We start from the raw sequence: 144,179 nt of genomic DNA, 5'->3' as shown, positions 1-144,179 counted from the left end.
CACCAAAAACATATAGGGGATGACAGACTAATAATGAAAACCATAAGACAAAACATAGGATAACTAAAAAATTTAGAAAACTGTACAACCTAAAGTATGGACCACATAGTAAGCACAAATGTTACCTTGTTTGAAAACTATAGTTTTGGAATCTGTACATCAGTTTCAGGAAATATGATATGAATAAGTTAAAAGATTATTGCTGTGCAAGGGAAAAGGTTTTATGGTGGATCTGGGGAAATACTGTATATTGTATATATGAATTTTGGTGATCTAAGACTCTTCTGAAGCTGACATTATGTTGGGATTCACTTTACGGGAAGTTTTGGATCACAGAGTGGTTCAACAATGGCAGCGGAGGAATACTGATATGGGATGTTATTGACAGGATATATATGGTTGACAGGGAGTTATACAGGGCATATGCCCAGGGTATATGGTAATGTCTATATATACTCATAGTGGAAACAATTAAAAACAACAGCTGGGGGGGTACTGGGCTCCTGGCCAGGGGGGTCACTGTTGTGGGCCCTGGGAGAGCAGCGGCAATCCTCCAGGTGCAACGGCAAGAACCGGGAAGGAAGGAGGGCCCAACAGTGGGCTCTTGATACTAATGGCTACACTTTTGAGCCTATGCACCTGCAATAAGAACAAGGCCTAGAGTAGCATTGTGCCTGGGGGTTTCCTCCTGACAGCCTTCATGTTACTCAAATGTGGCCACTCTCACAGCCAAACTCAGCGTGTAGATGTGATGCATTCCCCCCAGCGTGGGACACGACACCCGGGGATGAGCCTCCCTGGCACCGAGGGATCACTACCACATACTGGCTGAAGAAGCAACTAGAAAATGACCTTGAATTAAAGATTCAATGCGGAACAGCAGAATATACCTGTCTACATATAATAACATGACTTCGGGAAGCGGTTTGACCTAATGTAAGGGGGAAATGGAAAGGAGAAATGAGATTATAAGGCTGTGAGTCTCTAAAAAAGAGTCTGGAGGTTGTCAGAAGGAATACCCCTATGTACAACTGAACAGAGTCTAAGAGACAGATAAGGTAGATACAACCCCAGGTATTGGTTCTTTTGTGGGATAAAGAGACCCACGGGTTCTATGGTCATGGCAGAAGGGGTTCACTGCCATGACAGATGGCCCTTCTTTGGAGCTGGTGTTTCTGCGTGATGGAAATGGACTCAGAGGGGATCTCTTTTCACAAGACTTGCATGCTACTTTATTGGAATTGTAGTTGGTGCTGGGTTTAAGATATATGTAGGGGATTTGAATCTCTGGACTGATAATATGACACCCAGGCCCAGAGCCTCAACAGACTTCAGCTCCTACACTTTGACTTATTGGACTTACTCCACTCAGCTAACATGGAGTTGAAGAAGGTCAACCACCACAACATGGAGCCTAGAGTGTCTACAACTAGAAGCGGGAAGAGTGCATCCAGTACCCATGTGGAATCTAAGCCCTCACTTGACATAGGTGTGCAATGGACACAACCAATCCAATGTCCACAGAGAAAATGTGGAATGGGCGTGGGAACGGTAGCCATGGGGGCTGCTGGGTGTGGGGAACGGGAGGAAGAGATGAGATGTGGAGGCGTTTTTGGGATGTGGAGTTGTCCTGGATAGTGTTTCACGGACAATTACGGGACACTGTAGATCCCCCCAGGGCCCACTGGATGGAACGTGAGAGAGTCTGGGCTATGATGTGGACCATTGACTATGGGGTGCAGTGATTCTCAGAGATGAACTTACCAGGTGCAATGGATGTATCACGATGATGGGAGAGAGTGTTGCTGTGGGGGGAGTGGGGGGCGGGGGCGGTGGGGTTGAATGGGACCTCATATATTTTTTTAATGTAATTAAAAATAATAATAATAAATAAATAAATTAAAAAACATGTATCATGGAACAATTTGATGAAGTGAAGGAAGAGATTAAGCATATTAAGAAAACACTTGGAGAGCATACAGAAGAAATTGTGATCATGCACAAAAAGATCATGGAGATGATGGGGATCAATACCACAATCCAAGAAATAGAAAATACACTCTCAGCAAATAACAGCAGACTTGAAGAGGCAGAGGAAAGAATTAATGATGTGGAAGACAGTACATATGAAATCAAACAGATAGTAGAATTAATCAATAAAAAGATAGAAAAAATCCAGGAGGGACTTAGAGACCTGAATGACAATGCAAAACATACAATCATACACATTATAGACATCCCAGAAGGAGAAGAGAAGGGAAAGGGGATAGAAGAAGTGTTAGAGGAAATAATGGCTGAAAACTTACCAAACCTATTGAAGGAGATGGATGTACATGTCTAGGAAGCAAAATGCACCCCAAACAGCCTAAATCCCAACAGGCCTACCCCAAGACATATACTTGTCAAATTATCCAAAGCACAAGACAAAGAGAAAATACTAAAAGCAGCAAGAGAAAACAGAATCATCACATACAAGGGAGGCTCCATAAGATTAAGTGCTGATTTCTCATCTGAAACCATGGAAGCAAGAAGGCAGTGGTATGACATCGTCAAGGTACTAAAAGAAAAGAATTTCCAACCAAGAATACTCTATCCAGCAAAGCTAGCATTGAAAAATGATGGAGAGTTCAAAATATTAACAGATGGAAAGAAACTAAGAGAGTATGCCAACAAGAAATCTGCCCTTCAAGAAATACTAAAGGGAATTCTGCAGGAGGAAAGAAAAAACAGGGGAAACAGAGTTGGAGGAGAGTGTAAGAACAACTAAAACTACAAAGAGAGAAAAAAAAATCAAACAACATAAGACAAACACAAATCCAAAGAAAATATGGCTAATATAAGTAATTCCTTGAAAGTAATAAAACTAAATTTCAATGGATTAAACTCACCTGTTAAGAGAAACAGATTGGGAGATTGGATAAGGAAATATGACCCATCTATATGTTGTCTACAAGAAACGCATCTTAGACCCAGGGATTCAAGGAGGCTGAAAGTGAATGGCTGGAAAACAATCTTACAGGAATACAATAGCCAAAAAAGGGCAGGTGTAGCTATATTAATATCAGATAAAATAGACTTTAAATGCAAAACAATTGTGAAAGAAAAAGATGGGACACTACATATTAGCGAAAGGGATAGTTTTTCAAGAAGAAATAACAATCATAAACATTTATGCCCCTAACAAAGGTACCTGCAAATATGTGAGGCAAACACAGAAAAAACTAATTGAAGGAATAGATGCCTCTACAGTTATAGTGGGGGACTTTAACACACCACTATCACCTTTGAACAGAACAGCTCAAAAGAGAATGAATAAAGAAACAAAGGCTTTGAACAATATATTAGAAGATCTGGACCTAATAGATATATACAGAACATTACAGTCAAATACAGCAGGATACACATTTTTCTCAAGTGCACATGGATCATTCTCCAAGAAAAACCACATGCTAGGGCACAAAGAAAGTCTCAATGAATTCAGAAAGATTGAAATCATACAAAATAATTTATCTGACCACAGTGGAGTGAAGATGGAAATCTGCAAGGGCTAGAGGCCCAGATTTGGCACCAAGACTTGGAAGTTAAACAACACACTCTTAGAAAAACAGCAAGTCAAGGAGGAAATCTTAAAAGAAATCAATAAATACCTTGAAACTAATGAAAATGATAACACAACATATCAAAACTTATGGGATGCAGCAAAAGCTGTACTGAGAGGGAAATTCATAGCCATAAATTCATACATCAAAAAAGAAGAGGTAAAATTGAAGAACTGAACATTTGGAGGAATTAGTTAAAAAAGAAAAAAAAACCTAACCCCAAAGAAAGAAGAAAGAAAGAAATAACAAAGATCAGAGCAGAAATAAATGAAATAGAAAATAGAAAAGCACTCAAAAAATAAACAAAACAAAGAGCTGGTTCTTTGAGAAGATCAATAGCATTGACAAACTCTTAGCTAGACTAACAAAGAAAAAAAGAGAAGATTCAAACACACAAAATAAGAAATGAGAAGGGTGATATCACCACTGGCCCCACTGAAATAAAGAAAAACTGTATTCCAACAAGAAAGACAATTTAGATGAAATGGACAAATTTCTAGAAACTTATAAGCAGCCTACATTGACAAAAGAATAAAATCGATCATCTCAACAAACCAATCACAAGTACAGAGATAGAATAAGTCATTAAATACCTCCCAAATAAGAAGAGTCCTGGGCCAGATGACTTCACAGGTGAATTCTACCAAACATTCCAGAAAGAAATAACAACAATTTTGCTTAAACTCTTCCAAAAAATCGAAATAGAAGGAACATTGTCTAATTCATTTTATGATGCCAACATTATCCTAATACCAAAGCCAAACAAAAACAGCACAAGAAAGAAAAATTACAGACCAATCTCTCTAATGAACCTAGATGTGAAAATCCTCAACAAAATACTTGGTAATCATATTCAACAACACATTAAATTATACACCATGACCAAGTGGGATTCATTCCTGTTATGCAAGGATGGTTCAACATAAGAAAATCAATTAATGTAATACACCACATAAACAGATTGAAGGAAAAACTCACATGATCATATCTATAGATACAGAAAAGCATTTGACAAAATACAGCACCCTTTCTTGATAAAAACACTGCAAAAGATTGAAACAGAAGGAAACTTTCTGAACATGATAAAGGGTATATATGTAAAATCCACAGCTAACATCATTTACAATCGTGAAATCCTAAAATCTTTCCCTCTAAGATCAGGAACAAGACAAGGATGCCCACTATCACTCCTTCTATTTAACATTGTGTTAGAAATACGAGCTTGAGCACTGAGGCAAGACCCAGATATAAAAGGTATTCAAACAGGAAAGGCAGTAGAGTGATTACAACTGCAAGTGGGAGGATTGCATCCAGCATCCATGTGGAATCTGAGCCTCCTCTTGACATAGAGGTGCAATGGACACAACCAATCCAATGTCCACATAGAAGAGGTGGCATTGGATTGGGAAAAGTGGACATGGTGGCTAATGGGTATGGGGTAAGGCAGGAAGAGATGAGAGGTGGAGGTGTCTTTGGGACATGGAGCTGCCCTTGATGGTGCTTCAGAGGCAATCACCAGACATTGTAAATCCTCACAGGGCCCACTGGATGGAATGGAGGAGAGTATGGGCCATGATGTGGACCATTGGCTATGAGGTGCAGAGGTGCCCAAAGATGTACTTACCAAATCCAATGGATGTGTCATGATGATGGGAACGAGTGTTGCTGGGGGGGGGGGAGAGGTGGGGTGGGTGGGTGGGGTTGAATGGGACCTCACATATATATTTTTAATGTAATATTATTACAAAGTCAATAAAAAAATAAAATTAAAAAAAACCCAAAAAAACAGGAAAGGCAGAAGTCAAAATTTCACTATTTGCAGATGACATGATCCTATACATAGAAAGACCTGAGAAGTCTACAACAAAGCTTCTAGAACTTATAAATGAGATCAGTAAAGTCAGAGGATATAAGATCAAAGCACAAAAATCAGTAACATTTCTGTGCATGGATGATGAGCAATCTGAGGAGGAAATCAAGAAACAAATACCATTTTCAATAGTAAATTTAAAAAATCAAATACCTAGGAATAAATTTAACCAAAGATATAAATGTCTTATACACAGAAAACTACACGAATCTGTTCAAGGAAATCAAAGAAGACCTAAACAATTGGAAGAATATTTCCTGTTCATGGATAAGAAGACTAAATATTATTGAGATGTCTATCCTACCAAAATTGATCTACAGATTCAAAGCAATTCCACTAAAAATCAACATGGCATTTTTTAATGAACTAGAAAAACTAGCTGTGAAATTTATTTGGAAAGGAAAGAGGCCCCAAATAGCCAAAGACATATTGAAAAAGAAAAATGAAACTGGAGGAATCACACTACTAGACTTCAAAACATACTACAAAGCTACAGTAGTGAAAACTGCATGGTATTGGCACAAGGATAGACACACTGACCAATGGAACTGAATTGAGAGTTCTGATATAGTTCCTCATATATACAGTCATCTGACATTCAACGAGGCCACCAAACCCACTCAACTGGGAGAGAATGGTCCCTTCAACAAATGGTGTCTAGAATTGGATATCAATATTCAAAAGAAGGAAAGAGGATTACCATCTCTCACCTTATACAAAAATCAACTCAAGATGGATCAAAGACCTAAATGGAAGAGCCAAGACCATAAAGACCTTGGAAAACAATGTAGGGAAGCATCTATAAGACCTTGTAATAGGAAATGGTCTCATGACCTTCACACCCAAAGCACAAGCATCAAAAGAACAAATAGATAAATGGGACTTCCTCAAAATTAAAGCCTTTTGCACCTAAAAGGAGTTTTTCATGAAAGTGAAAAGAGAGCCTACACAATGGGAGAAAATATTTGGTAACCATATATCTGATAGGAGTCTCATATCTGCATATATAAAGAACTCATATATCTTGAAAATAAAAAGACAAACAACCTGTTTTTAAAATGGGGGAAAGATTTGAACAGATGCTTCTCCAAAGAAGGTATAAAACATGGCTAAAAAGCACAGGAAAAAATGCTCAAAATCACTAGCTATTAGGGAAATGTAAATCGAAATTACAATGAGGGGCAGAGGACTTGGCCCAGTGGTTAGGGCATCTGTCTACCACATGGGATGTCCCCAGTTCAAACCCCAGGCCTCCTTGACCTGTGTGCAGCTTGCCCATGCACAGTGCTGATGCATGCAAGGAGTGCCCTGCCACACAGGGGTGTCCCCCGCATAGGGGAGCCCCACATGCAAGGAGCGTGCCCCGTAAGGAGAGCCACCCAGCATGAAAGAAAGTGCAACCTGCCCAGGAATGATGCCACACACACAGAGAGCTGACACAACAAGATGACACAACAAAGAGAAACACAGATTCCTGTGCCGCTGACAACAATGGAAGCAGACAAAGAAGAACACATAGCAAAATGGACACAGAGAACAGACAACTGGGGTTGAGGGGAGAGAGATAAATAAAAACTAAAAAATTAATTAAAAAGAAAGGAAGTTTGAAATTTGAAGGAGCACACAAGTCAATTTGCAAAAACTGTGAAAGGTGTTTTTTGTATTTTAGTTTTGTTAGCTCCTGGCACTCAAGAAAATCTGTCATATCACTACCTCCTGGTTCTTAACCAGGATCTTTGGGGGTCTGTGGAAAGAGTTCAGGGGTTCATGAACTTGACTTGAGAAAAAATCCACTTATTATCTTTATTTTCTCTGACCTCTAACCAAAATCTAGTATTTCCTTCACTTATGAATATATGCAATAAATTGTTTATTTCCTATCACATTACAGTTGTTAGGTATCTTGAAAAATCACTTACACTGATTCATATTTTGAAATTACATTAGTTGTTAGACCCAACACTAGTTTACTCTCATAAATCTATCTGCTGCTACATTCTGAGAAGGGGTCCATGGTTTTCACATGACTGTCAAAGGGGTCTGTGGAAAAAAAGTTTAAGAACCCCTGCACTAGCTGGATACAAATTCATGTAACACCTCATAGGGAAACAGATGTGGCTCAAGCAATCAGGCTCCTGTCTAACATATAGGAGGTCCAGGGTTTGATTCCCAGGGCCTCCTGTTAAAATGCAAGCTGGCCTCATGCAGCAAGCTGGCCTGAGTGGAGAGCTGGCTGATGCAGAGTGCTGGCTCACATGGAGGGCTGGCCCATTTAGGAAAGCTGGCCCACATATGAGTACTGGCCCATGCAGAGAGCTGGTACAGCAAGATGATGCAACAAAAAGAGATACAGAATGGAAGTGGATGTTGCTCAACTGACAGAGCATCTACCTACCATGTAGGAGGTCCAGGGTTCGGTACCCAGGGCCTCCTGACCCATGTGGTGAGCTGGCCCACATGCAGTGCAGCCTCACACAAGGAGTGCCATGCCACTCAGGGGTGACCCCACATAGGGGAGCCCCATGCACAAGGAGTGCACGCTGCAAGGAGAGCCACCCCACGCAAAAAACACAGGAGTGGCAATGGAAACACAGAGAGCTGATGCAGCAAGATGACACAACAAAAGAGAGACACATCCCAGTGCCACCTGATGAGGATGTAAGTGAACACAGAAGAAGGCACAGAGAATGGACAATGGGGAGGAAGGGGAGAGAAATAAATAAAAATAATAAAATCTTCTAAAAAAAAGAGAGAGACACAGAGGAGAGAGTATAAGAGATGCAGCAGACCAGGGAGCTGAGGTGGCACAAGAGATTGAGCACCTCTCTCCCACTCCAGAAGGTCCCAGGATTGGTTCCCGGTGCTGCCTAAAGAGAAGACAAGCAGACACAGAAGAACACAGAGAGCACAGACAGTAAGCACTGAAACAACAGGGAGTGGTGAACAAATAAAGAAAATAAATCTTTAAAAAAGAAAGAAACAGCTCACGGAGTGATGTCATCAACATGGTGACATACGACATCCTCTGGAAAAGTCTCCCCTAAGAATCAACAAATAAAAGGACAAGTTCCACTTGATTAGAACCCTGGAGGATGACAGAGACTGGAGAAGGGCTCCATAATTGCTGAATCAAAGAAGAAGAAAAATGATCTCCAAGATCAGTCAGGAAATTTCTGTCATAGTCCCACCGATCTGGAACCCTCCCTCTCACTCAGTCCTGCACAGCATGGGAATCATAAGAGGCAGTGTGGCCTGGGTCCCTTCTGTCACAGCAGCAAGTTAGAACCCAACGATACCTGCAGGGACCAAAGCCCACAGAAACCCTGGGTGAACCACAGACCCCTGAGGCATGGTGCATACAAAAAGACCCCATGGGGAAAAGGGAGAGAGAGACCTTGGTAGAACTGTTGGCAAGAAGTGTACACAATCAATCTGATTTCTTTTGACTGGATAACGTATGCAAAATGGATTTTTCTGGAGTTAAACACCTTTAGAACCCCATCTAAGTTCCCAGAGCAAGAAACCTTAACAGGGAAGAAACCAGAGGTAGAAAAGCTTCACATAAAAAAAAAGGTGGGTGATGTAGAAACTAGGGTCGAGGCTCTCAGTTCCAGAAGCTGTGAGCCCCCTGGTCCCATCTTTATTTTCTCTCTTGTGTCTTGCTTTCTGTCCCTTTATTTCTTAAGTTCTGTATCACCTTCCATTCAAGCAAACCTATTGCTGAGTTAGTCTCAGCAACTGGTACCCAAACAGGGAGGGACTTGAAGAAAGAAGGATCACTTTGAGTGAAACTAAAGTTGGTGTAACAGCGCAGAGCCCCAAGTAGTTTAGAAGGCCTTTGAAGTCCTTGGTAAATAAGGATACTCTTGAGTATTTTTCAGGGTTATGATGGGAAACGGCATCAGTTCAACAAAATATTGCCCATATGTCTGTCTCTTGAAACAACTCCTCAAGGCAGGAGGAGCCAAGGCCAGTGAGTCTCATATTTTAGAACTCCTACAGATTGTAGAAAAATATTGCTCATGGTTCCCAGCAATAGGAAATTTAGAATTAGGAGATTGGGAGAGAGTGGCAAAAGAGTTTTAAAAATTACATGTACAATGTGTTCCACTCCCTGTTACCATTTGGCCCACTTGGACTATAATTAAATTTGTTTTGGAACCCTTGCAAACAGAAGAGGAGGAAGAGGAGAGTGAAGATAGCGAATGCAAGGAAGTTCCTCCCACTGAATCTTTTGATGATACTAAATCTAAAGTTGTTTTGCCTTCAGCTCCTTCATTAACTGACTTTAGAAAGTCACTTTCCCCTCCACCAACACCTCCTTTCATATGTCAAAATTTTGTGGTTAAAGCCTTAGATCCAGTAAGATTGGCTTTTCCTTTCTGTTATATTATACATTACATGGATGATATATTGTGTGCTGCTCACTCTTCGCAAACTCTAGTTTTAGCATATCAGGCCTTAGAGCTTAACTGCAGCAGGATTAAAACTTGCCCCCTTGGAGGCAGACCTGGCCCAGTGGTTAGGGCATCCATCTACCACACAGGAGGTCCACGGTTCAAACCCTGGGCCTCCTTGACCCGTGTGGATCTGGCCCATGTGCAGTGCTGATGCATGCAAGGAGTGCTGTGCCACACAGGGGTGTCCCCCATGTAGGGGAGCCCCACACACAAGAAGTATGCCCCATAAAGAGAGATGCCCAGCACAAAAGAAAGTGCAGCCTGCCCAGGAATGGCACCACACACACAGAGAGCTGACACACAAAATGATGCAACAAAAAGAAACACAGATTCCTGTGCCGCTAACAACAACAGAAGTGGACAAAGTAGATGCAGCAAATAGACACAGAGAACAGACAACCAGGGTGGGGGGAAGGGGAGAGAAATAAAAAAAGAAATAAATCTTAAAAAAAAAAAACTTGCCCCTGAGAGGAAGCAGATTTGACCCAATGGATAGGGCGTCCACCTACCACATGGGAGATCCAAGGTTCAAACCCAGGGCCTCCTGACACTTGGGATGAGCTGACCCATGTGCAGTGCTGATGCACACAAGGAGTGCCCTGCCATGCAGGGGTGTCCCCCACATAAGGGAGACCCATGTGCAAGGAGTGCACCCTGTAAGGAGAGTCACCCATTGCGAAAAAAAGTGCAGCCTGCCCAGGAATGGTGCAGCACACACAGAGAGCTGATGCAGCAAGATGATAGAACAAAATGAGACACAGATTCCAGGTGCCGCTGACAAGAATACAAGCAGACACAGAAGAACACACAGCGAATGGACACAGAGAGCAGACAATGGGGGGAAGGGCATGGGGAGAGAAATAAATAAATAAATAAATTTAAAAAAAAAAAAACTTCCCCTGAGAAAATTCAAAAGTTTACTCCTGTTTCTTATCTTGGGACTATCACTGACAAAATTACAATTAAGCCTCAGAAGGTTCAGATTCATAAGGATTCTATTAAAACTTTGAATGATTTCTAAAAATTATTAGGAGATAAAAATTGGCTGAGGCCCAAAATGGGCATTTCCACATATGAGCTATCTAATCTTTTTTCCCTATTATGAGGAGATCCTCAGTTAAACAGCCCTCAGGTTTTGATGAAAGAAACAGAACAAGAATTAAAACTCATAGAAAAAAAAATTCAAAGTGCCCAAGTTGAATGCATTAATCCAGAACAGTTGCTGCAATTGCTTATTTTACCTTCCTTACACTCTCCCACAGGAGTCCTTACGCAACAAGATCGTATTGTAGAATGGATATTTTTACCTAATAGCGTCATTAAAATGTTATCTCTTTATGTGGATTTTATGGCCCAGATTATACTTAAAGGCCATGAATGCACTCGTGCCCTTCACAGACAGGACCCTTCTCATATCATTCTCCCACTTTTATGCAAAGAAGTTGAGGCTTGCCTACAAAATCACTGACAATGGCAAATAGCCTTTGCTGATTATATTGGACAAATAGACAATCATTACCCTAAAAATCATATATTACAATTCCTTAAATGCACTCAGTGGATTTTACCTAAAATAACTAAGTCTCATCCAATACTTGATGCCCCTACAATCTTTAATGATGGGTCTGGAAGTGGCACAGCTGGGTATACTGGGTATACAACTAAGAAAATTCCTACTTCTGAATATTTGGCTTAGCAAAATGAATTAATAGCAGTGCTTCCTGCTTGTGGGCTAGTGGGGGATAATAGAATTAAGCTGCTGGAAGAAGAAGAAAACATGGCAACATTGGTGTTCTCTTTTGTTTCCATGCTGATTCTGATTGGGCCTCTTTGGCCAAATTAATAAAATTAGTACAAAATTTTTATCAAGGTGTTAAAAAGAATTTTCAGTTTTGAATCAATAGCTTACTCCTGAACTTCAAGTCTCAGTGTAGTCTTAAAGAGTAGTAACCCAAAAAATGTGTGCCAAATGTCTAAACTGCTAAATAAAAGCTTAACTGCATTTATGCTGCTCAAGTTATCTTAACTGGTTGCTGATTACTAATAAAATGTTTCCAAGAACAAGCTTGCATGTTACAGGCAACCCAGATTCCAGGAGACATCTTAAAAGCAGCAAAATCAAAGATGTGAAATGATGGAGGGCCTGGAAACAGCTATACCAAAAGAGTAAGAATTATGGGTCAAATTAGTAAGTTTTATGTTTCTGTTGGTGTGTTGTAATTGTTTTTGTGTCTGTTTGTTCAACATCAGTGTGTATTTTGATAGCTCCAGATGATAATATAAATTGATAAAAAAAATTTCTAAAAGAGCTCTATTCAAATGGCCAAAAATTAAATAAGTGTTTATATTAATACATAAGTTTATATGTTAATAAGATCTCTACAGTGATAGAAGTTGTGAGTCTTAATTAATGAAATTACTATAAGTCTCTTAAAAAAAATAGTTCTAGGCTACCACATGGGAGGTCTACCAGTTCAAACCCTGGGCCTCCTTGACCCATGTGGCGCTGGTCCATGCACAGTGCTGATGCACGCAAGGGGTGTCCCCTGCATAGGGAGCACCACATGCAAGGAGTATGCTCTGTGAGGAGAGCTGCCCAGTGCAAAAGAAAGTGCAGCCTGCCCAAGAATGGCACTGCACACACAGAGAGCTGACAAACAAGATGATGCAACAAAAAGAAACACAGATTCCCACTGATAAGGATAGAAGTGGTCACAGAAGAACACACAACAAATGGACACAGAGAGAAGAAAACTGGGGGGGAGGAGGGGAAGGGGAGAGGAATAAATTTTTTAAAAATCTTTTTAAAAAAATAGTTCTTGCCTAAATTGAAATAAATAGTTTATTTTTCTTCGCAGGATAAAATGAAGGATGCAAAACATAAATGAATATTAAAGAAGATAAAAAGTTGTGGTATTGCTGACTGAAATTTAATAAGTTTGTTTAAAAAAAGTGTATTTTGTCTTAAAAGAAGATGGCTCGTATTCATAAAATCAAAATGGAAATATGCAGGACAAGACTTGAATGTACATAGCAAGTTGTAGAAGGTATTGTGGTAACATTAAGTAAGGGAATGTGTTCTGTGAAGGTGAAATTTGTCTTAAAATAAAATAATTATAGTCTTTATGGTTATAAATATAAGAAGTTTATGGATGCATTGTTTGAATTAAAGTGTTTAAATGGCTAATTCCAAGAAGTCATTATTAAACAAAAACTGAATTGATAATAACAAAAAGTAATTTTATTATAGGAAAACTTGTTGGCAGGCAGCCTCCCCTGTCAACCTGTTTTTAAAAGACTGTTTCTAGTATTGCACGCTACTAGGTATTTGAAATAAAGAAAAGTTATATTTGCTTATAACCAAACTGAATCATTATTTTAACAAGTTTGTTTAGTGTTAATGGTAATTGTATGTCGTAAAAGGTTTGATTGGAAACAGTTTCCAAAATCATTTTGACAATTTATATAGGTACAGTGTATAGAATGTGCTTTTATTATTACAGAAACAGAAAATAATTTTGTCCTAAGATACTTGATTGGTTATTAAGAAAAAGTAAAATTTGAAACAAAACCTGAATACAGAGAGTGCAGAAGGTTCATGGAAAAGGAATTTTTATGGTTAAAATTAAGTAAGATTTAATGGGTCTATCTATAAAGGTTTAAAAGCTTTAGTATCCAGGGAAACTGTTGTGGCTCAACTGATAGAGCATCCGCCTACCATTTGGAGGGTCCAGGGTTCAATACCCAGGGCCTCCTGACCCATGTGGTGAGCTGGCCCACTTGCAGTGCTGCTGCACACAAGGAGTGCCGTGCCACACAGGGGTGTCCCCCATGCACAAGAAGTGTCCCCCGCAAGGAGAGCCACCCATGTGAAAAAAACACAGCCCACTCAGGAGTGGTGCCACACACATGGAGAGCTGACCCAGCAAGATGACACAACAAAAAAAGCAACACTGTTTCCCAGTGCTGCATGACAAGAATGCAAGCGGACACAGAAGAACATGCAGCGAATGGACAGAGAGAGCAGACAACAGGGGAAAGGGGAGAGAAATAAATAAAATAAATCTTTTTAAGTAATACTTTAGTATCAAACAGTATATTAATGCAAAGTTAAAATTTTCTCCTTTCTCTGTTAATGTGACAAAGTTCTCAAGGCATTAGTCTGTTTAAAGTAAAAGTTTATAAAGAGTTTTTCTCCTGAATAATCAGTATACAAAGAAAGTCTGTTTTATCAAAATAGCTTCTTATGGTTTAACCTTATCATTTCCTTGGTTAAAAAAAAAAAAGAAACAAGTTTTATCACTTTTAAAGGAATATAATGTTCAAACCTGCTTTCTCAAAATCAGATCCTGAAAAGTATCTTTTTATTTTAAACTGTTGCAGAAGATTTGTTCTTTTACCTTGAAAAAATTAAAGTAATAAAATAGTTAAGTTCCTTTAATATGTTATAAGTTGAATGGAAAGTGTTTAAAAGTGTTATAAAATTAAAAGAATTCTTTAACCCTCTGTTAGTTTAAGTTGTGTGAGTAAAAAGTTCATAAGAATACTTAAAAAGTGTATAAAATTCCTGAAAATTTACCAGTGTTTCAGCAAAAGTACAATGTTGTTAATCATGGTTGTAGTTATTTTTTAAAAAAATAGTATGTGTCACAGAAACAACCTCTATTGTAAACTAAAGTAACACCACTACTGAATACAGCAGTTCCAAATATTGCTCACTTATTGCAAAAAAATCAATATCCAACTGTGTCATTAACACTTCATTTTAAAACTTGCTAAGACTTTCTTTAGTATCTTCTTATACAAGTCAAGCCAGCCTGCATTCCCCTATCTGTGGGAAACCCAACAACAGACTTCTGCAGTGCTTCCCCAAGGCTGTGTGCACAGCAGGACCATCTGCCCTGGCCTGGTGGCAAAGAATCTGGCTGCATAGAAGAAATCTGTGACTGAAACCCCACCGATGACATTACATTAACCAGTAATCCTTTTTCAAAATTAAAAGATATATCAGAGACAACAGTATCTTATCTTAAAAGCCTAAATTAAGTAAACAATTGACACGGGCTACAAAGTCCCTGCTGCTCTACCAAATTCTTAAGTTATTTGATTGGGCAAAACAAAACTATACCCTCTGCTGTAACTGACAAAGTACAATGTTTTCTCATGTTAATATAGTTTGTAATACTGTTGGAAAACTAAAAATCTCTCATCCCTCACTTAGCTCAAATACTAAAACCACTGCATGTGTTAAGTAGGAAAGGTCCTTCATGGGAGTAGGAGGACCTCCACAGGCTGCTTTAAAAAATAAAAAAGTAGAAAAGAGGGAGAAGGTGGACATTGACTTAGCCTGTGAATTGGATTTGGCAGCCCCAATATTGGCTTTGGGTGGGATTTGTGGTAAAAGCAACATTTTAAACAAGTACCCCTTGGGTTTTAGTCACAATTCTGAGAAGGGACCGACAGTACAATATAAAATAAGCAATTGTGTGTAGCGTAGGAAGCCCTGCTGAAAGTGAAAGAGTTAACCCAATAGTGTCCAGTTACTCTGAAGACTGCCATCCCTATCTAGGGGTGGATTGCAAATATTAAAACAATTCAGAAACAATGGGCTGTTGTGAATCACCCTCTATGAGGGAGAGATCTGTGGATGAATATCTGGGACACTTGCCAGCAACAACAGGTAACTGTCTATCATATCCCTGCCCACTCCTCTAACATTCCTTTCAGGACTGTTGAGGCTGATGCCTTTGTGAAGATCCAGAGCCATACCACTGAGACCAGAAAAGAAGGAAAGTGGCTCCACCAGAAAGGTGAACATCATGGATACCAGACTTTGTGGTGCCTAGCGCAGCACACCCAGCTGCCTGCTACTTTGCAACAGCTCATGGACATCACCCATGTGTGTCCTTCATGCTCACTGCAATGACTGTGACATCTGACCCCTCCTGCTCTTGGGAGGGATGAGGTATGCTTTCACTGCTGCAGACACTGCATCAGGACTCTTATAACAAGACAGCTACTATTTCCTGACTAGAAAATGAATCCTCACAACAGTGGACTAAGTTTAAATTCAACACTGAGTTGTGGCCCCAGGTCCAGTGAAAATGCTAAGAGCAGGACCAATGAAGGCATTGAATTTATGAGATAAACTTCCAGCTGCCCCACAGCCCAAGATGGGGGAGTAATAACAATTTGTCACTGCCTATGCCTCAAACTATACAAACTGGGAAAATAAGGTCATTTTTGATAAAGTACTGGCCTATATAGCCCTGCTGGTTGGGAATCTTAAGCCCAATGAGAAATGAAAGTCTATTCATTAACTGCTAGTTGGAAGTTTTATTGTTTGTTGTTGTATAGTCTACTGCACTTATAGATTATGTATAAAATGCAGCTTTGGGCTTGGGAGCAGAATTGCAAACTGGAAATATGCACTTATGCCTACAATGCGATTGGAATATATTTAGTTTCTGTGTGACCCCTATGTATATAATAGCAGTGATATTCCTTAGGAATCAGTGAAATGTTATTTGCATGGTCATAAAAGCAATTTAAGCTTAGATATTTCTCAATTACAAGCCCAAATAACAAGCATTCAACATGCTCATTTGCAGTTGCTTTCTGCCTCACAAACTATGACAGGAATTGTGGGGGGATTAAGATCCCTGAACCCTATGATGTGGTTTAGAGTTGGAGAGGCGGTGTTATAGGAGGTATGTTAATTATCTGTTCCTGTCTGCTTTGTATGTGTTTAGGCCTCAGATGCACCCTACAAACCCTCCAGGGATTAATACAAGAAACTGCCCAAGCTGTATTTATTACTTTGCAAAAACAAAAAGGGGGAAATGTGGGAAAACAGCTTGAATTTGAATGTGGGAACTTGGCTTGAAGTTAAAATGTTTCCATGATGCAGATAAGAAGTGTGGGCTTAGGAACACCAGCCTTGACTATACAGAGCACTGTCTTGTCAGCAGGAAAACTGTTTGCATGAGGAGGCATTTGAACTTTGTATGGCCTGTTCCCTATTATTGTAAATGTGGCAGTTCTAATAACAAACAGCCTTGAAAGTAAACATAGATAACTACTGCTTTGTAATTTCTAATGAATACGATGTGGAAACTAGGATCGAGGCTCTCAGTTCCAGAAGCTGTGAGTCCCCTGCTTCCAACTTTATTTTCTCTCTTGTGTCTTGCTTTCTGTCCCTTTATTTCTTAAGTACTGCATCACCTTCCATTTGAGCGAACCTGTTGCTGAGCTGGTCTCAGTATAGCTCCACCCATCTGCCCCATGGGATCTAAGCCCCAGGGCAATTAGAGACAGAGTGGGCATCACCATCCCAAAATCCTCAAGGCTGGGGAATGAACAATGGACTAAAGTAAACTTACTATTATTCTACTATAGACTTATTGTTATTCTGGCAATGGAAGAACTTTTATCATTGATGTAGAGGAGGTGGCCACCAGACGTTCTGAGAGGAGTGAGAAGGAAAAATAGGTGTAATATGGGGGCATTTTGGGGACATTGGAATTGTCCTGCATGGCATTGCAATAACAGATACAGGCCATTATATATTTTGTTATAACTTACAAAATTGCATGGAACAAAGTCTAAACTACAATGTAAATTATAATCCATGGTTAGTGGCAATGGTTCACTATGTGTTCATCAATTGTAACAAATGTACCACGCTAATGAAGGATATTGTTAATATAGGAAAGTATGGAAGGGGGAGAGATGGGACATATGGGAATCCCCTATATTTTTTATGTAACATTTATGTCATCTGGATTCTTTTAAAATAAATAAAGTAACAAGTAGCAGACAAAGTATGTCTGGTATACTCTCTCATCTTAGCCTGGTGTACACAATATATGATGCAATCAGCTGTCCACTGTTGAAGGTTAGGATTATGACTGGCCTTGCAATTAATACAAGATTCTGTAACAGCCATCACCCTGGGCTCTTCAGCCTAGCACCCCTGTGGACTTAAGACCAGAGGCTTGTGAAATGAATCAGCATTATGTATAAGACTTGAGAAAGCAGTGGCTTTATGTAGCAAGCTGAGTACAGGTTGAAATATTTCAAAACCCTTTCATTTTAAAATAAAAAAGATGGAGAGAGGATAGAAAGCCTGGATTTAAACCTTTGTAAATGATTTCTAGAGACAAGTCCCTGTTAAATAGTTGTTTTTGCTCTAGTCATTTTTCTAAATAGGAATGAAAAATTAAAGAAAAAGCAAGAATCCACTCATTTTTTATTATGCTGAGATCTCTAATAAAACTGAATTTTGGGAAGCAGACATGGCTCAACTGATAGAACATCTGTCTACCATATGGAGGGGCCAGGGTTCGATCCCCAGGGCCTCCTGACCCATGTGGTAAGCTAGCCCATTCACAGTGCTGCCACACACAAAGAGTGCCATGCCACGCAGGGGTGACACCACATAGGGGTGCCTCAAATGCAAGGAGTGCACCCTGCAAGGAGAGCCACCCCACGTGAAAAAAGCACAGCCCACCCAGGAGTAGCGCCGCCCACACAGAGAGCTGACGCAGCAAGACGACACAACAACAAAAAGAGATGCAGTTTCCCAGTGCAGCTGGATAATGCAAGCGGACACAGAAGAACACACAGCGAATGGACTCAGAGAGCAGACAATGCAGGGAAGAGGAGAGAAATAAATAAAATAAATCTTTTTAAAAAAACTGAATTTTGAACTAGAATACTCTGGTGGTGGCTGGAGTTCCATCTTTCAAGGGATAATGCAAATCCTGTGGTCTCTGCCCAACATGCTGCCTAAACAAGAGCTGTCTGCAAGGCTTAGTAAATATTGAGTGGTGGCTATGTTTTTCTTTTTATGTAATACTCTACCATGTTATACACAAGTTAAATAAATTTGAGAAGTCATTTTAAAACAGTAAAAAATAAATAAACAAAAAAATCTTTAACAATGAACAATCTGAAAAGGAAATCAAGAAATTACAACATCAACTAAAATAGTCAAATATCTAAGAATAAATATAACCAAATATGTAAAGGTCTGGAGCATGGAAAAGTATAAAACATTGTTGAAAGAAATTTTTAAAAGACCTAAATCAAAAAATAAAATAAAATAAAAAATAAAAGACCTAAATCAGTGGAAGGACATTTCGTGTTCATTAATAGGAAGACTAACTAATGTTAAGATGTCAATTCTACCCAAAATGATTTACAGATTCAACACCATCCCAATCAAAATTCTAATAGCCTTCTTTGCAGAACTAGAAAAGCCAATCAACAAATTTATAAGGAAGGTAAGTGGACCTGGATACTAAAGCTATCTTGAAAAAGAAGAATGAAGTTGGAAGACTTCCCAATCTTAAAACTGATTATAAAACTTATTTTCTTTTAAATTGTATAGAAGGGTAAGGTGCCCAAATAGCCAAAACCATCTTGAAAAAGAAGAACAAAGTTTGAGGACTCATGCTTCCCAATTTTAAAACTTATTACAAAGCTACATTAAGCAAAACAGCATAGTTCTGGCACAAGGACAAACATATAGATGAATGGAATTGAATTAAGAGTTCAGAAATCAATCCTTACAACTCTGGCCAATTGATTTTTTTAAAAGATTTATGTATGTATGTATGTATGTATGTATGTATTTACTTATTTATTTCCCCTTCTCTCCTTCCACCCCATTGTCTGCTCTCTGTGTTCATTTGTTGCATGTTCTTCTGTGTCCGCTTGGATTCTTGTCAGCAGCACTGGGAATCTGTCTCTTTTTGTTGTGTAATCTTGCTGTGGCAGCTCTCTCTGGGCAGGCTGTGCTTTTTTTGTGCTGGGCAGTTCTCCTTACAGGGTGCACTCCTTGAGCATGGGGCTCCCCTACATGGGGAACACCCCTGCATGGCATGGCACTCCTTGCATGCATCAGCCCTGCACATGGGCCAGCTCAGCATACAGGTCAGGAGGCCCTGGGTTTGAACCTGGACCTCCCATGTGGTAGGCGGACACTATCAGTTGAGCCAAATCCACTTACCCCAACTGATTTTTTACAAGAGTGGCAATTCACTCAACTGGGAAAAGTTAGTCTCTTCAACAAATGATGTTGGGAAACTGGATAGCCATATGCAAAATTATGAAACGTAGGGAAACATCTTTAGGACCTTAAGATAGGAAATATTTTCTTAGACTTTACACCAAAACTCAGACAAAAAAAGAAAAAAAATAGATGGAACTTCATCAAAATTAAAATCTTTTGCGGGACAGATAGAGCTCAAGTGGTCGAGCACCTGCTTCAGATGTACAAGGTACTGGGTTCAATCCCCAGTACATCCTGAAAACAAACAAATGAAAAAACCAGCTCTGATTGGGGAGTGGATGTAGCTCAGTGGTTGAGCACCCACTTCCAGTGTATGAGGCCCTGGATTCAATCCCTGGTACCTCCTAAAAAAACAAAATTAAAATCTCTTGTGCTTCAAAGGACTTTATCATGCAAGTAAAACACAACCAAAAGAATGGTAGAAAATATTTGGAAACCATATTTCTGATAAGAGTTTATTATCTAGAATATATAAAGAATTTTTACAACTCAACAACAAAAAGACAACTCAATTAAGAAGTGGGAAAACAAGCACATGGAAAGATGCTCAACACCATTAACATTAAGAGAAATGCAAATCAAAACCAGAGTGAGATAACATTTCACACACACTAGAATGGCTACTACTTTAAAAATGGAAAATAGGCGTTGGTGAGGATGTGGAGTAATAGGAACACCCTTACATTGTGGAAATGTAAAATGCTGCAGCAGCCTGGAAACAGTTTGGCAGTTTCTCAGAAATACCTTATGACCCATCAACCACTTCTTGGTATATACTCCAAAGAAAATAAAGCAGAGATTCAGACAGATGCTCTCATGCCTATGATCACAGCAGCATTAATAACAATTTCCAAAAGGTGAATGGAACCAAAATGTCCATCAACAGACGAATGGATTTTTAAAATGTGGTATATCTCATACAATGAAATATTGTTCACACATGAAAATGAATGACATTCTGATATATGTGACAACATGGATGAACAAAGAAGACATCCCGTTGTGTTAAATAAGCCAGACACAAAAGGATAAATATTTTATGATCTCACTTATTTGAATTAATTAGAATATGTGCACTCAGAGTCCGAAATTAGAATCCAGGTTACCATGGATGTGATGGGGGAGTTTATGTTTTATTGGTGCAGAGTTTCTGTTTGTGGTGAAGAAAAATTTGATAATGGTTGGTGGTGACAGAGGCACAATACTCAATTGTATTCTTGAAAGTGGCTAATTTCAATTTCAACTGTATTTCAACTTCAATTGTATTCTGGTAACGGTATTTCTGAAAGTGGCTAAATTAAGTAGTAGATATGTGTACAACACAGAGTGAACTCTAATGTAAACTATGGACTGTAGTTAATATAATTATAACATTAATGTTTCATCAATTGTAACAAAGGTACCACGCTAATGCAAAATGTTAATGATAAGGAAAACTCTGTTGCCGTAAACCTATAATTGCTCTAATTAGAAAAAAATGGAGGGGAATAAAAAGAACAGCAGAGTCCATTTTAAAACATGACATAACTATATACCATCTAAAATAATCTTACTACAAATATAATGATAGAGGCAAGTAAAAAAGAATAGGAAATGATATATCAAGCAAACATTAATCAAAGAAAAGCTGGACTGTCTCTATAAATATCAGATAAGGTAGGCTTCAGAGCAAAGATTACCAGTACAGAGAAGGACATTATATAATGATAAAAGTATTAATCCACTAAGAAGACATAGGAAAGTTAAATATGTATGCATCAAACAAGAAACTGCACAATATGTATGGCAGAAACTGATAGAACTGAATGGATAAATAGGTAAATCCACAATTAAAGTTGAAGACATCAATAGCCATCTTCAACAATTGACAAAACCAGGCAAAAACTCATCAAGGATATAAAAAAACCCAACATCACCATCAATCAACAAGATCTAACCAGTATTTATAGAACACTACACAATAAAAGCAAATACACATTCTCTTCAAGTACCCATGGAACATGTACAAATATAGACAAGATCTGGGCCATAAAACACATCTTAAAAAAATGGAAAGAACTAAAATCATACAGAATGTGTTTGTTGAGCACAATGGAATCCAATTAGCTATCAACAAGAGAAATGCCACAGAATATTTTCCAAATGCTTAGGAACTCAGCAACATACTTGTACAAAATTCATGGGTCAAAGAGGAATCCTTGGGATATTGATGTGGCTCAAGCAATTGGGCTCCCGTCTATCATAGAGGAGGCCCAGGGTTCGATACCCAGGGCCTCCTGGTGAAGGCAAGCTGGCCTGTGTGATGAGCTGGCCCATGCAGAATGCTGCCCTGTGCAAGGAGTGCAGCCCCATACAGGAGTGCTACCCCGCGCAGCAGTGCTGATCCACGTGGAGAACTGATGCAGCAGGATGACACAAGAAAAAGAGACACAGAGGAAAGACAATAAGAGACACAACAAGACCAGGGAGCTGAGGTGGTGCAAGAGAATGGGTGCCTCTCTCCCACTCTGGAAGATCCCAAGATGTATTCCTGGAGCCACATAATGAGAATACAAGCAGACTGAGAAGAACACAGAGTGAATGGACACAGACAGCAAATGGAGGGAGGGGAGAGAAATAAACAAATAAATCTTTAAAAAAAAAGGAAATCTCAGGGGGAATAAAAAATACATTATACATTTTAAAATCAATGAAAGTGAAAATACAACATATCAAACTTTCTGGGATATAGCTGAAGTAATCCTGATGTTGCCAGATTTCCTCCGGGTTCTTGACTATGCTGCATAAAAGAATTTAAGAACATGCCAGTTTAGTTAGGCTAGTAATTTATTGAGGAAATGGGAGAAGAGAATAGAAATGGGAGAAAATAACAGATTATGGGTCCCAGATATACTTGCATATTGGTCCAGGTAGAGAGAGGAAAAAGGAACAATTTAACTTATGTGCTTGATTTTTAAACCATTAATTGTTCCTCCCACTTGTTAATGTTTAGGGGAGGAGTCCCAATTGTTTGCTATTTTCATTGATTATCCTACCCATCAATTCCCCTGTGGCGGGGGGGGGGGGGGGGAGGCAATGATAAGGTCCCTTGAAAATATCCAGGGCTTTTCCTTAATCCTGGACCATCAAGGAAAATTCTCATGGGTTCTTCCAGATGTTTTCTGGTAGGAGTCTTTCTCTCAGAGGATTTTCAGGTGGAATTCCATGGCCACGTGTTTCATGGCCATACTTTTCTGCCAGATCCTGGACTCACCTTTTCATTCCCTAAAGTAGCCCCTTCACTGAGAAAGAAATTTGTAACACTAAATTCATATATTAAAAAAGAAAAGGGAAGCAGACATGGCCCAGTGGTTAGGTTGTCCGCCTATCACATGGGAGATCCGCAGTTCAAACTCCGGGCCCCCTTAACCTGTGTGGAGCTGGCCCATGCACAGTGCTGATGCATGCAAGGAGTGCCATGCCACACAAGGGTATCCCTGCATAGGGGAGCCCACGCGCAAGCAGTGCACCCCATAAGGAGAGCCGCCCAGTGTGAAAGAAAGTTCAGCCTGCCCAGGAATGACACTGCACACATGGAGAGCTGACACAACAAGATGACGAAACAAAAAGAAACACAGATTTCCATGCCACTGACAACAACAGAAGCAGACAAAGAAGAACACGCAGCAAATAGACACAGAGAACAGACACCTGGGGTGGGGGGAAATAAAAAATAAATCTTTAAAAAAAAGTTTCAAATCAATAATATAAGTCTGCACCTCAAGGAACTATAAATAGAAGAGCAAAATAATCCTAAAGTAAGCAGAAAGAAGGAAATAATACAGATAAGAGCATAAATCAGTGAAACTGAAAGCATTAGAACAGTAGAGGAAATTAATGAAACAAAGAGCTGGTTTTTTTTTTAAAAGATCAATAAAACTGACAAACTCCAGCAAGATTGACAAAGGAAAAACAAGAGCAGATCCAAATTACTAGTATCAGCAATGAAACAGATGATATCCCACAGACCTTCAGATGTCAAAGAATAATACTATGAAATTTCTATACAAATTAACTTGACAATTTTGAAACTTCTTGAATTTTTGAAGAACTTTTTGAAAAAACTACCACAACTCACCCAACATGAAATTGGTAATTTTAATAGCCTTTTAACTATCAAAGAAAATAAATTCATAGTTTTTAAAAGTTTCCCCCCAAACAAAAAATCCAGGCCTAGATATTTTTCTGGCAATGTCTAGCACACATTTTAAAGAGAAATAACACAAGTTTCATACAATCTCTTCCAGAAAATAGAAAACTTCCCATTTCATTTGATGAAGATGATATTTCCCAGATATCAAAACCAGGCAAAAATAGTACAATATCCCTCATGAATATAGATGCAAAATTCCTTAACAAAATAAAAGTAAATATAATTCAGCAAAACATGGTGAGGATTTACAACATATGTGACATTTATTTCAGAAGTGCAAGTCTGGTTCAATATTTTAAAATCCATCAATACCATCAACCATATTAACAGGCTGAAGTAGAAACATCACATAATCGTAACAATCAATGTAGAAAACATTTGACAAAATTCAACTCCTGTTCATGATAAAAGCTCCCAGAAATAGGGAAGCAGCTATGGCTCAAGCAATTGAGCTCCCACTTACCATATGGAGGACCTGAGGTTGATCCCCGGGCCCTCCTGGTAGAAAAGAGAAGAGGCATCCCAGACCTGCACAGTTAGGTGCAAGGCCCCCATGTGGCACAGAGATGTGCAAGACCCCCCGTGAGACAAAGCAACGCACCAAAAAGATGATGGTGCAACCAGACAGAGGGAAAAAAAGCTCTCAGAAACATAGGAAGAGAGAACTTCCTCAACTTGATAAATGACATCTACAAAAAAACCTACAGGTAACCTTACACTTAATGGTGAAGTACTGAACGCCTTCTCCCTAACATCAGTGAAAATACAAGATTGGCACTCTTTTCTTATTCAACATAGTGCTGGAAGTTCTAGCTAGGCAATAAATCAAGAAAAGGAAACATAAGGCATGCCAATCAGAAAGGATGATATAAAACTTCTCCTATTTGCAGATAATAGGATTATCTGTATAGAAAATTACATGGAATCTACAAAAAATACTCTAGGTCTAATAAGTGATTTCAGCAAGGTCACAGGATATAAGAAAAGCATGCAAAATACCAATGGCAGTTCTATGTACTAACAGTGGGCACATAGACACTGAAATTGAAAATATAATACCATCATTCAAAAAATTTAACTGCTTAATTGTAAATCAGGGGACATTTTCAGGACTTGAATTGTCCTGAATGACATTGCAAAGACAGATACAGGGCATTATCTATCCTACCATAACCTACAGAATGGAGTGGGAGAGAGTGTAAACTACAATGTAAACTATAATCCATGCTTAGTGGCAATGCTCCAAAATGTGTTCATCAATTGAAATGAATGTACCACACTAAGGAAAGAAGTAGTTAATGTGGGGAAAAGTGAGAGGTATGGGGAGTAGGGCATATGGGAATCCCTTATATTTTTTATGTAACATTTTATGAATCTAAGTATCTTTTAAAAACAAATAAGAAATACACTTTTTAAAAATTAAGTGTAAATCTAACAAAACACACAGGACTTGTATGCTGAAAATTACAAAATATTAATAAAGGAATCAAATAAACTCTTTAAAAAAATGGAAAGACATAACACATTCAGTATTATAAAGATGTTAATTCCCCCCCCCAATTAAAATACAGGTTTAACACAATTGTTATAAAAATCCCAGCAAGATCTGTTGTAGGGGAAGCAGATGTGGCTCAAGTGATTGGGCTCCCATCTACCACATGGGAGGTCCATGGTTTGATTCCCAGGGCCTCTTAAGAAAAGCTGGGCTGAGCAGAGAGCTGGCCCACACAGAGTGCTGGCCCATGTGGTGAGCTGATCCAAGTGGAGTGATGGTCTGTACAGGATTGCTGGCCTGCTCAGGAGTGGTGGCTCTAGCAGAGAGCTGGTGCAGCAAGATGATACAACCAAAAGAGATAAAGAGGAGAGACAATAAGAGAGCAGCAGGGAAGTGGATGTGGTTCAAGTGATAGGGTTTCCACCTACCATATGGGAGGACTCGGGTTTGATCCCTGGGTTCTCCTGGTGAAGAGGAAGAAGAGAAAGCATGCCTGCTGGGAGCCACTACCTGCGTGGTGATCTGAGTGTCCACACAGTGAGCCAAGTGCTTACACAGTAGCCAAATGCCTGCATAGTGAGCTGAGTGCCCACACAGCAAGCCAAGTGCCCATGTGGTGAGCCAAGTGCCCACATGAGTGCCCACATAGTGAGTCAGTGCCTGCACAGTGAGCCAGTGCCTGCATGGTGAGCCAGTGCCCACATGGCAAGCCGAGTGCCCACACAGTGAGCCAGTGCCCATGCAAGTGAGTCATGCAGCAAGATGATGACACAACAAATGAGAGACAAAGCGGGAAGAGTCAAGGTGAAGTGCAGCAGAAACCAGGAACTGAGGTGGTGCAGCTGACAGGGAACCTCTCTCCACATCAGAGATCCCCAGGATCAAATCCTGGTGAATCTTAGAGGAGAAAAAATAAGAGAAGAAAAAAAGAGAAATAGATACGGAAGATCACACAGCAAATGGGCACAGCAAAAGCAGCAAGGTGGGGGGAGGGGGAAGGGAAGGGAGGAAATAAATAAATAAATAAATATTTAAAAGAGATGCAACAGACCAGGGAGCTGAGGTGGCACAAAAGACTGAGCACCTCTCTCCCTCTCCGGAAGGTCCCAGGATGGTTCCTGGTGCCGCCTAAAGAGAAGACAAGCAGATACAGAAGAACACACAACAAATGGACACAAAGAACAGACAATGGAGGGAGGAGGTAAATAAATAACTCTTTAAAAAAAAAAAGATCCTTTGTAGGTAAAGACAAGATTACTCTAAAATTTGTAGGGAAAGACAACCAGCCTAGAAGAATTAAAACGGCTTTGAGAAAGAAGAATGAAATAGAAGGAATCAATTTGCTTATATTCAAGGACCAATTATATAGCTACGGTAATCAAGACATTGCAGGATTGGAATAAAGATAGACAGATAGATCAATGGAACAAAATACAAATACACTCAATTGATTTTTAACACAGGTGCAAAATTAATCCAATGGAGGAATAAAAGCCTTTTCAGAAAACGGTGCTGGAACAAGTGAACATCCATAGGCCAAAAAATGAACCTCAACCTATTTCTCCCACATTTTACAAAATTTAACTGAAAATGGTCACAGATTACATGTAGAACATAAAAGTATAAAATTTTTAGAAAAAAAAAGGAGAAAATCTTTAAAATATGATAATAGGAAAGAGTTCTTACTTTTGACACTAAAAGCAAAATACATAATTGGAAAAACTGATTGTAGCAGAGCGTGGGGGTTTCGTCCTCACTCAGGCCCAAGAGTCGGGGGGGCTTGCTATTGCCGATCAGCCAGCGGGGGGTGCCCCAAGAGGGAGCACCGGTTCTCCAGGTGTGGGGGACTCGCGGTTGGGGAAAAACCACGGAGACCGCTTGAGAGCAAGAACAGGTCTGCTTTATTATGGAAGTACACTTAGCTATATAGGGTTGGGTAGAGGGAGGGGCGTGATGAAGGGAGGGTTGGCTAAGGGGCGGCTGTGGACAGGCTGAAGCTGATGGATAGACCTGAGGTAAGCAGTTACTGGGGAAGAGGGCAGATTGTGGGTTGGCAATATGGGCAGGACTGGCGGGAAGGACGGCAGGGGCTGGAAGGGGAGGAGGGGTGGAGAAAGGCGGCAACAATTGCTCCTTTTGTTTTTAAAAGGAAATAGAGGCAACAAGTTTTGGTGCGCACTGTGGGTGTGAATAACTCGGTGTGCGCAGCAACAAAAGAGAAGGATTATGAGGAGGAGGAGGAAAAGGAGGTTATAAGGACGGGTACTGGAATAGGACAAGGGGTGGGGGGAGACCAGGAGGACCGGCTGGCCGTGAGCGGACGACATAGCATCTGGCCAGGACGCATGTGCCCGCCATTAGGGTCGGCGCACGCCGGTGCCTGGCGCGCGCCGAGCCTTGCCAGCGAAACGGGCTCGTGATGTCCCCGGACCCCCCGCCCAAGGGGGAGGAACAGTTGGGGAGAAGTGAGGGGAGGAAGACAAGAAGCTATAGGCGTGCGGTCTGGAGTAGGTGGTGCGGGCTGAAGGGGCGAGGTGGACAGCTGGGGGGGACTCAGCGGTGGCGAGGCGTTGGTAGTGGACTTGTACAAAGGAGCTGAACACTGCATTGGCTTGGTCTTTGGCGAGGCGGACTATCCTTCTGATGGCCCAGGGGCCTATAGTGAGGGCTAAAAGGATAATGATAAGGGGGCCTAGGAATGGGAGCAGGTACGGGAGGAGAGAGTGGAAGAATGCGGAGGAGTAGCTCACGTTGTCGGGTTCTCTTTGGCATCGCTCCAGGCTTTCGCGGACCTTTTGTAGGCTATCTTCTGTGAGGCCGGTGGTATTTGCGTATACACAACATTCTTCTCCAAGGGCGGCACAGAGGCCCCCCTCTTTGAGCAGGAGGAGGTCAAGGCCACGGCGGTTCTGTAGAACGACCTCAGAGAGAGAGTTAAGGGAGTTTTTTAGATGCTCGACAGCTTCTTGGAGATAGGTAATATCTTGATTGACCGCGTTCGCGAGGAGAAGCTTTTCCTGTTGCCAAAGGGAGAGAGTCCAATTGAAGGGCTGGTGACTCGGGTTGGCGGCAGCTGGGAGAGCGAGGGAAGCCAGGACGAAGAAAATGGTCGCGAGGCTGTATAGAGGCATCATCTGACGGTGCGGCATCTGTGAAGACAAAAGAAGAGAAAACTCCTCGCTCTCCATGCGTGGCGAGCGGGCAGCATGAGGGGGGCAAAGAGAGCGGGGTAAGGGTTTGAAACACTTTAAGAGGGGGCGTTCCTTGATGATGGCTGGTGCTGGATCCGGGTGAACGGGGCGACCTCTGGGCCATATCCACTGTCAATGTTATCTCTCACCGAAGGTATAGGGTGCTGATCATTCGGTGGAACTAATGGGTTAGTGGCAGGCCGAATGCAACACCCAGGAACCCAGAGCGGCTGTGGCTCAGAATCTGGAAAGATGCAAGCAAAGCCCCTCCCCTGTGCTAGGAGGGGAGCTGGATCTTGCCAACGATTTGTGGCAGGGTCTTTCCAATGGACGAGGGGAACTTGCGAGGGCTGCCACATGGGTCCCCAGTGCTTATGGGTAGGGGAGAGTCCATGGTCATCGAAGGTTAGGAGATTGTGATGAATGAGGTAGGCAGTCACAACGTCGGCGGGGGCCTTGTGGGGAGAGGAGGCCCTTTCTTTTTGAATGAGTAGCTTGAGCTGTTGGTGAGTGCGCTCGACGATTCCTTGCCCCTGTGGATTGTATGGAATGCCAAAATGATGCGTGATGTGATACATCTGCATGAAGCTGGCGAAGGTGGCACTGTGATATGCTGGTCCGTTGTCCGATTTGAGATCCCATGGAATTCCCATGAACAAAATAGCTTGGCGAAGCGCTTGGATGCAGTGTTTAGCACTTTCCCCCGCAAGAGGGACTGCATAGCACAGATGCGAGAAGGTGTCAATTGCTACATGAAGATATTTGAGGGGGCCAAATGCACTAACATGAGTGACATCTAATTGCCACCTTGAGTTCGGGCGGAGGCCGCGGGGGTTAACACCTTGAGGCTGCAAAGGTCCAAGTGGCAGCAAGGACGCGCAAGTTCGGCACGCGCGCACAAGGTGCTTGCAAGTCTCAATGGGTATGTCTGGAAAGAGCTTTCGGATGGACCGCGCAGAGAAATGAAATTGGGAATGCAGGAGCTTGGCTTGATTAACAAAGTCTCCAAGCCGCGGCCCGTCGGCAGGGTTTTCATGTAGGAGGACCGGGTTTACCTGGCTGCTTGACACAGAAGCATCAGCGAGGTCATTCCCTTGAGCCAGCGGTCCTGGTAGGCCAGAGTGGCTTCTGATATGAGCAATGAACCAGGGCTGCTGCCTTGCCTGAAGCAGTCACTGTACGAAAGCGAGCGCCTGATCGATGTTTGAGTCACCTGGTAGGAAAGTAGCAAGCGGGAGGCTGCGACACACCTGAAGAGTGTATAGGCTGTCAGTAAAGATGTTGAGAGGCTGGTCTGGGTGGAAATTGAGGACTGCAGCGACAGCTAGAAGCTCGCCCACTTGAACAGAAGAGTCATTTGCGAACAGCAGTTGCCGTGGCTCAGGATTCTCAGGAGTGTATATGATGGCAGCAAACGCCGTTTTTGAGGCATCTGTGAAGGCAGTGATAGCAGAAGGGATCGGGTTCCGTGCGGGCAATGGACGGAACGGGTTGGAAAACGCCAATTGAGACATTCCCTGCAGTAATCGGTGATGAGGATAGTGGTTGTCAAAGGAGCCGCGAAAGAGCTCTACCAGGCTCTGCATTTGGGCATTGTTCATGATGAGGGAGGTAACTTCCTTGGCATCTAAAGGCCAAACAATGGTGTGTGGCGGGATGCCATACATTTGTATGGAGAGAAGTACTAAGTCAGTGGCCAGCATGATCCAGGCCCTTGTAAAAGGGCAGATTTTCGGGAGTTTGCTCTTTGACGTATGCAGAAAAAGGAGAGGGCCATCTTGCCACAAGAGACCTGTGGGAGTGATTGGAGTTGGCAGAACTAAAGCCAAAATTGGAAGGTTAGGGGAGAACCGCTCCAGGCGGCACTGCTGCAGAGCGGCGCTAACTTGCTGGACGACTTCTCAAGCAGCAGGAGTGATGGTGATGCTGCGGGTGGCTGCAGTTGGTGGGCTGTCTTTGGTCTGCAAGAGCTCGAAGAGGGGTTGCATCTGCGCTGTTGTGATGGGCAGCACCGAGCGAAGCCAATTGATTTGTCCGCAAAGTTGTTGGAGTTCAGTCAGCGTCATCTTGTGAGAGACATGAATTTGTGGGCTTGTGGGCTGAATGAAGTGATGAAAATGAAAGCCCAAAAATTGAAAAGGAGGTTGGAGGTTTATTTTGTCTGATTGCACGGTAAGTCCGAGGCTTGAAAGGTTTGTCATCACTGCAGAGAGCAGGTCATTGAGGAGCGCGCTGGAGCTCGCTGCTAAGAGAAGGTCATCCATATAGTGGAGAATGTATGTTTGCTCTGGATGAAACTTTGAGCGCAGCAGCTCAATGGCATGGTTGACATATAGCTGACATATGGTTGGGCTGTTCCACATACCTTGCGGTAGCACTCGCCATTGGAATCGAAGCGCTGCGCCCTGGTTGTTGGTGCGTGGGACTGTAAATGCAAATCGCGGACAGTCTCGTGGGTGAAGAGGAATAGAGAAAAAGCAGTCCTTGATGTCGATGGTCGCTGTGTGAAAATGCTGGGGGACTGCGGTGGGATGCGGGCATCCTGGCTGAGGTGACCCCATTGGCTTGATATGCTTGTTGATTTCGCAGAGATCATGGAGAAGGTGGTATTTGCCGGTGTTCTTTTTGCTAATGACAAAGACTGGTGAATTGTAGGGACTAGTGGATGACTCTATATGCCCTGCTTGTAGCTGCTCTTGGACGAGGGCAGAGAGAGCTTGCAGCTTGTGAGCTGGTAAGGGCCACTGCTCGACCCAGATGGGCTCCTCTGTGTCCCATTCCAGAGGGATAGGGTCAGGTTTTGAGATGGGAGCAGTGGCCCCTAGAAGGGGGGGGGCAGCGCAGCTGAGAAGGCTTCTGTGGTGATTCGGGCCTTTAGCTGGCTGAGGACATCTCTCCCCCATAAGATGGTTTGGACAGACGAAAGGACGAGTGGGTGAATTTGGCCTTCGTGGCCTTCTCGGTCGCTCCAATGCAGAGGCTGGGATGTTTTCCAGGAGGTGGCGGCCCCAGTGGCACCGATGACTTGAGGGCCAGTTTCCAGGGGCCAGTGATTGAATGCAGCGACTTCGAAGGGAACACAGGAGACTTCAGCACCGGAATCCAGGAGCCCATCGAGCCATTGCCCATCGATTTTGAGCTCTAATGAGGGTCTCTGGCGGTGCATGATGGGCATTGTCCACATTATGGCTTGGGAATTCTTCTGAGGGCCTCTTGGGGGTGGGGCTGAGGCCTGCCCCGCTGGGAGTTTAAGGCTGCTGGGAACCTTGGGTGGAACAGCAGTCGCGGGCCCAGTGATATCCTTTCCCACAACGCGGACACGGCGTAGAAGGGCCCCTTGGCCGTCGCATCAGCGGGTCTGAGCAAGGCGCTGGGCCTGGCTGGGAGCACTCGCGGATGAAGTGGCCGGGCTGGCCGCACCAAAAGCAGACGGAAGTGGGGCCGGATGAAACAGCCATGGCAGAGGCAAAGGCAGTAGTGAGTGTTTTGACTTGTGGGTCGACGTCACGGCAAGCAAGGACCCATTCGTGCAGAGCCTTGTCGCGTATGGGAAGGACTACGGCCCGGAACGGCGCAAGGCACCCGTCAATGACTAACCCTTTGGCTAACACAAATTGGGCATCCTCACTGGAAATTTTCCATTGACAAGCTTCCAGGACGCGGGCGACAAATGCTGGGAAGGTCTCACTGGAGTCCTGAAGCAGCTGCGCGAGCTTGGTGGGCTGCTTGGTGGAAACTAGAAGGAATGACTGCTGGATGAGGACTTTTACCCGGTGCCAAAACCCTGGGTCAATTTGGAGGTAAGAATGAGGGTCTGCATAATTGTTGGTCCCCGTGTATGCATCGGAGGGATCGAGGACGCCAGCTTGGGCATTCTCCACGATTTGCCGGTCAACAGCTGCTTGGTAATGGGCGCGCCATTCAATAAATTGACCCGGTGTAAGGATGGCATGGGCTAGTGCAATCCAGTCATATGGGAGAACGAGTTGGGTCCCCAACTCCTCAAGTAGTTGCTGCGCATAAGGGCTGCCAATTCCGTCTTCCTTTACAGCTTTGCGGAGGGTCCTGACCTCTTCTGCTGTAAAGGGTAGCCAAGTTTGGGGTCGCTGCGGCGTGGGCTGCGGATTCAGCGGATACAGCTGGGGGGTTTGAGAAGACGTGGCACCGGGGACTGATGGAGCAGCCAAGGCAGGTGAAGGGCTATTGCCGTACGGCGGCGGCAAGGGATAAGCGGAACACGGGTGAGAAAATGGTGGCTTAGCGGCTTCCAGGCGCAACAAGATGGCGGCGGGACCCTTTCGGGCACCGGCCAAGATGGCGGAGCAGCCACATCCGGCAGCGGACAAAATGGCACGAGGGGCATTTCCAGTTTAGCGGAAGATGGCGACCATGCAGTTTCCAGGCACGAACAGGATGCTAACTGGGCAGGAAGAGGCGGGTAGAGGTGGGAGGAGGAGGACACCGGCAGAGAAGAAGCCGGATGTGCGCCATCTTGGGCAGAAGTGGGGGAAGAAGGCGGAAGTCCGCCATCTTGGGGAGCGGCAGGGGTGGTTTCTGTCTGCTGCGGGGAGCTCGGGCGGGGAGGTTCGCGCTCGAGAGCAGCAGCAAGTTGGTTAGACAGAGAGTCAGTGTCGGCGGACTCATTGGGATCACAGTCTAGAGGCCGTTTAGGAGAAGCTTCATAAATGGCCTCGGTCGGAGCGCCAAGGAGACAGGCGCGAATGGCAACGAGAACGGGTAAGAGGCCTGCTGGGAAGGTGCGTTTCTCGTGTTCCATGGCGGAGGTGACTCGATCTATGAGTCACGAGTATGTGTCCAGGCTCCAGAGTTGGCATGTGGTGAGCCACGGATTAAAAGGGAGCAAGAGATCCCAGTACTTTTGGAGCTGCCGCAAGGAGACGCGGACTCCATTGACATCGAGCAGGGCAGCAAGGGCTCTGACTTGCGGTGCCTGACGCAATGACAAAGAGGCGCCCATGACGGGATAGGGACGGGACAACGGCGAGGGGTCCCTTGGGGCTCGTCCGGGAGAGGGGTCCCTACCTGGAGAGGAGGACGATCACAGCAGCAGCAGCAGCAGAGAGGGGCCGGGGGAGGAGCTGCCATATTGGGCGCCAGTTGTAGCAGAGCGTGGGGGTTTCATCCTCGCTCAGGCCCAAGAGTCGGGGGGGCTTGCTCCTGCCGATCAGCCGGCGGGGGGTGCCCCAAGAGGGAGCACCGGTTCTCCAGGCGTGGGGGACGTGCGGTTGGGGAAAAACCACGGAGACCGCTTGAGCGCAAGAACAGGTCTGCTTTATGACGGAAGTACACTTAGCTATATAGGGTTGGGTAGAGGGAGGGGCGTGATGAAGGGAGGGTTGGCTAAGGGGCGGCTGTGGACAGGCTGAAGCTGATGGATAGACCTGAGGTAAGCAGTTACTGGGGAAGAGGGCAGATTGTGGGTTGGCAATATGGGTGGGACTGGCGGGAAGGACGGCGGGGGCTGGAAGGGGAGGAGGGGTGGAGAAAGGCGGCAACAACTGATAAATTGGACTTCATCAAAATTAAAACTTTTTGCCCTTCTAAAGAGAGAAATTCTATTTATTTTTTAGGAGGTACCAGGGATTGAACCTGTGGCCCCATACATGTTCAAACACTGAGCTATACTTGCTCCCCAAAAGTTCTCTTTAAATGGGTGAATTTTATAGTAAGATATGTTGACTATATCTCAACAAATCTGTAATAAAAATAAAGTTACCCAATGGAGGAAAATATTTGCAAACTACATATCTAACAAATGACTATTATCTAAAATTAAAAAAGAACTCTCAAAACTCAAAAGAATAATGACAAAAAAACATGAAAAGACCTTTTTCACCAAAGAGGAGACACAATAGACTGATAAGCAGATAAGCACATGAAAAGATGTTTAGCATGATTAGTCATTAGGTAAATTAAAACCACAATGTGATATCACTACACGCTCATCAAAATGGTGTTTTTCCCTTCTCTTCCTCTCTCTCTCTGTGTCTCTCTCTCTCTGTCTGTCTCTCTCTCTCCCCCCCCTTCCTCGCATTCATGGAATTCCAGCAAAAGCAACTTAAACTATCAAGATGTCCCAGTTTCAACCAAAGATTTCAAAACATATGGAGAAACAGGCAAAGGAGAAGATTAAAGCACTAGAAACCATCAATGGGTAAGACCACACCAGGGACAAACCAGACCAAGATTTTTTTTTTAATGGTCCTAAATATTTTCAAAGAGCTAGAGGAAAACATAGTCAGAAAACAAAAGGAAATCAGCAAAATAATAGCTGAACACAAAGAGATTATCACTAGAGATGGAAATTATGAAAAGGAACCAGAGTTGAAGACCACAGTAATGATAATAAAAAAAATTCCCCAGAGGGGTTCAACAGCATATGGGAGCTGGAAGAAGAATCAGTGAACTTAAAAACAGTTGAAATCATTCATCAGAGGACCAAGAAAAAGGAAGAATGAAAATAAGTGAACACAGCCTGAAGAACATGTGGGACACCACCAAGCATACCAATATATGCATTGTGGGAGTCCCAGAAGGAAAAGAGAGAAAAGAACAGAAGGAATATTCAAAGGAATAACAGCTGAAAATTTCCCATGAAAGACATAAATATACACAACCAAGGTACTCATCAAAATTCAAGAGGATAAACCCAAATAGACCCACACCACACCATGTTATAATCAGATTGTCAACTGCCTAAGATAAGAAAGAATTCTGTAAGCCACAAAAGAGAAGCAACAAGTCACATGCAAGGGAGCCTCAATAAGATTAAGTGCCCATTTCTCTTCAGAAACCATGGAGGAAAGAACATATTGGTAAGACATATTTCAAATGCTGAAAGCAAAAAACTGCCAACCATGAATTCTATATCCAGCAAAATTGTTTTTCAAGAATGAGGATAGGATTAAGACATTCCCAGAAAAACAAAAGCTGAGGGATTTCATCAACACTTAAATGACCCTACTAGAAAGGCTAAGTAAAGGGAGTTCATGTTGAAAGGTGTAGCAGTTTGACATTATTGATGAATTCCAAAAAGAAATATTGGATTATGTTTGCAAACTGATCTTCTCCTCTGGGCATATTAGATTGCATTGCATTCAGAGGTTTACTTGATTAAGTAATCAGGTAAATGTCCTGTGCCAATAGAGCATTGAGTCCCCACCCCACAGTGGGTGGGAACTCTCAGATAAAAAGACATGGCAGGGAAGCGGACTTGGCCCAATGGATAGGGCATCTGCCTACCACATGGGAGGTCCGTGGTTCAAACCCCAGGCCTCCTTGACCTGTGTGGAGCTGGCCCACGCACAGTGCTGATGAATGCAAGGACTGCCATGCCATCCATGTAGGGGCATCCCCCGTGTAGGGAAGCCCCACACACAAGGAGTGCATCCTGTAAGGAGAGACACCCAGCATGAAAGAAAGTGCAGCCTGCCCAGGAATGGTGCCATACACACAGAGAAGCTGACACAACAAGCTGACACAACAAGATGATGCAACAAAAAGAAACACAGATTCCCGGTGCCGCTGATAAGGATAGAAGCAGTCACAGAAGAACACATAGCAAATGGACACAGAGAGAAGACAACTGGGGGGGGGTAGAAATAGATAAAAAATAAATCTTTTTTCAAAAAAGACATGGCAAAGTGCAGAGTTTGGGGGTTTTTGGTGTGGGAGTTTTATGTTGGAATTTGATGCTGAAGACTTAAGCTAGAGCCCCAGAAAGTAAGCACACAGAGGAAAGAGAAGCAAGCCCCAGGAAGGAAGGAACCCAGGAAGCCTGAATCCTTGCAGACATCAGCAGACATCTTGTTCCAACACATGAAAGTAGTCTTTGATGAGAGAAGTAACTTATGCCTTATGGCATGGTATCTGCAAACTCCTACCCCAAATAAATGCCCTTTATAAAAAACAACCAATTTCTGGTATTTTGAATCAGCACCCCTTTGACTGACTAATACAAAAGGAATAGACACTCATTAATTGACTGAAGCAATAAAAAGAAATAAAGATCTCCAGTAAAGATAATGACAGGGATAAATATAAACACCAGGACTATTGCATTTTTTAGTGGGTAACTTCAATTGTTACTTCTTACAGGATCTAAGAAACAAATGCATAAAATGTAACGATAAATCAGTGGATTGGGACTCATAATACATAAACATGTAACTTGTGATAAGAACTACATAAAGGGAGAGGGAGATGAAAGACTATAGGAACATAGTGTGTGTATACTATTAAAGTTAAGTTGGTATCAAAGAAAACAAGATTGTTACAGTTTTAGGATGTTAAATTTAATCCTTATGGTAACCATTAAGAAAATATTAGATAATATGCAAACTCAAGGAGACAAAAAATAGAGTACAGGTTATCAGGAATGGGGGGCAGAATGGCGCCCCACACACAGACAGCTGACATGACAAGATGACACAACAAAAAGAAACACAGATTCCCAGTGCTGCTGATAAGGATAGAAGCAGTCACAGAAGAACACACAGCAAATGGACACAGAGAGCCAATAACTTGGGGCGGGGAGGGATGCAGAGACAAATAAATAAATAAATAAATCTTTTTTTAAAAAAAAAAGAAAGAAAAAAATGTGTAGGGTTTCTGTTTGAGATTAAGGGAAAGTTCTAGTAATGGATAGTGTTGAGAATACCACAACATTGAAAATGTGATTAATCCCACTGAATGGTATGTTGGAGTGGTTTAAGATGGAAATATTTATGGTGTATATTTGCTAACATAATTAGAAAAAAGAATGGAAAACTACACCAAACTAGGCTATGGACTATAGATAGAAGTAATATTGTGATGATGTTCTTTCATCATTTGTAACAATTGTGTCATAACAATTTAAGGTGTTGGTAGTGGAATGATGTATGGGAATCCTGTATGGTATGCACTGATTGTCCTTTAAAATTTTGAAATTAAAAAAATTTTGGGAAATGGAGGTGATTCAACTAGTTGGGCAACTGCCTGCCACATAGGAGGTCCCAAGTTCAGATACAAGCACCTAAGCAGACACAACCTCCCACCACAATGAGCTAGATGCCTCCTCCTACCATGAACTGGACACTGCAACGTGCTAGATTCTGCCTCCTGCTGCAATAAGCTACATGCTGCCACCCACCACAATAAGCCAGGCACCACCGTTTGCCACAATGAGCTCCACACTGCGTCCTGCTGCAATGAGCTAGCCTAATAGATAGATAGGCAGGCAGACAGGCAGGCACACAGAATGGTACAATGAAGATGGCATAATGTTAAAATAGGTGAATCTGGGTATCTGGGGTGCAGAAGTTCTCTGTATGGTATGGAGTTTGTATTACTTTTGTAAGTTTGTATTTTGTATTATTTTTCTACACTTGAAATTATTTCAAAATTAAAAAGAAAATGAACAGAGTCTCAGGGCACAAAGAATCTAACATTTGTGTTATAGGAGTTCCAGAAGAAGAGAACAAAAAGAATGGAACTGAAAAGAGTATTCAAGGAAACACTTGGCTGAAAACCTCCCAAATGTTACACAAGACACAAACCTACAGATTGAAGAAGCTGAGCAAACTCCAAAGAAATCAACACCTGGACACATAATAATTAAATTTCTGAAAACTAAAGACAACATAAAATATCATGAAAGTAGTTAGAAATGACACATTAACCACAGGACAACAATTTGAATGATAGATTTCTCACCAGAAACTATGAAAGCCAGAAAGAAGTGGCGCATTTTTCAAGTGTTGAAAGAAAAGTACCATCATCAGCAAACTCTATTCCCAGTGAAAATATCCTTCAGGAATAAAGAGAAAATAAAGGCATTCTCAGATGAATGGAAATTACAAGACTTTGTTACTAGAAGACCCACTGTTAAAGATTGGCTAAATAAAGTTCTTCAAACAGATAGGAAATGAGCAAAAAGAAGCATCAGGAAGGAAAAGCAATGGAAAGAGCAGGAATATGAATATAAACAAAAAGGAATCCTTTTCTCCATAGGCTTTATAAATCATATTTTATGAATAAAACAAAAATCATACCACTATCTGATTCTTGGATAGTGATATTTAAAACCAGGGAAGGTAAAGGGAACTAAATGGAAGTAAGGATTCCATATGTCATGATATGGGGTAAAATGTTTATATAAGTCAACTAATTAAATTGTTTTCCAGAAGAAAACAACAGAAAAATCAATGAAACAGGAGGAGGGGCAACATGACATCAGAGTAAGGAGCTTCAAGAGTCAGCTTAACCTACAATGCAGTTAGTAATCACCCAGAACTATCTAAAGTATCCTGCAAAATCCTTGGAAGAATGGAAGAAGGAGACTGCCCATCTGCAGTGATGATTCATGAGTAGAGCACTCCATGCTATGGAGATTGGTGCCCATCCCCCACCAACAGTGCAAGCTGCCTCAGGAGCTATTCTCTGGCTGAAGTTGGAACCTCCATTTCCCAAAAATGGGGAAGGAAGATACAGTTGGGCATCAACTTCAGCTACTGATTAGTAAATCTGACTGTTTAAAGTCTCATCCTCAGAACACCTAAAGTTTGAACCTGCCCAAGTCAGAAAGAGACTGGTAGCCTCCATTTCAACTCTGCCTCTGGCATAAGGGAAACCAGGGCTGATTGAAAAATCACAGTGATGGGAAGGATCAGCTTCTTTCCATCCAGGTCAGATTGCTGCTCCAGCCTGGGCTCCAGCCCCACCTCCAGCAGGAAAGAAGCTGAGGGGACCTGCACTAGCCTCTCCAGGCAACTATAGAAAGTTTCAGCCTGAACAGACTAGATTGTTGGAGACCTGTGGGCTCCATTACCACCCCCTGATAGAATAGGAGGGGCAGGGGGGGGTGTTTCCTTAGCTTCTCCAGGAAGCAGCAGGTGCTTTTGGCCAGCACAGACTGGATTGTTAGACAACTGTGGCTCCATTCCTGCCCATGATAGGACAGGAGTGAGGCAGTGTTTCCTCAGCCTCTCTGGGCAACTGCAGGCACTTTGGTCTGCATGGACTAGATTATTGGGCACTCCTAGAGCTCCATCTCCACTCCTAGCAGGGGAGTTGGGGGGGAGGGGACAATTCTTCACCAGTCTACCTGGGCAACTGCGGTTAGTTTTAACCGGCAGAGCTTAGTTTTCCATGCATACCTGCAGCACCATACCCACCCTGAGCATGGGAGGAAGAGGTATAAAGGTTCATCAGTCTCTTTGGGCATCTAGAGTCTTGGCCTGCATATCTTGGACTACTGCACATGTCTGCTGCTCTGTTCCTACCCTGGCAGGGTAGAAATGTGGGAGAGGCTTCACTGGTTCCTGGGCAACATGGGAAGCTTCAGCCTCCATGGCTTACAGTACCAACTGCATCCTTGGCTCCTATTATGCAACCAGCAAGGGAGAAAGGGCAAGAAACAGATGAAAAAGAGCTGAAAATTTTCAGATTAGCTAAATGTGAAACTATAAAATTCCAAATTAAGTTGAACCAAGTATCAAAGATGGGTTGTAACACAAAGTCAATCAAATAGAAGCCCTAGAGTAAAGAGAGAAACTATCTAGAATAAATATATCTAGTAAACCAGGTGCCAAGACACCAACAAAAAATTACAGTCCATGCCAAGAAACAGGAAGATGGCCCAGTCAAGGAAAAAACTAAGTCTTCAGTTTAAAGAAGCTGAGACAACTAATCATATGCTCAAAGAAATCACCTTAATAAATTCAATGAGATGGCTAAAGAGATTAAGGATATTATAAAGATATTGGATGAGCAGGAAGAAGAATTTGAATGCATACATAGAAGAATAGGAGATCTTAGAGCAATGAAAGTCACAATAAATGAAATTAAAAATACACTGGAAGTATATAACAGCAAATTTGAAGAGGCATAATAAAGGATCAGTGTGCTTCAAGACATGGCCTCCAAAAACAAATATAGAAAAGAACAGATGAAGAAAAGAATGGGGAAAAAATTGATCAGGGCCTCAGGGAACTACAGCAAGTAGCAAACTATAGCAAAAGACATGCAAACAAATGTGTCATAGGTGTCCCAGAAGGAGAAGAGAAGGGAAAAGGGGCAGAAGGAATATATGAGGAAATGATAGTAGAAAATTTCCCAATCCTATTTGAGGACATAGATATCCATGTCCAAGAAGTACAGCATACTCCCAATCAAATAAATCCAAATAGATACACTCCAACACACATACTAATCAGAATGTCAAATGTCAAAGTTTAAGAGAAAATCCTGAGAGCAGCAAGAGAAAAGTAATGTATCAGGGAAGCAGCTGTGACTCAATCGATTGGGTTTCCATCTACCATATAGGAGGCCCTGGGTTCACGTCCTGGGGCCTCCTTGTGAAGGGAAGCTGGCCTGTGTGCTGTGGAGAGCTTATGGCCCAAACACCACAGAAAGCTGGCACCGCAAGATGATGCAACAAAGGGAGAGAAACAAACACAGAAGAATGTGCAGTGAATGAGCACAGAGAACAGTCAGCAAGCAAGTTGCGAGTGGAATAATTTTTTTTAAAATAATGTATCACATACAAGAGATGCCCAATAAGATTAAGTGCTGACTGCTCATCAGAAACCATGGGGGCAAGAAGGTACTACTACAATATGTTTAATATACTGAAAGAGAAAAACTGCTAACCAAGATCATATCCAGCAAGATTGTCTTTCAAAAATGAGGGTGCATTTAGAATATTCACAGATAAACAGAAACTGAGAGAGTTTGTAACCAAAAGACCAGCTTTGCAGGAAACACTAAAGGAAGTGCTACAACCTGAAAAGAAAAGACAGGAGAGAGAGGCTTAGAAGAGAATCTAAAATTGGAGATTATACCAGCAAAAGTAAATAAACATGCAAAAAAAGGGGGGTGAAAATAAGATACAACAGATAAAATACAAAAAGGCAAAAGGGGTGAAGAACTGCCTTTACAGTAATAAAATTGAATGTTAATGGACTAAACTCCACCAATTAAAAGGCAAAAACTGGTCAAATGGATAACAAAATATCAGCCATCTACTTGCAGTCTACAAGAGACTCATCTTAGACCCAAGGATACAAATAGATTGAAAGTGAAAGTCTAGAAAAAGATATTCCACTCAAATACTAACCAAAAAAAAAAAAAAAAGGCTGAAGTGGCTATGCTTATATCTGATGAAATAGACTTTAAAAGCAAAGCTGTTACTAGAGACAAGGAAGGACATTATATATTAATAAAAGGGTAATTCCCCAGAAAGAAATAATCATAAATGTATATACGTGGGGAGGAGATGTAGCTCAAGTGATTGGGTGTCTGCTTCCCATGTATGAGGTCCTGGATTCAATCTCCAGTGCCTCCTAAGAACTAACAAACAAGCAAAAGGGCCAGCTCTCATTGGGGAGTGGATGTGGCTCAGTGGTTGGGTACCTGCTTCCCATGTGGGAGGTCCTGGGTTCAATCCCTAGCACCTCCTTTAAAAAAAATGTATATGCACCTATTCAGGATGCCACAAATTACAATGAGGCATACACTGGCAAAACTAAAGGGAGAAATAGATGTCTCTATATGGTGGTTAGGCTATTGGGTCAAGTTGGCCAGGTAATTGTGCCCAGTTGTTTGGTCAAACAAGCACTGGGCTAACTGTAATACAAGGGCATTTATGGACTTTAGTCACCATTGACTATACTGTAGCGGTAAATCATAGATAGCTGGTTATAATTACATCAATCAGGAAGAGTGCCATCAGCAATGAGTGATGCTTAACCCAAGCATTTGAATGCCTTAAAAGGGGAAGTGATTCCAGCATTGACAGAGAATTTCCCAGCTTGTCTTTAGACAGCCAACATCTCCCAGAACTTGTCAAGAACCTTCACTGGACTTTCATTGCAGCCCTTGGTTGCAGCCTGCCTGCAGAACCTGGACTTGTGCATCCCCACAGTTGCATGAGAGTCTCTTATAGAATCACATACCATTGACAGATATCTCTTGTTGATTCTGTTTCCCTAGAGAACCCTGAGGTTCCCTGGAGAATCCTCTACAATAGTAGTTGGAGAATTCAGTACACCATTGTCATCATTGGTTAGAACATATGTATGGAAAAACATAAACAGAGCTTGAATAATATGATAAAAGAACTAAACCCAATAGACATATTCAAAACATTGCACCCCAAAACAGCAGGATATATTCAAGTCCTCATAGATATTTCTCCAGGACATACCATATGTTGTGTCACAAAGTAAACCTCAATAAATTTAACAACACTGATATTATACAAAGACTTTCTCTGATCATAATGGAATAAAGCTGGAAGTCAACAACAGGCAAAAAAAAAAAGGGAAAATTCACATATATATGGAGATTAAACAACACATTCTTAATTAGTGGTCAAAGAAGAAACTGTGAGCAAAATCAAGAAATATCTTAAGATGAATGAAAACTAGAACAGAACATATTAGGATCTATAGGATGTAGCAAAGGCAGTACTAAGAAAGAAAATTGTAGCACCAATGCTTACACTAAAAGAGAGGAAAGAGTTAAAATCAATGACCTAACTACACAGCTGGAGAAACTAGAAAAAGAACAGTGAACTATTCCCAAAGCAAACAGAAGGATTGAAAAAACAAAGACCAGATAAGAAACAAATGAAATTGAAAACAAACAAACAAAAAGAATAGAGAGAACTAACAAAACCAAAAGTTGGCTCTTTGAGAAGATAATAAAATTGACAAAACTTTAGCTACATTGACAAAGAAAAAAAGGAGAGAAAATGCATATAAATAAAATCAGATATGAAAATGGGGACATTACTACTGATCCCACAGAAATAAAAGAGATCATAGGAGGATAGTATGAACAACTGCACATCAACAAACTAGACAATGTAGATGAAATGGAAAAATTCCTAGGAACATGAATACATTTATCCTAGTACAAATAGAAGACCTCAACAAACCAATCACAAATAAAGAGATTGGAACAGTCATCAAACAGTTCCCCAAAATGAAAAACCCAGGACCAGTGGCTTCGCAGGTGAATTCTACTCAGCATTCATAAAAGATTTAATATGAATCTTAAGCTCTTCCAAAAAAAATTGAACAAGAAGGAATGCTACAAAACTCATTCTATAAAGCCAATACCACCCTAATACCAAAGCCAGATAAAGATATTAAGGAAAAATAAAATTATGGACCCATTTCTCAAATGAATACAGATGCAAAAATTCTCAGAAAAATACTTTCTAATCAAATACAACAACACATTAAAAGAATTATTTATCATGATCAAGTGGATTTTATACCAGGCCTGTGAGGGGAGTTCACCACAAGAAAATTAATCAGTGTAATACACCACATTAATAAATCAAAGAGGAAAAACCACATGATCTCAATTGATGTAGAAAAGGCATTTGGCAAAATACAGCATCCTTTCTTGATAAAAATACTACAATTGAAGGAAACATCTTCAACACAATAATGAGTATATATGAAAAACCCACAGCCAACACAGTACTCAAAGGTGAAAGATTGAAAGACTTCCTGTTGAGATCAGGAACAAGAAAAGCATGCCCACTGTCACCATCATTGTTCAGTAAAGTACTAGAAGTTCTAGCTAGAGCAATCAGTCAAGAAAAAGAAATAAAAGTCATCCACATTGGAAAGGAAGAAGTAAAACTTTCTCTATTTGCATGTGATACCTAGAAAGTCCCAAAAAATCTACAACAAGTCTACTAGAGCTAATAAAGGAGTTCAGCAGAGGGGCAGGATAAAAAAATTAATACATGAAGATCCGTAGTGTTTCTATACACTAGCAGTGAGAGATCTGAGGAGAAGTCAAGAAAAGATTCCATTTAAAATAGCAACTAAATGAATCAATTTTTAGGCAAAAAAAAAACTTAATCAAGGATGTATGGGAAGCAGACTTGGCCCAGTTGTTAGGGCATCCATCTACCACGTGGGAGGTCCACGGTTCAAACCCCAGGCCTCCTTGACCCATGTGGAGCTGGCCCATGCACAGTGCTGATGCACACAAGGAATGCCCTGCCACGCAGTGTGTCCCCTGTGTAGGGGATCCCCATGCGCAAGGAGTGCACCCCATAAGGAGAGCCACCCAGCACAAAATAAAGTGCAGCCTGCCCAGGAATGGTGCCACACACATGGAGAGCTGACACAACAAGATGATGCAACAAAAAGAAATACAGATTCCCATGCCACTGACAACAACAGAAGCAGACAAAGAAGAAGATGCAGCAAATAGACACAGAGAACAGACAACTGGGGCAGGGGGGAAGGGGAGAGAAATACATAAATAAATCTTTAAAAAAAATGGATGTAAAGCACTTGTATTCAGAAAACTACAATGCACTGCTAAAAGAAATCAAAGACCTAAGTAAATGGAAGAATACGCAGCGTTCATGGATTGGAAGACTAAATATCATTATGATGTCAATTCTACCCAAATTGATATATAGAGTCAATGCAATCCTGATAAAAATTCCAAAAGTCTTTTTTAAAGAAATGGAAAACGCAATTATCAAATTTGCTTGGAAGGGTAAGGTGCCCCGAAGAGCTGGAAACATCTTAAAAAGGACTTAAATATCTTAATATGAAGACTCTCATTTCCAGGCTCTAAATATTACCTAGTTACAGTGGTTAAAACAACATGGTGCTGGCATAAAAGCATACATGTACACCAATGGAACCGAACTGATGGTTCAGAAACAAACCCTCGCATTTATGATCAAGTGATTTTTGACAAGGCTATCAAGCACACCCAGCTGGGGCAGAACAATATATTCAACAAATGGTGTTGGAGAACTAGATATCCATATCCAAAAGAAAGAAAGAGGACCCCTATCTCACACCTTATACAAAATTAACTCAAAATGGATCAAAGACCTAAAATATAAAAGCTAGAACAATAAAACTCTGAGAAGAAAAGTAGGGAAACATCAAGACCTGGTAGTAGGTGATGGATTTTTAAACCTTACACTGAAAGCAGAAGCAATGAAAGAAAAAAATGGATAAATGGGACCTCCTCAAACTTAAACACTTTTGTGATTCAAAGGACTTTGTCAAGAAAGTGAAAAGGCAGCCTACTCAATGGGAGAAAATATTTGGAAACCACATATCTGATAAAGGTTTGATTTCCATGCTCTATGACAACTCAACAATAAAAGCACAAGCAATCCAATTTAAAAATGGGCAAAAGCCCCTCTCAGTTAGAGGTGGAATGCGCATCACCATCCCAGAACCCTCAGGAATGGGGAATAAAATATGGACTAGAGAGAATTTATTGGTATTCTACTATAGACTTATTATGATTCTAGCAATGGAAAAAATTATATCATTGATGTAGAGAAAGTGGCCACTGGAGGTGCTGAAGGCAGGGAGAGGGAAAAATAGGTGTAACAGGGGCATTTTCAGGACTTGGTATTGTCCTGAATGACATTGCAATGAGAGAAACAGGCTGTAGCAGTTTGATATAGTTATGAATTCCAAACATAGATATTGGGTTATGTTTGTAAACTGTACTGTACCTGGGCATGATTAAATTATGATTAGGGCTTTGATTGGCTCACATCAGCAAGGTAAAAGGCATGGTAAAGGACAAAGTTGGAGATTTTGATGTTGGAGTTTCAATTTGGAGTTTGATGCTGGAGTCCTGAGCTGGAGCCCCTGGAAGCAACCACACAGGAAGAGAAGCAATATCCAGGAAGAGAAGGCCTGAGCCAGAAGAACACAAAGGGATAGAAACAGCTCCTTAGACATGGCAGAAACCTCAAGGAGAGAGACCGAGCCATTCATCTGATAGTCTACAGCTGACTTTGTGGAGAAAACAGAGGATCTGAGCCCAGAGAGAAGCAAGATCCTGGAAGAGAGGAACCCAGGAAGCCTGAATCCTGGCTGATATTGGCAGCCATCTTGCTCCTACACATGGAAATAGACTTTATTGAGGGAATAACTTATGCTTTATGACCTGGTATCTGTAATAAATACCCTTTATAAAAGCCAGCAGGCTTCTGATATTTTGCATCAGCACACCTTTGGCTAATACACAGGCCGTTATATATCCTGCCATAACCTACAGAATGGAGTGGGAGAGAGTGTAAACTACAATGTAAACTATAATCCGTGCTTAGTGGCAAAGCTCCAAAATGTGTCCATCAATTGCAATGAATATGCCACACTAATGAAAGAAGTTGTTAATGTGGGGAAAAGTAGGAGGTGTGGGAAGTGGGGCATATGGGAATTCCTTATATTTTAATGTAACATTTTATGTAATCAAAGTATCATTTAAAAATAAAAATATAATAAAAAATAATAAATTTTCAAAATTTAAAAAATGGGCAGAAGACTTAAATAGACATTTCTTTAAAGAGGACATACACCTCCCATGGCCCACTGGGTGGACTGTGGGAGAGGGTGGGCTATGGTGTGAACCATTGACCATGAGGTACAGCAGTGCTTAGAGATGTATTCACCAAATGTAATGAATGTCTCATGATGATGGAGGAGATTGTTGCTATGGGGGGGGAGTGGGGTAAGGGGGGTGAAGGGTATATGGGACCTCATATTTTTTTAATATAACATTTAAAAAAATAAAGACAAAAAAGAGAAAAGAAAAAAAAAGAATAAGTTGAACCAAATATCAAAGAAGAGCTGTGGGGGTAAAAAATAGGCAATAAAGAGAGAAATTGGACATCAGAATAAATTCATCAACATATTCAGATGCCTAGACATCAACAAAAAATTACAAGCCATACTTGGAAACAGGAAGATATGGTTCAGCCAAAAGAGCTAACCAAATATCATGAAGAAATACAGTATTTAATACAATTAATCATTGATAATTACACAACTCTCCTAAATCACTTCAAAGAATTTAAAGAAAACAGGACTAAAGAAATAAAGGATATTAAGAAGACACTGAGAGAGCATGAAGACCTTATAGAAATGAAAGACACAATGGATAAGATTAAAAATATGTTAGCAGAGGGGTTCAATGGTGGCAGGGGAGGAATTCTGGTGTGGGGTGTTATTGGTGGGGGGGTACATGGTTGGGAGGGAGTTCTCCAGGGCATATGTGCGGGGTGCATAAAAATGTTTGGATATTTTTCACTGGTTACAGTTGGGAACAATGGCTGGGGGAGTGCTGAGTTCCTGGCCAGGGGAGCTCTGTCGCATTCCCTAATGGAACAGCAACAATCCCCCAAGTTACTAGTTTATTGGACTTACCCCAGCCAGCTAACAGGGAGGTGAAGAAGGTAAACCACCACACCAGGGAGCCAAGAGTGCCCACAACTGAAAGCAGGAAAATTGCATTCATCATCCATGTGTAATCAAAGCACCCTCTCAGTACAGAGGTGGAGTGGACATAACCATCCCAAGATCCACAGAATGGAGGAATAGAGTATGGATTAGAGTGGGTTTACTGATATTCTATTCCAGAACTATTGTGATTAGTAATGGAAGTAAATGTAGCATTGATGTGGAGAAAGTGGCCATGGTAGCCGCTGAGGTGGGGAGTGGGAAGAAGAGATATGATGTGGGGGCATTTTCAGGACTTGGAGTTGTCCTGGGTGGTACTGCAGGGACAGTTACTGGACATTGTGTGTCCTCCCATGGCCCACTGGGTGGACTGGGGGAGAGTATGAACTTAAATGTGGACCATTGACCATGTGGTGCAGCAGCGCTCAGAGATGTGCTCACCGAGTGCAATGAATGTCCCATGATGATGGAGGAGATTGTTGTTATGGGAGGAGTGGGGTGAGGGGGGTGGGGAGGTATATGGGAACCTCATATTTTTTGAAGGTAACATTAAAAATAAATAAATAAAGACAAAGAAATTTAAATAAACAAAATACAAACAAAAAATATATTAGAAGCTCATAAGAGCAGATTTGAATTGGTGATTTTGAAGACAGAACACCTGACCTAGAAAATACAAAGAAGAGAAAGAGAAGAGATTGGGGAAAAAAAGGAACAGAACCTCAGGGAATTGAATGATAGTGCAAAATGCACAAACATTCGCATTATTGGTGTCCCAGAAGAAGAGAATGGAAAAGCAGCAGAAAGAATGTTTGAAGAGATAATGACTGAAAACTTCCCAACCCTTATGAAGGACATAAATATGAATATCCAAGCAGGACAACACACCCCAAACAGAATAAATAAACCCAAACAGACCTACCATGAGACACCTTCTATTCATAATGGCAAATACCAGAGATAAAGAGAGAGTTCTGAAAGAAGCAAAAGAAGAGGAAAGCATCACATACAAGGGAAACTCGATACGATAAAGTGCTGCGGCCAGCGCAGCAGAAGGTCCCTGAGGAGGGGCGGTGGGAGGTTTTAGAAAAAGAAACACACAAAGATAGCGGGGACCAGGTGGACCTGAAGGAGCGGATGGCAACTTCAGGTATCTGAGCTGTTTGCTCATTTTATTTTATACCACAAGTACAAAGAGCGCATTCAGCGGTTTTCACAGGAAGTTCTTGTTTCTAGGTCACTACAAATATCAAAGTAACTCTTTGCTCTTATTAGCCCTCTGATAACACAGTTTTCTTGGAATTCTTATTCATACTCAGGAGATTTTGTTCAGCACATAACCTTGCCCAGGGGCCCCTCCTTCATTATCTACAATCTTTTTGTGAACCTTGGAGCCTGCTTCTGGGGACCCTGCTTTGCAGGGTTCTCCACATATCCCCCTTTCTTTTAACAATAGGAAAAAGGCTGCCAGCTATGACTGTGCCTGTCTTAGGTTGGCCCCCTCTGGGGTTCTTACCCATTATTGCCCACCAGCCAGCAGGGACATGAGTCTGACCCAGGAGGTGCTTTTTCAAGGGGAATTGTGCACAACTCATTGCGTGGCAAGGCCTTTTGAGTCAGACACAATTGGGTGCGTTCTATTTGCAAGTGGTATATTTGGCGCTGTAGTTGTGCACATGCTATGGGCGACAGGCACCAGAGAAGTAGCAAAAGACAGGCCAGGGCTAACAGATACCAAAAGCTGTGACGGAGGCGGTCCCAAAGGGGCGAAATTTTGCAAACTATTTAACAGACTGTTAGCAATAGCTTCAGGATCTAAACTAGCGAGATGAGCCGATTGGAGGGCAAGGATCTCATCATGTAGGCTTTGCAAATCTATACTAATAATTTCAGGGTTCCAAACCCCTTGTAAGTGAAAACAGATAGTTGTCCAGTTCCACTTTGTATCATTGCCTACCACAGGGGTAACACAGATAAAAGCATACCGAGGATGGCACTGGAGGCGCATCTGATGTTGTAAAGCATCGAGTTGATTACCCAAGGAGATAACAGTTTCTTCCAAAGCATTTAATTTTCGTTCCAATTTGTGATCAATCTGTTCTTGGTCCTGAAGGGCCAAAGACGTATTTTGTGCTAAAGAATTGATGAAATGCGCAGTTTGAATACTCTGAGAAACCACAAGCCCAGCAGTAATAGAGGATGCAATGACTGTTACAAGGGTACTAATGCGGCCACAGTTACACCTAAGGCTCGAGGGCGCGGGGGGAAGGGGGATGCAATTGTTGTTGGACAATTTGCAACCCTCTGTCTCCGGTGTCACTATACCGGGGGTATTTAAACAGTGCGGGAAGCATAACAAAAGGAGGCCGATGAACTATCAAAAGATCATCATCCCAATTAGCAGCGGTAACACAGTTAAATTACAATGCGAACAGTGTACATAAAAATACCCTTCCACCTCTGTAATGTGAACAGTTCCTGCTCCAATAGCATAACAGGCGGGCGCACAGGCCGGAAGTCCCTAGGCAAACAGGAGCCACAAGTCCGCAGTTCCAGGATTAGTAAAGTTAACGTGATGCGTGGCAGCTACCAGTCGCCTCAGGTCTGGTGAGGTACTCGCTCCGGGCTGGTGAAGACATTGCCAGCAAAACCTCCGCCGACAAAAACTAGAAGCGCAGGTGCGCGGCCAACAGGTGGGCACGGGGCACACGCCGGGTGGTCCCGGGTGGCAGCGTTGAGTAGGAACGGAAGCGCTTGCCGCCAAGGGGAGCCCCTGAGGTTCCAGGTCTGTTTCACTGGAGCACAGCGGCAAAGGGGGCCGCGAGTGGTGGGCACCAGGCGTGTCATTAGAGAAACCCCATTTGCGAATAGTTTGAATAAGTTTGTTCAAGTCCCGGGGGTCTGCCCTACCGCCTCCAAAGGCGGTTTGATTTTCCCGTCGCCCACGCAGGCAGCCGTGACTGCCACGGGGAGAGAGGCAGAGGTGGACAGCTGGGGTTAGACCCGGAAAGTTAAATAGCTGGATCACCTGTGGGGTTACGTGGCTACCAGAAAACCCACCAAGCAAGGCGGTATTGCTCACCCACCCTGGGACAGATGGGTCTCCCCACGTGAGCGGGTGCGGGCGCGTGGGAGCAGGAAGCACGTCAACAGGCATGACGGTGTGCGGGGACCGCAGCGGGAGCGTGACTGGAGCTGCGGCCACGCAGGGGAGGCCCCGGAACAGGCGGCGAAGCCACGGGGGCAGATCAGTCTCCGTGCGCAGCCGTGAGGGTCGGGGGCTGTTCTCGGAGCTGGGCGCGCTGCACGCCCTGGAACCCACAATTGGCGATCCGCAGTTTCTGGAAAAATACAACAATGCCCTCCTCCCCACAGGAGCACAGGGCCAGACCTGGGCACTGCTTGGTCGGCAGGTCCTTGCGATAGACCAGACCGCACTTACCTTGCTTTGTCCTTCCAGGGAGCTGCCGCTCCACGGCAGTGATTCCATCATCCGCCCAATTTTTAAAATTAAGAGAGAAGACGCAGTGGGTATTTGGCGCTGTGGGCTTGACAGCTCTTCCAGCCTTCTTCCCTCCTCTGTTTCATCAGGCAGTTTTTAAGAGTGTTACTGGCACGTCAACGGCAGCCTGTCCTTGGGGACCGACTGGAACGCCAGTAATGCGGGAAATTCCTAAGCCCTCGCAAAGGATTGGAAGCCTGAACCCCTGTACCCTGGAGCATTGTCTGTTTTAATAATCTGAGGGCGACCCAAGACTGCAGAGGCGGAAAAACAACGGTTAATAACATGACGCTGCTTTCCCCTGCTTGGCAGGTTGCAAAAACGTATCCAGGAAAGTTATCCACGTTGACATGTGCCCACCACACACGTTGACATGTGCCCCTGCACACATGTGCCCCCGCACACATTGACATGTGCCCCCGCACACAGCCGAAGGGCGCATAACGGGTGACATCCACCTGTCGCGCGTGGCTGGGTCGCATGCCGCAAGGGCTTAACCCTGGCAGTGCTTCAGGCAAGAAGGGAGCATGAGCGGGACAGAGCTTTGCCACGTGACGTGCCTGGCCCCTGGTTAAATGGACAAGAGCCATAAGCCTGCGACATTTAAGTGAATTTTTTGGTGAAATGTCCAAGCTTGGTGGATAGAGGTGGGGTGGACAGGAGCAACGAGAAGATCAGCCTGTGCGTGCCTTCCCGCAGGGCCTGGCCAAGCGGTGCAGGGAACCCCCACGGCGGAAATAACAGGGGAACCTTCGCTGCAGAACCAGGGTTTGGAGGGTCATAAACAAGTGGCAAGGGTCTTCAGAGTTCACGACGTTGCTCGAGCTGGTTCCAGCGGGTTGCAACATAATGGCTATCAGAGAAGACACCTAACGGTGCTTGCGAGGTTTGGAAAGCAGGGGTCACTGCACAGAGATCAGCACGCTGCGCCGACGGGGAAGCGGGGTGGCGCCCCGCGGGGAGGTGGCGGCCCGCTGCGGGTGGGGGTGGGGCGGCCAGTGGGGGGGCGGGGGGGGCGGCACGCATCTGCCCGCCCTGCAGCTGAACCTTGCATAGAAACTGTCAGAGCAGTAGGGACCGGCTCCCTCTGCGTGACCATCGGGAAAACAAGGGGAGTTTTAAGAAATAGCACAGCCTTATGGGAAGGGTAATGATTATCTACGGAACCAGGATAACTGGCAACAGTTATTTGCCAAGCAGGGGAGAAAGTCCATAGATGATTTCATTGTTCTGTTGCATGGGAAGGACAATGCGGTCGGGTTCCCCACCCAATTGTTTGCCAGAGGAGCCCAGTGAGGGGAAAAGGAGCAGCACAAACGAGCAGGCCAACGGGTTGTCCAGCAGACACTCTCGTTAATTGTGCAGACGCTAATTTAGACTCTTGTAGGTGCAGAGCTCTATGTGCGTCAGCTGTTGACCTGCGAGAACTAGGATCAGGATTTTCCTTCCAAACATCCAATAGAGGGCTTAACTCTCCAGCAGTGAGAGATAGGGAAGTCAAAGCCATCAATAGCACCAAGTAAATTTTGAAAATCATTAAGAGTACGCAGAGAATCGACAGGAATTGGAGGGCGCTGGGGGCAACTTGGTCGATGCTCAGTTACACACCCAAGGTATGAGAATGTTCTTGACGCCGGACCTTCTCAGGGGCAATGAGGCCCTTATTTTAAAGGGCAAACTCTATTTGTGCGAAAAGTCGTAACAGTTCAGTTTCCTCAGTGGCCACTAGGAGAATGTCATCCACGTAAGGGATAATGGAGGCAGTAGAAAACTGGCCATGCACTGAGGCAATGGCGTGGCCAACAAAATCTTGACACAAATTAGGGGTACTTGCCATGCCTTCGGGTGAAACGTTCCACAGATACCGCTGCAATAGCTGCCTGAAATTTAAACTGGGAACTGAAAAGGCAAAACACGGGCGGTCATTAGGACGCAAGGGAATAGTGAAAAATGCATCTTTCAAATCAAGCACAATCAACCCACGATGAAGAGGGATTACGTGGGTGAAGGTAGACCGGGCTGCAGAGGGCCCATGACTTGCATTGAGCGATTGACTGCTTGGAGGTCTTGCAAGAGCATCCAAAGACCTGATTTCTTTTTGATAACAAAAATAGGGATATTCCAGGGCCTAAAGGATGGACTAATATGGCCAGCAGCTTCTTGTTCACTTACCAGCCACTCAGCTGCAGACAATGTGTCTCTAGGAAGGTGCCACTGATCCACCCGGACAGGAGAATCGCTTAACCACACAAGAGCGGCAGCGGTATTCTGGGGGACAGACCTTTCAGAGACCCCTGCCGAAAAAAAGAATAACCTAAGCCCCAAAGATCGGCTTGTGAAGGGATGCTGACAGCCAAACCCGTGCCCTGCTGTTGTTTTCCAAGGCCTCATGTGGGATCAAAGTTCTGATGTAACATCTTTTGAGTTACTGCTGATGAGCGGCTGACTAGAAGTAAGCCCAGCCCAGAGAGCACATCCCATCCCTAGAGATCGATAGGCAAGGAAGGTAGGATGGAAGGTTGGAGCCCTCCTCTTCCTCCCTTTAAGGAGCTGAGAGCTACAGGAAGGGCGGTGGGCTGCACCGACCCCCTGTAAGTCGGTGGAAGTGGGGGCAAGGGGCCACAGAGCAGGCCAATGCTGTAAAGCAAAAACTGAAATACCAGCCCCAGTATCAATGAGCCCTCAAAAGACGTTCCATTTACAACCAGGCGAGGGGAGGCCGCTCAGGGCGAACGACTTGGGCCCAGTATGCCGCTGCACCCTGTCTGAGCAAAGGACGTAAGGGGGTTGCTGGAACTGACGGAAGTGACAAGCGAGCGAATGGCTTGGCCCTCTCAATTGCCAAGATACACCATGGGCCAAAACAGGAACGCAAATGTATTGAGAAAAAGGAAGATGTAGTCAGAAAGGGGAGCACTTGTAGTGCATAGGAGGTCATTTGGGGCACCCAGGAACAAGTCTCATGGCACCCGAAGGACTGGGTCCACCAGCGCCCTGGGGATGGCTCGTGGCCCCACTTCTGGGGTTAAAACCACCTGGAGGAGGCACAGAGGTCCAGTCCATGAGAAAAGGCTGGTTGGGCATTGAAGAGTAAAATGATCCATGGCAAGTAACTGGGAACTCTTTCTGTACCTTTAGACTCTGCTCTTTGTGAAATGGGAGTGTGCTCAGCAAAAATGCCCCCACTATTTGTTGGGGTCAGGGCTGGCCCTGGCCTCCGTTTCCCGAACGTTCAAGAGGGATTCCAGTCACGGCGGTTTTAGACCCACACTCATTAGCCCAGTGCCGCCCACGCTGGCAGTGAGGACAAATGCCTGGTGCGGCTTGTGCAGGCGGAGTCATAGAAGTTGCACGAGGCCACTGGAGAGCAGTCCCTACAGGACATGCACACTTAAAATGTCCTGGCTGATGACAGTGAAAGCCAACAGGTGATTGGGACACGGGTCGGGCAGTAGCTGTCTTAGATGCGGCAGCCATGACCCCTGCGGGGCCTATATCAGCACACAAACAAATATAATCAGTAATAGAAGCAGTTTTCCTAGGAGGGCGAATAGCATCCTTGCACAAACTGTTAGCATTTTCGAAGGCTAGCTGTTTCACCAACAACCCTCCAGCCTCATGATCTGCCACCATACGTCCAAAAACTTTAAACAAATGGGCGACCAAGTCAGCATGCAGCTCTTCAGGTCCCTGCACCACCTCGGACAACTCTGAAGACTTCTCTCCCCGAGAGGGAAGCTGTCTCCAAGCACGCAAGACACACACGCTAAGTTGTTGATAGGCCTGAATCCATACAACCATTGCTGCTGTAAGGGTTCACATGCTGCAGTTCCAGTAAGTGTATCTAAGGGAAAAGGTACTCCATGGGCCCAGTTACACTCAGCCTGGGCAGTGCCTTCTTCAAACCCATTACTTTTCTGCGGTCACCCCTCGGGCTGAAGTGTGGTTTGCTGGCCTGGCAAGGGGAGCGGCCGCAGTAGGCCTAATTCCGCTGCCCCCATAATAGGGTGGTTGGTCGGGCCCACCGCCACCCCTGAAGGAAGCTCGGCATGGGCGCAGAGTGCCCTCGGGTCTCCCCTTCTCGGCAGCCATGCTTCCGCGGCCGCCCCTCCTCCCGGATGGCGCCACCTGATGCCTTGTGGGGTGGCACTCTTCTTCTTCCTTCTCCCTGCGCAGGCATGGGCGGAGAAATCCAGGCTGCCCTTTTCCCCTCCCCCGACAGCAGCAACAGCCAGGCGTGGGTGGGAAACTCAAGTCTCCCCTCCACCCCAGCAACAGCAGCCACCAATCCCTAAACCCTGCCCCTTCCCCCAGCAACAGCGACAGCCAATCCCTAACCACCACCCCTCCCCTGTCCAGTACCGCCCACTGACCTTTCGCTGGCAACCAATCAGAACAGGGCATGGCTTCGACCAATCAGCCTTCCCCAGCCCCTATAAAACTGTTGCCTCTCCCTCAGTAAAGTGGACTTGCGTGTTTACCTTGTCTCCGCGGTAGTTCTTCTGCCATGCGCCCTCCAGTCCTGAGAGCCCCCGACAAGGGCCTGGCCTCCCTTGTCCCCAGTTCGTCGCCTGCTTCTCCGGGCGACCCCTTCATCGCCGGCTTCGCCGGGCGACCCCGTCAGCCGAACCACGCAACCCCTTGCAAGACCGATCCCTCGTCTGCTGCCGGACTGACCCCTCGTCCCAAGTGGGACCGACCCCTCATCCCAAGCGGGACCGACCCCTCGTCCGCAGCCAGACCCCACCTCTACCTACCGAGCAAGCCACCGCACTTTTCCATAACAGATAATTCCTGCCTGTCAAACAGGCTTTGGCTAATACTGTCCAATCTTTTGGACAAAGGGGATCTGTACTAAGTCTCCAACAAAGAGGTGAGACGCAGGGCCGTAAGTGCTGCAGGCCACTTCTAAAGCCTTCCATAGTTTAAAAGGAACTGGTTCATGAGAACAAATAAACTGACCGGGAAAAAGAGTAAACCCAGACACATCCTCACCTTCAAACACAGAGGGGGAGGAGACCCTGGACGGGGGCCCTTTCTGACAAACAGGGGCAGCTGCCTGCAGAACCCGTTATCTTCTAAGGACAGTTGGGGCAACTGAGGTTGCCGCGCAGTGACTGGGGGCGACTCAAGACCTTCCTCAGGCCCTTCTCCCTCACTTCCTTCCCTGCCTCCGCAGGGGCTGATGGCCACTGTGAAGTGTCATGGCCATGGCCCTTGAGGTTGAGGAGGATACAAGCAGGGCGGCAGCACTTCATCAGCCTCAGCAGTGGGATCTAAGGACCTCGACTCAAAAGCCCACACAGCGAAAGCACGCACAGCCATGTGTCGTGGGCCCTTGGCCGTATACTGTCATTGTCCAACCTTTCGCCACATCTCCTCTTTTACTGTCCCTTCTTCTGGGAACCAAGGGCAAGTGTGCTGAACAAAATCTGAGAATTGTTCTAATTGCTGCGTAGACACTTTTGAGCCCCTGTTTGGTAGCAAGGCTTTAAGCATCTGCCCTTACAAACGGTGCTGGGAAGACGCGCGACTGCCCGTGCTTTACACCTGGCTCTTCCATCCCTGACCTGCTCCGTTTGAGCATCGTGCCCAGGACACCCTCGTCACCTCACGAGACGTTCCCCTGTGCCTCAGGTCCCTGGGCCCTCAAGTGCTGACCTCTCATCAGAAACCACGGAGGTGAGAAGAAAGTGGTATGATGTGTTTAAGGTACTGAGTGAGAAAAACTGCCAGCCAAGAACTCTGTGTCCAGCAAACCTGCCCTCAGAAGTGAGGGCGAGGTCCTTCGCCCCTGCCCTGCTCCCTTCTGGACTGGTCTGGTTCTGGCGCTGCAGCCCTGTGGCCACGCTGGGGGCTGTGCTGGGCACTCGCCACTTGGGGTGCTTTGGGGCTGCCAGTCCCAGGTGTAAGCATGCAGCTCTGGGCGGGGCCTCAGGAATGCTCCAGTGGGCAGCAGCAGTGGTGGCTGTGTGGGCTGCAGCCGTGAGGCCAGCGTGAGCCCCCGGGCTTCTCCCTTGAGCGGCCACTGGAGCAGTGACTTAAAAAAAAATGAGGGTGAGTTGAAAGTCTTCACAGACAAAAATGGATAGAATATGTTACCAAAGACCAGAATTACAAGAAACACTAAAGGGAGTGCTGCAGCCTGAAAGGAAAAAACATATGGTGGAAGCTTATCATGGTGTTTGTAACTAGCAGTGCTATTGTATGGGTATGACAGTGGTTGAAAGGGAAAGTCTAAGGTCATTCATATTACCAGAAGGAAAGCAAAAAACTGTAGCATGGGACTGTATTAGTTAAACCTCATGTAAAACATGAATATGGATGATACTGCATACATAAGACTGCTTTTACAAAACATAAATACAAACATACTACAGAGAAGAAAAAATAGCAGATATGTATGGCAGATGAGGCATAGAGAGATTGAGAGGTGATGAATTTTGTTTGTTCATTTTTGTTCTTTGTTTATTATTATTAGAATAATGAAAGTGCTTTGGGAATGATTGGGGTAATGAATATACATATATGTGAATACACCAAATATCATAGATTGTACTCTGTGGATGGATTTATGCTTTATTACCATGTATCAATAAAATTGATTCATTGTAAAAAAAATAAAACTGCAAGTGTTGGAGAGGATGTGGAGAGATGAATGCTTATTCACTGCTGGTGGAAATGTAGAATGGTACAGCCACTGTGGAAACCTGTTTGGCAGCTGCTAAGGAAGGTGAATATAGATTGACCATGTGACCTGGCATACCACTACTAGGTATATACCCAGAAGAACCAGGAACAGTGACACAAACAGACATCTGCACACCGATGTTCATAGTGGCATTATTCATGATTGCCAAAAATGGAAACAACCCAGGTGTCCATCAGCTGATGAATGGATAAAAAAAATTGTGGTGTATTCACATGATGGAATATTATGCAGCAGTAAGAAGAAATGAAGTTGTGAAGCATATGACAACATGGATGAACTTAGAGGACATTATCTTTTTTTTTTAAATTTTTTAGAAGATTTATTTAATCCCCCTCCCCCCGGTTGTCTGTTCTCTGTGTCTATTTGCTGCGTCTTGTTTCTTTGTCCACTTCTGTTGTCGTCAGTGGCACAGGAAATGTGGGTGGCGCCATTCCTGGGCAGGCTACACTTTCTTTCGTGCTGGGCGGCTCTCCTTACGGGGTACACTCCTTGCGCATGGGGCTCCCCTATGCGGGGGACACCCCCCCCCGCGTGGGGCGGCACTCCTTGCACCCATTAGCACTGCGCATGGGCCAGCTCCACACGGGTCAAGGAGGCCCGGGGTTTGAACCGCGGACCTCCCATGTGGTAGATGGACATCCTAACCCCTGGGGCATGTCCGTTTTCCCATAGAGGACATTATCTTGAATGAAGCAAGTCAGGCATAAAAGGACAATTACTGTATGATTTCATTATTATGAACTAAATATAATGAACAAGCTGAAGGAGTTAATAGCTAGACTATCAGTCACCAGAGAATAGAATGAGGTTAGAGAATGTTTCAAAAGCTGAGGTTTAATCTATGCAGAATTGGTTAAAAAACTGTTTGTAAATGGAAATGAAAAGAAATAGTGAAAGCCCATCATAGGATTTGTAATTAGTAAAGCTAACATGGGTATGATAGTGTTTGTTTTTCTTTTTTTCTTTTTTAAAGTAATGGAAACACTTTAATATTGTTTGAAGTGATGAATGCACAACTCTGTGATTATACCAAATGTAATTGGTTGTATATTTTAGATAACTTATATGGTTTGTGAAAAAATAATAGGGTGGTTTGAGGGGGAAATATAGCAAATGTAAAATATGAACTATAGTTAGGAGTAATACTCTGACAATGCTCTTTTTTCTTTTAATGTTACATTCAAAAACTATGAGGTCCCCATATACCCCCCACCCCCCTCACCCCATTCCTTCCCCCATAACAGCAACCTCCTCCATCAGACAATGCTCTTTCATAATTTGTTACAAATGTTTTAAAATAATGCAAGCTACTGGTGGTGGGATGAGGTATGAGAGCACTGTATGTTACACATGTTCTTTTGTAAGTTCACAACCTTTACTATACGCTTATTGTTTATGTTCATGTATGAATGATATACTTTAATAAATTTTTAAATGGAAAAAAATTTCAATTGAAAGAAAGCTGGAGAATAAATTAAGGACTGAATAATACAGAGAACCCAGAGGTGGATTAGGATTGTGGTTAATAGTACAAATACAAGAATGTTCTTTTATGAGCTAGAACAAATGTACATCACTATTACAAGATGGTAATAATATGGAGATGCATGGGAACAACATGATTAATGTAACTTATGATGGACTATAGTTAACAGCAATATTGTAACATTTGTGCATCAATGTCAAAGAAGGTACTGTGTTAATAATAGAGGGGATATGGAAAAAAATATACCAAAGGTACACTATAGACCATAGTTAGTGGTAATAGTCTGATGATGTTCTCTCATAATCTGTAACAAATGTTCCACAACAATGTAAGGTATTGGTGGATGGGTTATTGTATGGGAAATCTTCACATCATGCATGATTGTTTTGTAAGTTCACAACTTCTCTAATAAAATATATTAAAAAGAATGCAAAAAAGATCAATGAAACTAAAAGCTGGTTCTTCAACAACAACAAAAACAATAAAATTGACAAACCTGTAATAAGAGTGAAAAAGAAAGACACATATCACCAATGACAGGAATGAAATAAGGAATGTCACTACAGAAGCAATAGCCTTTAAAAGGAAACAAAGGAATACTATGATGAACTTTGTGTTGATAAATCGACAACTTAAAAGAAATTGATTGATTTCAAACTACTAAAACTCAGTCAGAAAGAAATGAATAATCATTAAAGAAATTGATTTCATAATTACAAAGGTTCCAAAAAAAAATCACCAGGTTTGATTGTTAAGTTCATGTGTCAACTTGGCTAACTTATGGTGTACAGTTGTTTGGTCAACACAAGCACAGGCCTGATCATTATTGTAAGGATATTTCTTGGATTTAAATCATCAGTAAATTGATTGCATCTATGGCTGATTACATCTACATCAATTAAGGAGATTGCCTTCAAAAATGAGAAAAGTCTCACCCAGTCAGTTGAAGACTTTAAAGGGAGAACTAATGATTTCAGCAGTCAGAAGGAAGAATTTTCATCTCTACTTCAGCCAGTCAGCTTTTCCTGTGAAATTCATCAAATATCCTCACTGGAGTTCCCAGGTTTCAGCCTGCCCTACAGAATTCAGACTTGCCCATCTCTACACTTGAATGAGCCAATTTTTATAATAAATCTCATAGTATTTACATTATAAAATATATATATTATATATATATAATATATAAATATATTTACCATATATATCCTTTCGGTTGTTTCCCTGGAAAACCCTAATACACTTGGTCCAGATGAATCTGATGGAAGATCTACCAAATATTTAAAGAATTAATATCAGTTTCTTTCACAAAATAGAAGGGACATCCTCCAGCTCATTTCATGAGGCTAGTATTAGCCTGATATCAAAACTAGACAAAGGGGAGTAGATGTGGCTCAAGCAGTTGAGTGCCTGCTTCCCACATGGGAGGTCCTGGGTTTGGAACCCAGTGCCTCCTTAAAAAGAAAACAAAAAACAAGCAAACAAACCAAAAAGCCAGCTCAGGGAAGCCAAAACGACTCAGTGGCTGAGCACCAGCTTCCCATATACAAGGTCTGGGGTTCAATCCCTGGCCCCGGTATCTCAAAAAATAAAATAAAAATAAAAAGCTAAATAAAGATAGTACAGAAAAAGAAAACTGCAGACCAAGATGTCTCATGACCATGGATACAAAAATCCATAACAAAATAATAGCAAACCAAATTGAACAATATATAAGGAGAATTATATATTATGACCAAGAGGGATTTATTCCAAGTAGTAAGGCTGGTTTTAACATTAAAAATCCATAATGTAAGCCATGTATATATCCATGCTAATGGAGAAAAAAACATGATCATATCAACTGATGTAGAAAATTACAAAATCACAAAATTACAAAATCATTTACAAAGTCTGACACCTGAACAAACTGTTGGCAAGTTAGGAATAGAAGATAAACCAAAAGAAAAAGAAAAAAGAGTTAACACAGCAAGCCTGAGATTGATAGCCTTAAAAATGCCTGGTTGCAATTTTGGCCCTTAGCTGGCACCTGGGACTATGAATTTCAGAAATATTCTCACCATTCCCTGGTAAGAATGGCTCCCTAGGGAAGCGGACTTGGCCCAGTGGTTAGGGCGTCCGTCTACCACATGGAAGGTCTGTGGTTCAAACCTCAGGACTCTTTGACCTGTGTGGAGCTGGCCCATGCACAGTGCTGATGTGCACAAGGAGTGCCCTGCCATGCAGGGGTGTCCCCCGGATAGGGGAGCCCCACATGCAAGGAGTGTGCCCCCTAAGGAGAGCCACCCAGCATGAAAGGAAGTGCAGCCTGCCTAAGAATGGTGCCGCCCACATGGAGAGCGAGATGACACAACAAAAAGAAACACAGATTCCCATGCCACTGACAACAGAAGTGGACAAAGAAGATGACGTAGCAAATAGACACAGAGAACAGACAACCGGGGTGGGGGGAGAGGAGGAAGGGGGGGGGAGAGAGAGAGAGAGAGAGAATTTTAGTATGTGCTAGACAGAGCACCTTGGACACTGAGTCTCTAATGACCTTCCTCAGTAGACAACACTTCACATGGGTGGTCACAGTGTGGTGCAGGAGGAAGTAAATGCCTCCTGTGTGATTCCACTGGGAGAGGACTCTTGGAAATGTGTGCCTCTTTCCCTCTGACCTTCACTTCCATGCACCTGTTCCCTTGGCTGGTTTTGCTTTGATTCTTTTCACGGTTATCAGTATTAGTCATGACTCTGACTACATGCTGAGTCCCTGTGAGTTCTCCAATAAAATCACCAAACCTGGGAGTGTCATGGGGACACCCAACACAGAGAAATCACCAAAGCTTGATATGAAGAATCTACAAAAAAGTCTAATGTCATACTTAAAGTTAAAAGACAATGTTTTCACCCAGCAAAGATGTCTATTCTCATCAGTCTTATTAAACATTGTACTGAGTTCTAAGTAACTGCAATGAGCAAAGAAAAAAAGTCATAAAATTTTAAACTGTCCCTATTTGCAGACAACATGAAAGTCTACACACAAAATCCCAATGAATCTACAAAAAAAAAAAACTCAAAGGAGTTCAGCAAGTTCACAAGATACAAGATGAACATGCAAAAATCAATTGCATTTTGTGTGATCTATTTATCTTTTTTAAAAAAGACAATTTTAAAAAGCACACACAAAAAAAATAATTGCATTTCTGCAACCCACAAATGAACTGGCAGAAACCAAAAGTAAAAACACAAAACTATTTATTCCAAGAAAATTAAATACTTAAGTATAAAACTAACATGTACAGGATATGCATGATGAAAATTACAAAATACTAATGAAAGAATCAAAGAACTAAATAAATGGAGAAATGTACCATGTTCATGGATTCAAAGATTCAACACAATAAGCATGTCAATTCTCCCCAAACTTACCTACACATTTAATACACATCCTATCAAAATTTCAGCAAGGGTTTTGTACATGTAGATAAGCCTATTGTTAAAAATTGTGAGGAAAAACACAGGTCCTAGCATAGCTAAAACAATCTTGACAAAGAAAATAAAGTGGAGGAAACTTGAAGTTAAGGCTTTATGTGGAACTATGGCCATCAAGACAGTGTAGTATCAGCAGACGGACAGACACAGATCTATAAAACAAAAGAAAACCCAGACATGGACCCACACAAGTGTTATAATTAATTTTTTATTAAAGTGCAAAATTAACTCAATGAAGGAAGGATAGCCTTTTCAACAAATGATGCTGGACCAACTGGTCAAAAATTGAACCTCAAGTTAAACTTCACACCTTATACACAAACTAACTCAGAATGAATCACAGACTTAAATATAGAATAAAGCTATTAATATATACACTTCCTGGAAGATGGCAAACTAGAAAGACATGAAACTCTCTTCTCTCCCAGAAAAATAGCCAGAGGACAGGCAGAAACAGCCTGGGGGTCAGGGGGGGTGGAATCTTCTAGGGTTTAGAACACTGGGTGAAGGCCGGACACAGCCCAGGAGAGAGAGGGACGGAAGAAAAGAACCGTGATAACCAAACTGCAAGTTATAAAGAGGCAGCTGCTCCTGCTGGCAACCTCGCCCACACAACAGACACTTTTGAATTCTCCACCTTGGGGCCAGCAGATGCAAAGGGGGCCCCAGGGAACCACCTCCCAGGAAGCAGGAAAGAGAGGGCACAGCCTAAGGCTGACTCAGCTCTTGACCCACAGATTTGGTCTGCTGTGTCCCATGAGCCCTTCCAGGCCAGGTGTGGCTGTGCCAGTTTTTGCCTTGGGAGTTGGCAAGGGGCTAAAGAGACCCAACCCCTCAAATACCCTCCCTACTAACTGGGACTAGTTGTTGAAGACACAGAGGGCAGTGGAATTATTTCCTACCTGGGAAAAGGGAGGTGGCTGCCAGTGAAGGTTGGAGAACTGTCTCTGAGAAAGTTTAATTTATGAGGCTCTTAGCCTCCAGGCAGATCCTCTATCACATTGATCCAGTCCCTCTTGCTGCAAACACACTCCAACCAGTCTTTGAACTGAGAGGACTGCCAAAGAGCACCATCTTCTGAAGGACAAAAGATCTGCAATGAAGAAATCAAAAGTAAATAAGAGAGGCTTTTCTGGCCTTTATAGCCTCCTTCCCCAAGGCTCTAGGAAGCAGGTCTGCAGCCCATTACTGGGTCCAGAACCCACTTTTGAGCAACTAACAGTGACAATCCTAAAGACCCAGGTTGAAACAAGAATCAAAGAACAGCCGTAACACACAGCCTCCCTCCACTAAATCCCTACAAAAGAGAAAGAAATTGAGCATCTGAGCAAACTACTTCCTAATCAGATGCCTAGATATCAGCAAAGAACTATGAGCCATACTAAGAAAATGGAAGATGTGGCCCAAGAAAAGGAACATATCAAAGCTCCAGAAGAGATGCAGGATTTGCAAAAACTAATGAGATGCACACAAATTCCCAAAATCAAATTAATGAGTTGAAAGACAGTATGGTTAAAGAGATAAATGATATCAAGAAAACATTGAGTGAAGCGGATTTGGCCCAATGGATAGGGAGTCCCCCTACCACATGGTAGGTCCAAGGTTCAAACCCCGGGCCTCCTGATCCATGCTGTGAACTGACCCACATGCACTGCTGATGCGCACAAGAAGTGACCTGCCATGCAGGGGTGTCCCACGTAGGGGAGCCCCACATGCAAGGAGTGTGCCCTGTAAGGAGAGCTGCCCAGTACAAAAAAAGTACAGCCTGCCCAGGAGTGGTGCCACACACATGGAGAGCTGAAGCAGCAAGATGATGCAACAACAACAAAAAAAATGAGACACAGACACAGACAAGACACTGACAAGAATACAAGTGGATAAGGAAGAACACACAGCAAATGGACACAGAGAGCAGACAACTGGGGAGGGGGGAGGGTGAGGAAGGGTAGAGAAATGAAAAAATAAAAATAAGAAGAAAGAAAGAAGACATTGAGTCAAGAAGCAGACATGGCTCAACTGATAGAGCATCCTCCTACCATATGGAGGGCCCAGGGCTCGATACCCAGGGCCTCCTGACCCATGTGGTAAGCTGGCTGATGTGCAGTGCTGCTGCTAGCAAGGAGTACCGTGCCACACAGGGGTGTTCCTGTGTAGGGGTGTCCCTGTGTAGGGGTGTCCCCATGTAGGGGTGCCCCACATGCAAGGACTGCACCCTGCAAGGATAGACACCCTGGGTGAAAAAAACACAGCCCGCCCAGGAGTGGCGCTGCACACACAGAGAGCTGACACAGCAAGATGATGCAACAACAGCAAAAAAAAAGAGACACAGTTTCCCAGTGCTGCCTGACAATGCAAGCAGGCACAGAAGAACACAGAGAACGGACACAGAGAGCAGACAATGGGGGAGGAAGGGGAAAGAAAAAAATAAAATAAATCTTTGAGAAAAAAAAAGACATTGAGAGAGCACAAAGAAGAATTTGAAAACCTGAATAGAAAAGTAACAGCTCATGGGAATGAAAGAAATGATAGGTGAGATCAAAAATACTTTAGAGGGAATTGTGGGAAGATAGTGATGGGCTAACAGGCAGAGCTGGATACTCTCACAAAAACTCCAGAGAAAGAGTCAAAAGCTGTGCATGGGAACGGCTGTGAGGGTCTGAAGACCAGGACAGTGCTACACAACTCCCAGAAGGGTGAGGGACAGAGAGGTGAAGAAGCCAAAAAGACAAACCTGAGTTCCCGAGCCCCTGAGGCAGCCAGGAGAGGCTCTCCTCCCTCACCCCCAAGATATTAAGCTGGGGTAAAACCCCTGGCTCACTGTAGCCAACTGAGAGGGGAACAGACATCTTCCTCCCTGTCAGATGTTTCAAAGGAAAAGGGAGGGGAGGATGGGCTGCTTTCCTTCAGTGAATTCGGCCAGCAGAGCCCTCTTTGAATCTCTGATCTGGAGATTCAACAAAGGAACACAGGAAAGCCAAGACTGAAACACCTCTGTGGAAAGATGCACTGTCTAGTGCCATCTGCTGGCGGTTCTGGAAACTGCACTGACAAAAACTGTGCTCTCTGTATCCAGTCCCTGGGAGAAAACCTGCACCCTACTGGTGATTCCCTGGCCTGGTTTTGAAAGCCTAAGCTGGGAAATTTTAAAGTCTGAGAATAAATTGAACAAAATATCAAAGAAGAGCTGTTGGGGGAGAGGGGGAACAATAGGCAAGAGAGAGAAATTAGCCATCAGAGGAAATACACCAAGATATTCAGATGCCTGATGCCTTGACATCAGCAAAAAATTACAAGCCATACTAGGCCCAGCCAAAAGAACTAACCAAATATCCTGAAGAGATATAGGATTTAATACAATTAATCAGTGATAATCACACAACTCTCCAAATCGCTTCAAAGAATTTAAAGAATATATGACGAAAGAAGTAAAGGATATTAAGAAGACACTGGGAGAGCACAAAGAACAATTTGAAAGCCTGCAAAGAAAAGTAACAGAATTTATGGGAATGAAAGTCATGATGGACAAGATTAAAAATACATTAGAGGCACATAAGAGCACATTTGAATTACTTGAAGACAGAATCAGTGATTTTGAAGACAGAACATCAGAACTGGAAAAGACAGGAGAACACAAAGAGAAGAGAATGGAAAAAATGGAACAGAGTCCCAGGGAACTGAATGACAATGCAAAATGCATAAACATTTGCATTACTGGGGTCCCAGAAGAAGAAAAGAATGGAAAGGGGGCAGAAAGAATATTTGAGGAAATAATGACTGAGAACTTCCCAACCCTTATACAAATATCAATATCCAAGAAGGACAACACATCCCAAACAGAATAAATCCAAATAGACCTACCCAAGACACCTACTATTCAGAATGACAAATAACAGAGAGAGAGAATTCTGAAAGCAGCAAGAGAAAAGCAAAGCATCACATACAAGGAAAACTAGATAAGCTTAAGTGCAGATCTCTCATCAGAAACCATGGGAGAGAGAAAAGAGTGGTATTATGCATTTAAGGTACTGAAAGAAAAAAACTGCCAGCAAGAATTCTGTATCCAGCAAAGCTGTCCTTTAAAAATGAGGGTAAGTTTAAAGTCTTCACAGATAAAAACTGATAAAATATGATACCAAAAGACCAGATTTGCAAAAGATACTAAAGGAGGTGCTGCAGCCTGAAAGGAAAAATCAAGGGTGAGAGATTTGGAGAAGAGTTTAGAAATAAAGATTATTAGGAAGAGTGTAAACTAAAGGATAAGAAGACAGACAATAGAACAATATGACAACAGAGAGCCAAAGAATAAAATGGATGAAGCAATTTGAAGTTATCAAGTATCCCTTCACATCTATCCGATGAACCCTGAAGTATGGAAAGAAGACCTTTCTCAGGTGAGAACACTTCAGGAGAAGCAGAAAGTGGCATAGAAGATTAAAAAGAGTGAATCAAAAGCAATAACTCCCCCCCCCCCCCAGCTTGGGGCATGATGAAAACAATCAATGCATCCGGAAAAAAAAAAAATCTTGACCAAAATGGGGGAAAGCTAAAGACAAATGAGCTTGTATGGCTGAGACTTGAAAGTGAGTCAGGAGGCCATCCCAGAGATAGTGCTTATGCACATACCAACAGGATTTCATTGACAGCCAAAGTAGGTACTACCCCAAATAGTGAAGTTCCTCAGGGATACGGAGACATCCAGACCCTGTAGTAAGGGCAGATAGCTCAGGAATTTGGCCTCTTGCCAGAAAGCCCTAATCTGGTATTTATGTTCCCCAGTGTGACAGAGTTAGACCCAGCAGTGGTTTCCCTATGCAGGTTCTTCTGTCTTTCTATTTGAACCTATAATTAGTACTAGAGTTGGTAGGTGGACATCCAAGAGACTTAAATCTTTGAGCTGTCCATGTGCCAACTGAGACATGAATCTCAATGGAGTTGCAACACCTACTCTCCAATTCAATGGACTCACTCAGGACAACTAACAGGGAGGAGATGATGGACAAACAACATACCAAGGAACCAAGAGTGCCTACAATTGCAAGCAAGAGTGTCCCATCCAGCAGATGTATGAAATCAAAGCCCCTCAATTAATGGAGTGGGCAAACCATCCCAGAGTCCTCAGGATTGAGAAATGAACTATGGACTAAAATAAACCTACTAAAATTCTACTATAGACTTATTGTGATTCTAGCAATAGAGGAAATACCATTGTTTTGGAGGCAGTGACCCATGAATGTTCTGGGGTTAGGGAGAGGGAAAAACACATGTAATAGGGGGTGTTTTTGAGACTTAGGAATCATCCTGAATGACATGATGATGACAGATATAAGCCATTATATATCTGGCCATAATTTACAGAATCGAATGGGAGAGAGTGTAAACTACAATGTAAACTATTATCCATGCTTAGTGACAATGCTCCAAAATGTGTTGATGAATTGCAATGAATGTACCACACTGATGAAAGATGTTGCTAACATGGGAAAATGTGAGAGGTGTGGGGAGAAGGGCATATGGGAATCCCCTATATATTCTCTGTAACATTTATGTAATCAAAGTATTGTTTAAAAAATAAAAAAGTGAAAAGAGTGAGTCATCAGAAGTAACAGATTTCTCACCAAAGTCAATTCCTAACTATGACTTTGAAAGTGAAGACATCATTCCTGTTTCTGCAGCTATTGCTGCGAAACAGAAGACAGCTTCCACAAACAAAACACTGGTTATTGTGTCTGCTTCTGTAGAGACAGTAGAGACTGTCACTGAGATGGTGCCCCAAAACCAGGTGGCTCTGTTTTTATCAAAGCCCGATGATGGAAAATGCATAGCATGAATTATTTGAATCTTTTTTTCTCATCGTTTGAAGTTTTAGACATAGAGACATTTAATCTGGAAGAACAGGGCAAAATTCCTGTTTGTAAGGTAAGTTTTTCAGATGAAGTATATAAATTGAAACAGTAGCATTATTATATAGTGTTTGGACTATGTTTTGGTAAATTATGGTTTATAGTTAAGATTAGAATTCTGGAAGAGGAATCTCCTATATTTTTTAATGTAATATTGTGTATGACCTATGTATCTTTTAAAAATAAATAAAAGATATAATATTAAAAAAGAGCAAAATGTTATTGATGTATAAATTTAATTTAATCCAAATATATGGATGAATACATTTTAAAGACACAACTTGAAAAGCAAATTCTTAAATAGTAAGTAACTTAGTGTTATTAAAACGTTGACTCATTGACTTTTGCATTATGATAAAGGAAATAAGTGATTGCTTTCTCTCCTAGAAACATAGTGCTGTTACTATACACTCTGTTTTCCTTCCCTCTGTGCAGTAAGTTTGTCACATGGCTTAAATGTTTTTAATATTAATTTTGATTCAAAGTTGTGGTTCTGTTACATGTGGAATCTTCAAAAGCTCAGCCAAAAATGCATGCAAATTGAACGTTCTGAAGTTTCTCTTAATTTTGATTTGTGCTTAAGTTCTTGGCATTAAAGAAGTTATAACAAGGCAGTTGCCTCCTTCAGTATTTGTTAGATGTGTGAAGTACTGATAAGTGTCACAATGATAGTTTTATTTTTTAGATTACATTGGGTTTAGATACCACAAGTGAGTCATGTTTTAAATGTGCATTTTTTTAATGAGTGGATTTTACAGATACATCATAATAAATTGTACTGATACATTTAAAATATATATAGGGGATGATGTGGGAGAGGAAGGGGCATACATGGGAATCCCTCATACTTTCAACGTAACTTTTCTGTGATCTAAAACCTCTTTAAAAATAAAGTTCATTATATTAAAAGAAAAAAACAATTAGAAGCATACAACAACATATCAAAATGATAGAAGAAAGAATAAGTGATACCAAAGACAGAACAGCTGAAATTAAAGAGAGAAAAGAACAAAGACAGAAAAGAATGGAAAAAACTGAGCATGGTTCAGGTAGTTCAGTGATAACAAATGCAACAAAGTACATGTCATGGGAGTTCCAGAAGGACAAGAAAAGGGAATGGGGACAGAAAGAGTATTTGCAGAAATAGCTGATAATTTGCCAACTCTCACAAAAGAAATGAACTTACATTTCCAAGAAGTCCAGAGTATATCAGAACAAACGAGAAGAGACCTAGTCCAAGACACATACTACTCAGAATGTCAGCTGTCAAAGATAAAGAGAAAATTCTGAGAGTAGCAAATGAGAAGCAAACCGTCACACACAAGGGATGCCCAGTAAAACTGGGTGGATTTCTCATCAGAAACCATGGAGGCAAGAAGACAGTGATATGATACAATGAGGATACTGAAAGAGAAAACCTATCAGCTGAAAATTCTTTATCCAGGGAAGCAGATGTGGCTCAACTGATAGAGTGTCCACCTACCATATGGGAGGTCCAGGATTCAAACCCAGGGCCTCCTGACCCATCTGGTGAGCTCATCCACACACAATGCTGATGCCGTGCCATGCAGGGGTGTCCCCCGCATAGGGGAGCACTACACACAAGAAGTGTGCCCCGCAAGGAGAGCCACCCTACACAAAAAAAGCACAGCCTGCCCAAAAGTGGTGTCACACACTCAGAAAGCTGATGCAGCAAGATGACACAAGGGAAGCACACTTGGCTCAGTGGATAGAGCATCTGCCTACCACATGGGAGGTCCAGGGTTCAAACCCTGGGCCTCCTTGACCCATGTGGAGCTGACCCATGCGCAGTACTGATGTGCACAAGGAATGCTGTGCCACCCAGGGGTGTCCCCCGCATAGGGAAGCCCCACACACAAGGAGTGTGCCCCATAAGGAGAGTCACCCAGCGCGAAAGAAAGCCCAGCCAGGAGTGGTGCCACACACATAGAGAGCTGATGTAGCAAGATGACGCAACAAAAATAGACATAGATTCCTGGGCCCCTGACAAGAATAGAAGCGGACACAGAAAGAACACACAGTGAATGGACACAGAGAGCACACAATGAGGAGGGGAGGGGAGAGAAATAAATAAAAAATAAATCTTTAAAAAAAAAGAAAATTCTTTATCCAACAAAATTGTCCTTCAAATATAAAGGCAAGCTTAAAATGTTCACAAACAAACAGAAACTAAGAGAGTTCGTAAAAAAGGATCTACCTTTGTGGGGAATATTAAAGAAAGCCTAGGGCCTCAGAGAAAAAGACAAAAGAGAGAGGCTTGAGGGAAGCAGACATGGCTCAACTGATAGAGCATCCACCTACCACAACGAAGGTCCAGGGTTCAAACCCAGGGCTTCCTGACCCATGTGGTGAGCTGGCCCATGTGCAGCATGCCATGCACAAGGAGTGTCTTGCCACTCAAGGGCACCCCTGTGTAGGGGTGCCCCACATGCAAGGTGTGTGCCCCACAAGGAGAGCTGCCCCACATGAAAAAAGCACAGCCTGCCCAGGAGTGGCACCACACACACGGAGAGCTGACGCAGCAAGATGACGCAACAAAAAAGAGACCAGATTCCCAGTTCCACCTGATAATACAAGTGGATGCAGAAGAACACACAGCAAATGGACACAGAGCAGACAACAGGAGGGTAGGAGGAGAAAGGGAGAGAAAGAAATGAAATAAATCTTTAAAAAAAAAGAGAGAGGCTTGGAGGGAAGTATAGAAGAAAAGCTAAAGGATAATCAAAGGAGTAAACAGATGAAAATAAGATATGACATATGAAAAACAAAGAATAAAATGGTGGAATTAAATAATGCATTTACAGTAATATCATTGACTATATGAATGGACTAAACTCCCCATCAAAAGATACAGGCTGGGAAGCAGATGTGGGTTAACCAATTGGGCACCTGCCTACCACATGGGAGGTCCCAGGTTTGGATCCCAGTGCCTCCTAAAAGAAGATGAGCAGACACTGCCCCACTGCAATGAGTAGATGCCCCAAGCCAGCAGACACCACCCTCACTGCAACAAGTAGATGCCACAAGCCAGCAGACACTGCAGCCTGTGGGAAGCAAGTGTGGCTCAGGCTATTGGGCACTCACCTCCTTATGAGAGGTCCCAGGTTCAGTTGCCAGTGCCTCCTGGAGAAGGTGAGCAAACAGTGAGGAGACAGAGGAGAGAACCATCTGAAGGAGGGGGTGGGTAGATAAAAAAGGAAAATAAAGTAAATAAATCTTCAAAAAAAATAGGCTATGGAGCAAATGTGGCTCAAGCAGTGAGGGCCTGCTTCCCACATGGGAGTTCCTGGGTTCAGTTCCCCGTGCCTCCTTAAAAAAAAACAGCTTAGGGGAGCCCATGTGGCTCAGTGGTTGAGCACAGCCTTCCCACATACGAAGTCCCAGGTTCAACACTCACCCCAGTATCTAAAAAGGAAAAAAAAAAAAAGATATAGGCTGACTGAATGGATAAAAAAACATCAGCCAACCATATGCTGCCTACAAGAGACTCACCTTAGACCCAGCGATAAAAACAAAAAAAAGTAAAAAGTTGGAAAAAGATACTTCCCACAAATAATAACCCAAAAAGAGCAGGGCTAGCTATACTAACATTAGACAAAGCAGACTTTCATTGCAAAAAAGTTATGAGATAAGAAAGCCATTTTATATATATAAATATATATATTTTTTTTACAGAAAACTCTGCACCTTTTTTTCAGTCCATGTCTTTTTTTAAAATTGACTTTTTAAAAATGTTTTTCCATTATATATTAATAAAAGAGACAGTCCATAGGAATATAGAACAGTTGTAAATATCTATGGACCTACCAGGGTGCTCCAAAATACATAAGACAAACTGACAAAACTGAAGGGAGAAATAGACATCTCTACAATAAAGGAGGGGGAGCAGATGTGGCTCAAGCAGTTGAGCACCCACCTCCCACAAAGGAGGTCCTGGATTCAGTTCCCAGTGCCTCCTAAAGAAGACAAACAGACACAATGAGATGATGCAACAAACTGAGGCAACAAGCTGACAAGTAAGTAGACACAACAAGCAGGGAGGAGATGTGGCTCAAGCAGTTGGGCACCCACCTGCCACATGGGAGGTCATGGGAGGTCCTGTGTGGGTCTGGTTCCCAGTGTCTTCTACAGAAGATGAGCAGACAATAATCAGACACGATTAGCAAACAACATGCAGAGACAAGCAGACACAGCAAGCAAACAACAAGCAGACAGACAAGGGAGCCATCTGGAGGGGGGAAAAATAGTAGATTTCAACAGACCACTCACATCGTAGATAGAACTAGACAGAAGATCAACAAGGAGACAGAGAAATTGAACAACATGATAAACAGGTTAGACCTAACAGATATATACAGAACATTACACCTAAACTCAGCGGGTTATACATTCTTCTCAAGTGCCCATGGATCTTTTTCCAGGATAGACCGTATGTTGGGAACAATGCAGCTCTCAATAAATATAAAAAGATTGAAATTATACAAAGCACCTTTTCAGATCATAATGGAATGAACCTGGAAATCAATATTTGACAGGAAGGATGTAAATTTACAAATATATGGATCTAAACAATATACTTTTAAATAATCAGTGGGTCAAAGAAGAAATGTAAGTATAATCAGTAAATATATTGAGACAAATGAAAATGAGAACTCAAGTTATCAAAAATTATGGGACACAGTGAAGACAGTCTTGAGAGGGAAATTTATAGCCCTAAATGCCTATATTAAAAAAGAAAGAAGAGCTAAAATCAAAGACCTAAGTGAACAACTGGAGAAACTAGGAAAAAAACAGCAAACAAATCCCAAATCAAGCAGAAGGAAAGAAGTAATAAAAATCAGAGCAGGAAAAATGAAATCGAGAACAAAAAAACAGTAGAGAAAATCAACAAAACCAAAAGCTGGTTCTTTGAGAAGATCAAAAATAACAAACCCTTAGCTAGACCAACAAGAAAAATAAGAGAAGATACAAATAAATACAATCAGAAATGAAAAGGGGGAAGTTACAACTGACACCATAGAAATAAAAAGGATCATAAGAGGATATAATGAGAAATTTTATGCCAACAAACTAGACAACCTAGATGAATGTACAAATTCCTAGAAATGTACAATCTACATTGACGCTAATACAAATACTAGAACTTAACAAACCAATCACATTTAGAGATTAAATCCATCATCAAAAATCTCCCAACAAAGAATTCCACCAAGCATTTCATGAAGAAGTAACACCAATCCTGTTTAACTCTTCTGAAAACTTGAAGTGGAAGGAAAATTACCCAACACATTTCATGAAGCCAACATCACCCTAATCCCAAAGCAATATAAGGACAGTACAAAAAATTACAGACAAATCTCTCTAATGAACATAGATGCAAAAATTCTCAACAAAATACTTACAAATCAAATCCAACAGCTTATCAAAAGACTTATACTTTGCAATCAAGTGGGATTTATTTCTGGTATGCAAGGCTGGTTTAACATAAGAAAATCAATCAAAGTAATACACCACACAAATTGAAGGGGAAAAAAAAACATATGATCATCTCAATTGATGCAGAAAAGACATTCAACAAAGTCCAGCACCCTTCCTTGATAAAAACACTTCAAATGATAGAAATAGAAGGATATGGGAAGCAGATGTGGCCCAATGGGTAGGGCATCCGCCTACCAAATGGGAGGCCCAAGGTTCAAAGGAGAGTCACCCAGCACAAAAAACGTGCAGCCTGCCCAGGAATGGCACCACACACATGGAGAGCTGATGCAGCAAGATGACGCAACAAAGAGACACACATTCCTGGTGCTGCTGACAAGAATACAGGCAGACACAGAACAACACACAGCAAATGGACACGGAGGGCAGACAACTGGGGTGGGGGGGGAGCGGGGAAGGGGAGAGAAATAAATAATAAATCTTTGGAAAAAAAAGAAACAGAAGGATTATTCCTCAATATGCTAAGAGGCATATGTGAAAAACCCACAGCCAGCATTGTCCTCAATAGGAAAAGGATGAAAGCTTTCCCTTTAAGATCAGGAACAAAACAAGGATGCCCACTGTCACCACTGTTATTCATCACTACACTAGAAGTTCTAGCTACAGCAATGAGACAAGAAAAAATAAATAAATAAAAGGTATCCAAAAAGGAAAAGAGGATGTAAAACATTCACTATTTGTAGATGACATGACCCTATATTTAGAAAATTCTGGAATGTCTATGATAAAGCTACTTGAGCTAATAAATGAGTTCAGCAAAGTGGTAGGATACAAGATCAACATGCAAAAATCAATAATGTTTCTCTAAACTAGTACTGAACAATCTGAGCAGGAATTCAGGGGGGAAATTCCATTTACAATAGCAATGAACAGACTCAAAAACTTAAGAATCAATTTCACCAAAGTAGTACAGGACCTGTATTCAGAAAACTACAAAACAATGCTAAAAGAAATCAACAGAGACCTAAACAAACAGAAAGACATACCATGAACTATTTTTGGAGCTGAAATCTTTGTACTATTAAAGCAACTAGTTTCTAATTTCCAGTTTCTGCATAGAATCACACAAGTGGTTTATGGAGTATTTGGATTGCAATTATAAATGATTTTTGATATGCAAGTTAGTATTCTCAGTTGATTTTATTTTATATTCCTAATGGGATGTTAAAGCCATTTTGTCTTTTGTTTTTTTCCTAAAGGAAAAGAGAACCCACGCTTTTATGGACACTAGGTAAACACCTTCAGCTTAAAATTTTGGCTAAATATTTTACTTTATTGTTATCTTCCAGGTGTCTAAATCTCCAGTCTGTCTGTTGTACTTGTAATTTAACTCTGTAATGGAATAGTTTGTTGCCAATTATTTATATTAAGTAATTTTTAAATATTTACAATATTGTTAACTAATACACTATTAAGTTATTGGCCAAAAAAAAGGACATTCCATGTTTGTGGACTGGATGACTAAGTATCTTGAAGATGGTAATCCTACCCAAACTGATTTATAGATTCAATGCAACACCAATCAAAATCCCAATAACCTACTTTAAAGAAATAGAAAAGGCAAATACCAAATTTATTTGGAAGGGATAGTGTACCCAAATAGCCAAGAGCATTCTACAAAAGAAGAGTGACATGGGAGGAATTTCACTGCCTGACCTTGAAACATACTACAAAGCAACAGTGGTCAAAACAGCATGGTATTGGCATTATGACAGACACATCCATCAGTGGAATAGAATTGACAAACAGAAATAAACCTTCATCTCTATGGCCAACTGGTTTTTGACAAACATACTAAAGCCATGTTAACAGGACAAAACAGTCTCTTCAACAAATGGTGCTGGGAGAACTGGATATCTATAGCTTCTCCCTATATAAGAATCAACTCAAAATGGATCAAAGACCTAAATATAAAAGCCAGGACCATAAAACCCCTAGAAGATAACATAGGGAAGCATCTCAAAGATTGTGTAGTAGGTGGTGGTTTATTGGACCTTACACTGAAGCACAAGCAACAAAAAAATAAATAAATGGGAGATCCTCAGAATTAAACACTTTTGCATCTCACAGTACTATGTCAAAAGGGTAAAAAGGTTGGCAACTCAATAGGAGAAAATATTTGGAAATCACATCTGATAAGGATTTAATATCCATGACATAAAGAGATGTTACAACTCAACAATAAAAAGACCAATAACCCAATTTAAAAATGGGCAAAAGACTTAACAGACATATGTACAAAGAAGAAATACAATTGGAAAAAAAAAAACATGAAAAAATGTTCAACATCACTAGCAATCAGAGAAATGCAAGTCAGAGATAAAAACGAGTTATTTCACACCTGTGAGAATGGCCACTATTTAAAAAGACAGAGATCTACAAGAGTTGGAGAGGATGTGGAAAGATAAGAACACTTATTCACTGTTGGTGGGAATGCAGAATGGTACAGCCACTGTGGAGAACTGTTTGGAAGTTCCTAAAGAAGTTGAATATAGATTTGCCATGTGGCCCTACAATACCACCACTGGATATATGCCTGGAAGAACTAAGAGCAGTGACACGAACAGACATCTGCACACCGAAGTACACAGCAGCGTTATTCATGATTGCCAAAAGCTGGAAACAACCCAAGTGTCCATCAACCATCGAACGGATAAACAAACTGATATTTCACATGATGAAAATTACACAGCTGTAAGAAGAAATGTCATAAAGCATATGACAACATGGATGAACCAAGATGACATTAGGTTGAGAAAAGCCAGACACAAAAGGACAAATATTGTATGATTATGTTACTATGAACTAAATATATTGAGCAAAATATTGTATGATTCCATTTATATAAAATGTAAATATAAATCAATTTATAAAGATGAAATTAGATTAGTAGTTAGGTAGGGCTGGGGAAGAAATGCCAATGGGTATGGAGTTTTTCTTTTTGGAATAAAACTGTTCTAAAGTTTCTTGTGGTGATGAATGCACAATATTGTGATTATACTAAAATCCATTGATTATACACTTTGGGTAGATCATATGCTATGTAAATATATCTCAATAAAACTATTTCTGACTACTGAAAGAATAGCTAGAAATAGCAGCTATGTACAGCAGGGGAAACAAGAGCAATTGAGAGCTGAAGAATTTTCTTGTTTGTCTGTTTTTTGTCAATTATTATTACTGAAATAATGAAAATGCTCTAATAACGACTGAAGTGATGAATGCACAACTATGTGATTATACCAAATACCAATGATTGTACACTTTGAATGAACTGTATGCTTTATTAATACGTATCAACAAAATTGATTTGCTAAAAAAATTTTTAAGAGAAAATAAAGATATAAACTTTTAGAAAAAAATGGGAGAAAATCTTCACAATCAAGCAAGAGGCAAAAAATTCTTATACTTGACACCAAAGTACAATCCATAAAAGGAAAAATTAATAAACTGGACTTCATCAAAATTAAAAACTTTCATTCTGGGGAGTGGACATGGCTCAAGTGGTTGAGCACCTGGTTCCCACATGGGAGGTCCCAGGTTCAGTTCCCAGTGCCTCCTAAAAAGCAACCACCACAACAACAAGCAAAACAAAATACCAGCTCAGCGGAGCCAAAAATCTTTCACTCTGCAAAAGATCATGTGAAGAGAATGAAAAGACAGGCTACAGACTAGGAGAAAATTATTTGCAAATCACATATCTGGCAAAATACTAGTATTTAGAATAAAGAACTCTCAAAATTCAACCATTAAAACTCATTAAATGCAATGAATGTACCACACTAATGAAAGAAGTTATCTATGTGGGAGGAGTGGGGGTGTGGGGAGTGGGATGTATGGGAACCTCATATTTTTTAATGTAACATTTTGTGTTATCTATGTATCTTTAAAAAAAAGATATTAAAAAAGGGGGGGAAATCCAATTAGAAAGAGGGTTGCATGAAGAGACATTTCACCGAAGAATATTTACAGCTGGCAATAATCACATGAAAAGATGTTCAACACCATCAGCTATCAGGGAACTGCAAATTAAAACCACAATGATATATTACTACACACCTATCAGAATGGCTAAAATTTAAAAATAGTGACAATATCAAATGCTGGTGAGGATATGGAGAAACTGGATCACTAATATATTGCTGGTGGAAATGTAAAATAGTGCAGCCACTCTGGAAAAGTATGGTAATTTCTCAAAAAATACACATGCACTACCCTACCATGCAGCAACTGCACTCTTGGGCATGCATCTCAGAGAAATGAAGACTTATGTTCACACAAAAATCTCTAACCATGTTATACCAGCTTTATTCATCATAGACAAAAAATGGAAATAGCCCAGATGTCCTTCGGCGGGTGAATAGCCAATAAACTGCAGTACACCCATACCATGGCATATTACTCAGCAGTAAGAAGGAACAAATTATTGATATACATAAAAACTTGGATGAATCTCCAGGGAATTATGCTGAGTGAAAAAAGCCACTTTTAAAAAGTTACATGCTGTATGTTCCCATTCATACAGCATTTTTAAAGTGACAACATTTAGAAATGAAGCACACATTCCTGGCTGCCAGGAGTTAGGGATGGATGAGGGGCACAAGAGGGAGGTGGGTGATCATTATAAAAGGACAGCACACAAAATCCTTGTGGTAATGGAATAGTTCTTTATCCTGACTATGGTGGTGGATACACAAACCTACATGTGATAAAGCTGTACAGGACTAAATACACACACACATAAATGAGAATAGTAAAATTAGGAAAATGTGAACATGATCAGTGCATTGCATCAATGCCATTATCCTGTTTGTGATACTGTGCTATAGTTTTGCAAGAAGTTATCTTTGGAAAAATTAGGTAAAGGGTACATGGGATTACTATGATTTCTTACAAATGCAGTTTACAATCTAAAATAATCTTATCAAAAATTTCCATTAAAACAAAAAAATACATAGATATTAAGTATGGGAAACCTTATACATTTCATGATTCAAAAGGAACCATAAAAGATTCCTTTCCACAGTATGTCTATAGCAGAATACCTTCAACAAAAATGCATCATATCTGAAACAGGTATTCTAAGATAATACTTTAAGATCAAAGTTTTAATTCCCAAATTAAACCCAAATCCCAAACTAACATAGTTTCCTTCAGATAAGATAAGAGAATATTTATGGCCAAAGGTTATCTCACATTCACTACATTCATAAAATTTTTCTACTATATCTGTTTCCTGATATGTAGGAAGGTTTGGCTTCTTGCAAAATGCACCAGTATACTGATTAGTTTTATAGGCTTTCTTTCCTATATGTGTCTGTTGATGCTCAGTGAAATCTGGCTTCTTGCAGAATATCTCCCAGTTTTCATTAGAGTCAAATGTACTCTCTCCTTTATAAGTTCTCTGAGTGTGAGTGGAGAGTGACTTTCTGCTGAAACTCTTCTCACTCACGTTACACTCAACGTATTTCTCCCCCACCAGAACTCTACGGTGATTAATTAGAGCTGACTTTTCCCCAACAGACCTCCTCCCACAGTCATTAAATTCACAGCGACTCTCCCTTATGCAAGGTCTGTGGTGGACAAGAAGGGTCAAATTATTAGAAAAGGTTTTCGCATATTTATTATACTCACAGGGCTTCTCCCATGAGCATGCTCTTTTATGGGTATGAGGGCTGCCTCCTCATGGAAGGCTTTCCTGCATTCATTATATTCAGAAGACTGCTTCCAAGTCTGAATATTGTGATGCTGAAACAGGTCCTCGTTTCCACGATGGCTTTTCCAATTCCATCATATGCAAAAGGTTCCTCTCTGGAATGAGGATTCTCATGCTTGGTACAGAGGTGCAATTTCCCATGTGTATTAAACTCCTCTGGTTTATTTACAAAAGAGTTTCTATTACTAATAATTAATTCTGAAATATAATTCAAACTCATTCCATATGGGTCACATTTACCAGATATTCTTGATGAAGCAGGGTTTGTGTCCAGATAAAATGTTTTTCCTAATGTACTACTCCTTGCCTGAGACAATGTTTTGCTGTTGATGAACTCGACTTCCTGCAGATGCTGGTCTTGGTTTTCCTGGCTCTTCTCCACCAGGTCATCAACTATGAAGAAATCTAGAATGAGAATAATTTATCATAGTTTATAAATGTTAACACAGGAAAAGGAAATGTATACTCAAATGTCTTATTATAACCCAGCCTTTGGTTGTGAAAGTGATCCCAAAGGCATCATCCTTCTTGGCTCCCGTATGTGTGGAAAAAAACAAATAACTTGCAGTAGGGGAAAATTACAGGGCCTCCAGCAATAAAACACAATAATCTGACCTTTTGCCAATGTAACTTAAAAAAATGGATAGAGAATTTGAAATAAACATAAACAACAATAAAACAAATGTTTGACTAACTGCTTGGTCCTGGAATGGGGAACCTCACAAAAAACAGAATCAGCCCAACAAGTCAAAAAATAGTAAGTAGAAGCACAAGGAAAATAGTAGATAATAATGTAAGGGGAGATCTCAAAGCAACAATTAGATGGAGATCTAGATGGGGACCTCATCCCCTCTTATCTATTTTACATACAACCACCAAATTAAATTTCAAAAATAACTAATACACACATTCAAAGGAAAATTCTACTATGTGGGCTACATATGCATTCCAGCTGCAATTCACAAAAAGCACTAATGACCAATGTAAGTACACATTCAGGCTGTTCTTACAACAGGGTCAGATGCATACCTTGAGTCATCTAGTATATCATCTAAAACTCAGTCTGAGGATCACTTATACAACCAATTAAGTCATCATCATTAGAGTGTAGGGTACTTCTCTTTGCATTTGTCTTCTGATTTGTGTAATAATTGTCAAAAGTCTTCCTCTTGTCAATTTTCTGCTCTTTGACATTAAGGGCAGAAAATGAAAAATTCTGAATTCTCAACTGTGTTCAATGAAATCTCAAAAAGAAAGAAAAACTATAAAGATGTTGTCTCCAGGCTTCTCTTTTTTTATAATTTTTTTGAGGAGGTACTGGGGAGTGAACCCAGGGCCACATGCATGCAAAGCAGATGCTCAGTCACTGAGCTACACCTGCTCTGCTCCAGGCTTCTTTTATACCTTCATCATAGCCGTCACAATATTTTAGGAAATTCAATAAGAAAGCAGAAGGATGATTTAATAATGATAATTTACTTCCCTATTGTAAATATTATAATTTTTTTAGGTATCGGCAGGGGATTGAACCCAGGACCTCGCTTGTGGGAAGAAGCCAGTACTCAACTACTGAGCTACATCAGCTCCTGCATTATCTTTCTAAGGAAATTCATCATTCTTCTATTTTCTTAGCATTTCAGTCTATTTTCACATTGTTGGACATAATTAATGAGTGGTGTTTAAATAGCTGCTAAGGTGATAAAATAGCAAACTGTTTCAAATTTAGGAAAAATAAGATCAACTACAATCTTACAATGTTTCTTAGATTATAAATGGGACCAAGTGGCTCATATGGTAATTGCAAGATAGGTTTTATTCAATTAAAAAACCATAAGTAAATTTCCTTTGTTCATTCAAATTAAATTTTTATGAATTATAAAAAAATATAAAAGTCAAGAAACCACAATCATTACACAGAATTGCTCAAAAAAAAAAAAAAACCTCAAAAACTAAAATTGGTCACACTGGAGCCCTGGTGGTATGGCTCTCAAACACCATGCAGCTAGATTTTTAAAAGTCCAATCTGACAATATCTTTTAATAAGAGAGTTTAGACCCTTTCAGTATACTGTAATTACTAAAATATCTGGATTTGGTTTCCTGTTTCATTTACAGTTTCCATGTGTTCATCCCATTGTTCATTTCCATTGTTTCATTATCTTTTTTTAGTCTGATCCAATATACGTGGTGATTTCCTTTCTTTTCCATTTTCTTCTCTTTAAAACTTTTAAAGCACTCTTGCTGCTCCTGTGGGGTGAACTGTGTCCCCGAGCCCCACATCTGTCAAAACTAAGTCGGGCCACTCGGGAGCCCGAGGCCGGAGCTGTGATCCCGCCCACTGCCAGGCAGGCCAGGCCAGGCCAGGCGCGGGTCAGTGAGGCACCTCCATCAGGCCAGGCGCGGGTCAGCGAGGCACCGCCATCAGGCCAGGCGCGGGTCAGCGAGGCACCTCCATCAGCCAGGTCTGCAAGGAATTCAACAAGAAGACAAACGACACCGCAGAAGGCATTCCTCTGCCACTAAGATTTCTGCAAAGCCTGACAGGACATTTGAAATCAAGGCTGGACAACCCACTGTTTCCTGCCTTCTGGAATTGAGAAGGGGCCCGGCAGAAAGAGAAAGGTGGCAGGCCTGGTGACCTTGAAGCACAGGAATGAGGTTGCCCACATCAAAGCTCAGGACAATGCCCTTCCCTGCAGACATGCCCTTGTCCTCGGTTGTCCACTCCCTCATCGACTCTGCCTATTCCCTGGGCTTTCCTGTGGTGAAGGAACTGGCAGCTTTCCAGAAGAAGTGAGCCATATTTCTGGCTGCTAGAAAGAGGCAGATTTAGCAACCTGGGCAGAAGCAGCCCAGAAATGACCTCTACCCCCCACATTCCAGGGCTTTTAAATTATACATTTGTACACATATGGCTGAACCAAGGGATCAACCCTATACAAAGACCATTGTCACCCAGAAAAATAAAATGAAAGTTTAAAGTTGTGGGAGCAAGCAGGTGCAGCTCAATGGTTTGAGCACTAGTTTCCCAAGTACAAGGTCCTGGGTTCGACCTCTCTAAAAATCAATCAATCAATCAATCAAGTTTTAAAGCTGTACATGTTACAAACTTGTATCATTTTCCAATTAAATTTTATCATTCCTATTTAACAATAAAATTTCTTCTAAACAATTAGAGGATGTTAGAACACGATTCTGATTGGCTTATATGCTACCATTTTTCAACATTTTATGTTTATTTGTGTCCTTTCTATACTGAACAGAATATTACTACCATTTTATATGACAATATTTGATTAGATAACCTATATATTTGCTTATTTCCTCCCAAAACTGCTGCTTCCCATTTCCCCCATCTCAGTCAAAAGTATCACCATGTATCCAGTGTCTCAGGATAAAACCTCTCAGATTATCCTTGATTATTCTTTTTCATATACCCATAACCCAATCTAACAGCAAATCCTATTTGGCTACAACTTCACAATATATCAAGAGTTCAATCATATCACCTAACTTTCACAATTTCCCAACTAATACAATCCACAATCATCCTTCCCATTGACTCTGGCTAACTGATCTCCCTGGTTTTACTCTTACCCTCTTTCCCCAACCCTCTGCCAGCATTTCCACTGCCCAATAGCTAGAGATTTATATCAATCAGAGCATGTGCTCGCTTGCTCAAAACCTTCCAAAGACTTTACCTCATTAGGATAAAATTACTGAATTCACAATGGCCAGTAAGACCAAGCATAACCGAGCCCCAACTACTACTGATATCATCTCTTACACGCTCCCCAGACACACTCACTTCAATATACAGCCTTGTTCATTGCTATTCTACACTCTGATCTCAGCTTGGTGGCAGGGGGTATACCATCTAGCCAGAATATTCAGAACCCACTGGCTCACTTCACCCAAATTTGTGTTAATCATCACAGTGACCTCTAAGAGGCCTTTTCCTAATTGCACTTTCATAAACAACACACCACATTACATTATCTTCTACCATTAGAATGCAGGCTTCACAACAGCAGAGTCATGATATTGTCAGCAGCTATCTCCCTAGCACACAGATATAGCTGGCAGGCGTTAGGTATTAAATACTTGTTGAATGAATACATTAACAGTTAAAACAGGACAACTGACTGATACACCAATGTACATAGCCAAAAGGTGGAAGCAACCCAAGTGTCCATCAAAAAGTAAATGGATAGACAAAAGGAGTATACACTGTGTGTAGTATATACACACTGTGGAATATCACTCAGCCATAAAAAAGGAGTGGAATTCTGAGACATGTGACAACATGGATGAACCTCAAAGACATCATGTTGAGTGAAATAAGACAGACACAAGAGGACAAGTATTGTATGCATCCACATCTATGAAATACCTAGAATAAGTAAATACAGAGAGACAGAAGACAGATTAGAAGTTACCAGTGCTGGGGAATTGGGGTAAATTGGGAGTTACTGCTTAATGCGTACAGAGTTTCTATTTGGGGTGATGAAAAAGTTCTGGTAATAGATGGTGGTGCTCAAAGAACAATATTGTAAAAATAATTAACATCACTGATTCGTACACATGAAAGTGGTTAAAATGGGAAATTTTTTGAGGTATATATGTTACAACAATTTTTTAAAGGCAAATAAAATGGATACAGAAAGAATAAAAAAATACCTGTAATGAGATAAGCAAGGACTGGATTTTTGGAAGGGAAAAAAAGAGCATTTAGCTATTATCTGCAAATGTGATACATGCATCTGAGGCAGGCAGGCCAATTATTCTCAGTCACCTCCAAAGTTCTGGTAATTCTAAGAAAAGGTTCCTGAAAATTCAGAGATGCCAGTGTCTGAATGAACTCCCTGGTTGTGGCTCCCTGTGTACTCGCTAACTCACCTGGGAGGCTCTGGCTTTGGCTCTCTTCCTCTAACCATGGCTCCTCTCCTTGCTCCAACTTGAAGATCACTTCTGCTTTGGTTACACAATACCCTGTGGATGGGAAATGACAGTGTTTGGGCCAGGTGGCCTGAAGTTCAGGATTTTTAAAAGAGGACAGGGCATGCCCCAAGAAGATAGAAGCTTAACAAAAATAGGCCCACTTGAACATTTCACTGGAGAGAAGAACACAAAGTTTTTATAGTGTCCAAAAGGAATCAATCAGTTTCTGACTCCTGAATTTCAAGCTTATAAATCATTATCTCTACAAAGAAACCATGTATATATCTGCAACTAAAAAAGGAAACAAATGTTATTGGGAGTTAGATAAAACACAACCTCTACCCACTGAAAGGAGGTGGCTGTAGTTCTCCAGCATCATGTCCCTGTACAGGGTCCTGTGAGCAGGGTCCAGGTGCTGCCACTCCTCCTGGGTGGAGCCCACGGTCATGTCCCTGAATGACAGTGACCCCTGGAACAGCACATTCATATTCAATGTAAACTGACTGAACCTGGATTACATACAACATATGTTTGGTAATTAACACTTGTCACGTTAACTGTTCATAGATGAAGAGAAACTGCGACATAGGATGCCTACTACAAATATTATATGTTGTGGAAAATGAGAAATCGCTCCCCACAACATATAACATAGTATAAGGATTCTTCCAGGGCACTAATTTTATTTACACATTTTCACACTAGGTCCTGTCATCATGCCACAAGCTGTCCCAATTCCTAAAAATATAAAGATGATTAAGAAAATAATCTGGTCAGAGGCATAAATATCAGCAATAATTATTACAGTAGAATGCTAAAAATATCTGAAAGGTGGACAAATAATTGCAAAGGAAGAAGAAAAGTTCTATTTTGAACTATCAGACTGAGCTCCATTGAGAAAAAAAGCTTTGAGTCTTGACCCATAAATCTTGTGTTCCTTATAAATATGGACTGACTACATCAACAAGGGCTTGGAGGCATAAAAATACTTGATAAATTAATGGAACTAAAAATAGCACAAGATGATAGGAGAATAGGGTTTCAGATGTATTAAGATAAAGCCTCACAGAACTTCAGGAGAGATGGCAGGGAGTAGAATTCCAGGGCTCAGTCCTTCTACCAAAACAACTATTAAAGAGGCAGAAACTGTCTGAAACAAGAATTTTGAAATCCCAGAGACCAAAAGAACTATGTACAGCATCCAGGGAAGAGTGGGAGGACAAGGCTAAAAAATTACAGTAAAGAACTGTAAATCACCCTATCCACTCACAGCATCTATCAGTGCGCACTCCCCATTCTCACTGCAGGCCGCCATGGGGTCCAGCCCCTGGCTATACGGTGTTGACAGAAAGAGACATAAAAATCCTCCTCACCAAGAAGAGGGCTGGGCACGGCTGATCAATGGATCATGGCCTGTGATTAGCAATTTGGATTGATCACTGGGTCCTGGCCTTGAGGGCAGCTATTATTTCAACCCAGCCCAGGACAAAGGTGGTGGCAGCCACTGTTCAACTCCCATTACAGCCTCCCCCAAACCCAAAGACTGCAGCAGGCATTGTTTCAACCCTCCCCAGACAGAGGAGATTTAAACATGGAGCGCCTCCTCAGGGGCTGCAGGAGACAATTAGCTGATGGGCTATATTTGCTGGGCAGGCCGGAAATGTTCAGCTTTGGGGACATCGGAGAAGCTCTTAGCATCCTTCCTTATCCCCTCTATAGGGCATGCGGAGGCAGCCTGCACCCGTTCTGTGGATCCCTGACCCTGTTTTGGTTAGTAAAGACCGACTTGGGAAAGTCCTCTGTGGGGTGACCCTCCTACCAGAATTTGCTCCAGGCAAAAGTAGCATGAGACAATGAAACAATGTAGGAAACTACAAAGGCAGAAAGTCTGGGACAAAGTCCTGCCAACTTGAAATATCCAGGAAAGGGAAGTATGTCCCCTCTCGGACAACCAAACTCCTATAAACAGGTAAACTCCAAAACAACTAACAAGCAAGAGCCCAAAACAGAACAGAGACCCAGAACAACAGGAAAAACAATGCATGCTGCTTTTGCCTTGGCTAGATGCCTGCCTTACAAGAGGGCTGAAGTTCAAAACATATGTCTGATCACCATTTGGTTACGAAAGCAAGAAACAGACATCCAAGGGAGTAAATTTCAAATTTAACATTTAAAATATTAAAATGTACCATGGGAAAAAAGAGTACAAGAAAAAGAAACAGGAAATGATGGCCCATCAAAAGGATGAGGACAAAAATCCAAAAAACGTCAACGAAGAAAATAAGAATGTGGACATATTGAACAAAGCCTTTAAAAAAAATTCAAAAATACTCAAGGATGGGAAGCAGTTGTGGCTCAACTGACAGAGTGTCTGCCTACCATATGGAGGGTCTAGGGTTTAATACCCAGGGCCTCCTGACCTGTGTGGTGAGCTTGCCCATGCGTAGTGCTGCTGCATGCAAGAAGTGCCGTTCACACAGGAGTGTCCTCCACATAGAGGTGCCCCACGTGCAAGGAGTGTGCCCTGCAAGGACAGCTGCCCCACGTGAAAAAAGCACAGCCCACCCAGGAGTGGTGCCGCACACGGAGTGCTGATACAGCAAGATGATGCAACAAAGAAAGCGACACAGTTTCCTCGTGCCAAGTGACAAGAATGCAAGTGGACACAGAAGAACACACAGCAAAATGGACACAGAGAGCAGACAATGGGGAGAAGGGGAGAGAAATAAATAAAATAAATATTTAAACAAATAAAAAAATAAAAATACTCAAGGAAATAAAGGAAAGTACAGAGAAAGAACTAAAGGATATCAAGAAAACCATGAATGAACAATATGAGAGTCTAAGCAGAGAGATAGAAATTTTGAAAAGGAACGAAACAAAATTACTCAGGTTGAAGAACTCAATAACTAAAATAAAAAATGCCCAGGATTTCTGGCAGAAGAAAGAATCACTGAACTTGAAGACAAGTCACCTGAAATGAGTCAGTTGAGGAATAGAAAGAAAAAAGAAATATTAAGTGTGGGACACCATCCAGCATATCAATATACACATTATGGGGGTCCCAGAAGGGAAAGAAGGAGAGAAAGTGGCAGAAGGGATATTCAATGAAATAATGACAGAGAACTTCCCAAACTTAACAAAAGATATGAATATGCACATCCATTAGTATAACGTGCTAAAATGCAAATGCAAAAAAAGTTATGATAAATCTATGGTTTTGGACATAAAATGTGCAAAGATATAAGTGGTAACAAGTACAAAAAATTGGGGGGATGACAAAGGGGAATAGGAAAAATATATATGCATGCTATTGAAGTTAAGTTGGTATCAAACCAAACATGATTATTGTACCTTTAAGATGTTCAATTTTAACCCTATGGTAAGCACAAGGAAAACAGATGAAAATTTATCTAGATAGAAAGAAGGCACTCAATATGGTACAAGAGAAGAAAGATAATAAATATAAAAGTAGGCTTTAATGGAACTGGGGGGAAATGGTAGAAGACTTACAAAGGCCAAATAGCAATATGGGAGAAAAAAGTCCTGTATTATCAATAGTGACTTTAAATGTAAATGGATAAAACTCTCCAGTCAAAAGGCAGAAATTGGCAGAATGAATAAAGAAGGATGACTCAACTGTAAGCTATCTGCAAGACACTCACCAAAAAGTCAAAGATGCAAGTAGGTTGAGGGTGAAAGGATGAAAAAATATATACCACGCAAGTAGTGACCAAAGTGAGCTAGGGTGGCTATACAACTACCAGATGAAGTAAACTTTAAGTCAAAAACAGTTATGAGGTGCGAAGCAGATGTGGTTCAAGAGACTGAGCTCCCATCTAAATACAAGGGAGGTCATAGGTTCAGTTCCTGAGGACTCCTGGAGAAGGCGAGCTGGCATGATGGGCAGGCAAGGTGAGCTGATGCAACAAAGAGACACAAAGAGGAAAGACAATGAAAGATACAACATACCAGGGAGCTGAGGTGGCTCAAGTGATTGAGCACTTCTCTCCCACATGGGAGGTCCCAGGTTTGGTTCCCAGTGCCTCCTAGTGGAAATGAGCAGACACAGAGAGCAGGTAGTGAGCACAAACAATGGGGGTGGTGGTGATGAATAAATAAATAGATCTTTAAAAAAAAGTTATAAGGGATTACAATGGTCATTACATACTTATAAAGATCTTGGACAATTCAACAGGAAGATGTAACAATTATAAATATATATGAACCAAACAGCAGAGCCCCAAAATATGTGAACTAAATACTGACAGATTTGAAGGAAGAAATTGACAGTTCTACATTAATAGTAGGAGATTTAACATACCACTCTCAATAATGAATAGAACATACAGTCAGAAGATCTATAAGTACTGAACTTGGAATGATATATTAAAACAACTAGACCTAACAGACATATATAGAACACTTCACCCAACAAAAACAGAATATACATATTTCAAGCACACATGGGTCATTCTCCCATGGATAGCCTCTATGTTGGGTCAAAAGTCTCAGTAAATTCAAAAATATTGAAATCATTCAATGTATGCGCTCTGAACACAATGGACTAAAACTAGAAATCAATAACAGAGGGAGAAATGGAAATTTCAAGTATGTGGAAACTAAACAACATACTCTTAAACAATCAATGGGTTAAAGAGAAAATCAAAAGCAAAATTTGGATATCTCTTGAAGTGAATGAAAATGAAAATGTAACATACTCAAACTGACAGGATCCAGCAAAGGCAGTGCTGAGAGGGAAATTTATAGCTTTAAATCCTTACATTAAAAAACACTTCAAATTAGAAACCCAACCTCAAAATTAGAAGAGCTAGAAAAGGAAGAGTACACCAAACCCAAAGTGAATAGAAGGAAGGAAATAAAGATAGGGGGAATAAATGAAATAGAAAACAAAAATACAAAGGAAACAATAAAACCAAAAGTTGGCGCTTTGAAAAGATCAATAAAGCTGATCTTTAGCTAGACAAAGAAAAAAATGAGAAAGGATATGTATAACAAAAATCAGAAATGAAAAGGGGAACAACACTACTGACCCCTGCTGAAATTAAAAGGATAATATGAACAACTGTATGCCAATAAATTAGATAATATAAATGAAATGGACAAATTCGGAGAAACACACAAACTACCTACATTAACTCAAGAAAAAATAGAACATCTCAGCAAACCAATAACTAGTAAAGAGATTGAATCAGTCATCAAAAACCTCCCAACAAAGAAAAACCCAAGGTATTTTCATTTTCATTACAATAATAATAATAATAAACAAACCAAAAAATCACACAAACGAAAAGAAAAGCTCAGGACCAGATAGCCTCACAGGGATTTCTACCAAACATTCCAAGAAGATAACTTCAATTCTGCTCAAACTCTTACCATTAAACCAAAGCTGAATAAAGATACACGAAAACTACAGACTAATATCTCTTGTGAATGTAGATGCAAAAATCCTCAACAAAATACTAGGAGACAAAATCCAATAGCATACTGAAGGAATTATATGCCAATGGCAAGTGGGATTTATCCCTGATATGCAAGGTTGGCTCAACATAAGAAAATCAATTAATGTAATATACCACATTAACAGAATGAAGGAAAATAACCACATAATCATATCAATTGATGCAGAAAAAACAACTGACAAAAGCAGTACCACTTCTTGATTTTAAAAAAATTTATATCACTAGGAATAAAAGAAAACAACCTCAACATGATAAAAGGCAAATATGAAAAACCCACAGCTAACATCTTAATGGTGAAAGACTGAAACCTTTCCCTCTAAGATCAGAAATAAGACAAGAATGCCCACTGCCACCATTGTTATTCTACATTGTACTGAAAGTTCTTGCCAGCACAATTAGGTAGGAAATAGAAATAAAAGGCATCCACTTTGGAAGGGAAGAAGTAAAACTTTCCCTATTTGCAGATGGTATGATCCTATATACAGAAAATCCTGAAAAATCCACAACAAAGCTCTCAGACCTAATAAATGACTTCAGCAAAGTGGCAAGGTACAAGATCAACATCCAAAAATAACAATAGTGTTTCTATACACAGGCAATTAATAATCAGAAGAAGAAATCAAGAAAAATATTCCATTTATGATAACAATCAAATGTTTAGGAATAAATCTGACCAAGGATGCAAAGGACTTGTACACAGAAAACTACAAAACATTACTGAAAGAAATTAAAGACATAAATAAATGGAAAGATAGTCCATAATCATGGATTAGAAGACAAAACATTACTAAGATGTCCATACTCGGAAGCAGATGCGGCTCAAGTGATTGAGCTCCCAAATACCACATGGGAGGTCCTGGGTTTGGTTCCTGGGGCCTCCTGGAGAAGGTGATTTGATGGGCAAGTGCAGAGAGCTGATACAAGATAACACAACAAAGAGATACAAACAGGAAAGTCGATGAGAGTCACAACAAACCTGGGAGCTGCAGTGGCTCAAGCAATTGAGCACTTCTCTCCCACATGGGAGATCCCAGGTTCAGTTCCCGATGCCTCCAAAAGAGAAGACCAGCAGACACAGAGAGCAGACAGCAAGTGCCAATGAGGGGGGTGCGAATAAATAAATAAAATACATCTTTAAGAATGAAAATAAAATTTACAAAAAGATGTCAATACTACTCAAAGCAATTTATAGATTCAATGTAGTCCCAGATAAAATTCCAACAACCTTCTTTGCAGATATGGAAAAGGCAATCATCAAATTCATATGGAAGGGTAAGGGGCCCCAAATAGCTAAAAGCATCTTGAAAAAGAATGAAGTCAGACTACTCACACTTCCCAATCTTGAAACTTGTTATAAAGCCACAGTAACCAGTACAACATGGTCTTGGCACAAAGTCAGACATATAGACCACTGGAATAGAATTCAACGAGGTGGCAAAAATCACTCATTTGGGAAACAACAGTATCTTCAACAAAGGGTGCTGGGAAAACTGAATCTCCATTTGCAAAAAAAGGGAGCAGGACCACCACCTCATACAATATGCAAAAATCAACTCAAAATGGATCAAAAACTTAATACAGGAACTAGAACTATCAAACTTTTAGAAGAAAATGTTGGGAAGCATCTTCAGGACCTTGTGCAGAAAATGGTTTCTTAGATTTCATACCAAAGCACAAGCAACAAAGAAAAAATAGGTAAATGGGACCTTATCAAAATTAAAATTTTTCTTACTCAAAGTACTTTATCATGAAAGTAAAACAACCTACACAATAGGAGAAAATATTTGGAAACCATATATCTGATATAAAGGATTAGTATCCAGAATATATAAACCTTCAGCTTAACAACAAAAAGACAACCCAATTTTAAAATGGGTAAAGGCTTGAATAGACATCTCTCCAAAGAAGATATACAAATGGCAAGAAAGTGCATGAAAATATGCTGAACATTATTAGCCATCAAGGAAAGGCAAATCAAAACCATAATGAGATAACATTTCACACCCACTAGAATGGCTGCTACTAATAAAATGGACAATAACAAACGTTGGAGAGGATGCAGGGAAATAGGAACAGTCATTCATTGCTAGTGGCAATGTAAAATGGTAGCACCACTGTGGGGGACAGATTGGCAGTTCCTCAGAAAAGTAAGTATAGAACTACTATATGACTCAGTAATCCCACTTCTAGATATATACCTAAAAGAACTGAAAGGAGGGATTCGAACCAATGTTCATAGAACCATTATTCACAATTGCCAAAAGATGGAGGCAGCCCAGATGTCCATCAACTGATGAATGAAAAAATAAAGTGTGGTATATACATACAATGGAATATTATTCAGTCATAAAAAGGAATGAAGTCCTGATACATATGACAACATGAACCTAGAAGATATCACTTTGAGTGAAATAAAGCAGAAACAAAGGGACAAATATTGTATGATCTGACTCAAAACAATAAAGCAAACTCAAAGAATCAGAATCTAGAATATAGGTTACCAGGGGATGGGATTGGGATAGAGAATGGGAAGTTAAGGCTTAAAATGTACAGGGTTCCTATTTGGAATGATGGAAACATTTTGGTAATGGATGGTAATGATGGTAACACAACATTGTAAATGCAAATAGCACTCAAATATATATCTGAATATGATTAAAAGGGAAATGTTAGATTGTATATATGACAATAGAATTAAAAAATTTTTAATCCATGTGACTACACTACACAAATAGGAAACCTAAATTAAACCATGGACTTTAATTAACAGAATTATAAAAATGTGCTATCATCAATTGTAACAAATGTTGCATACCAATGCAAGGTGTTGGTGGTGCGGTGGTATATGGGAATCCTTTTCTAATGCTTTTATGCGCCATTGTTCGTTAAACCCACAATTTCTCTAATAAAGAAAAAAATAAAAAGCCTCACAGACATAATCAGGAACAAGATTATAAGTAATTGGGGACTTATCCCACAGTTTAGATGTTCCATAATGTTTGATCATTTACCCCTTAACTAAAATTTGAGCACTCACCCAGCACAGTTATTTATACATTGATATATATGTGAAATCTCATTCATATTTTTGTAAAATACAGATACCCGTGTATAAATATGCTAGTATTTCCTTCATACATTCAGTGGATTTTCTTGGGCACTCCTTGAGGTAGTGTTCTCTAAGGGTCCCCAGGTCAACAAAATTAGCATCACCTGGGAACTTGTTAGAAAACCACGTTCTCAGGTCTTGCCACAGACCTACTGGGGCAGCCAGCTTCCAAGATGGCCTCCAAAGATTCTGGCCTCCTAGAATTCATGCCTTGGTGCAATCTCCTCCCACATTAAATAGGGATGAATTTTTAAACCAATAGGATGTTGCTAAAGCTGCCAATACAAAATTACCAGAAATGGGTTGACTTTTATAAAGGAAATTAATTTGAGGTAAAAGCTTACAGTTCTGAGACAGTGAAAAGTCCAATTCAAGGCACCATCAGAGATGCTTTCTCACCAAAGGCTGGCTGCCAGCAGATCCTGGAGGGTCTGCCAATCTCCCTCTACTTTCTCCTCAAGCTCAGCTGTGGGCAATCTGGCTTCTCTCCCTAGGCATAGCTCCTGGAGCCTCTTGGGGCTTCTCTATCTTTCTGCAGCTGTAGGTGAACCTGGAGTCCTTTCCTTCACATGGCAGGGTCAAAATGGCAGAGCACCCTTTCTCTGTGTCTTTTCTGTGTGTTCTCAGTTTATATAAGACCCAGCAAGAGGGCAGAGACCCAACCTGGGTCATGCCTCACTGACATATACTCTAATCAAAAACCTGAAAGCAATCTAATCAAGCGCTCTAATCAAAGGCCCCTTAACTGAATTTGATGCAATCAAAGGACCCCACACTCACAGGAATGGATTATTTAAGAACATAATCTTTTCTAGGATTCACAAAATTCAAACCATCACAACAGAGTGTGATTTCTGAGGCCAGGTCAGAAAAGACATTGTTCCCTTTCACTTAGTTCCCTCCTGTTTGCTTTCTCTATGAAAAGCCAGCTGCCATGCCATGAGGTCACTCAATCACCACAGCAAGGTCCACATGATGAGGAACAGAGGCCTCCTGTCAAAGGCCAGCACTAACTTGCCAGTGATGCAAGTCAGTCATCTTAGCAGTGCATCCTTCAAACCAGTCAAACTACAAAATGGCTGCAGCCCCAGCTGACCACGAGACCACAACCAGAACCACCCTGCTAGGCCACCTGTAAATACCAGGCCCACAAAAATGGTATGAGATGCATTATTTTTCTGCAAACCTACAACTACTCTAATAAAAAATATAAATTAAAAAAAAAACTACATGAGATAATAAATATTTGTTGTTTTAATCCACTAATTTCTTGGGTAATTTTTTTACACAGCATTAAATAACTAATATACAGGAAGTGGACATGGCCCAGTAGATAGGGCGCCCATCTACCACATGGAGGTCCACGGTTCAAACCCCGGGCCACCTTGACCCGTGTGGAGCTGGCCCATGCACAGTGCTGATACACGCAAGGAGTGCCGTGCCACGCAGGGGTGCCCCCGTGTAGGGGAGCCTCACACACAAGGAGTGCACCCCGTAAGGAGAGCTGCCCAGCACGAAAGAAAGTGCAGCCTGCCCGAGAATGGTGCCGCACACATGGAGGTCTGACACAACAAGATGACACAACAAAAGGAAACACAGATTCCTGGTGCCACTGATAAGGATAGAAGCAGTCACAGAAGAACACACAGTGAATGGACACAAAGAGCAGACAACTGGGAGGGGGAGAGAAAGAAAAATAAATCTTAAAATTAATTAATTAATAATACAGCTACATAATCCATTATTCTGGGAATAGGGCCTAGCAATGAGTGTTTTAACAAGCCCTCCAGGTGATTCAGATAGACACTAAAGTTTGAAAACTAGACCCAGAGATGGGGTTGAAAAACTTCCATAAAGAGCCATACAGTAAGTTATATCTTAAAAGCCATATAGTTCTTGTCAAAATTAATTAGCTCTGTCATTACAACATGAAAGCAGCCACAGACAACACATAAACACGGGGGTTTTTCTGTGTGCCAATAAAACTTTATTTACAAAAACAAGTGGCACTAAATTACAGTATGCCAGAAGTGGGATGGCTGTCACAGTGACGGCTGTGGCACACTGTGGCCTTTAAGATGGCAGCGGGCCTGCAGGAGGAGGACCACTTTAGGTTGCCATGCAGGCATGTGGAGCAGGACAGTATCACTGTACTCACATGAACCTCACTGAGACGGCGATCGGGGCACCAGAGACCTACCAGGGCCACAAAAATTTAATTCCTTTTTCACCTTCGATTCAGTTCCAAGGGCTCCAAGGACTCGTCAAAATTCCTAACAAGCAATCTCCCCAAAGAAGTACATAACTTTAGCTTTTATTTGTCAAATGTGGGTAAAGATAACCCTCAAGGCAGTTTCAACTGCATCCAGCAAACATTCTCCAGCTCTGGAGCCTCCCAGCTCAAATGTATGGGATTTAAACAAGATTTAAAAAATTTAATTTGTGCAACAAACAACTGGTATCAGATGACACAAGAAAGAATGATCCAGGCAGAGAAGAAATCCCACAACCATAGCACAGAAGTTATCAAACCATATATGGTTATCAAGCCATATACGTAGGAAAAAGAGTGCAAATTCAGAAAGCAGCTCAAGATGTTTCAGATGCAGTACCTAAGAGAAAAAGGTCAACTCCCATGAACCCTACAAATACAATTCAAAAGACACACAGCAGCAGCAGTGCTTCTCAGCAGCCATAAAGGGACAAAGTGATTCATTTACTGGCACTGAAGGCCTACAAGAAACCTGAGCTGCTTGCTCCACTGCAGAAAGATGGCATCAATTAAAAAGACAAGAACTTCCTCAGAGCAATTCTGAAATAGGTAGCCAATCTGAATCCTAATGTCCTCTCATATACCTTAAAAGATTATGTTTTAAAGAGCCTCAAAGAGGGAAGCGGACTTGGCCCAGTGGTTAGGGCGTCTGTTTACCATATGGGAGGTCCGCGGTTCAAACCCTGGGCCACCTTGACCCGTGTGGAGCTCGACCACGCACAGCGCTGATGCATGCAAGGAGTGCCCTGCCACACTGGGTTGTCCCCTATGTAGGGGAGCCCCACACACAAGGAGTGCGCCCCATAAGGAGAGCCGCCCACCATGAAAAGAAAGTGCAGCCTGCCCAGGAATGGCACCACATACATGGAGAGCTCACACAACAAATGATGCAACAAAAAAAGAAACACACATTACTGTGCCGCTGACAATAGAAGCAGACAAAGAAGACACAGCAAATAGACACAGAGAACAGACAACCGGGGTGGGAGGGGGGAGGAGAGAGAAATAAATGAAGAAATAAATCTTTAAAAAAAAAATATATATATATATATATATATATAAGAGGTTCCCATATATCCCACACCACACCACACCACACTCCTCCCACATTAACAACCTCTTTCATCATTGTGGCACATTCATTGCATTTGGTGAATACATTTTGGAGTACTGCTGCATCACATGGGTATTAGTTTACATTGTAGTTTACATTCTCCCCAGTCTATTCAGTTGGTTATGGCAGGATATATAATGTCCAGCTTCTGTCCCTACAATATCATTTAGGACAACTCCAAGTCTCGAAAATGCCCCCACATCACATCTCTTCTTCCCTCTCCCTGCCCTCAGCACCTACTAAGGCCATTTTCTCCACATACATCAATGATAAAATTTCATTGCTAGAGTTACAACAGCTCTATAATAGAATACCAGTAAGTCCACTCTAATCAATATTTTATTCCTCCATCCTGTGGACCCTGGGATAGTAATGTCCACTTCACCTTGAAATCTAGAGGGGGCTTAGATCCCACATGGCTGATGGATGTGATTCTCCTGCTTGCAGTTGTAGGCACTCTCAGTTCCCTGTTGTGGGGGTTGACCATATTCACCTCCCTGTTAGTTGGCCTGGGTAAGTCCAATGAACCAGAGAGTAGGAGTTACAACTCTGCTCAGGCTCAGGACCCAGCTGGCACATGCCCAGTCCAGAGCTTCAAGTTCCTGAGTATACACCAACCCCAGTACCAACCACAGGTTCAGTAAAAGTGACAGAAGAGGCATGTGTAGAAAGGTCACATCTGAGTCCAACTCTATCACACTCAGGAACACAAATTACAAAGTAGGGCCCACTGACAAGGCACTGAACTCCAGGGCCATCTGCCATGACCATAGAGCCTGTGTGTCTCCATAGCTCTCAGGAGCAACAGTACCTGGGATTCTATCTAATTGTATCTACTTTGGCTCTCTCTGGGATTCTGCTGAGACGTGCATAAGCACGACCCCTCTGATGACCTCCCAACTCTTTTTTGAAGACTCTTAGCCATATAATCTCATTTGTCTTTATCAATATTCCCCTTTTATTCAAGGTCTTTTTCTAATTGCATCATTAGCTAGTGATTGGTAGTAATCCCTTGGTACCAGGGAGGCTCATCCCCGAGAGTCAAGTCCCATGCTGGGGGTAAGATAATGCATTTACACGCTAAGTTTGGCTTAGAGAGTGGCCACATTTGAGCAACATGGAAGCTCTCAGGAGGTAACTCTTAGGCACTCTGCAGCTCTAGGCCTAGTCAAAACTTCAGGCATGCAGGCTCATAAGCATAGTCATCAGTATCAAGGGCTCATCTTTGGACCATCCTTCTTCACTGGTCATTGCCCTTGCACTTGGGGGATTGTTGCTGTTCCATGTATATAGGGTATATAAAAATGTTCAGATATTCGTTGGGTATTTTCATACTAGTTAGAGTTACAAACGACAACTGAGGTAGTGCTGAGTTATTAGACTATGAATTCTAACTCCAATTCCCCTAGCACTCAGAAGGCCAGAAGACTCAAGACTACCTTCTGATAGTTTTAGTCAAAATGGTAGTTATCCATTTATAAACCCCCTCATCATGACTCTTCTACCTTCCACTTACTTGTTAAGTTTATTTCTCTAAGACTTAAAGCCTTCCAATTGCTCCTATGCTGGTTGAGCCTTGAAATCCTACAAGTTATGTGGCCAACTCCTACTCTCCTGTTCTTAGGGCCTTTCCTGGACATCTAACAAAATGACAGTGATTGACCAGTCCCAGCCCCAAAACAAGGGATATCTCCAACTGCAAGCAAAACGATTTCATTCCTCTGCCCCATAATATCTATATCCTTTCTCAGCCTGAAGCAGTCAGAGGGCACATCATCCCAAATGCCTCAAGACTGAGGAATGAACAAAAATAAGGTGGTGGGGGGAGTGTAACTGCTAACTAAAGTAGATTTATTGTTATTGTGGTTATCTTATTTTAACTGAGTAATTGTAACAATTTATATAAAAATAAATTTTTAAATTAAAAAAACAGTAGTATCTACTAAGAGAAAGAAACTAGACAACAGGTACTACATATTGTTTGACTCCATCTATGGAAAATAGAAATAGAAATAAATTGAAAAACAGAAACAGAATAGCAGATGTGTATGCCAGGGGAAGCATAGAACGATTGAGAGGTAATTTTTAAGGGGTAGAGCTTTTTTCCTTTTTTTTTTTTTTCATTATTATTATTATTATTGGAATGATGAAAATTCTCCAATAATGACTGAAATGATAAATGCGCAACTACATGATTACACCAAATACCAATAATTATACACTTTGGACGAACTGTATGCTTTATCGGTACGTACCAATAAAACTGATTTGTTTGGAAAAAAATAAAGAAATGACACTGAGACTGTTGAGGGAACTTGCCAAGTTAAATAACTCCAGTCACGTTCCAATGAAGGAGTTAAAGAGAGCTGTGCTGCCTCAAAAGAGTCTTCCTCAACACCGGCACTCCCAGATTATTTGATAAAATATATTGTTATTGTCTCCTATGAGCAATGCCAGAATTACAGGGATGACTTCAATGCCAAGTATTATGAGTACAGGGCCTTGCAGACCAGGATGGAGACTGTCGCTAGATTTATCAGACTTGGTGCAAAATGAAAGTACCTTTCTCTGAGCTCAAAAAAGCATCAGAATGTTCATGAAGTTTTACAAGAGTATCAGAAGATCAAGCAGTCTAGTCCTAATTACCAGGAAGAAAAATACAGATGAATTTTCATAATAAGCTGGCTCATATTAAAAGACTAATAGGCAAATTTGACCAACAGCAAGCAGAGTCACGGCACTAGAACTCTGCTGGGGCCAGAAGATGAGAATAAAGTTAAGTTTATTTAATTAAAATTCCAAATGAGTTGCATGAAGATTCCAAAAGGATGAAATTTCACCTGTTGAAAGTTTCAGTATTAGTAAACTTGAGTTCCCTTTTTTTTTTCCACTTTACTTCACTTCCCTGTATTTTTGAAGCTTTCTCTGGTGCTGTTTTTCCCCTAAAGACTTGTGTTTATGTCAATAAGAAATCTTTTATTTTAGGCAGATAGGGGAGATACAGTATCTATACGTCAAGTCATTTTTTTTCATCAAAAACTTATGTTTGTCACTAGGAATTTTTTTGTAACATATTGGGAACCCAATTCTCACACTTCAATGTTGTGTGCATAAAAAATAATAATAATAATATCCAAAGTCAAATGCTTCAGGATAAACATAAACCGATTTTCTGACCCTTCTTAATGTGAACTCTTTGCCATAAGTTGTAGAATGATTAGAATTGCGCACAAAATACAAAAAACTAAGTATATATGTACGTACGTAGATATACATACACATATGTATATACAGGCTTACTTGATCTAGAACAGTAAATCTGCCTGCAAGTTAACTCCTCATTGCAATGGTTGCCTTAAGGTGTTTACTAGTTGAGTACATAGTGTGGTTAAACATAAGCTACACCGCTTCCCACTTGATTAGAGCAACAGGAAGCACACCTACCAGAGTCTGAAGCATGTGCTTGAACTGTGTGTGTACAGGTTATGTGGATGTGAGCAAGCATCAGAAAAAAAGCTGCAACTCCTAGAAGACCAAATGCTAAGGTTAAATAACTGACAGATGCTACTACAAGGGCTTTTTTCTGTCAAATTGTTACTTTATTGCAGAAGACAATGCATTTCCATTTCAACAGTTTGTCAGCTTTAATAATGTTAGGTAAAATCATTATGTTATTAAAATGAAAGAGGCCTACAGTTTGGGAACAAAAGTATAAAATTAAACATGCAGGTACCTACTTACATACTGCTATAATGTTTTGTTGGTTTTCCTTAGGAGGTACCAGAAAATGAGCCCTGGACCTCCCATGTGGGAAGCAGGCTCAATTGCTTGCACCACATCCACTTCTACAAAGTATTTTTTGAAGACACATATGCAAAGAGGTTATTACCTACATGTAATATATATCTGAGGTTTTTTTTTGGTTTGTTTGTTTGTTTTATCCTGGGCACCAGGATTATTAAAAAGCAGATATAGTTAAACATATCATACTGTGATTCATCAAAACAGCACACATTTTCATTTCATGGGGCATATATGTGACTTAAATTATCACTTGTTTCATCATGTGGGAACATAAATTATGTGGTTAAAAATATAAGGACTTTGAAGTAATGTTAATTCAAGTTGTACTGTCATTTAGTATTGTCTTTCCAAAGTGCTGCCAGTTGTAAAGGCAAGCATTATGTTTACAAATCTGTTTTGAAATGTTTGTCAAATTTGGGGCAGTATCTTTAATAAAGATGTTTGTCTCCAGCATCCAAAAACAATAACTTTTTAAAAAGTGACAGAGGAGTGGGCATTGCTCAGTGGATGAGTGCCTGCTTTCCATATAAAAGGTCACAGGTTCAATTCCTAGTACCTCCTTAAATAAATAAATAAAACTAGCTTCTTTCTTTCAAGTAGCAACTTCCTTAATAATAATTTTTAAAAATTTATTTTTGCATCTTGGGATGTACATGTTCCTAGAAGGAAAGCTAGAGTATAAAACAAGGGACTGAAACCACAGAGAACTCAGGTGTGTGGTTAGTAATACAAATACAAGGAAGTTTGTTCAGAGAAAGCCTGGTGAGGCTGCCCCAGGGAGCAAAGGGAGTGAGAGTGCTGGCTCCCCACCGGCGCTCTGGAGGCGGAGCTCAGGTGTGCCGGTCGAGAGCAAGCCTCACCACTGCCTGCCTGCAGCCCAACGCTCTTGAAAGGACAGCGAGACTACAGTGAACCAGCTCCCTGGGGGCACTACAGGACCCCTGAGCAATAAGCCACAGCTCCGGCCACTGGTTTCATCGCTTCTTCTGTAGCTGTCATTTTGTTTGGCTCAAACTTTCTAGCACCATAAAAATGTGATAATGGCAATGGAATGTTTCTTCAGTGGGTTCTTTGTGCTGCCATATGGTTGATTGCCTTAGATGGTCAATTTCTGATATTACCTAGCCCTAAATTTTGGCCTTTTGCAAAGCTTGGCAGCTGCATTTGGGCAACAGAGAACAGAGCTGTTGTCCCAATTATCAAAACCACTGGTTTACAGAGCAGATGTGGCTCAAGTAGTTGAGCACCTGCTTCCCACACAAGAGGTCCCGGGTTTGGTTTCCGGTGCCTCCTAAAAAAAAAAAAACAAACAATAAGCAAAATAAATGAAAAAACCAACTCAGGGTTACCAACATGACTCAGCAGTTACGAAGTTCTGGGTTCAGTCCCCAGCCCTGGTACCTCAAAAAAAAAATTAGTTTAAGCCTTGGAATCTTAATCTAAGGATCATGTAATGGATTAACTGGCTGGGCAAGCTCAAGGCTTGGCTGGTTTGGAATGGCTGCACAAGAATATCAAAACCCCTGCTAATTACATTGGAGCTGGGCTATCAGTAGGAAATGCTTTCATATTTTTGTTTGTCAAAAGTGAAATACCAAGTAACAGACATACCACAGATACCACACGTTAATCACAGAACATGCAATCAACCAACTCAAGATAACTGGTATGAATATTACTGGGTGGATAAACTTCCTACAGTGGGAAACAGATGTGGCTCAACTGATAGAGCATCTGCTTACCATATAAGAGGTCCAGGGTTCAGTACCCAGGGCTTCCTGGCCCTATGGTGAGCTGGCCCAAGTGCAGTGCTGCCACACACAATGAGTACCGTGCCACGCAGGGGTGTCCCCCATGTAGTGGAGCCCCACTAACAAGGACTGTGCCCCACAAGGAGAGCCACCCTGCATGAAAGAAGTACAACCTGCCCAGGAGTGGCACCACACATATGCAGAGCCGACACAGCAAGATGAAGCAACAAAAAGAGACACAGATTCCCGATGCTGCCTGACAAGAATGCAAGCGGACACAGAATAATACACAGCGAGTGGACACAGAGCAGACAACAGGGGAAGAAGGGGGGAGAAATAAATAGGTTCTAAAAAAAAGCTTCTACAGTGCTACACCACACAGTGGGCTGTAGTCTCACAGTGATAGCTGGAATACTCTGGATCCACATTTGCCAGTCATTTATATCAAGGACCACAGTAGACAAAATGGTGGTAAATATGTAGGGGCAAGTCAATACGATTTTGACTATGTCTTCGTACGCTTCAGTGGCATCTTTCTCACAAGTACAGTCTACTTTTTGGCTTACTACATAGCCATGAAAAATAGTCCTAAACTATATTCTGAAGCAATCTTAGGAGGATTCCTTTGAGGAATCCTCTGGGCAATAGCTACCTGCTGTTAGCTAATCGCTAACTAATCACTCTCTTAAGTGTGTGGTCAGTTTTCCAATCATCATTGCTGATCCAGGATTCATAACTCCAGTGCGGGATATCTTCCTGTTTAAGGAAATACAGAGTCTAAAATACTACCTGTTAATGATATTTATATTTTGTATCATCTTGATGGGAGGATTAGGCCCTGCTCTTTCTAAGATCTAACAATCAAAAGACCAGCAGATGGCAGCAGTGGTTAAAAGGCCATCTCTGCCAGTACAGCAACAATGTTCCTTAAAGAGTTCATTTTCAAATTATAAATGGACCTCAATCATTCTTTTTTCACAATATATATTTATGTATTCCCTTCCTGTCCCCCTCCCCCCCACCCTGCTTTTGCTGTCTGTATCCATTCACTGTGTGGTAGTCTGTATCTTTTTGTTTTTTAAGATGTATTTTTATTTCTCTCCCCTTCTGGCTCCCTACCCCCCCCCCCCCACAGTTGTCTGCACTCATGTCCATTTGCGGTGCATTCTTCTGTGTCCAGTTGCATTCTCGACGGCACTGGGAATCTGTGTCTCATTTTGTTGCATCATCTTGCTGTGTCAGCTCTCTGTGTGTGCAGCACCACACTTCTGGGCAGGCTGCGCTTTTTTTCGTGCCGGACAGGCTCTCCTTGCAGGGCACACTCCCTGTGTTTGGGTTTCCCCTATGTGCGGGACACTCCCACATGAGATGGCACACCTTGTGCGGCAGTACTGCACTTGGGTCAGCTCACCACACAGGCCAGGAGGCCCTGGGTTCGAACCCTGGACCTCCTATATGGTAGGTGGACACTCTTATCAGTTGAGCCACATCTGCTTCTATTTCTTTTTTTGGTCTTCTCATTTTTTTTTCTCTTCTAGGATTCACCAGGATTCAATTCTGGGACCTCTGATGTGAGAGGTTCCCTGTTAGCTGCGCCACCTCATTTCCTGGTTTCTGGCTCACCGCACTGGCACTCAGCTTGCCATGCAGGAACTGGCTTGCCATGTGGGCACTGGCTTACTATGTGGGTGCTGGCTTGCCACGGAGGCACACTTTCTCTTCTTCTTTTTCACCAGGAGGCCCCAGGGATCTAACCATATGGTAGGCAGAAGCCCTATCACTTGAACCACATCTGCTTCCCTCAACCATTCTTCAAGTGTGTAAATGATTGTTCCCCACAAATGTGAGAAACATGGAAAACTGAGTTGCAGTCAAGTAGAAAAGGGAAAATTCTTCTGATGAACTGTATATGAAGGACTTAACCGAGTGATTAAAATGTCTACATTTTCACAGCATTATTTGAGAGGGCTCCTTTTACCACAATATGTAAACATTATTGCATAATCCAGAAAACCATATGGAGTCCATTTACAAAGAACTTACAGTCCAAATTTCCAACTTACTATCCTCATTAATTGAGAGAGGCAGAAATAATTTAGCAGAGAAAAACTTACTTTATAATAGAATCAATTCCAAATGATCTGGATCCTAGATAAAGAAAATGTCAAGGGTGGTAACTGAATGTTCAAAAGTCCATTTCGTTATTTTTAGTGAAAACTTAAATTCACTTCAAATCAGTATTGCCCAACTCTACCTCACCCACCCACCTTAGCTCTAAAGATTTTTATTATCCCTAGATAAAATCCATCCTCAAAGAACAAAAAGTTTTCACCATTTGAACCTCTATTATATATGTGTGTATATATATAATTGCGTACGTATACACACACACATAATTGCGTACGTATACACACATACACACATGGTATACAGAAATATATCATTCAAAATTTGGGGGAACATTCTAGAGATACTGAAGTGAGTTCTAGCTTATCAGAATGAGAATTTTAAATGGACCAACACGTGTTTGGATGTATCATTTATTATTTTTTTTCTGAAATTCCTAGAATCTCTGTTGTTAACTGGTAGTTTTCCTGTTTTTCTCTTGTATTGATTTGTCATTTCCACTAGGCAAAGAAAATGACAGAAAGCTGGCTTTATTTATTTATGAAAACTAAACTGGAAACGCTAGTGCAATGTTTATCACAATGCTTTCCATACTCATAAGAAATCAAAATTCTACAAGCTCTCACCTGTTAGTACAGTAATTGCTGTGCAGGAGAGATAGAACAGCATTCTGCTTAAATGAATGGACTCTGGTTTAAATCTTTTTTTTTTTCCAAGAAAAGAAAGAGTTTATAGCCTGGTTGGCCAGCAAGGAGCCTCAGATTAGTCTCCTGGTTTGAATCTTATCTCTGCCTCTTCTTAGTTTTGACTTTGAACAAGTTTTTGAGCCTCCCTATATCAGATTCTTTATCTCTAAATTGGAATAATGATAGTATCTATCTCCCATGAGAGGTTCAAATTAAAATCTGTAAAATAAGTTCAAGAGTATCCGGCACTTGGCAAACACTATATAATTGTTCGCTGTTAATATGTGTTGCTTGAGAAGGTAAACATGTATCTATGGATTGGAGAATACCTTTTAAGAAGTTGTCTCACCTCTCATCCAAACAATTATACTTCTTCCTCTAGCTATGAATTCAACATAACAATGATACTGGTGTCCCTGTTTTAATACTGATTTGCTTATATAAATAAAATATTTGTAACATTTTATAAATAAAATTCATTTTAATTTCAAATTGAGAAAGCAGACTTGGCCCAGTAGATAAGGCATCTGTCTACCACATGGGAGGTCCGCGGTTCAAACCCCAGGCCTCCTTGACCCGTGTGGAGCAGGCCCACACGCAGTGCTCATGCGCACAAGGAGTGCCATGCCACGCAGAGGTGTCCCCGCGAAGGGGAGCCCCACGCACAAGGAGTGCACCCTGTAAGGAGAGCCGCCCAGCACAAAAGAAAATTCAGCCTGCCCAGGAATGGCGTCGCACACACAGAGAGCTGACACACAAGATGATGCAACAAAAAGAAACACAGATTCCTGTGCTGCTGACAACAACAGAAGCAGACAAAGAAAGAACATGCAGCAAATGGACACAGAGAGCAGACAACACGGGGGTTGAAGGGGGAAGGGGAGAGAAATAAATGAAAAATAAATCTTTAAAAAAATAATTTCAAATTGATATGTCATTGATTATGCTGATAAATGGAATAAACTGACATGATTTTTTAAAAGTTTGGGGAAGCAAATGTGGCTCAAGTGATTGAGCTCCCACCTACCACATGGGGGGGTCCGGGTTTGGTTCCTGGTGCCCCTGGAGAAGGCAAGCAAGACAGCAAAATTGGCCCAATGGGCAGGCATGGTGAGCGGACACAACAAAATGATGCAACAAGGCGACACAAAGAGGAAAGACAATGAGAGATACAACAAAGCAGGGAGCTGAGGTGGCTCAAGTGATTGAATGCCTCTCTCCAACATGGGAGGTCTCAGGTTCAGTTCCCAGTGCTTCCTAAAGAGAAGACAGGAAGACACAGCACACACAGCAAATGGACACAGAGAGCAGACAGTGAACACAAATGGGGGGCGGGGGGCAAATAAACAAATAAATCTTTAAAAAAAAAAGGTTGTTCAGGAGCTATAAAACAAATATATGCCATAAGTACAAGTATACCTGAATGGGGTATAACTGTATTCTTGTTGTCATAGGTATGTTCTCTGGATAGGTAGAAGCTCATACAGTAGCTATCAAAATATTAAACTTTCATCCTGGGGAAGTCCTGCTTCTTTCTCAAATGAGATGGTAAAAAAAACAAAAAACAAACTCTGGACTACATAAGCCTTACCTAATAAAAGAAAACAGTCCAATATGCCAAGCCCTCAATCTTAATGCTTGCACTTATGAAACTTACTCCTGTAATAATGAAACTAAGCCTAATTATAATCAATGCCTAAGAGTTACCTCCTGAAAACCTCCTTGTGGAGGACTTCCCTGTAAGCCAAGCTCTGCAAATAAACTCACCACCTGCTCCCAAAGTGGGACATGACTTCTGGGCATGAGCCTCCCTGGCATCGAGGGATTATTACCAAGTGTTAATCAGCAGTGCATCTGGAAAAAGACCTTTACCAAAAGGGGAAAATATTAAATAAAACAGAGTTTTTAAACAAAGCCTCAATCAAAAGTGCTCCTCAGATTTTATACACCTGTATGATTGTTTTGTAGGTTTGCAACTTCATAAAAAAATATGTTTAAAAAAAAAAAAGTGCTCCTGAGGGCTCTAGGGACATCCAGACACCATAGGCAAGCCACAAAGACTCATGCAATCAACCCTTGGTGGGCCCTATTTGGGAAAATATGAAAATCTATTTCCCAAATATAACAGTTATACTTATTTAAAATTCCCCTAATCATGATTCTTCTACTCTTTTTATACAAACCTGTAATTTTCAATGCACTTGTCAAATATGTTTCTCAGAGATGTATTTCCTCTTCCCCATGATATCTAAGACCCCTCTCAGCCTGAAGCAGTCAGAGCAGGCATCATCCCAAATCCCTCAAGACTAAGAGAAGAACAAAAATAAGGGGGGGGAGGGGGGAGGGGGAAACGGACTTTGGCCGAGTGGTTAGGGCATCTGTCTACCACATGGGAGGTCCGCGGTTCAAACCCCGGGCCTCCTTGACCCGTGTGGAGCTGATCAGCTGGCCCATGCCCAGTGCTGATGGGCGCAAGGAGTGCCCTGCCACACAGGGGTGTTCCCTGCGAAGGGGAGCCCCACGTGCAAGGAGTGCACCCGTTCAGGAGAGCCGCCCAGCACGAAAGAAAAGTGCAGCCTGCCCAGGAAAGGCACCGCCCACACTTCCCGTGCCACTGACAACAGAAGCGGACAAAGGAAAAGAAACAAGACACAGAAGCGGACAAAGGAAAAGAAACAAGATGCAGCAAAAAGACACAGAAAACAGGCAACCGGGGGAGGGGAGGGGAATTAAATAAAAAAAAATCCTTAAAAAAAAAATAAGGGGGGAGGGAGCAGATGTGATTCAAGCAGTTGAGCCCCTGCTTCCCACATGGGAGAGCTGGAGTTCAGTTTCCAGTGCCTCCTAAAAATAAATAAATAAATGAATGAAAAAACTAACTCAGGGGAGATCGATATGGCTCAGTGGTTGAGTGCCAGCTTCCCACATTTGAGGTCCCAGGTTCAATCCCCAGCCCCAAGATCTCAAGTAAAATTAAAAATTAAAGAACTGTATTATATGAACAGAGAACCCTAAGTTCAACCACGGACTTTAACAGTACAATTATTAACATGTCCTATCATCAGTTGTAATGAATTTTCCACACCAATGCAAGGTGGTGGTGGTGGGCTGGTATATGGGAATCCTGTATTTTATGCATGATTGTTCTGTAAACCCACAACTTCTCTAGTAAAGAAAAAATTAAAAATTGAAAAATTAAATTTTTTTAAAAGAGGCAGATCAGGTTTGACCTATCTATAGACTAGGCAAACAAGGTAAAATACGATCATATCAAAACCGATCTCATAAAATGGGCCCTAAAGAACCAAAGGGACTGCCTCGTGAATAACTGAACAAGCATTTCTACCGAGTTAGCAGGTGATGCTCATGCTGCGGCTGATCCAGAAACCATGCTTTCAGACTATCTTCACCTTAGGATTTACGGCCTTAGGGTATACAGCCCCACATCTCAAATCATAGGTACAAATATTAGCACCAGTAAAGACATGAAATAAACACTGGACTTCCATGTCCACACTTGCATTGCAGGAGCAATGATGTATAATTGTGGTAACCAATACAGTAGCACCTAGCTACATGGGCTATTGAACAACTGAAATGTCGTTAGGCTAAACTGAGAGTGCCATACGTATAAAATACACAGCAGATTTCAGAAGCTTAGTTCAAAAAAAGGAAATATTTCACTGAGAGTGCCTTTTCAAATATCGATTACATGTTGAAATGTATTATTTTCTGTATCCTGATTTAAATTAAATAGGTTATTAAAACTAATTTCACTTGCTTCTTTTTCACTCCTTTTTTTAATGTGTGGGCTCATGTTATATTTCTATTGGTCAGCGCTGAGCCAGAAGGACAGTGGAGATTGGCTTAAGGGAAAAGAGAGGGCAAAGGACAGTAAGAGAGCTGATTCAGGCAGTAATAATGGAGGGGCAGAGGAAAGATGATACACAGGGATATGATGCATCAGTCACCAAAAATCAGGCGCCTGACTCATGCTATAAAGGGAATATGGGGAAATGATCACCAAGGGTATCTTTATGAGCATCCAGGTAAAACCCAGTACCATTTGCAAAACCAGAAAGTGGAGAGAAAGAGGCTGGGCTTCAAGTGTTTCTGGGAAAAGCAGGGCAGGCTCCCCAGGAGGCAGCTGGAGGGATGCTTCTGGGGCTCAGAACAGAAGCCCAGGATGAAGTTAAGGCCTGGGGGAGTTGCTGGCATCTCAGTGGTAGCTGAAGCCAGCAGTGAGTCAGACGGCTCCCAAGGGAAGAGCCTGTGGGGGCAGAAGAGCAGGTACCGGATCTGAAAGAGCCCTCCTCAGGAGCCTGGGAGAAGCCCAGGCCATGAAGAATGAGAAAAAAATTCTCTGAAAGGGAACACTAAACCCAGGAGAGAAGAGTTTAGTAGGAACCCAAACAACCACTAGTTTTTCACTTACAGAAAATGAATAGAAAATGAAGCAGATATTTTAGGGAAATTAGAAATAGAACAATAAGAACTAAGATAATCAAAACAACTGAACATGGAGAAAACAAAATTACAGCAAGAAATGGAAGAAAATCAGCTTTTAATTCCAATGATACTCTTACATATACTGAGAAGAAAATTACTAAAATAAAGAACAGACTTCTAGAACACAGGACAAAAGTCCACATAGGAGGTGCTAGGAGGAAGTTTTCAGCTTATCAGTAACACTGTGAAGGTCACCACCCAGGGGCATGGCCACCAGAGGGCGGAGTGAAGCGTGAGCTGTAGAATGCTCCCCTGCCCCACCTTACAGCACACCAGCAGGGCTCAGTGCAGGAACAGTGGCTGTCAGCTCCAAGAGCTGCGAGACAGACTTCTCAACAGAGTCTTGGGAAGTACAGAGGGAAGTGCAAAGTCAAGAGGGAAGGAAAAACAAGGACACTCGAGGAATCTGAAGCCTCTCCCACCTATAGGTCCAACAAACATTAAACAGAGCCCAACTCCTAGGCAGATTTCACATAAATCCTCACACTAAAGCCTAGTATCTCAGTTCTTATTACCAGATACAACATGTTCAGCTTTCAACAAAAAATGACAGGACATGCCAAAAGGCAAGAAAAACTTACCCTGAAGATGCAAAGCAATCAGAATCAAACTCAGGTGTGGTACAGATGTTGGAATTGTTACACAGGGACTTTAAAATAATTACGATTAATACTTGAAGAACAGATGGAGGGAAGTGATGTGGTTCAAGTGATAAGGCCTCCGACTACCTTATGGGAAGACATGGGTTCAATCCCTAGGGCCTCCTGGTGAAAAAGACGAGAAAGCGTGCCTGCACAGTGAGCCAGTGTCCCCATGGCAAGTCAAGTGCCAGCATGGTGAGCCAAGTGCCCACACAGTGAGCCGAGTGCCCATGAGGTGAGCCGAGTGCTCATGAGGTGAGCTGAGTGCCCATGTGGTGAGCCAAGTGCTCATGCAAGTCCTGCATGGCGAGCTGAGTGCCCACATGGTGAGTCAAGTACCCATGCAGTAAGCCAAGTAAGTGCCCACATGGTGAGCCGAGTGCCCACAAAGGTGCCCGTGTGGTGAGCCAGTGCCCATGTAGTGAGTCGAGTGCCCACGTGTGTGCCCACATGGTAAGCCAGTGCATGCGTGACAAACCAGTGCCCAGGTGATAAGCTGAGCCCCCGAGCAGGGAGCCAATGCCCACACAAGTGAGTCACACAGCAAGAGGATGACACAACCAAAGAGAAACGAAAGGGAGAGTCAAGGTGAAGCATGGCAGAGAACAGGAACTGAGGTGGCACAATTGACAGGGAACCTCTCTCCACATCACAGGTCTCCAGGATTGAATCCCAGTGAATCCTAGAGGAGAAAGATGGAAGACAAAATGAGAAATAGATACAGAAGATCACACAGCGAATGGATACAGACAGAAAAAACAGTAGGGCAAAAGAGGGGAGGGGAGAAAAAAAGAGCAGATGGATAATGTAAGCAGAAAAACTCAACCAGAAACGCTAGAAATCAAAAGCATAGTGACAGAAAAGAAGAATGCCATTGACAGGTTCATCACACAAAGCCAAGGAAAGAACCAGTGAACTTGAAAAGGTGTCAACAGAAATGTCACAAACTAAAATGCAAAGAGAAGAATTAAAAAAGAGAGCATTCAAGAACTTGGGGACATCAAAAGGTATAATAAATGCATGACTGAAATACCAGAAAAAGAAAGAGAATGGAGCAGAAGAAATACTGGAAGTAATAATAGCTGAAAACATTGTAAAATTAATGACAGATAAAGGGAGCTCAGAGAACATCAAAGAGAATAACTACCAAGAAAACCACATCTAAGAATATCATATTGAAGTGCAGAAAACCAAAGACAAAGGGAAAAATCTTGAAAGAATACAGAAGGGAAAAACACATCTTACCTAGAGGGGAACTAAGATAAGAATGACAGTAGACTTCTCATCAAAAACCATACAAGCAGGAAGAGAGGGGATCATGTGAAATATGAATATGAGTAATACTGTATATATAACACTGCTTTTCTTTGAAACTGAACAAATGTATGTTAATGATACAATATGTTAATATCAGGCAAAAAAAACACAACACATTATGCTAAATGAAAGAAACCAGATACAAAGTACTAAATATTATATGATTTTATATAAAATGTAAGTATAAATCAATTTATAAGTACGGAATCAGATTAGTGGTTATGTAGGGCTGGGGAAGGATAAAGGGTCAAGAGGCGATTGCTAAGTGGTACAGGGTTTTTCTTTTTGGAGTAATAAAATTGTTCTGAAATTTTTTTGTGGTGACAAATGCACAACATTGTGATTATACCAAAAGCCATTGATTATATACTCTGGATAGATTTTATGGTATGTGAATATATCTCAATAAAACTTTAAAAAAGAGAGAGGAGTGAATAATATTAAAAGTCTTGAAAGAAAAAAAAACACTAATCTAGAATTAATGATTAATGAAAAAGACACACTGAAGCTTATCTTTGTTTAATTCTGATGACAATGAATCAATCTGAAAACCTTCCAAATGAAAACAAAAGGTTATTCATAAAGAAGAGAACTATCCTAGCTTTACATGTCTCAACTGCAATGCTAGAAGGAAAAAGATTGTTTAAGATCATGAAAAAAATAAATTTCAATCTAGAAATTCTACACATAAACAGTTTTTCAAAGGCAAAAATCAGATGTATTCAGACAGCAGGGCCTCAGGAGGAATACATCACCCAGGTAACTTCTGTAGAGAAAACACCTGAGGAGGTGCTCTAACAAGCACGCAAACACCTCTCAAGCCAGGGGAATATGAAAGGTAGGGAAGAAATGGGAAACAAAAAAATCTTGTTATAGATAGATGGTTACAACTAAATGGATGGTATTAACATGATTTGACATTTATAATGTAATGTTAGAGTAGAGTAATTGAAACAGAAGAGAAGGGGAAACCAACTAGCAAAATGAAGGAGTATGGGTATCAAGGTGGGGGGATTGAAGCTTTGTGAAGGTCATCTAAGGAGATCTGGAGAAGGAGTGACAACCACACCATGAAGCAGCAGAAGAACAAGTAGCTAATCCTGATATTACTAGATAAAGGCTTAGTTATAATTAAGGATCAGCTGGTAACTATGAGAACTGAAAATCAGAAAATTACCTGATTAACAGAAGAAAAATGAATAAATGAGAAATCTGAACAAGCCAGAACAGGCATATTAAAAGAGTATGATTAATGTATATAACATATATTATTATATTCTTACAGAGTCAGTAAACTAAGATGGATAAATATAATCAAATATATGAATAATTGCAGAAAATATGACTGGATGAATTTATCTAAGAAAGACTGTCATATTGGTTTAAAAAAATCTTGCCATTTGTTGTTTATAAAATATAAATCTAAAACAAAGTGATAAAGAATGGTGAAAATTGCCCTATAAAGTCTCTCTGTAAGATTTATGTAATAGAAATATGTTTCAAAAATTTTTAAGTTAAAAAAAAAAACCATAGAGGCAAGAAGGCAGAGATTAAATCTAGCTGCCTCTTTTGTAAATAAAATTTCATTGGATCATTACAAAAAAATAAAAATAAAAAAGAATGGTGAAAATGAAGGAATGGACAAAAATTTCAGGAAAATGCAAATAAAGGGAAGCAAGTGTGGCATTATTATATTATATAAAGTGGAATGTGCAGCCTTAATCTTTCAATGGGGCAAAGAAAGGTGGCATGTAATGATAAACGGCAAAATTAATCAAGAAAAGACAAATCTGTGTGTATCCAAATAGAGGTAGGAAAAACTGCTACAATTATAAGAGAATTTGTTTAAAGAAAACAAAACCACATTACAGTGGGAGAAAATGTATATCTATATAGAAGAAAGCTCAACTATCAAATAGAGATCATTTAACTCTTATGTTTTAGAAAATTTTGCAAAAACTGGTCAGGTAATAATAATAACTAAAATTTAGTGGATACTTTTATTTAGAAGAGCGACTTTTAAAGGATATTATAAATATATTTTTCCTCTTATAACACTATAAACCTATAACAGATATATTTTCCCCATTTAACAGATGTGAAAATCAAGGCAGAGAATGGTTACCAACTTCCCAAGGTCACCCTGCTCATCTGACAAGGCTCTACTCATAATCATTATGCTGTGCTTTGCTTAGAGAGAAACTGTTACTGAATTCTAAAAGTCAGAAGTTTTACAAGCTACACTGTCTTGACTGTGGGCTATAAAACTAAAATGGAAAAAAAAAATTCACCCAAAAGTTATTGATTCGTGAAATGAGATACAGTGTACAAACAAAAACTTTAGATCAAAGAAAAAACAATCAACATCCAATTTACAATTTCCTAGAAAGAAACAGAAGGGAATAAGTTACATGAAAACTTGAGAGCCACAATTAAAGCTACTACAGAGAAAAATTGTCTTTAACTGATTTTTAAATTGAAAGACTGAAAATAATTATAAACTCTATATTTAGCTAAAAGAATTTTGAAAAATAACAAAATAAAAAGAAAGCATGAAAAGTAAGGATAAAATTCTAAATGAATGAAATTAAAGCCAAAATAAATGAGGAAGGCTAAATAAAACCAAATGCACTTTTTCAGTATATCCTAAAAAAGACATTATATACCCAATGGGCAAATTCGAGGGGAAAAGTAAAACAGCAAAATTATATAACAGAGTTGAGGAAAGGCATATATCCACAAAGATGGAAGAGAAATTATAGAAGAATCATATGTGACATTTCACAGCAATACGTTTTCAGAATATAGAGGAAACAGATTGTTTACTAGTAAAATTTTAACAAAACTCATCCCCAAACAAGATAATCAGATCAATAACTGAAGATGAGATTTGCAAATCTACTGATGATTTAAAAACCAGCAGCACTGGAATCTTTAAAGTAAATTCTAGTCAGTCTTTCAGGAACAGATGAGTCTGGCATTGCCATATACTCTTCCAAAAAATATGGAATGCTCCCCAAATCATTACTGAACTATGGTAATCTTAAAATTAAAACCTTATGAAGCAGTACAACAAAAGAAAACTACAGGACAATTTCTCTTATAGTTTGGATGCAAATGTTCCTAATGAAATGTTAGCAAACAAAGTACAGAAGATTATTATTAAAATAATACATCATTTACCTAAGATGTGGAAGATATATATGCTAATTCAAGCCTACTGAGAACTGAAACAAATGGACCATTTGGCCTTTTATCTCTGTATAAAAGGGATTCAAAAATCTTGTTCGGGGCTTGAGATTGAAACAGAAAGCTCCCGAGTCTGGCCGGCCGTCAATAAACCATTTTTCCTTCTCAAAAAAAAAAAAACAAAACATCATGATCCATTGGAAAATTCTCTCTATGAAAGTGGTAGCTTTCTTTTGTTCACATCAGTCTTTTCATCTAAAACACAGTAGGTGCTCAATAAATTTTTTAAGTAAATGGAAGGACAAATAGGGTTTATTTCAATAACATAAGGCCAACTGAAAATAGAAAACTTATCCAATTTATTCTCAATGATGAATCATTACACCATACCTTAATCTTGTGTGCAAGAAGAAAATCACTAGCTAATGAGCAATTAGATGCAGAATTTTAACTACACATTAGCAATATTGATTTAATAATGGAAAAGGGAGGAAAACATAACAACCTGGACCAATGTTGAAAATGACAAATAGCTACAAAGGTATATGACTTAGATTAAAAATCATGTAAAACGTTAGGGAAGAGATCATACATCTGGTAATGCGTCTAGTGTAAAATACTGTAACAACGCAATAATAAAAAGACAAATAATCCAATTTAAAAAGGGGCAAAGAATCTGAATAGATAAATCTCCAAAGAAGATACACAAATGTCAATAAGCACATGAAAAGACACTCAACATCATTAATCATCAGGAGAATGCAAATCAAAACCACACAGAAATATACCTACTAGGATGGCTATTATTTAAAAAATGGAAAATTACTAGTGTCAGTAAAGATGTGAAGAAACTGGAACCTTCATATAATTCTGGTGGGAATGTAAATTAGTGTAACTGCCATAGAAAATGGTTTTAAGAGTTCTTCAAAATGCTAAACACAGAGTTACCTACCATATGATCCAGCAGTTCTACTCGTTGGTATACACCCAAGAGAACTTCAAACATATGTCTACATAAAAACTTGTACGTGAATATTCACGGTAGCATTATTGATAACAGCCAAAAAATGGAAACCCAAATGTCCACAAACTGATACATGGATTAAAAAAGTATGGCATATCCACACAATGGAATATTACTTGGTCATAAAAGAGAACAAAGTACTGACACACTACAACATGGCTGAACGATGGAAACATGCCAAGTAAAAGAAGACAGACACAAAGGCCACATGCTTTATGATTCCCTTTATATGAAATGCCAAGAATAAGCCAATCTATACAGACAAAAAGTAGATAGTGGTTGCCAGGCAATGGAGATAAAGAAGGGTGGACAGTGATTGCTAACAAGTTCAGGGCTTCTTTTGCGAGTGATGAAAATGCTCTAAAATTAGACAGTAGTATAGCTGCACAACTCTGTAAATATACTAAAGTGAAGTGCACACTGAAGCGTACACTTTAAAAATTATGGAAGGCGGACTTGGTCCAATGGATAGAGCATCCACCTACCACATGGGAGGTCCAAGGTTCAAACCCTGGGCCCCCTTGACCCATGCGGAGCTGGCCCATGCATAGTGCTGATGTGCGCAAGGAGTGCTGTGCCATGCAGGGGAGTCCCCCGAATAGGGGAGCCCCATGCGCAAGGAGTGTGCCCCATAAGGAGAGCCACCCAGCACAAAAGAAAATGCAGCTGCCCAGGTGTGGCACCGCACACATGGAGAGCTGACACAACAAGTTGATGCAACAAAAAGAGACACAGATTCCTGGTGCCACTGATAAGGATAGAAGCAGTCACAGAAGAACAGACAGTGAATGGACACAGAGAGCAGACAACTGGGGAGGGGGGGAGAGAGGGAAATAAATAAATAAATCTCTTTTTTTAAATTATGAATTATATCTCAATAAAGCTATTGTTTTTTAAGTATTACTGAAGGACATAAAACAATGTTTTTGAGAATTACGACTTATCAAAATATTGAGCCATCAAAATTAACAATAAGGGAAACGGACATGGCCCAGTGGATAGGGTGTCCGTCTACCACGTGGGAGGTCCATGGTTCAAACCCCGGGCCTCCCTGACCCGTGTCAAGCTGGCCCATGCGCAGTGTTGATGCGTGCAAGGAGTGCTGTGCCATGCAGAGGTGTCCCCTGCGTAGGGGAGCCCCATGCACAAGGAGTGCTCCCCATAAGGAGAGCCACCCAGCGTGAAAGAAAGTACAGCCTGCCCAAGAATGGAGGCGCACACACGGAGAGCTGACACAGCAAGATGATGCAACAAAAAGAGACACAGATTCCCATGCCGCTGACAACAACAGAAGCAGACAAAAGAAGAGCACGCAGCAAATGGACACAGGGAACAGACAACTGGGGCAGGGAGGAGAAGGGGAGAGAAACAAATAAAATAAAATAATTAACAATAAAATTTTAAGGTAAATATTTAGCAAGCCAATTATTTTGTTTGTTTTTCTTAAAGTTTTTACAAGAGGGAAGAGATTTCACTAGATATATATTTTTTTTAATTCAGGAGGAAAAAGAGACAAGTAAATCTCCAAACAAAACTGCAGAGTGGGCTTTTGCCTTACTAGGCATTAACTATTTATCATAAAGCTGTTTTGATTGAAAGAAAATTAGGTCAGTGAGGGAAAAAAGTCCAGAAATAGATTCAAATATATATATAGTACCTTAATATACAATAAAATCACAACTTCAATTTAGAAATGCACAGGATGATTAATTTATTAAATATAGTTGACATAACGAATTTTAAAAGTTTGAGCAAAATAGGTATGAAACGTAAAACAAAAAACAAAGAAACACTCAAAGTAAAGACATTTAAATCTACTATTAAAAGATAAAAATATTAGATAAAGGACAACCAGCAAGATGGCAGCAGAGTAAGGGGCTCTTAAGGTCAGCTTGTGCTACAGGGCAGTTAGTAAACACTCAGACCTATCTGCAGCACCTGTTTGGGCTCCAGGAGACCAGAAGAGGATCCTGCAACATCCTAAAAGGAATGGAAGGAGGAGACTGCCCATCTGCAGAGAAGATTCATTGGTAGAGCGCTCCATGCCACATCCTCCACTGGAGGCATAAACCACCTCGGGAGCTGTTCCGCAGCTGGAATTGGAAGTCCCAATTCCCAAAAACGAGGAAGGAAGAGGCAGCTGGGAACCAACTTCAGTTACTGATGAGTAAATTTGGCTGGCTAAGGTATAATCCTAAAAACAGCTAAACTTTGAGCCTGTCCAAGTCAGAAAGAGGCCAGTAGCTGCCATTTTAACTCTGTGCCTGGCATGAGGGGAAGCAGGGAGGGCTGAAAATCACAATGCTGCTGGGGACTGGCTTCTTTCCACCCAGATCAGATTGCAGCTCTAGCCTAAGCCCCAGCCCCACCTCTGGGAGGGAGGAATCTGGGGGGACTGGAACCAGACTCTCCAGGAAACTCCAGGTCATGCTGCAGAGACCAATGATCACCCTACTTTGGCAGCACAAGCAACCCCAGGAGCTATTCTATGGCTGGAATTGGAAGCTCCATTTCCCAAAAACAGGGAAGAAAGAGACAGTTGGCCACCAATTTCAGCTACTGATTAGTAAACTTGGCTGGCTAAAGTATAGTCCTAAGAACAGCTGAAGTTTGAACCTCTCCAAGTTGGAAAGAGGCCAGTAGCTGCCATTTGACTCCACCCCCAGCTCAAGGGGAAGCCAGGCTGACTGAAAATCGCAGTGATGGTAGAGACCAGTTTCTCTCACCCAGATCAGCCTGCAGCCCTAGCCTAGACTTCAGTCCCACCTCTGGCAGAGAGGAAGCCAGCAGGCCCTGCACCAGCCTATCCAGGTCCCTTTGGCTGGCACAGACTGAACAGTCGGAAGTCTACTGGGGTAACTGCAGTCATCTTGGACCCACACTGCATAGACTGCAGCTCCATCCCCTCTCCAGGGAGGGCAGAAAGGAACATGAAGTTTCATCAGTCTTTCTGGGCAACTACAGTCTAGCCCTGCACAACTTCGATTATTCCACACAGCTGTGACTCTGCCCCTATCACTGGCAAAGGAGAAAGTTGGGAGAAACTTCATCAGTCCCTGAGGCAATGACAGCTGCTTGTGCCGCTACAGCTAATAGCACCAACTACATCTTTGGCTCCTACTGCACAACCAGCAAGGGAGAAGGGGCAGGAAGCCCTAAACTAAAGAGAAAAACTGCACCCAGAATACATACTCTAGTAAGCCAGATGCCAAGACGCCAACAAAAAATTAAAATCCACACCAAGAAACACAAAGATGTGGCCCAGTTAAAGGAACAAGATAAGTCTCCAAATGACATAAAGGAGTTGAAACAACTAAGCATAGATGTTCAAACAAATCTCCTTAATAAATTCAATAAGATGGCTAAAGAGATTACAGATATTAAGAAGATATTGGGGGAAGCAGATGTGGCTGAAGTGACAGAGCTTCCTCCTACCATATGGGAGGACCTGGGTTTAATCCCTGGGGCCTCCTGGTGAAAAAGAAGAGAAGGCGTGCCCACACAGCGAACCAGTGCCCACACAAGTGCCCACATGGTGAACCGGTGAGCGCAACTGCCCACGTGGAGAGTACAAATGCCCGTGTGGTAAGCCAGTGCCCGTGCGAGTGCCCATGCAAGTGTCCGCATGGTGAGTCAGTGCCCACGCAAGTGATTACAGCAAGATGATGATGCATCAAAAGAGAAACAAGGGGAGAGTCAAGGTGAAGCACAGCAGAAACCAGGAATGAGGTGGTGCAATTGACAGGAAACCTCTTTCCCCATCAGAGGTCTCCAGGATCAAATCACAGTGAGTCCTAGAGGAGAGAAAATGAGAAGACAACACAGACAACAAAAACAGCAGGGTAGGAGGAGGGGAAGGGGGAAAATAAGTAAATCTTAAAAAAAAAAAAAAAGAAGACCCTGGATGAGCACAAAGAAGAATTTGAAAGAAAGCATACATAGAAAAATAGCAGGCCTAATGGGAATGAAAGGCACAATAAATGAAATTAAAAATACATTGGGGGAAGCAGATTTGGCCCAACAGATAGAGCATCCACCTACCACATGGAAGACCCAAGTTTCAAATCCAGGGCCTCCTGACCCATGTGATGAGCTGGCCAACACTGCATACTGATGTGCGCAAGGAGTGCCGTGCCACGCAGGGGTGTCCCCCGCAAGGGGGGCTCCATGCACAAGGAATACACCCTGTAAGGAGAGTCATCCAGTGAGAAAAAAATGCAGCCTGCCTGGGAATGGCTCTGCACACACGGAGAGCTGACACAGCAAGATGACCCAACAAAAGGAGACACAGATTCTGGCTGCCGCTGACAAGAATACAAGTAGACACAGAAGAACACACAGCAAATGGACACTGAGAGCAGACAACTTGGGGGGGAGGTAAGAGAAATCTTAAAAAAATACATTGGAATCATATAGTAGCAGATTTGAGGAGGCAGAAGAAGGGATTGGTGAGCTTGAGGAAATGGCCTCTGAAAGTGAGCATACCAAAGAACAGATGAAGAAAAGAATGGAAAAAATTGAACAAGGCCTCAGGGAACTAAATGACAGCAAAAGATGTGCAAACATATGTGTCATGGGTGTGCCAGAGGAAGAAGGGAAGGGAAAAGGGGCAAAGGGAATATTTCAAGAAATAATGGTAGAAAATTTCCCAACCCTATGGAAGGACATAGATATCCATGTCCAAGAAGCACAACAGCTCCTATCTGAGGAAAATCTGAATAGAACAACTCTGAAACACATACTCATCAGAATATCAAATGCCAAAGACAAAGAGAGAATTCTGAGAACAGAGAAAGAAGAGCAATGTATAACATATAAGGGATACCCAATAAGATTAATTGCTGATTTCTCACCAGAAACCATGGAGGTAAGAAGACAATGGTATGATATATTTAAGATACTGCAAGAGGAAAACTTCCAGTCAAGGATCTTATATCGAGCAAGATAATCTTTCAAATATGAGGACGAGTCTAGAATATTCACAGATAAACAGAAAATTAGAGAATTTCTAACCAAGAGACCAGATTTTCAGAAATACTAAAGGGTGTGCTAGAGCCTGAAAAGAAAAGACAGAAGAGAGACCTGAAAGAGAGTCTAAAAATGAAGATTATTATATCAATAAAAGTAACTAAAAGGGTCAAAAGAGTGGTAAAAATAAAATATGACAGATAAAATCCAAATAATCTATAATAAACTTAACCAATAATGTGAAGCACCTGTATTCAGAAAACTATAACTGACTGTTAAAAGAAATTTTAAAAGGCCTAAATAATTGGAAGAACATTCCATGCTCACAGATTAGAAGACTAAATATCATTAAGATGTTAATTCTACTCAAACTGATAAACAGATTCAACACAATCCCAATACAAATTCCACCAGCATTTTTAAAATAAATTGAAAACATGAACATCAAATTTATTTGGAAGGGTAAGGGGTTCTGAACAGCCAGAAACATCTTAAAAAGGAAAAGTGAAATTGGAGGACTCATCTCCAGACTTTAAATCATTTTACCTAGCTACAGTGGTAAAAACAGCATGGTACTGGCATGAAGACAGACACATAGACCAATGGAATCAAACTGATGGTTCAGAAACAGATCCTCTTATGTATGGTCAAGTGATTTTTGACAAGTCTGTCAAACCCACATCCCCAGCTTGGGCAAAACAGCCCATTCAACAAATGGTGCTGAGAGAACTGGGTATCCATAGCCAAAAGAAGGAAAGAGGACCCCTATCTCACATCTTATCCAAAAATTAACTCAAAATGGATCAAAAACCTAAATATAAAAGAACCATAAAGCTTCTAGAAGAAAATGTAGGAAAATATCTTCAAAACGTGGTGGTAGGTGGTGGATTCTTAAAGGAGATAAGAGGAGGACTGAAATGGACTACTGATGTTTAAAATATATAGAAGTTTTAATTAGCTTTACTGTAAAAGTGTGGAAATGTATAGAGTGGATGGTAACACATAGTGAGTAACAGCTAGTTCATAAATGGGGATGTGACTGAAAATGATAGTCTAGGAATATAAATGCCAATTGACAGAATGCTAGAGAATAATCTAGGAACTGAATAGCACAGTAAACCGAGAGGTGGATGAGAACTGTGGTTAAGGGTACAGATACAAGAGTGTCCTTTTTTAGCTAGAGCAAATGTACATCACTATTGAAGCATGCTGGGAATGTGGAAAAGCATGGGAAAGATATAACTGGAGTGACCTATGGACTGTGGTTAACAGTAATAATATGATATTCTTGCATCTATGCCAAAGATATAGTGTGTTGATAATGAGGCAGTATGTACAATGTGTGAGAAATTTACACTATGGACATGGTAACAATCGGATGATATTATCTATAACCTGTAACAACTGTGTCACTATAGTGTGGTATATTGATAGAGGTGTGTTGTTTGGGAATTCTGCAAATGTGCATGGCTGTTTTGTAGGTTTACAACTTCTGTCATAAAAATATATTTAAAAAATAATAATAGGGTGGATTGGGGGAAAAATACACCAAATGTAAGATAAGGACTATAATTAGTAATAAGATTTTGACAATATTCTTTCATAATTTGTAACAAATGTCTCACAACAATGCAAGGTGTTGGGACCCCTGTATAATGTTATGCGTGTTTGCTTTTAAGTTCACAACTTTACTATACACTTATTGTTTATGTATATTCATATAAAAATTAGGTAAAGATAATAATAATAGGGTGGATTGGGGGAAAAATACTTTGGTTAGTAGTAACATTTTGACGATGCTCCTTAATCATTAGTTAAAAATGTTTAACAACAATGCAAGGTATTGGTGGTAGGGTGAGGCAGTGAGAGTCCTGTATGATCTTATATATGTTTGTTTTGTAAGTTTAAACTACTACTATTCACTTATTGTTTATGTATGTTTATGTATGAGTGATATACTTCAATAAAAAAATCCTAAAGGCAAAAAAAAAAATTAGGTTAAGATTTTAAAATTAAGCTACATCGTACTTACAAAGGAAAATAAATGGCACACAAAAACTCATTCATTCATTCATTCAACAACTTCTGAATACTTTCTATGTGCCAGGAACTGTCCTGGATACTTGGGAAACATCAGTGAACAACAGCTTCTTACCCCCCTCCCTTAGATTTCAGGAAGGTTATAGTCATTCAAGAGGGGAATAAGAGATGATAAACAATAAACAGGGAAGTCATGTGGCTCAACCAGATGGGCGCCCTCCTACCACATGGGAGGTCCTAGGTTCAGGTCCCAGTGCCTCCTAGAAGAAGACGAGCAGATGCGACCCTCACCACAAAAAGCTAGAATGCCACCCCTGCCACAAGCCAGCAGACACCACAGCCCATGGGGTGCAGATGTAGCTCAGGACACTGGACACTGGCCTCTCATGTGGGAGGTCCCTGGTTCGGTTCCCAGTGCCCCCTGGAGAAGGCCAGCAAACAATGAGTAGAAGATGAGAGAACCATCTAGGTGGGGGAAGGGATAAATAAAGATAAAAAAATAAATAAATAAATCTTACCAAAAAAAAAAAACCAATAAAAAGAGTAATGAGCAAACTTCATGTGAGAAGTGCTATGGCAAAAATACAAAACAGATGAAGGTACGGGGGGTGGGAATGCTAGGGATTAGTGCAGCAGTTTTGAACTCGGGGTCCAGGTAGACCTGCCTGAGCTGTGGGCTCTGAACATGGTCCAGAGGAGGAGAGGGAGTTGGCCACAAGGTCCCTGGGGAGAGCACACTCCGGGCAGCAGGTAAATCTCACACAAGGATGGAGATGGCATTGTGCCCAGTATGTTTCTAGAACAGCAAGAAGGCCAGTGGGGCTGGTGCAGAGTGATCAAGGGCTGAGGAGGAGGTGAGATACAGAAGTAATGAGCCACATAACCCTTTGGAAGAACTCTGGCTTTTACTCAGAGGAAAATGAAATGCTGGGCAGAGGAGTGCCATACCTGACTCATTCCCCAGGTAGCGAGAACTGCTCTGTGTCCCCTGACATCATCCAGGCAAGAGATGCCTGAGGGTTGTTTTGGGTAATTGCAGGTGATTAGAAGAGGTCAGATTCTGGATATATTTTGGATCTAGAGCCAAGAGGTTCTGCTGATAAGTAAGATGTACAGCATGAAGGAAAAACAAGTCAGGGATGATTCCAAAGGGTTAGCTATCAATCAAGAAGGGGAAGGCTGTGATAAAACAGGTTTGGGAAGGAAGTGGCCAGTAAGTCAGTTGCAGTCATGTTCAGCTGTGTCTATTAAACATTCAAATAGAGATGTAGAGTAGACCGTTAGATATATGACTCTTAAGTGCAGGAAGAGGTCTGGGTATGGTGGTTTTAAGCTGTATATTCCCCAGAAAAACATGTTCTTAAATCTAATCCATTCCTGTGGATGTAAATCCATCGTAAGTAGGTCCTTCTGATGAGGTTACTTCAGTTAAGGTGTGGCCCACCTCAATCAGGATGGGTCTTATTCCTGTTACTAGAGACCTTTATAAGAGAATGAAATTCAGACAGAGAGAGAGAAAGCCACAGAAGCAAGAAGATGAAATCAATGAAGCCCAGAAAAGAAGGGAGAGACCAGCACATGCAGCCATGTGCTTCGCCATGTTGCAGAGGAGCCAAGGAACACCAGCAGCCAGTCTTTGGGAAGAAAGCATCACCTTGATGATGTCTTGATCTGGACTTTTTTTAGCCTCAAAACTTTAAGCAAATAAATTCCCATTGTTTAAGCCAAATAATTTCATGGTATTTGCTTAAGCAGCCTAGGAAACTAAAAGAGTATGAGGAATCATTGGCCACAGAAATACTTATGAGAATCAACAAGAACACCAAAGGGTAGGTCACAGATAGAGAAAGGATGAGGAGCAAGGGCTGAGCTTCGGGACTCTCCAACATCAAGAGGTAGGAAGAAGAGGAGGAGCCAGCAAAGGAAAAGGAGCAAGCAATCAGAGAAGGAAAATTAAAAGAATGTTGTATTCTGGAAGCCAAATGAAGAAAGTTAAATCAGAAGGAAAAAAGTGATCAACAATGTCAAATGCAGCTAACTGGTCAAGCAAGACGAAGCCTGAGAATTCACCACTGGATTTAGCATTTAGCGACGTGGAAGTCACTGCTGCCCTTGACTAAAATATTAAGAGTAGGACAGGACTAAAACTTTTAGTTCCTATCAAGATGCTAAATTAGCACAAGTGCAATCCAGAGAAATGTAAAGAAAGAGAGCAAAGCAAACAGAAATCCTGGGTGCCAATGTGGTTATTTTTGAACTGTCATGTGTACAGCCATGGCTTTGGCCTGGAGGTGTAGGCAGGTATACTGATAGACAACATTGTTTTTTCCCAAGCTTTCCCTGGAACAAAGAGCACCTGCTCCCACACCTGGGGATGAGAAAAGATGAGCTGAGAAGGAACTGAACTTATATCATATTCTAAAGGATAATTTCCCTAATATAAAGAAATGCAATCAATAATTTTAAAACTTTCCACAAAGAAAATCCAGATCCAGATGAGATCACTGGTGAAATTTTAGGAACAATTAAAAAATAAATAACATTGGTCTTACACAAATGCTTCCAGAGAATAGAGAAAGAGAAAACACTTAAGATGTATTCCAAGGTTAGTATAAAATTAAGATAAAATCTGACAAAAACATAGGAAAGGAAAATTACACTTTATCTCATGAATAAAGACAAAAATTCTAAACCAATAATCATGAATTACATTTTTTTTTAAACATCAAAAATCAAGTTGGATTTTTTCCTGGAAAATAAGATTGGTTTAACATTTGAAAATCAAAACATTAATAGAGGGAAGCGGATGTGGCTCAACTGATAGAATGTCCGCCTACCATATAAGAGGTCCAGGGTTTGATTCCCAGGGCCTCCTGGCCTGTGTGGTGAGCTGGCCCATGAGCAGTGCTGCCATGCACAAGGAGTGCCGTGTCACACAGGGATGACCCCTGTGTAGGGGTGCCCACACTCAAGGAGTGCGCCCCACAAGGAGAGCCACCATGCACAGAAAACGCAGTCCACCCAGGCATGGCACAGCACACACGGAGAGCTGATGCAGTAAGATGATGACACAACAAAAAGAGACACAGATTCCCAGTGCCACCTGACAAGAATGCAAGTGGACACAGAAGAACACACAGTGAATGGATACAGAATGCAGACAAAGGGGGGTGAGGGAGAATGGGAGAGAAACAAATAAAAAAATCTAAAAAAAAAAATTAGTAGAATTACCTCAATTAATATGTCAATATTATTTAATCCATTAAAAGAATAAAGGAGAAAACTATATATTCATCTTAATAATAAGTAATGCAGCATCCCTTGGATGATAAAAACTCCTTGCAAACTAGGAAAATAATGAAACTTCCCAAAAAATATGCACCAAAAAAATTACAGCAAAAATCACACATAATGATAAAATATTGAAAAGTTTCCCTTGAGACTGGGAAGAAAACAAGGACGTACTACTTCTAGTTCATGGTATATTAAAACTCCTAGGCACTGCAAGAAGGAAAGAAAAAAAAATAAAAGTTTAAGGACTAGAAAGGAAGCAATTTCCATCTATTAATAGATAATTGCATAAGTAGAAAATCCAAAATATTCTACAGATAAAATAATAAAATTAATAAATGGTAAAGTCACCGAATACAAGGTCAATATACAAAAAAAATCGGAAAACGGACTTTGGCCCAGTGGTTAGGGCATCCGTCTACCATACGGGAGGCCCGCGGTTCAAACCCCGGGCCTCCTTGACCCGTGTGGAGCTGGCCATGCGCAGCGCTGATGCGTGCAAGGAGTGCCGTGCCACGCAAGGGTGTCCCCCGCGTGGGGGAGCCCCACGCGCAAGGAGTGCACCCGTGAGGAAAAGCCGCCCAGCGTGAAAAGAAAAGAGCAGCCTGCCCAGGAATGGCGCTGCCCACACTTCCCGTGCCGCTGACGACAACAGAAGTGGACAAAGAAACAAGACGCAGCAAATAGACACCAAGAACAGACAACCAGGGGAGGGGGGGAAATTAAATAAATAAATAAATCTTTAAAAAAATATATATATATATACAAAAAAATCAACCACATTTCTACATACAAGCAACACACAAATAGGGAAAAAGTTTTCAAGTACCTATTAATAAATCTAACAAAAGAAGTACAAGGACTCCACATGAAAAATTATCAAACCTTGCTGAGAAAAATTAAAGACCTAATAGAGAGAAATACCATGTTCATAAATTGAAAGGTCAATATTAATATGACCTATACTATCTACAGATCAATTTGGTTTTCAAAGCAATACCAAATTCCAGCAAGTTTTTGGGGGAGAAATTTATAAGATGATCATAAAATTTATGTAGGAATACGAAGAACTTAAAATAGCCAAAGCAATCTTTTTTGTTGCTGCTGTTGTTTTACTTTTTACTTTCAGGAGGTACTGGGGATTGAACCTGGGACCTCATGTGTGGGAGGCAGGTGCTCAATCACTGAGTGACATCCACTCCCCCAAGCCAAAGCTATCTTGAAAAACAAAGGTGGGGAACTTATATCCACAGATATGAACACTTTTTTTTGGTATGATTGCATTTATTTGAATCGCCCAGAATAGGCAAATCCATAGAGACAAAGTAGATTAGTGGTTGCCAGGAGCTAGAGACAGGGGCATGGTTAACGGCTATGAATGGATATGGGGCTTCTTTCCTTTAATTTTTATTGTGGTAACATACACACAGGATTAACATTTCTCATTTTAAGTATACATTTCAGTGATATTAATTACATTCACTAAGTTTTGGTAGTGGATGGTGGTGATGGTAACACTGGGTTGGCTTTTTTGGGGTGATGAAATGTTCTGGGATTAAATAGTGGTGATGGTTGTACATAGCTGTGAATATAATAAAGTCACTGAATTGTACACTTTAAAAGGGTGAATACTTGGATATGTGAATTATATCTCAAGAAAAAAATAATGGCATTTGCATAAATTTAGTTTGCCTACTTCTTTACATTCTGCAGAGAATTTGGGATATGGACAAAGTCTCAAAAAATTATAATTTTTTTCCTCTGACCTAGTTCAGACATTGACGTCAAATGGAAGGGCAAGGAGAAGGCAGAAGGGCAGGTCTAAGACTGCGGTGCCAGTAATTATGGTTCTGAAGATATTATGTGAAGGGGAGTGAAAAGAACACTTGAGCTGGGCCTACAGTGGACCTGGCTCTGCTAACATTCCAGGCTTCTCTCTGCCCTCCAGCCACCACCACCACCTTGCATCATCTGAACTACTGCAATTACCTCTTTCTTTTTCCCTTTTTTTTTTTTTTCAAGTACCCAGGGGCCAGGGATTGAACCCGGAACCTTGCACGTGGGAAACCGGTGCTCAACCACTGAGCCACTTCGGCCCCTAAGCTGAAGTGTTTCTTTTCATGTTTGCTTGGTTTTATCATTTGTTTGTTTTTCTTAGGAGGCACTGGGAAACAAACCAGGACCTCCCATATGGGAAGCAGGTCTCAATTACTTGAGCCATATCAGTTCCCTGCAAATGCTTTTCCTTTTTCAATATATTTGTACATTTAATAATTGAAAATATAGACAATAACTTGAAAAAGAAAACAGTTGAATAAAAACATACATTTCTCAATTAAATGTACTGGACACATAAATTTTTTTAATCATTCAATATGTTACACATATTATTTATGTTATAAAGCTACAGTAACAGGGGCTGGAAATATTGGCACAATGCTAGACAAAGAGACAACTGCAATAGAACTGAGAATCCAAAAAGAGACCCACAAGTAGATGGCTACCTGATTTTCAACAAAGACGCCACTGCAAATTTGAAAGGAATGTCTTTCAATAAATGGTCCTGGAGGAAATGGATAGCCATAGCTCATATCAAAATATGTATGTACATATGTATATGTGTATCTAAGTATACATACGCATATGTGTATATGTATATAAAATACTTTAAGATGTATCATACTTAAATGTGAAAGTTAAAACATTCAAATTCTAGATGAAAATAGAATTTTTGAGTTAGGAATAGGTAAAGTTTTTTTTTCTCCTTTCTTATTTATTTTTTTAATATTACATTCAAAAAATATGAGGTCCCCATATACCACCAACGACCCTCACCCCACTCCTCCCCCCATAACAACAATCTCCTCCATCATCATGAAACGTTCATTGCATTTGGTGTAAAGTTTTTTTAAACAGAACATAAAGAGCACACAGAAGTAAAGACTAGACTAAGAGCACATAAAAAAAATAAATTGGACTTCATTAAAATTCAGAACAAGTATCAGACTCAAAGAAGATATTTCCAATACCTCTATCTGACAAAGGACTCATATAAAGAATATATAAAGATCTCCTACAAGTTAATATGGCAGAGACAAACACCATTTTTTTTTTAATAGGCAAAAGACCGGAATAGATTTTTTTTTAACCAAAAATCAGATAAAGATAAAATAATGGCCAGGAAATATATGAAAGCATGTTTGATACTATCAGGCATCAGAAAGATGCAAATCAAAACCAAAATGAGCTCTTCTGTCACTTATTGAACCTGTGGTTGGTGCTGGGGTTGGTGTATACTCAGGAGACTTGAATCTCTGGACTGTCCATGTGCCAGCTGGGCCCTGAGCCTCAGCAGAGTTTCAACTCTTACTCTCTGGTTCGTTGGATTTACCCAGATCAGCTAACAGGGAGGTGAAGATGGTCAACAACCACACAAGGGAAACGAGAGTGCCTACAACCACAAGCAGAAGAACTGCAACGATCATCCATGTGGGATCTAAGCCCCCTCTCAATATAGAGGTGGACTGGACATCACCTCCCAGGGGCCACAGGATGGAGGAACAAAATATGGATTAGAGTGGACTTACTGATACTCTACTATAGAACTATTGTGACTAGTAATGGAAGAAATTGTAGCATTGTTATGGAGAAAGTGGCCATGGTAGTTGCTGAGGGCAGAGAGAGGGAAGAAGAGATGTAATGTGGGGGCGTTTTCAGGACTTGGAGTTTTCCTAAACGATATTGCAGGGACAGATAATGGACATTATATATCCTGCCATAACCCACTGAATGTACTGGGGGAGAGTGTAAACTACAATGTAAACTATTATCCATGTGGTACAGCAGTGCTCTAAAATGTATTCACCAATTGCAATGAATGTGCCACAATGATGAAAGAGGTTGTTGATGTGGGAGGAGTGGGGGGGGGGTATATGGGAACCTCGTACATTTTTTAATATAACATTTTTTGTGACCTTGTATCTTCAAAAAAATACAACTTAAAAAAATGATGGGGGTGGGGGTGGGGAGTGGGGTATATGGGAACATCTTATGTTTTTTAATGTAATATTTTGTGTGATCTATTAACTTTAAAGAAGATAATTAAGAAATAAAATAAAATTTTTTAAAAAAGAACGAAAAAAACAAAATGAGGGGAGGAGATGTAGCACACGTGGTTGAGTACTTGCTTCCCATGTATGAGGTAACAGGTTTGATCCCCAGTATCTACCTAAAATAAAAGAGAGAGAGAGATACCACTACACTCACAAGTTTGGGGGGGGGAGGTGGAGGGGGAGGGGAAGGGGGTAGAGAGAGAGAGAAAGCCTAAGGCCAGATGTGACTCAAGCAGTTGAGTACCTGCCTACCATATGGGAGGTCCCAGGTTGGGTTTCCAGTGCCTCCTAAAAGAAAACGAGGAGACATAGAGAGCACACAATGAACAGACACAGCAAACAGACAGCAAATGCAAACAATGGGGGGAGGAAATAAATAAATTTAAAAAAAAAAAAGCATCACCAACAAAACCAAGTGCTGACTAGGCTATAGAGCAACAGGATCTCTTGCATATGGCTGACTATATCATTTGTATCAAATAATACAATTACTTTGGAAAATGTTTGGTGGAATCTATCAAAGCTAAGCATATATATGTGCAATAAGCCATCAATTCTACTTCCAGATTTACATCCCTCAGAATCAAATGCACATGTACACCAAAGAACATGTGCAAACACCCAAATTACAAACAGCCCAAATGTCCATCAAGACTAGAATGGATAAATTGAGGTATCGTCACATGATGGGGGAAAAAACCTCCTGCAACATGCAACAACATGGCTATCTCACAGATGTAATGTCGAATAAAAGGAATCAGACACAAAAAGAATATCTATTGGGAAGCAGATGTGGCTCAAGTGACTGGGCTTCAGCCTACCACATGGGAAGACCCAGGTTAAAGCCTGGTTAAAAAAAAAAAAAGCAGGCCTGCCTGGCAAGCCAGTGCCCACACAGCAAGCTGAGTGCCCGTGCAGCGAGTCAGTGCCTACGCAAGTGAGTCACGCAGCAAGGTGATGATGCAACAAAAGAGAGACAAAGAGGAGAATGAAGGTGAGGCGCAAGAGAAACCAGGAACTGAGGTTGCACAAGCGACAGGGAACCCCTCTCCATATCAGAGGTCCCCAGGATCGAATCCAAGTGAATCTTAGAGGAGAAAAAAGAGAAGACCAAAAGAGAAACAGATACAAAAGATCATACAGCGAATGGACATAGACAGCAAAAAACAGCAGGGTAGGAAAGGGGAGAAAAAGAAAAAAGAAAAAGTATATTTTTTAAAAAGAATATATATTGTATGATTCTATTTATATGAAGTTTAAAATCAGACAAAATAATATATAACGATAGAGGGCAAAATAATGGTTACCCTTGAGTGGCAATGGGGGAAGTAAGGTCTTGGAGAGAACACAAAATAGTTTTCTGCCCCATATCTTGAACTGAGTGACAGCTATCTATGTACAAGAAAAATTTGTCAAGTAGTTCACCTGGGCCTTGTGCCCTTTAACTCAATCAAAAAAACAAAAATTAATAACTTGAAAGTAATAAAACTTGATCACTGGCTGTGTAGCAGGTAAAAGACATCCATTAGGATAAATGCCATTCTTCACTTGGATGACAGGCTGGTTGGTGATCATATTGGATGGGAAATAAAGGGAAAGAGTCGGGGGCTATAATACTTTTATTTGAATCGATGGAGTTTAAAGAGCCTTTGGATACTTACAGAGATATACAGCAGAGTGGTGGCCTTTAGGGTCTAAAAGTAGGGGAAAGACAGAGCCAAGCAGTCCGGCAAATAATGCCTTCCCATAGAGGCGAATCAGGGAGAGTAAGGATGAAAGAGGATCAAGAATGGACACCTTGGGAGAAGCAATTAAGAAAGGCACAAGAGGAAGATAGCTCCGTGGAGAGAAGTGAAAAGAAATAATCACAGAGAGAGGAAAAAACCAGAAACCAGCCAAGACAACACTCTAGGAGAGACTGGACATGAGCACCAACTGGACAGAAAGCTCAATTAAAGCAAGCACTAAAGTATCCACAACCTTGCCATAATAAGGTCACTGGTGTCCCTCATCAGACAGATCCACAAAGTGAAGCAGTTTAAAATGCCAAAGGGAAATGGGAAAACATCTGCCAGAACGCACAACTTGAAATCTATCTCCTGCACCATGTATACATAATATTTACAGAGATTATCTGAAGGTGATACAAGTCTTTCTTTTCAGAGATATTCTAAATTCTATGCCTGGCTCAACTAGGACCATCAGAAAGCAATCCACGGGACCAAGGTGTTTTGGCCCCTGGAAACCTGGATTGGCTGAGTTCACCTCTGACACAGTGCCATGCTTCCCCTGAGGATCAATGGCAGGCTGCAGGCTGCGCTGATTTCAGGTACTCACTTAGAAAGCATGTCTATGTTACCTTTACAAAAACCAGGAAAGGAACATTGTCTAGACTTCAATGCCAAGAGCTCTAAATGCCTCATGAGGATTTAGCATGATTTCTTTCCATGGTCAATGCAAAGCACATCCCAGATAATGTCTGCATTATTGCTATGCCCTGAAAAAGATCAGACAAATCAGCTATAACATCATAGCGCCTATATAGTTCTGTATTCCACTTTGTCCTGATATTGATAGCCTTCCGTGTATTATTCCTGATGTTAATTTCCATCCATTTCTGCATTCCCATTCTCAACTACAGACCTTAAAGACCTCGTACAAGACACAGTAAACAAAGTAAGGAATAAAATAAACAGCTCACCTGAGATCTGTCCATTTTCTGCTGCTCTGGGAAACATGTAGAGAATAATGAAGGGGGGAGCTGGGGAAGAAAAAAGAAAGAATGAGACCACAAGAAATCTAACCTGCCTTTCCCCTCCTGGATTCTCTTGCCTAAAAAGCTCCACCTGCCAGGTGAATAGAACGCCCTCCCATAGGAAAATGTCCTTTGGCCCTTCTCTATGTTGGTAGCAGTTTCTCCATCTTTTGACAGAAACCAGTTTTGATGTAGTTCAGTGGCTGAGCGCCTGCTTCCCATGTGCCAGGTCCTGGGTTCAATCCCTGGTACCACCTTTAAATAAAAATGAAAAGAAAAGAAACTGGTTTTTTACTTAACTATACCAGAAAACCTGACTGCACATTCACCCTCTTGGACTCAGCAGTTCTCATCTTTCATGTTAGGCAGAAATTGGCAATCCAGGATGCCCTTCCCCCACGACCTTCTGAGCCCAGGAGTCAGGATGGAAGCAGCATCTCTCAGCGCCCCGTCTGCTAAGGGGCATGGAGCCAGGCCCCCTGGTCACCTGCAAATAGTGGGGCGTTTGAAAGGAGTCGAGGGCAGTTAGGGAGGCCTGAGAGGAAATTCCTTAGAGTAGGTGGCACTTCTTTTCCACCCCCAGACCACACCCTCTCAAATCCTCAAATGAAGCAACACTTCCTGGGCAGGCCGGCCCCTCTGCCTTGGCCCCAGCTCACATGTCTCTTCTGAAATCTGGCTCAAAGCTCCTATTATAGTTTGGGGTGGCTTCTGGATGGAGCTCAAGGATTGCAAATTGCTTCTAGCCATTCACAGGTAGGTTTCGCTTTCTCTGGCTCTTCTGCCTCTGCTCTGAAGCTCTGAGGGTGGGCCATCTTCCAGGTGGGATTTCTCTTCCTAAGGTTCCCTCTTGGCCGCACAAGAGCTGCTTTGTTCCCAGGAACCAGGACCTGGGCCTAAGCGACAAAATTATTTGAGTCGGAACAGGTATCAGAGCTCCAAACCTTGGAGCTCTCTGACCCCAGGATCTCAGGCTAGTCTTTCAAAAAACGCAAATAAACCCGGACCTCTGGGGATACACAGACTGGCCGGTTCCGCTCAGGCCCAGAACCCTTGGATAGTAGCGCTCTGATAGGACACCAAGGACCTAGAAACACAATGGTCACATAATGAAACAGAGGCCACATCTGACACAGGACAGTGCCGTCCTTGAGCTCCTGCCCTGAAGCACACAATGCTGAGTTTGGGTAGAATCGCTGTTTGGAAGGAGGAAACGGGAAGGGAGGTCGCCGTGGACGCGCTCACCGGAGCCCGTCCCCTGCGGCTGGGGGCTCCGGGGGAACGCGCTTCGGCCCTCGACTTGTGGCAAGGGACTCTCCCGACCTCCCGGTGGGCGAGGGCTCAACGCGACACCTCTCTGAGGCACGCAGGGTCCTTCCGGAAAGGGGCGGAGGGCATAGCGAAGAGCACCCGAAAGAAGCCCGAGAGCGCCCCGCGGCGGCCTCTCCTGAGAGCCCGGCTCCGCCTCCGGCTCAGCCGCAGGGCCCTCTCCAGCCTCCGCGAGCTCTTCCGCGCATGCGCCACCCCGCTCGCGCCAGCGCCCGCGCCAGCGCCCGCGAGATCGAGCGAGATGGTGCATGCGCAGAGGGGCCTTACCCGTTTCCGGCGCAACGGGGACCAAGGCCCATTTCCCGTCAGCCCCAGCGGCTGATTGGCGCCCTGGGCTCGGCGCGGTGCGGTGTGCGGCAGGGACTGCCAGGAGCCCGCAGGGGCCGGCAGGGGGCGGCAGGGGGCGGCAGGGGCCGTCAGGGAAGCGGCAGAGGGCGGCAGGGGGCGGCAGGGAGCGGGCGGGACCCCACGTGGAAAGCCTTATTCGGACTCTATAAGCGGAAAGAGCTGGAAGGAGGAACAGCGCGGTGACAGCAGGGCTTTGCTCCTGGCAGTAAAGCGCACAAGGCTGGTGGGGTAGCAGAAGTAGTGGAGTTGATAAAATATTGTAAAGCTAGTATAGTGTCTCATGCACACCAACTGAAAGGATCCTTCCTTGTATTAGAGTTTTCTAGGGAGACAGAACCAACAGGTAATATGTGTAAATATTAGAGTTTTATATGAATTGTCTCAAGTGACTGTGGGATGCACAATTCTGTAGGGCAGGCTGGGAACTCTGATGAAAGTTTTTCAATGAATTTCCCAGGCTGGCAGAAATAGAAATGGGAGTTCTCTCTTCTGGCTGCTAAAATCATCACATCTCCTTTTTTATATTTATACTTTTTTTTTTTTCTAGCCCCCTCATTGTTTTTGTGCTGGCTCTCTGCTTTCTGTGTGCATTTACTATGTGTTTTTCTGTGTCTGCTTGTTTTTTCTTTAGGTGGCACTGAGAACCAATTCTGGGACCTTCCGGAGTGGGAAAGAGGTGCTCATTCTCCTATGCCAAATCAGCTCCCGGTCTGCTGCATCTCTTACTGTCTCTCCTCTGCATCTCTTTTTGTTGCATCATCTTGCTGCGTCAGCACTCCTGCACAGGCCAGCACTCTTGCACAGGCCAGCATGCCATGCAAGTCAGTTCTCTTCTTGGGCCAGCTTGCCACTCCAGCCGGATCACCTTCACCAGAAGGCACAGGGGATCGAACCCTGCACCTCCTGTATGGTAGACTGGAGTCCCATCGCCTGAGCCACATCTGCTTCCCATTACCTCTCCTTTTCAGGCCGCTGACTGATTGGCTCAAACTTCTCTCCTCATTGAAAGCTATCTCAGTTGATTGTAGATCTAATCAGCCATAGATGCAATCATCTTACTGATTATTTAAGTCCATGAAATATCCTCACAGTAACAAGGCAAGCCAGTGCTTGCCTTGACCAAACAACGGGACACCATCACCTGACCAAGTTGACACATGAGCTTATCACACACACTCCTGTAGTTTACTTAGTCTGTTTTATGAGAAAATTTTCACACAGCCTTGTCACTCTTAAAAGGACTGTATACAACCTTTTAGCATTTCACAAAAAACGCGATTTGAAGGGCATAAGTGTTACGTAGCTTGTTTCAGTAAACAACTATCTTTTTCTTGGTCAAACAAAACCTGGCATTTTCTTACAAACGTTTCAAATAGAAATGCAATAGAATTCAATGAGCAATAGATGTATTCATACCTTACCTAGAGTCACCAGTTGTTAATATTTTGACATATTTTCTTTATTTGTATATACTAATTTTTATTTGTGCTGAGCCATTTGAAAGAAATATTAAAAAAAAAAAAGCTGTACTGGACTGTGGGAAACAGGCAAGGATGACTTTATTCATAGCTACCAAGGAAGGGGAGAGAGAGTAAACCTCAACTCCATTGATAAAAAGGACAGCAAGCTTTTCAAGGGCTGCGTGTGGCTTGGAGGACGGTAGAGGTTTGATCTTTGACATTGGCAGTAGTTTAATGAGAGTGGAGTTAGGAGCACTTGGTTAGATTGTTTTACTCTGCAGTAATTAGGCCACCTGTCATCTGTAAGAGCTGGGACAGAGGAAGGGAAGAGGGGGAAGGAAGGGCCAAGGTTGATAGCTTGGAATAGCTAGTATCTGAACTTGTCTTTCCCCTCCTTTTTCCCCTGCAGTCTGAGTTGTTTTTCTCTGCAGTCCTTCAGTTGCCAGATAAATTTCAAAGTAGTCAGGTTGGAGGAGGGAGACTGTAGGGGCATGCAAGGAGCAAGGCCGGCAGCCTGTTCAAGAGAAAACCAATCTTGGTCAATAAATTGCAGACATGATGACACTTCAGCCCTAAATATGTCATCATGAATCTTTTACAATTAAGGACATATTCCTTCATAATCACAATACCATTATCACACCTATAAAATTGAACAGAAATAAAAAAAAAAGTCTATCAAGTTCCTGTTCAAATTTCCCCAGTTATCCCAAGAATTTCTATTACAACACTTTTATTAAGATGTTTGAAGTTATTTTAAAAAACAGGATCAAGTCAAGAATTATACATTAAAAAAAAAAGAATTATACATTGTACTTGGTTTACTTATCATTTTACCCTTTTTAAATTCCAAACAGTCCTCACTCTGCTACCACTGCTTTATTTTTTTAATAAAATTTTTATTAGAGAAGTTGTAGGTTTACAGAAAAATCATGGAGAAAATACCAAGTTCCCATATACTTCCCTCCCATTATTGACATATTGCATTAGTGTGGAAGCTTTGTTATAATTGCTAAAAGAATATTATAATTGTACTATTATCTATAGTCCATAGTTTACATTAGGGTTCACTGTTGGTGTTGTACAGTCCTATGGTTTTTTGGGGCTATTTTATTTTTATTCTAGTAACTTATATACAACCTAAAATCTCCCCTTTTAACCACTTTCAAATATATAATTTAGTGCTGCTAATTATATTCACAGTGTTGTGCTACCATCACCACCCTGCTTTGTCTTTTGTGACATTCCTTTATCTTGTTCAGGAGGACAAAGAAAGTAGAAGGTGTGCCTGAGACATTGTGATTTGACAAAGTACAGGGAAGTGCAAAAAAGAATAACAATGTCACGTCAAAAGGGCATCAGACCTGGAAGCGGACTTGGCTCAACGGATAGAGCATCTGCCTACCACATGGGAGGTCCACAGTTCAAACCCAGGGCCTCCTCGACCAGTGTGGAGCTGGCCCACGTGCAGTGCTGATACACACAGGGAGTGCCATGCCACGCAGGGGTGTGCCCCAAGTAGGGGAGCCCCACGTGCAAGGAGTGTGCCCTATAAGGAGAGTCGCCCAGCGCAAAAGGAAGTTCAGCCTGCCCAGGAATGGCGCCACACACACAGAGAGCTGACACAGCAAGATGATGCAACAAAAAGAGACACAGATTCCCCATGCCACTGACAAGAATGGAATTGAACACAGAAGATCATGCAGCAAATGGTCACAGGGAGCAGACAATTGGGGGGGGCAAGGGAAGATTAAATAAATAAATAAATAAATAAATAAATAAATAAGAAATCAGACCCAATTTGAAGTGGCTCCCACTGGACAAAATTTGAGCATTAAGTAGAAAGTATAGGAAATTAAGTAGACACACTTCTCCTATTCCTCTAACTAAGCTAATAGTCATGGACATTATATACAATAAGACTGAAAGTCAGGGATAAGAAGGCAGATGGCCAGGGACCTGAAAACCCCAGGAAATAATATGCATCAATAAAATTGACTTGTTTCAAATAAAAAACAGGAAAAACATAGCAGTGAGTTCCAAGCATTTTCTTTTTGCATCATATATCCCAAACTGGGGCCTGGAGAAGCAGGCAATCTGGAAACACTGACAGGTACAGATAAGACCATCCCCAACAAAAGTCATAGTTCTCTAACCAGAGGACAAGGAAAAGGTCAACATAGTAAGACAGAAAACATTTAGACAATAACTGATATATTCAACTATACACAATAGTAGTAGTAGTAATAATAATAATAAAAGCTGCAGACCTACCTCCACCCAGTGGGGAGCTTAGCCTTCCATCCTTTTACATAATTATAGCTAGCTCCCTCCTCCAACAGTGTCAAGAAAGGCTGAGTGTAAAGCTAGGATTTTCATGAGCTTCTAGCAATAAGCCCCACACCTCCTCTAAAATGTCAGTGTAGATGACTTATGGAGGAGCGACTAGGCCCCTCTCCCTCTCCCATCCATGTGGTGTCCTCAGGGAAGAGCCTGGACTCACACTCCTGCCCTGTCTGACTGAGGAATATTTATTGCCCTGCTGTCGATGGAGGCTAAGAGGAGAACCCCAACTTTCACCCCTACCAGCACCCCTCTCTCTGGCCTGTGCTGCATCAGAGGGGGCTTGTGTAACAAAGATTTAAATAAGAGCCAAAGTCTGGTAACATAATACCCAGGATACAGTAAAAAATCACCCATCATGCCAAGAATGAGGAAAATCACAACTTGAATGAGAAATGCAATCAAGGCTGACACCAACAGTGGGATGAACCAGAGGTTGGAATTATCTGACAAGGATTTTAAAGCAACTATCATAAAATGCTTCAATGAATAATTATGAACAATTAAGTCTTGATAAAGAAAGAGAAGATATAAAGAAGAAACAAATGGTAATTTTAGAACTGAAAAAAATACAAGTGCAATAAAATACTCAGTGGTGGTTTCAACAGTAGAATAGAGAGGACAGCTGAAAAAACCAGTGAACTTGAAGACAGAACAGTAGAAATTGCCCAATCTGAAAAGAGAGTAGACTGAAAAAATTACTAGGACAATGTGGAAAAATAATAGCATTTACATCATTGGAGTCCCAAAACGAGAAAAAGGTAGAGCTAAAAAATCATTTGGCAAAATAGTGGCTGAAAATTTCTCAAATTTGACAAAAGACATAAGTCTACAGCCTGAACCACAGACAGGAAAAACCTAAAGAAATCCATGCCAACACATATCATAGTGAAGAACACATCACTGAAAATGAAATAAAGAAAAAAATTATTGAAAGCATCAAGAAAAAAACAATTCATTAAAGAATAAAATAGAGAGAAAAAAAGAATAAATGGAAATTTAATAAATTCTTAGACAAAGGTAAACCAAGAGAATTTGTCACCAGAAGACCTAACCTAAAAAAATAACTAAAGTAAGTTTTTGAAAGCAAAAGGAAGTGAAAAAAAGAAGGGAAAAAAGGAGTAAAAATATGATTAAGTACAACAGACTTTCCTTTCAAGTTTTCTAAATTGATTTTGATGGTTGAAGCAATAATTATAATATTGTTCCATGTGTTTCTCAATTTATGTAGAGATATTTAAGACAATTACATAAAATAACAGACTTTTTAAAAATGAAGACTACATTTGATTGTAACATATTGAATATAAATAAATTTTTTAAATCCATAAGTCTATAGTGATACACATGAGAAAGAAAATAAAGAACACCTCTTCTTGAAAGAACACCAGCTAATGCATGCAAAAGGAATGACAAAATGAGAAAACACCACTTTGCAATCTCCAATGTAATAATTGATTGAGGAAAGTATCATTGATATAAGCGTAAAGTATCAGAGTAAAATTTATTGGAGAATAAGTCATTCTCAAAATGTCAAGGATCGCCCCTAATTTCAAAGGGAAACAAAGTATCTTTCTGATGGAAAATATCATAAAACAATTAATCAAACATAGTATTATTGAGAGATGACCAATATAACATCTATCATTTCTTCTACTTTAAGAAAAGCCAGAATATAAATTCTCATTCACAGTAGCATCAAACATATACATTAGTTAGCATTAAAATTTTTTTAAACCTCCAAAGAAAATTATAAGCTGGACTGTGCTACATGGGGGGGGGGGGGGGAAGTCTTGAATGAATAGAAATACATACCACTTTCCTAAATGAAAAGACTGTTTTAATCCAATCAAATGTCTTCAGGGTTTTCGGTTTTTGTATATGTTTTTGCACCTTGCTGTTTCATTTTATTTTGTAAAAATGTTTTTAAATATAATTTATTCCATGGTAAATTTATATCATTAACATTTTTAGTATATTTTTTATTTATTTTTAAAAGATACATAGATCACACAAAATGTTACCTTGAAAAAATAGAGGAGATTCCCATATGCCCTCATTAACATTTTAATAATGGCTGGTTAGCAACCAACAAAATTCCTGAAATTAATTACAGGAATCAATACAAGCCTGTCAGGACAAGCTAGCTCTAGCAAACACTGTATATGCTCCTCTTTTCCAAATAGTCTAAATGATAGATTTAACTTATTTTTGAAATAATTATAGATTCACAGGGAATTACAGAGATTGTAACCAGAGCTCCCTCATACCCTTACCCAGTTGTGTCCTTCACCTCCCTTCACTCTTTAGGTGAGGTATGGCTTCCTGCCTCAGGTTATAGGGAAGGCAGAATACACGACACCTCCCACTGGACAGACGCCATCAGTGGCAGCTTATTGGGCCATATATACACAGACTGGGCAAGAGAATATCAGGTTCTACACAGGGCTACCTGGGGGATGCACTAGGGAGCAAAGTGAGCAAGGAGGGGCTGTGGGGGGCAGGCTCTGTTTGGTTCCTGCTGGATGTGTAATTGTTTTGTTGGGAAAATTCCCTGGACTGGCAGGGGACTGGAGCCCATTACTGGGGGATAAGCAGATGCCGTGACTGGTCTCGTGATAAGGAGAGTTGCTTGGCTAGGATCTTATCCACAGGAACAGAGTTAGGTTAGGTCTTTCCAGGCCCTCCTGGTTTTACCAGATGTGAAGGCAGCACTTAATATTGACTTTTAGATGAACTGGAACAAATTATAAGGTGTTAATATAGGGTGGTATACGGAAAAAGATACACCTAATGCAAACTATGGTCTAGAGTTAACAGTGATTTTTAATATTCCTCCATCAATTGTAACAAAGGTACCACACCAGTGCTAAGTGTCAATAACAGGAGAGAATCAGGGGTGAGAATTTCTTCTTTTTGGAGCTATGACAGTGTTCTAAAATTGATTGTGGTGATGAAAGCACACTGTGATTATACTGAAAGCCATTGATTGTACATTTTGGGTGGATTGTATGGTGTGTGAATAAAACTACTTTTAAAAATATATACTGAGGGGGAGTAGATGTGACTCAAGCAGTTGAGCACCCATCTCCCACATGGGACGTCCCAGGTTTGGTTCCCAGTGCCTCCTAAGGAAGACAAACAGTGAGCAGACAAGCAGACATTGAGCAAAAACAAGTGGACAATGAGAACAGACAAGGAGAAAAAAAGGACAAAAACAACAAGCAAGACAATGAGCAAAAACAAACGAGCAGGAGGCAGATGTTCTCAAGCAGTTGTGTACCCACCTCCCAATTGGAGGTCCCAGGTTCAGTTCCCAGTGCCTCCTAAAGGGGAAAACAAAAAAACAAAAACAGACAACAAGCAAACAGGCAAGGGAGCCATCTCTGGGAGGGATATTGAGTCTCAGTTATTGGTCTTTCAGGACCCACTTCCCCATAGTTTACAATTTTCCTAACTGGAGTACATTATTGAAACCAGGAAACTGACACTGGTATAAAGTATGAGTGTAGTTCTGTGTCATTTTACCGCATGTATAGATTTCTGTTAACACTACAATCCAGATCCAGAACTCTTCCATCACCACAAAGATCTCCCTTGGGTCCCCTTTTTGGTCACACCCACCCTCCACCCTCCCTAATCCCTGGCATACACTCTTCTGTTCTCCAGCTCTAATTTTGTCATTTTGAGAATGTTATACAAATGGACTCACACATTATGTGACTGCTTGAAATTGGCTGTTTTTCACTCAGCATAATGCCCTTGAAATCCTTCCAATTTGTTGCATGTATCAATAGTTCATTTCTTTTTATTGCTGGGTAGGATTCCATGGTATGGATATACCAGTTTGTTTAACCTTTCACCTCTTGAATGGATTTTGGTTGTTTCCAGTTTTTAGGTATTACAGTCAAAGCTGCCAGGAACAATCAAATACAGGTTTTGGGGAGGACTTGAGTTTTCATTTCTCTGGGGTAAATGCATAGAAGAGCAGTTGTTTGGTCACATGGTAATTTCATGTTTTGTTGTTTAAGAAACACCAATTTTCCAAAGTGGTTGTACTATTTTACATTCTTACCAGCAACATATGAAATCCAGTTTCTTCACATCCTTCCCAGCATTTCATGTTGTCACTGTTGTTTTTTTAGCTATGCTAATAGGTATGTAATGATAACTCCTGTGGTCTTAATTTGCATTTCTCTAATGGCTAATGATGTTGAACATCTATTTACATGCTTATTTGACATCTTTATATCCTCTTTGGTGAAATGTCTCTTTGTGTCTTTTGCACATTTTCTAATTGGATTTTTACTGTTAAGTTTTAAGAATGATTAATATATTCTAGATATGAGTCTATTGTCAGATATTTGACATACAACTGTTTTTCCCCATCAGTAGCTTCTCTATTCATCTTCTTAATAGGGTCCTTCACAGAGCAAAAGTATTTTATTTTGACAAAGTCAAACTTATTTAGTTTTTCTTTTATGAGTTAAGCTTTTGGTGTCATTTCTACAAACTACTCACCAAGTTCTAGGTTCCAAAGATTTTCTCCTAGATTTTTTCCAAACTTTTCAGTTTTACAGTTTACATTTAAGTCTTTGATCCATTTTGTTATTTCTTGAATAAGGTATAATAAGGTTTAAGTTGACACTTTGGGGTTGCTGTTCTCGTTTGTTTTGCCTCTGGATAACCAATTGCTTCAGCACCATGATAAAATCCTATCCTTCCATGCGTTTGCACTTTTTTTATGGGGCTTCTTTCTGGGTTCTCTATTCTGTCCATTGATCAATATATCTCTCCCTTTGCCAAAATCACAGTTTTTATTATTATACTTATGTAATAAGTCTTGAAATTGAGTAAAGTGATTCCTCCTACTTTATTCTTCTTTTTTCAAAATTATTTTAGCTATTCTAATTTCTTTGTGTTTCATATAAACTTCAGAATAATCTTGTTGATGGCTACAAAATCTCTTGCCAGACTTATGAGAACAGTATTAAACTGTATATCAGTTTGAGGAAAATTGACATCTTTACTGTGTTGAGTATTCCAAACCACAAACACAGTATTTAGATCCATTTCTGTAGAATTTCTTTGATATCTTTCAATCACTGTTTTGTAG

At 41.3% G+C, this 144,179-nt stretch overlaps 2 protein-coding genes, 1 long non-coding RNA gene and 1 pseudogene across 7 annotated transcripts; 2 read left to right on the top strand and 2 right to left on the bottom strand.

Moving 5' to 3' along the window:
• Positions 1–49,258: 49,258 nt before the first annotated feature.
• Positions 49,259–80,837, bottom strand: LOC131278812 (uncharacterized). Of its 5 annotated transcripts, none has more exons than XM_071215923.1 (6): positions 80,692–80,791; positions 73,311–73,364; positions 72,324–72,407; positions 64,221–64,411; positions 53,819–53,940; positions 49,259–53,545 (listed from the first exon to the last, which is right to left on the bottom strand). In XM_071215923.1, the coding sequence occupies exon 6, from the start codon at positions 51,635–51,637 to the stop codon at positions 50,666–50,668; it is 972 nt and encodes a 323-aa protein (XP_071072024.1). In that variant the 5' UTR covers positions 51,638–53,545; positions 53,819–53,940; positions 64,221–64,411; positions 72,324–72,407; positions 73,311–73,364; positions 80,692–80,791; the 3' UTR covers positions 49,259–50,665. The 5 variants fall into 5 exon arrangements, with proteins under 5 accessions (XP_071072024.1, XP_058155271.1, XP_058155272.1 ...); XM_058299288.1 differs by lacking the exon at positions 80,692–80,791 and adding an exon at positions 80,370–80,469; XM_058299289.1 differs by lacking the exon at positions 73,311–73,364 and having other exon boundaries at positions 80,692–80,778.
• On the bottom strand, positions 79,020–135,097 carry LOC131278811 (putative zinc finger protein 487). Its single transcript, XM_058299287.2, is given in 7 exon segments — positions 79,020–80,408; positions 80,411–80,506; positions 80,509–80,856; positions 85,350–85,442; positions 131,081–131,116; positions 133,530–133,589; positions 134,829–135,097. Coding segments are annotated over 6 exon segments (1,236 nt in total). The 5' UTR covers positions 133,567–133,589; positions 134,829–135,097; the 3' UTR covers positions 79,020–79,782.
• On the top strand, positions 95,776–103,782 carry LOC139439192 (RNA polymerase II elongation factor ELL2 pseudogene; annotated as a pseudogene).
• On the top strand, positions 134,232–137,911 carry LOC131278815 (uncharacterized). The gene is made up of 2 exons (XR_009186244.1): positions 134,232–134,339; positions 135,892–137,911. It is a non-coding gene; the product is annotated as an uncharacterized lncRNA (long non-coding RNA).
• Positions 137,912–144,179: the final 6,268 nt, after the last annotated feature.

The sequence above is a fragment of the Dasypus novemcinctus genome, chromosome 6, assembly GCF_030445035.2.
Source record: "Dasypus novemcinctus isolate mDasNov1 chromosome 6, mDasNov1.1.hap2, whole genome shotgun sequence".
NCBI lineage: Eukaryota > Metazoa > Chordata > Mammalia > Cingulata > Dasypodidae > Dasypus > Dasypus novemcinctus.
Note: the sequence above shows the minus strand (reverse complement) of the source record. Positions and strands in the feature narration are given on the sequence as shown.

What these genes read in the sequence shown, in the direction of transcription:
- LOC131278812 (XM_071215925.1), bottom strand. Translation starts at nt 51,637, where the DNA reads ATGATGGAATCACTGCCGTGGAGCGGCAGCTCCCTGGAAGGACAAAGC.